Source organism: Ostrinia furnacalis, unplaced genomic scaffold, assembly GCF_004193835.3.
Source record: "Ostrinia furnacalis isolate ACB-3 unplaced genomic scaffold, ASM419383v2 OfSCF0319, whole genome shotgun sequence".
Lineage (NCBI taxonomy): Eukaryota > Metazoa > Arthropoda > Insecta > Lepidoptera > Crambidae > Ostrinia > Ostrinia furnacalis.
This window is the reverse complement of record NW_021130558.1, coordinates 648,241-792,419: the sequence shown is the minus strand read 5'-3', so window position 1 is coordinate 792,419 and position 144,179 is coordinate 648,241. Positions and strand designations below refer to the sequence as shown.

Here is a 144,179-nt window from a genome sequence, read left to right as displayed (position 1 = left end):
CAAAATTTCACGCAGGCGAAGCCGCGGGCAGAAAGCTAGTTTTCCATAAAGGCTACAAGAAAGCGCTGGATGCAGGCTGCTACGAACCGGTCAATCTACAAATAATTGGGTCGATATCTCGGGAATGAAATAGAAATTATATTCCATTAAACAGATAATATAACAACGTATTTCAAGTCAATGTCGAACGGACTTAAAATTTTGTCACCTAGCCTATTTGGGGGAGAGCCATGTTCAGCGTGGTTTTCTGTTTCTGAAATGACGACTAACAAGATATCTTAGAGCGGCAATACACGGACCGCTTGAAGCAGTCAGGGTCAACAACTTCAAGCTGTCGACTGCACAGTGAACTGCAGAGTTCTATGAACGCACATAACACGAAGCGCTCGAGCAGTTGCAACTGATTCGGGCGGTCGATAGCTTGAAGCTGTCGACCCTGACTGCTTCAAGCGGTCCGTGTATTGCCGGCCTTAGGTAGTTATAGGAAAAAACTTACTTGTTCGGCAAGTGGTAGTTCTTCAGCGCCTTGAGGAAGTTGGCGCGCTCAGCCTCCGAGTCGAAGGCCAGCAGCTGGGCGTGCCCGGAGGCCAGGAACAGAAATATCAAAATATTTTGGTTGTTATAAGAAAGAACATACTTGTTCGGCAAGTGGCAGTTCTTGAGCGCCTTGAGGAAGTTGGCGCGCTCAGCCTCCGAGTCGAAGGCCAGCAGCTGCGCGTGCCCGGAGGCCAGGAACAGCTCGACGGCGCGCTCCTGCAGGCACCAGCGCCGCGTGCCCACCGCCGTCACGCTGCCCAGCGCCCAGCACTGCGCGCGGCCCGGCGCCCACGGCTCCCAGCTCTCGTCGTCCGAGCCGCTGTCTTCGGGCACGAAGTGGATGGATCTTGGATAAGAATAAACCATATTTCAACGATGCTGTAACGTACATACCGGATCTGACGTGCAATTGCTGTATTCTGTCAAACGCCTAGGTATAGATGATCCACGCTGATGTCCCACCAAACTCAATGACAGGGGGGCGCTACCATCGTTCAACTATATGGTTTCCATCATGGCAAAAATCGGAACCAGCGATCCGGTATTGACGGTGGCGCCATGCTGTCAATGTCATGGATAGAACAGTTCAGTATATTGGAACTATAAATAGATTTTATCGTAAGTTTTGAACTGTCAAATGAATATAATTGCTTTACAAAATTGCACCTATGATTGCACCAGGCAGTCTTAAAAAAAAAAAAAAGGAGATGGCAGGAGATCGTGCGGAGAGTATCTGCCTCTACAATAAACGTGGACGCCTCAATATAACCAACCACTACTACTCAGCTAAGAAGAAGAAAGTATGTAACGACATTTTTGAGAGGGTAGATTTTAAGTTGGAACGCCATATACAGGGTGTCGCGTAATGTAACGTCAAGCCGGAACTGGGTATTGAGGCAAGTTGTGCTGGTTATCAGAAAAATATAAAAAAAAAATCTATGTGGCATATTATCAAAATAATAGGTATTTAAAAAAAATCTAAAAAATCTACTCCAGGTGACGGTCCTTTTACTCGTGTTGCCACAAATCTTCACTTTTTCCAAATTTTTATTTTTGCTACCTGCTCTGCCTGCACTTGTACTTGGTAACAGGGATAATAAGGATATGAAGTTTCGGTTATGGATACGGTTACGGATATTAGAATAATATTATACCGGTTTCGGTTACGGTCACGGATATGAAATCATTTCAGATTATCCGAAAGTCTCGGATAATTTCGGTTACGGAATTATTAGAATTTCAAAAATGTAGGTATAATACAAATAGCAAGATGCTGCGTGAGCGTGACCCACATAGCTACTTTATGTACCAACTAAGACGACACCTATGTATGATAAAGGTAAAACAGGCTGGCATATTAGATGGTGCCAGCGAATGCCAGACAAGTTGGTAACAAATATTAAGATTTAAGGTACAATTCCAAGACGGGCCGCAGACCGCAAACTGCAACCGCAAACTGCAAAACTATGAAATCGGCAGCGCGGCATTGCAGCTGCGGCGTGTATACTGCAGATTTCATAGAGTTTTGCAGTTTGGCCTTTATCCGAAACTATCCGTAACTTTTGAATCAGTTTCGGTTACGGTTATGGACATTTTTTTATTTCGGATATCCGATAGTTTCGGTTACGGTTACGGATATCCATAACATCCCTGCTTGGTAAGATGGCCCTCTCCGTCCCGCTCATACCTTTTAAAATGGCTTCTCCACCTCACTTAAGCCAGAAACTTGAATTTTGGGCACATTAGAATAATATTTTTAACCAAGGTAGATAAAGTTAAAAACGGGATTATTTCCAATAAACAAAAATTGTCGACAATTACAGCAAGATTTTACAAAGTGTTATACCATTTTGGAATCCTTACTAAATGCGCCAAATTATAACGTCACTTGCCACACTCGCGTAGTACATTTTTTTTCAGTACAGTCAGTTTAAACTAGGCGAAATTTTTATTTTGATATTTTTTTTGGGATAAATGTATTTTTTTCATCCAAGTTGGAGCAGCTGGTTTTGTAATTTTGATAACAATTTAGAGAAGCATTATTCAGGATTACATAACAAAAAAAAAATTTGGAAAAAGTGAAGATTTGTGGCAACACGAGTAAAAGGACCGTCACCGGGAGTAGAATTTTTTGATTTTTTTTAAATGCCTATTATTTTGACAAAATGCCACATAGATTTTTTTTTTATATTTTTCTGATAACCAGCACAACTTGCCTCAACACCCAGTTCCGGCTTGACGTTACATTACGGGACACCCTGTACTTGTTCAGTTGCAGCTGTTGACAAGCGTATGAGGTATGATCTTTCAAATGCTCGTGTCAATTGAACATACGTGCAATGACGTCTTAATGATACGTTACCTGTCAGTGAGCAGCAGCTCGCCGCAGGTCTCGCTGTCGTGCGTGACGTGCGTGACGCGCGCCATGCACGCCACGCACTCGTTGAGCTGCAGCCGCGCCGCCAGCCCGTCGCGCTCCGTCGCTAACGCTGTTGCCGACAGTACGTGCGATGACGTCATAGTGCTCGTGCCCTTACCTGTCCGTGAGCAGCAGCTCGCCGCAGGTCTCGCTGTCGTGCGTGACGTGCGTGACGCGCGCCATGCACGCCACGCACTCGTTGAGCTGCAGCCGCGCCGCCAGCCCGTCGCGCTCCGTCGCGCTGCGGCCCAGCACGCTACGCAGCGGTGGCGGTCGCTTGGCAAGATCTATGGTTGACAAAAAAGTTACATTTTGATATTATACGAAATCGATCATTGTTTATTTATTTGATCGCCAACAAGGTTACACTGTGGCGTTCACAAATGTTATAATTTTCCGTGAAAATCTTACATCAATTTCCAGTGGCAAAAATTACGGCTCTCTTGAAAGAAAGATGCATCTGAAAAAAACTTTCATAATGGGCATACATTGTGGGCGTTTACAGATGTTTAGTTGCAAGTATTGTATTGTCTTTTCGATTTCAATTTTAAAGGAGAACAACCATTTTGGGCCCAAGTTTGTACAGAGTTGTACATTGGTAGTTTTTTGATATTATATTACGCATACATTAGGGAGTATTTTACGGTAAAAATGATAATTTTAACTGATGTCGTAAGTCGTATACAATAATAAAAACGAATTAATGATTTAATCTAAGATAACGTAAAATGGAACGTTAAAAGTCAATCGATTAAAGACTCAATACACTATACTGTCCCACCAAACTCATTGACAGGGGGGCGCCACCATCGTTCAACTATATAGTTTCTAACATGGCAAAAATCGGAACCAGCGATCCGGTATTGACGGTGGCGCCCCCTGTCAATGTCACGGGTGGGACAATTCAGTGTATTTGATCTTTAAGAAGGTTTGTACTGACAGATGACAAAACTAAAATGATTGAATGAAATAATGAATGAAAATAATTCGTTTTGTCATCTGTCAATGCAGCAATGTCACTTGCGAATCACAGATGAGACCACAGATTAGAGAGTATGTCTAAAGGATCTAAAGGATGAGACTGTTGCGAATGCTTGTTGAATTGAATGGCTTGTACTGCTGCGCCGGCTGCAGGAAGCGCTTGTGGATGCGCAGGTGCGCGCGGCGCAGGCGCACGCGCACGCGGCCCGGGCCCTCCGTCGGGTCCAGCTGCCACGACGCCGGCCAGCTGCGCGGCTCGTGGAACACCGCTGTGGGACCACACGCCACGTGACACTCACCCGGCTTGTACTGCTGCGCCGGCTGCAGGAAGCGCTTGTGGATGCGCAGGTGCGCGCGGCGCAGGCGCACGCGCACGCGGCCCGGGCCCTCCGTCGGGTCCAGCTGCCACGACGCCGGCCAGCTGCGCGGCTCGTGGAACACCGCTGTACGACACAAAAGACACGTATTCTACACTAATATTATAAAGAGGAAAGATTTGTACCTATTTTTGTATGTTTGTAATGAATAGGCTCAAAAAGTACTGGGCCGATTTAAAAAATTCTTTCATCAATAGAATGCTACATTCTTCCAATTTGACATAGGCTACATTTCATTTTGAAAAAAAAATAGGGATCCTTGTCCTTGGTAAAATTTATAATAAAGTATAGTTAGCGGGAAAAAATATTTGTATGAAAAAATCTAAACCGCGTAAGATAGATGAAGGGGGTAAAACGGGATCCACGCGTACGAAGTCGCGGGCGGCCGCTAGTTATTTATAAAGTACAACAACAAAGTCACATACAGTTCATACATTTTAACATGGTTAACACATGATGTTAGTCTGTGGACGCCCTCTGCCCCATCTAGGGGACATAGGACCATAAGTCAAGTAAGTCAACACATGATGTGTATTGACCTTAATTACAGGTATACAGCATTTCTTCTCGCACTTATACATTGGAAAAAACAATTTAAATTGAATTTAAGCATCGAACAATATAAAGGATTTAGTAATTGTTCATTTTGTTCAGTGCTTAAGTCGTTCCGAATACAGGCTTTAGAATTAGACTAGGGAGCACTTGAATTTTTGCATGTATAGTGAATGAGCGGATCTTTTGGTCGAGCCGCTCAAGTGGAGACATATTGATCAACTACGAAATTGCTAATGAAGGTGGCTAAATCTTGAGCAAGCTTAATAACAAAACAAATCGTAATATATCATGTTGCAATACTCTAGCAGGGTCATGTTACGGGTCTACGTCTATTGTGTAAAATCTTTATTATACAAATATGGAGTAATAAAGAATTTGAACGAATATTGTTTGGTGAAGCGATGGACTTACCAGAGGGTGAGGAGGAGAGGTCCCAGGAAGCTAATTTGCTGTATTTCGTTCACTTTCACAGCTGGTTTTTCAGACTGATGTTTTGACGCAAGAGCAGCGTCCGCGCGCGTTCGTTCGGGTTGTATGTGTGCGGGGAAGGGGGGAGGGTGACAAATGACAGGAGCAGTGTTGCCCAACGCTTCTAGAACGTTCCGGTCGCCGCTATCTTGTCTATGATGTCAGAGATTATAATTCTATCGCTAGCAAATATGTGGAATGCGTACCCCGGTCGTGCGTGTAGTCGCGCACGAGGCGCGCCCAGCGCGTGGCGGCGGCGTGGCGCGCGGCGTGGCGCCGGCGCAGGTGCTGCATGAAGCCCTTGCGCTCGGCGTTCTGCGCCTCCACCGCCGCGCGCGTCACCGCCATCGCGCCCTCCGCCAGCCGCGCGCATACTGCCTGCTTGCGGAACACCGCCCTGTGTATAACCACATACATAAGTTAATGAGGGCTATCGTTTTTATACTTAACAGTTGGCACCCCTGGCGATTGACAGGACCTTACTGAACAGGTCTGTCTAATATAACGGCCTAGTAAAATTGTAAATGTCGCTTATGTGCGACCAAACTCCTTGGACGCGCGCCTGGCCGGCGAGAAACTTCTTTTTACTTTTATGTTTTTTATCGATTGTCACTTTTTTCTCTTCTCTTGACTTTTCTACTCTCGAACTAAACATGTAACTTGATGTTGTTTTACAATATAATTTTATTTTACACCAAAAAGCCTTTCAATCAATTAATCTCTCGTAGTGAAAGACGTAAATTGGGTATTTGACACCATTCGCCAATAATTCTAAACCACAACTTTTTTAAAAAGACACTTGTTTCTGGTCTTAAAAACTTAATTAATTTTTAATTACCTGTAAATTACGATTTTTGGTTGCATTATCATTGAAAAAAGTAGTTTCATTGAGTTGATAAAATTGTGACGTCACATGCTAGTATTGCCGTACAAAATCTATGGGAGAGTGTCGTTTTGACATTTTTAAAAAGTACGTCAATTGATTGGTGGTGTCAAATACCCTATTACGTTCATTACTCTACAGTGGCACCATCTTGATTAGTGCAAATGCGATAGTGCTCCTACCACTTTAGCACTCACCAGTTGGTGCCACTGTCTTCGCTACTAGCAAGTGACAGGACCTTACTCTACAGTGGCGCAAACTGGTGAGCGCTAAAACGATAGCCCTCATTACGAACAATGTTTACAGGCTGTCTAGACATGTCTCTCATTTACCCAATGAACTTTTGTACTTTATTGAGATAAGATTAAAGCAACAATTTCAGCATCACAAATCAATGAAAAAAGAGTGAACGTTCATGAATCCGTTGCGATGGCTGCACGACAGACTGTGCCAGCTTGTTAACTTCCGTCTGCGTTCCCGCCGTAGTATGTCAGGTTATTTGACGTCACAGTAAGGCCACGCCTTCTTAATCTTATTCCTGTCTTGTACAGCCGTGTGTCACCTGGCGATGGCGGGTTGCTGGCGGGCGCGCGCGGCGGCCCAGCGCGCCAGGTCGCGCGCCAGCAGCGCCGCGCCCTCGGCCGCCAGCGAGTCGCTGCTGAGGCGCGCCGGCAGCGCCGCCTGCGTGCTCACCGCCCAGCCGCGCGCCCAGTCCGTGATGGCCAGCTCCACGCCCGGCGTGCCCGCCTCCGCTTGCAGGTGCTGGTTCTGCAGGATCAACAGCAGGTACACCGCCAGCTGCGAACACACAGGGGCTCACGTCATTGTTGCGATCACTTATTACTTCCCGTCGACTGTGCGCCGCACGCACCTGCCTGCTGGCGCCGGGCTCCTGCGGCGTGAGCGCCTGCAGCGCCTGCGGGCTGGCGCGGTAGAGGCGGCGCAGCAGGCGCGGCTGCAGCTCGCGCGCGCCCGAGCCCGGCGCGCCGCCCCACCACACCGCCTCCTGCAGCGCGGCCGGGGCTCCAGCTGCAGGTCACACGCACCTGCCTGCTGGCGCCGGGCTCCTGCGGCGTGAGCGCCTGCAGCGCCTGCGGGCTGGCGCGGTAGAGGCGGCGCAGCAGGCGCGGCTGCAGCTCGCGCGCGCCCGAGCCCGGCGCGCCGCCCCACCACACCGCCTCCTGCAGCGCGGCCGGGGCTCCAGCTGCAGGTCACACGCACCTGCCTGCTGGCGCCGGGCTCCTGCGGCGTGAGCGCCTGCAGCGCCTGCGGGCTGGCGCGGTAGAGGCGGCGCAGCAGGCGCGGCTGCAGCTCGCGCGCGCCCGAGCCCGGCGCGCCGCCCCACCACACCGCCTCCTGCAGCAGCGCCGCCCACTCCGCGCCGCCGCCGGACCACCAGCGCGCGCGGGTGCCGCTCGATGACCCGCTCACNAAGTTGCATTATTAACTTAGTTTTAAAATTCAAAACAATTGATTTTTCTGTTATAAGCTAAGAAATTCATTGCTCGTTTTCAAGATTGTTAGTATTTGAGCAATGGAATGTTAAAAAAAGTCACGAATGCTGAAAAGTCTCGTCTTGTGTACCAACATCTAAAGTTATCATTAGTTAGTGATGAGAAAAATATTGACATGCAGAATTTAGAAAATAAGAGTAATTACATGTGCAAAAAAAATTGTGAGTATTTTAAAAAGGCATCTCAGTCTACAAAAGTTTTCAAAAATAGACAATCTGACTGGTTAAGCGATCTTTATATCACTGGTTTGCGAAATTTGCCTAAAAAAAGGAAGTCTTCTTTACCCAAAGAGTGCATTACTTTAATTTCAGTAGAATAATATAATATTATACAATGTTTTACAAAGTATTTTATTTTATTAAAAAGTTTTCCACTTTTGACCGCTGTTACATAGACGCGGGACCACCGTGCATTGGACAAAATTCTACGTGCTCGCAGACCAAACTATAGATAAGGCTGCGCAGGAGTTGCAGCAATGAAAACTGTCACGTGTTAAAGGGCCGAGATAGTACGCTACCTATGAGCAGCGTGGCGAGCAGGCGGTCGTAGAGGGCCGCGTGGGCGGGCGGCAGCGGGTCGCGCGGCGAGTGCGACTGCAGGAAGGCCAGCGCCCGCGTCACCGTCGCCACGTGCCGCGCCGCCAGCTCCGCGCGGTCCACGCGCGCCTCGCCGCCCACCGACATCGCCGATGACAGCACTGCAAAAACGTGTACAGGCACAGAATAATAATAAGAATAAGAATACTTTATTCAGCATAGAAAAATAAAAATACAGTATAATAAGTACTACGTACAAAAGGTTTACTTCGCGAAGGTATTTAAAAAAAATGTATGCTCAATGTCATTAACAATTGCCGTAATTTAGCTTGTCTCAAGAGTCAAACACTAATTTCTTGACAATCGTCAGTGATCGGTAAATGATGTGACGTGAGGTGCCAAACTGCGGAAAATGGCGGAGGAAATAAATGATTTAGCATGAATTATCATGAATAATATTAACTACTTATTTACCTCTCAGTGTCTTGAGGCAACTTAAAAAAGTACATTCTGTGTTTTTATTATTATTTAGGCAGTTAAATACTGCACAGTATTTAGTACACCATTTTCTTTATTTTTTTCTATCATACACAAGAATATGCGTGCGTGAGTCAATGTTCGCTCGTATGTGAGGCCTTGTCAAATAATATCCTGTAGGTGGGCCATCGTGCGTGTTTTGTTTTCTATGTAAACACGCGGAGATGAACAGACCTGGTACTACACTAAAAATTGGCCAAGTGCGCGTCGTGACACGCGCAGTGTAGGGTTCCGTAGTTGTTCGTCGTTACCACAATTAACGTTAACTTTAATAATTTGCAAACAGATCCCTAAATGGAAAAATAGTCTTAAAAACCCCTACGCCATTTTAAAAGACCTATCCAACGATACCCCACACGATGGGGTACAAGATGAAAAAAAAGTTCATCCCCACTTTACATGTTCTATTTTACCGTTTTGTCGGCGTGATTAATATACATATCTCCACAATTACAGCTCCCTAGTGCCAATAGTTTCCAAGCAAAACCTCGGACAGACAGACAGACATATCGAAACTATAAGGGTTCTTTGTCAGGACCACGGAACCATAAAAGCGGTAACTTAGGAGCGTGACTAGCGAAACCTAGCACGAATTTGTCGGCGAGTTATCTTCTCAGGGCCTATGCAAATTGCATAATGCAATCCAATATTGTTGCGTGGCTTTTCGCTTGGAAAAGGATTACGCTCATATTATGTTAAACGATGAAATTGTAAATAAGCAAAGATACCCGTGCGGGGTGTGACGGCTTACCCGTGCTGAAGTAGGTGGCGTACTTGTTGTGCGGCGCGGCGTCGGCCAGGCGCTCCTCCAGCTGGGCCAGCTGCGCGTTGAACAGCGCCGCCTGCGCCGAGCGGCACGCGATGCGGACCTCCTCATCGCTTTCTGTCTGCTCCACGAACGTCAGCTGGTAGTGGATGTCGCATATCGTCTGTGGGGATGAAGGTAAATGAATTTGCTGTATGTACCAATATTGACTTTTCCACCTAGTTCCCACCATTAAACTTTCTTTGTGTAGCTAGAATGAGAGGACCAGGACCAGTTCAAATTAGGAGTTCAGAAATAAGATTCGACTGCCATCCAGTGCATAGATGATGACGGTGTCAAGCAACCAGGAGACCAGTTTAGAGAATTTTCCAGGTGCTCNCGCGGTAGAGGCGGCGCAGCAGGCGCGGCTGCAGCTCGCGCGCGCCCGAGCCCGGCGCGCCGCCCCACCACACCGCCTCCTGCAGCGCGGCCGGGGCTCCAGCTGCAGGTCACACGCACCTGCCTGCTGGCGCCGGGCTCCTGCGGCGTGAGCGCCTGCAGCGCCTGCGGGCTGGCGCGGTAGAGGCGGCGCAGCAGGCGCGGCTGCAGCTCGCGCGCGCCCGAGCCCGGCGCGCCGCCCCACCACACCGCCTCCTGCAGCAGCGCCGCCCACTCCGCGCCGCCGCCGGACCACCAGCGCGCGCGGGTGCCGCTCGATGACCCGCTCACAGCTGCAACAATAAAGTGAAGGTATTAAAGCCCGGTCTGTGAACACGTAGAATTTTGTCCAATGACCCCAAGCTAGCCATCTTATCTTATCGCTCGCGCGTAATTATATTGCTGTCGACAGGCGCCCGCAGTGAGAATTATGTGAGTAACATAATTACGCGCGAGCGATAAGGATGGGTAGCTTGGGGTCATTGCACTGTGGGCCCGGCAGAGGTCAAAAGTCAAAAAAATCAGTTGTCTATTAATCTTTTTTTATTTACGCAGATAGATAGTTAAAAACCTCTGGTTTTAGAAAATACTAGCGGNAGTTTTTTACTGTTTCGCGGATTTACCCCTCTACATTGCGGCCTTGTTACCTACCGACGAAATACCTTTCTACCTCATTTAAAAGATTCGTCCACTTATGTTAAGTGTATATCTCAGGAAAAAACAAACAAGTCTTTCATAAATATTGTTTTCTTCGAGAGATGGAAAAATAAAAATAACTAAGGGAATAGGTAATAAAGTAGCTAGGTGGCTCTACAAAGTAGTCTACCAGTCTTTTTGTGGGATATCGCTTCGACTTATTCGTAGACACAGGCAACAGCACGTCGGACTATTACATTTTCATTGCAAAATAATCTCTAATACAAAGCCATAAGATACCACTGTGTTGGCTAGAGATGTCAATACAGGGGGGTACAGCCACTAAGCTGCCGGTCAGTCACTAAAATGAGAGTGGCAGTAAGGTAAGTATAGCCACAGAATAATAATAAATTGCTAATAATAGCAAATAGTGAGAGTAATCTTAAAAACCTCACAAATCAAACTTTCCTGAACCCACCCTTTTGTTTTCAGCAGATGTAGCAAAGCAAGAAAATTACAAATTATGGTAATAGTCTTGTGGGAGGAATACTTAAATGACAGCCCAATGATCTGGAAATTGGAGTACCTAAGTACGCAAGGTAAACAAGAATTAATAAGGTCTATGTATAGTTTCTATGATTAATTATTATAATTATTTATCGCCTACACTTTAATTTACTTTATAAGTCTACTTTACTTTTATTAGTCTATCATAAACGTAACCATTAGAATACGAATAATTAAGTACATACGACGTATGAATAATACATGGAAATATTTAGTTTTTCCCAAATTCAGTACATACGCGTAACGCGACGCAGGAGGAAGCGGACGGATGTACCTACCTACGACTACTGTTCGCGACGCGACGAAGCCGATTCGGTCTTGGGTTCGAAGTATTTGTGTAGTAAACAATCGTATAATCTACCCCACTATAAAGTTATTAACATGTATCATATCTAGGCGCCCTAATGAGAATAAAATTAATGTAAATCTTAAGAAAAATAATAATATTCTTAAAATCATTTTACTGTCAGTCCAGTTTTTCTGGGGCAAAATAAATTGGTGCATATGAGTACGCCCTTGGCCGAATTTATTTTTCATTGGTATGAAATTGTAATATCCCATAAATTTTCCAAATCCCTTGTGATTGATTGTATTGCTTACATAACGGCCGTACGAAAACTTGTTTTATATTCAAGGATTTCACAAACAATTTATGAAAAATTAGATCTCATACCTACTATAGTAATTCAGCATATATTGCTGAATTATAGATCTTCTCTATTTCCTATGTAGTAAATATTTTGCAATGAAGTCTAATTACACTTTAGCAGGTAATTAGTGTGACTGGATGAAGGTTAGGCTAGGCCCAGGTAAGTGATACAATCCACGATGACATTCGCTACGGTCTGTATAATATCATACGTATCATAGTCGGTTCCGCGAACGGGGAACAGGGCCGTAGCTAGGGTCGAATTTGAGGTAGGGCAGCATTAGTTACAGGTAGGGCGGAAGTAAAAAAATTATCATAATTGATCTGCCGTCGAAACACGGGCTCCTAAATCAATCACCATGTATATCACCATCATGTGAATAGTTATTCGTAGACAAATAATTACTGTGACAGTGCATGAGCATGGATCTAAGAACTATTAAATCCTCAATGATGAAGAACAAGTGAATAAGATGGTTGAACTTCCAGATTTGGATGTAGAGATCCACTTCTGAGTGAGAGTGAGGTAATAATTAATTATTGGGTGGGGTGATACGAGTAAATAGAAACGACCAAAAATATCATTAAGATCACATTGTTTTTGCGTACTTATTATAATAATTAACTAACATAATAATAAAAAAACATTTAAAACAGCTGAATTCTACGATTCGCCATGTTATTAAAAATGCGAAGAACTTCGTTCAGATCAACTGATTTTGTTCTTTTTTTTTCAAAGGCCAGAAATACCATACCAGCCATTCTCTCGTGACCCATTGACAGCCTTTGAGGCCTATTGATTGCAGTTAAAGTTGAAAACGTAGATTCACACACTGCAGTGCTACATCCTATGGTCGCCGGTCGCCGTCGGTCATCCACAGACGCAAAAAGTGCATATGTATCTTTGAACGCCTCTCGTTGCCTGTACAAAACTTGCAATGTATTTTCCATTATATCCTCGTTACGACTCAAGTAAGCTTTAACCACACTAGCCTCTTCTCTTGATGGAATTTTCAGACCTGAAAAATTAGTTAAAATTGTAAATTGAACATGACAATTTTTTTGAATTTTTTTTTTTTTTTAAACTTACCCAAATTTTTCAGTGCNAAGTTATTACGTTTTCTTTGCAATAAGTAATTGGAAGAAAAAAAAATCTATAAAAAATTTAAAAAAAATCTCAAAAAAATTTTGACCACTTTTTTGTCGATAAAAATAGGTCTAGTTTCATCTATTTTCATATGTACACTTTAACGTGACTCACACTGTATTTTGTCTGGCGGAGGAACAGGGGGTGTACGTCAAATAGTCATCCATCCGATTTGGTTTTTTTACTTGCCTCTTCGAGGTCTGTGTCCTATTTTCAGATTCGCCGCAGTCATTGCTTGTTAAAGACTTAGCTTCTTCCAGAATTTGATTATACATTTGATTTGATCTTAATTTAATAATTTCATCTTTGACACACTTTATGATTGTTATGGCATCTTTTAATCCTGCGCTTCGGGCTTGCAAAGCTGCGTCTGCAGGTTGTAGCGTGGATAAGATTTTTTTGGCCACAACCATGGCTATTCGGAATTCCAGATCAAGCATGACTTTTTTAATACCTATACTCTTGGTCATTGGTGCGTTCCGTTTCATCGGCTTTAGTTTGAACCAATACAAGAGTCTTACCATCACATTATAAATTTTGTTGCAAACTTAGATACCTATCGCTACATTTTTTTTCTCAAACTATGAACAAACAATTTAATTATAATAATTTATCTTAGTTTTAGATATTTTTAAGGTAGGGCATTGTGGTTTCAAGGTAGGGCATTGCCCCACAATGCCCCCCCCTAGCTACGGCCATGGTACTTAGTGACATTTGACGTCACCAAAACTTTAACCCATCCGGGCCGATGTCAAACAAGTCATTAACTAAAATATCTTTATTTTTATAATTAACTAGCTGACCCGGCGAACTTCGTACCGCCTTAGCGTAGAGATTTTCTTAATATTTTTTTCCGTAAGAACCATCCTTGGACTTCCACAAACATTTAAAAAAAAGAATTATCGAAATCGGTTCAGCCGTTCACACGTGATGCCGTGACAACGCGAAACGGGTTTCATTTTTATATATATAGACAAGCACATCTAGCCGATGTCAGTATTTCTTACATTATTTTTAAACTTCATGTCCAATGATATTGTTCATAGTCAGTTATTTATAAACAAATAATGTCAACAGTTTAAAGGCTTCATGAAAGAATACGTGTAAACAAATACTTGTTGNATTATAGTATACAACTTTTGTAACTGCTAAATGTCCAGACCAGCGTTGTTCGAGGAGTCGGCCAATCCTTTTTCCATCATATAAGGCAGCTATTTTGCCATGATGAAAGAATTCATGTAACATGATGCATTGGTCAAAAAATAAACGAATAAAAGTCATTTCTGAGATAGTCCTGATGACTATTAAGTGCAAGCGATGGTTATAGCAGTGGACGTAAGGAATTTTTCGGCCCAATTTATTTTCTATTCTAGTCGCAACTCCTGAAACTTTCCCACTCATTACACTTGCGCCATCATAGCATTGGCTAAGCATACAAGAGGGGTCAATGTTATTTTCCGTGAGAGTATTTAACGTTAATTCCGTGAAAGTGGCTGCATCAAGATTTTCAGTAGTCTTAACCATCAGCAACGACTCATTGACGACACCATCCTTGACGTAGCGTATTGCTAATGCAATATTTTCGCGGTTATTTTTATCTCTCGTCCCATCTTCCATTAGAGTAAACCATTTCACGTCAGATTCATTAATATCTTTGACAATGGAACTTCGTACCGCTTGAACCATTGCTTGAATTATTTGATTTTGAATTTCGGGTGAACGATATGTTGCGTTTTGTGGTATATGAGTGAGAATCTCGTTCAAATTTGGATCTTTCATACATGTGTATTCAAATAAATTCTGAAATAATCCTTGTTCTTTTTCTCCTTCCAAAATATAATTTCCACGCAAAGCTAATTCGTTGACAATTAGAAATTGTATTACTTCCATGATAGACTTTACATAATACCTATATTTTTCTAATACTTTTTGATTTATTAACGTTTCAACACTGCTAGATGTAGATATTCTTTGTAATTTCTCCTGCCACATCGACATAGCTTGAATATGAGAAATTGATTTTTCATGTTTTGGAAAACCAGTTTTAGAATCAGTGGCATTTTTCCAGTTTCTAAATCCTGTGGAAGTGTACGAAGTCTGTTTGCTTCCATGAGGTAAAAATTGATGGCATGGATAGCAAAAAGCAGCATCTTTCTCGACAGAATACTGCAACCATTTATAACGCTTGAACCAATCGGAAACAAAGGCCATGTTGTGTTGTTTTGGATATGTGTCTAAAACAACTTGTTCTATTGGTTCTCCGATTTGTGCAATATCAGACGGAATACCATAGCTAACGTTACCTGTTGCTACGGAACTAAGTAGGAGTAGCGATTGTATTTGGTGCTTCCACCTGTTTTGAACAGTTAGGTTTTTCGTGGTCAATTTGCTCCTCAAGTCTTCGTTTTTTTCCAAAGAAAGCCCGTATATCCATCGCGAAATAAATGAATCTTCAATTTATAGCAATACAAATAACAATTGTATCGATTTTTGTCTAAAGCACTCTTCACCGTACACTTCACTTAACCAAACTACAAACAATCATAATCAATCTTTAGGTCAGGTTTAAAAGGGGATTCCCCGTACCATAGATTGCAATATAGCCCATATTGCAGTCTATGGTACGGGGATTCAATGAACGACAACTATGAACAAACAATTTAATTATAATAATTTATCTTAGTTTTAGATATTTTTAAGGTAGGGCATTGTGGTTTCAAGGTAGGGCATTGCCCCACAATGCCCCCCCCTAGCTACGGCCATGATAACGACGCTTAAAGGACCGATGATATTACGTCGTACTATCTGGACGTCGTTAAAGAAGTAACTTTTTACGTTATTTCTCAACAAATCAACCAACCAAATCAAAAATATGCGTCGCTAAACTGTATCTACAAATGGGATGGGTCTCCAAAGTTAATGGGTTATAAAATTTGCGAGGAATGTATATTGTTTAATATTTATTTACTTTTCTAAATTAAAAAGTGAAAGTGGCTCCTAATACATCACTTATATCCATATTAAGTTTATTAAAATATTAGAAAGAATTGAATTTTGACAACATAAGTACAAACTCAAACTTTCGATTAACTTGTAAAGTTTATCTGTGGAAACTGTGTGCTTATAGCCTGACCAGGAACATAAAAACCCTGGCATAGAGGNGGTGAACGATATGTTGCGTTTTGTGGTATATGAGTGAGAACCTCGTTCAAATTTGGATCTTTCATACATGTGTATTCAAATAAATTCTGAAATAATCCTTGTTCTTTTTCTTCTTCCAAAATATAATTTCCACGCAAAGCTAATTCGTTGACAATTAGAAATTGTATTACTTCCATGATAGACTTTACATAATACCTATATTTTTCTAATACTTTTTGATTTATTAACGTTTCAACACTGCTAGATATTTATCTTAGTTTTAGATATTTTTAAGGTAGGGCATTGTGGTTTCAAGGTAGGGCATTGCCCCACAATGCCCCCCCCTAGCTACGGCCATGACGGGGAAGTAAGTAACTTGATCTTGTTACGGAAATTGCACAATGTAAATCGTGCTCGTTTTTCAATAAACTCGGCTTAGTACTTAAGTACAGTGTTTTTAGCGAGTGCAATGGAGACAGACAAATGACTATGATGAGTTTGATTTATATGCTTTTCAGGAAGCTACTGGTACCTACTGGCTATTTGGGGAGTAACGTTTCAAAGAGGCTAATCTTAAATAGTCAAATGGTGAATAAGGTTACTCTATAAATATCCATAAAATATTCATTATCTAATCCCTTGATAAGGCTTTAAGCGTGGGACTGCAGCATTTGTGGCAGCTCCCTGATCATGCGATACGGGCGATTATGCGCGTGTTCGCTTCTACTACGATATTTGAGTCGCGATGTTTCAGAGAACGGGAAGATTGCTTGCGTTCAGTAACCCTTATCATGCCGGAATTTAATTACAGTCGCTACAAATATCTAAGTACTTAGTGGCCGCTAGCGGGCCTTTGACAATCTGAATTACAGGAACGGGGAATATGTTTATACGGTGTGGCTTGTATAGAATCAAGAGATAATTTGAAAATATTAATTTTCTTTGAACAAATGTAAGAAGAAATGACTTTTCAACGAAATAATTACCTTTGTCAGCATCATTATTATAAATATTACCCATGCGAAGATGCGGCGTAGAATATGTACTTACTGAGAGGTTCTATAGTAGGACATATAATAATACTTAATATAATGTTCGCAATTGTGAGGTAGTGCTTAAGCAGTAGCGTTAATTTTCTGCTATTGTGGTAACATCACAAAAGTTCAGTAGAATACAGACTTTAATTATTATCTGTAAAACTTGTAATCAAAAGCTTACATAACAAGATCATAACAAAGTAAAGTATGAAACAATATTTTTCGCCTTATTTGCCACTTGAAAGGCAAGGCCTTTCATCATCTTAAATAGCCATAATATAGGTGCTTTATCGTAAAATCCAGGTCCGAAAATGGATCATTCCACTTTGTTCTGGGTGATATCACCTGGGTGAAGATAGTGGATTTTTTATTGTTCTCATTTCACGTCGGAACCATTTTACCTAGATTAATTTTCCAGATGAATTAAGTCGACTAAATAGGAATTAATTCACCCAGGTATTTGAGATGCAAAGACTTGGGTGAATTAATTCCTAGATGAACCTTTTTTTCACTGCTTTAGACGAATCAATTCACCAATTCACCTGGGTGAACAAAGTGGCCCGGAATAATTCCCGAAAATAAGTTCTACTTTACATGTAGAGATCAGAAGTATGTACAATAACATTCTAAACAAAATTGAGGCTCACTTATACAATATAGAGATAAATAAATAATAATTGGTAGATCCTGATTACATGCTACGCCGGCCACACAAAAGATCAAAGCGGCGAGCAGCAGTGAGCATCTGTTACGACGAAAATTATTATACGGGTCATTATTGTGTCAGTACGTGCTTTTAATAAAGCTCGTAACCGTAATTTGTGGGATAAACCCAACTGATATCACAACTAGGTAGATAGGTGTCTATAAGTACTGCCTATTTCTGCGTTTTAGCTCTACGTTACGGTATAGCCATATGATAGTAGAGACGCACTATAGGTATCAATTGAAATTGTAAGAGACAATATTACAAGTACAAGCAAAAAACAAAACTAGTGTAGTTTAAAGTATCTACAGCCATCAAGTATTAAAGTAATATAAAGGTTAGCAATTGGAATTAAAGCAACATTTTGTAAGGTGATTAGGTACGAACATATTACCCACAATCACATTGCGTGGCATTCCCATTATCGTGATTAAAATCTGCACTCCTGGATTTAAGGATAATTTCGTACACATTCATCATTTATGTACGAGTACTTATGTCTGTAAAAAAGTAAATACACATTGTGTCTCAGTGACTTAACAATACCAACAATACGCCAAGCCATGGGCCATCAGACTAATAATGTTCTTCTTCAAAACTTTTACTAAAAGCAACACTGAAATCCCAAATAGAGTTTTCTATTTTTATTTAATGTTCGCTACCTTAAAATTTATACATTATGGAATTTTCCGAGCCTGCAGTGTATTTCCCTCGCACAAGCGTGGTGGATAGAGCCTAAAGATCGCTACCTACATGCATTTTCAACCCGTAGCGAGCGCGATTCCCGCCCGCTTCCTGCAGTCAGTCAGTCAACAGTCGCGTCGCGGCGCCACAGCCGCTTTTCTCGTAGCTTCCCGGTGCTTTGTGAACTCGCTTAGTGAATTGACACTTTATATATATTCCTACATTGATACGAACCTGTTGAAAGCACGCTGCATAGTTAGTTAGTTTAGGTATTTCACTTTAACTCGTAGCGAACTGAAATTCAGTACGCGCTATTGTAATAAAATTGAATATTTTTTTCGGCACGTCACATAGTTTGATTTTTTTATATAGGTAACTATTATAATTCACTTTTTACTGTAATGCAGTGTAACAGGAAAGATAATAATCTTTACTGTCTTTTGTGTAAGTCTATAAAGCATAGTGTGTAAGCAAGCTAAGTAAGTTTTGAAAACAAACCACTGCCGATACGCAAAACATTTTACTTACGATAGTAAAAAACTTTACGTATTAGAACTAAGAAACAGTCAACCTGCTTACCGAGTTGGTGGAGTTTGTGAGGTTCAATCAAAGTGTTGTGGTCGTATTTTAGTTTAACTAAATGTAAAGGGCGGACTGTACTTACCTATCCCAGTTTAATACTAGTAGGTATAACGATTTCTCAAAACTTTTAACTCTTACGGGATTCAAGCCCCGCCTTTAGTTAGATTTAACATTTACCGATATGAAATTTAAATATTCACTTCTCTAGCACTTCACTAGACCTGGTGGTCGGCCAATTTATTTTCATTTTGTGAAAGTTATTTAAATGTTATGAACGCTACATCATCGGTGGTTGGCAGTTTTAAAATAACGTGTTGATAAATATAATGAATTTTTTTTCACTGACTGTATTTTTAAAATATGTCAGTTAATTTTTTTATTCGTTCCTTCGACATGACAACATGGCAAATATTTTTATTAATTATTGGTACTCATTATAGAGCGTATGAATCTCAAGGCTGTTAGGCAAGAGGTCTGATTTTACGTGCCCACTAAACTTTTCACTTGCTTTAAATTCTCGCAAACACAAAATATACAAATCGTATGTTCGTGGTGATTAGAAACTTAAAAGATGGCCTTATCCCATGTTTACTCTTCCAGTTAACTAGCTGTAGCGTAAATGTAAACATTTTCATAGAGTTCTTTTTGTCTTATTGAAGTGAGAGTCCGAACTCTATACCATTTTACGTTACAATTCTGTGAGGTGAGATATGAGGAATTCAATTTAAAAGTTATTTGATTGTTTTTTAACTCAACACTGTTGGTCCCCAACAGTTGAGCTGTTCTGGGGTGACTTCTCAAACAAAATTTTATGTAATGTTCAATCAAACCAGGTAGGTTATAACTAATAATATAAAATGGAATATTAATTAATAGTCTGCCTATATTGGTAACATTTAAAGTGAATTAACATACACTGACAATAATTATGATGTATTGTCATTTACCTCAAAGTACATGCAGGGCATTTATATGGAGTAACTAGCTATTAGTGAAGCATGTTTCAGAGATTGGCTTCAGCAAAAACATTTTTACCTCTAATATTCAAATGATATTCCTGCGTTGCTACTTTCCCTACTTTTTACATAATTGCCTTGTACTTAACTGAGTAAGCATAACCATAATCCACTCGTTGGTGGCCTATATTTTTTGTGGGTAATACAAATTGAATGGCCCAATTTGGTAATGCTTTTGTGAGACAGTCAAATAAAATCGATCGTTAAAATGTGAAGCTGCTCCTAAAGCATCTTTGTACTCCACGTGAAGAGGCAGATTATCATGACGTAGAGGAGACCTACTTCAAACATTCCGGTTTGTTAACAAAATCCCGACTAAACGAGGCCTTTGATGATACCACAATACAATTCAAAGGTACATCGTAATTATATTCAAACGTTTGTGAAAGCCTTTCAATAATATTATTTACCTACCTTTGATATAAGGTTCAAAAACAGTCATTTCTTTAACTCATAAAGTTTTAATCGTAAGCACTTATCATGAGTCTTAGGAAAAATATCGTTTACAAGAAAAGCGCGTGAAAAAAAGTTTTGTGCTTAAGCCGACCCTAAGGCTGGATTTCCACAACGATGTGCTATGTCATTGAACCGTGTGCGACTGCGAGCATACGGTTTCCATCAATAGGACAACTCAATTACCTTTGACTCGCTCAACTCTGAAAGAACAGGGAGCGTGTATCAGAGTCATGTGTGCGTACGCTCAGTCATGTAAAGAGTTTGTACGAATCACGACGTCGACGATTGTGTAAAAAATCACATATTTGGTACACTGTTTTACGCGTCGCACTTTCAGATTTCTTACAGAGCTTTTGCGGAAGGATTCACATCGCCATTTCATGTCTACGCATTCTTGCATCGCACAGCTTTAGTGGAAGCATTACCTTAAGCAATTAATGACTTCCTAACTCTGATCGAGAGCCTGTTACGCTCATCTGACGTTCCAATCAAATTATAGATTGCTCTGCGATAGGGCAGATCGGCGGTCCGCTGCGTCCGTGTTTTAAAATAAATAGCCGAATAAGTGAGTTCATTGAGAAATTGCTGCTACGTGAACACGTACGTTAAGTTTAATAAAAAATAAATAAATAACCTGACAGGGCTATTTTTATAAAGTTAAAAACCGAACAAAATCCCTGTTCGGTTTGAATATAGCGCAACCTGATCAGCTATAAAGTCAAAGTCAAGGGCTGATCTTTGCAACGCATTGAAAAGGGCATAATACTTCAACCGTATATAACCTGCGGAAATGTGTAGGCGAATGAGTTTATATCATAGAAAATGTTCAATATTAAGTTACACAAGTTGCCCTTGCCTTGTTTTTGGTGTATGGAATTAGGAACGTACCTACCGTTATCTGAACACTCAACAATTCTACAATTCATTAGTTATAACTACTTTCATGGCGCTATCGTAAAATTTCAGTTTATTTACTTTAATTCAAAACAGCATAAAATAATTATTAAAATAGATTTCAGATATTATGACGCTCATTTGTAACGTTATTCTTTTCATCAAATTCTATTTCAGGTTTTTATGAGATGTCTCTACACATAATTTCGTAACACATCGACGTGAAAAGCATCATCAAAGGTGACCATAATATCACATTAAAATGAATAAACTATCCTAGGATTTTTATGATCATATCGATGTTATGTAGCAATGAATTAGAACGTAGGATTTTAGTATTGTTTTGAATTCAGACATAGCTGCGTAAAAATTACTGTGGTAAAAGTTTTACCTATCACAATACAGTGAAATGGCAACGCTAGTGTCAATGAGCTCTACAACTTCGCCGAAGAGTTCGTTGGCGAAGCTGGTATTATGCCCCAAACCTAAACCCTTTAAAGTGATGGTCCTGGGACAATCCGGAGTTGGAAAATCAGGTAAGAATCTTCATGAATAAGGGAGGACTTTACAATTTTAAAGGAAAATTCTAAGGAAATATCCACTTATAAACTATTTACGAAAGTATTAATCCAAAGGTTGTTGTCTGTTCCGGTTATTTCACCCTTACCTATATCCGTAAATGTCGCTTCTATTATAATATTGTGTTGTTGTTATGATTAGATAGGTCAATGAGTTTACTCGTGTCGTCGTACCTATAGATAGTATAATGTTGAATCCTGCTTGTTAAAAGTAATTATGTACAAACAATTAAAATTAATTTGTTTATGTTACAGCATTGGTAGTCAGGTTCATAACTCGGCGTTTCATCGGTGAATATGACCCAACCCTGGAAAAGGTGTACGTTTTCCAAACTGTCATTGACAACGAGATGGTTTACTTCGAAATTTTGGACTCTGCTGGCGAATCCCACGTATGTAGAGCATGTTGCTTTGTTTGAATACTGCATTAATTAAAAAAGGTTCCAAAAAATTTCAAAACAATTTCGTTTACAGGAAAGCGAGTATGCGAATTTGGAGAGTAATATCAGATGGGCTGAAGCATTCATCCTGATGTACTCGGTGACTGATAAGTGCTCCTTCGACGAGTGCCACCGGCTCAAGTTTCTCATAAACTACAACAAGAGACGACGGCGACTTACAAGCAAGGTCTGTCTATATATTCTCTATACTTAGGTATTTTATGAACCTATAAATACCTCCATCAATAATATTACTTACCTACCTGTATGGTATTTATTAGAGAAACACTGACCATTTCTTAAACGTCTATAGCATAAATTATAAATAACTTGAAAAAATCGAACTGCCTAAGGCGGGAATCGAACTCACGACCTTTCGCTTACCGGGCGACTGCTCTTCCATCTGAGATACTTAGACATTGGATGAACCAGTTCTATAACATAACTTAGATAAATGTACGTAAAAAGTTCCAATGCTTGTTTCTAAAAGTTTTGGATGTTTGAATCTACACTAAAATAACCACTAACTACGAAGCCTTGCTCGCGGCTACAGCATGAATTTCGGTTAGACAAAGACAAAGGCGCATACCTAGCCCGAGAATATTTGCAAGCAGTGGAGCATTCCGAAGGTGTAGGAGATTTTAGAAACGAAACAATAGTTATAATGTGCCTCATACTGCTGTAATTTTTAAAGTTTTTTGAAATAGAAATACTGAAAATTGTGAAGATGAAGGAAGGTGATACAGTTTTGGTACTATTCTAAATATAAAGTAAGTATTTTTTTACAATCAAATTGCAGCATATTTTAACTGATGATTAAAATAGATATTTATTGACATTGTGCACTTTCCTTTTAAGCACAAATATGTAGTCTTCAAAATTTTCCGTTTGGTAATTAAGGCCTTGAGTTTAGTACCCACTTTATCAATTTTATTAGGAACGTCATGAGCATAAAGTGAAAGAAAATAGGTCACTCGTAAATTCCCCTTTTAATCAAATTGGATCAAATCACATTCCCCAATAAAATCTTGCAGAATAAAATTGAAAAGCTTATTGAGTTTCTCGTGAAACGGTTCTGCGTGGGAACCTTCTTGCCGCCCAACTGTCTAGAAGTCATTTAATTTAAATATTTTTTTCATGAGGTACTACTTCCTCCTAATTCGTTTTATATCTCATAAATAATAACTCTTAAGTTTTACGTAAGTATGTCATGTTAATAAGTACGTAAAGCTGAAAACCTAGAACGTAGTTACGCCATTACATTTACAGACAGACGCTTTTAATTTACTAAGTAAATAACGAATACCAAATAGCTAAATTGATTAATACACACATAGGTTAGGTACACCGTACACCTACTTCCGAGTAGTTTAGTTTTATCGGTACAGCCGTAACGGTTGATTTTCCTAGAGTTAAGGTAGGTAATTAAAAAGTTTTTATACATACGATATATTATCTTCACGACAGTACATTGATTCATGACCTTTACATTTTATATGCAATATAAATGTACCAAAATCACTTCGGTGGGTCAAATGGGCCTACTTCGAGAAAAAGCAACTTGTAGTAAAAGTTTACTACGACCAGCCAACAAACTTCGTTTCGATACTTACTTAACTCTTTAACGAGAACAAAATACTCTTGTACGCCGAAGCTACTACATTACACAAAGAATGTTTTAATCATCATTTTTTTCTAGCAAGCATTCTTATAAATTCTTAATAATGCTTTGTTTTAAGTCTCTGAAATAAGTCAATTACCATAGTATTATTCGAAGTATCTAACTGCCTGTTTAGATTTCATTCAACAATACACTTTTGAGTGTACCTTATAATATAGACATCTAGGTTTGTAATTATGTACATAAATTAGTTTAGACAGAGATGTAGGTACATCAACTAACTACTTAGTGCCGATTTAATCCGGTTATGATCTCTACATACTATTCACGGTACCAACGCGTAGCTTATCTACGGGTGTATGAAATTATCATACAATGTGTATTAATAAATGAATTAAATTGTCATGAGAAATTAAAATAAGAAATAAATATTTTTTACGTTTACTTACTAAAAACACAGTACAAATAGACGTCCGCCTAACTTTAGGTAGGCGAGAAGTAGAAGAAAAAGTTTTTATTTTTTATTGTATTCAAACACTTCCCTAACTCACGCAAAAGTTCTTTGGGACTTTGAAAGTATGTAGGAAATATAAAGAGAGAATTTCTGCGATATACCTACTTACCACATTTTTTCTTGGGAACTTCCAGGACAGCGTAATGGAGACACCCGTGGTGCTGGTGGGAAATAAGGCGGACCAGGCTGGAGACCGCATGGTGTCGACGGAGGAAGGCCAGCGCCGCAGCAAGGAGATCGGCTGCGTTTGCTTCCACGAGATATCTGTGAGGGAGAGCATCGACCAGGTTGGTTTTAACATATTCATCAACTAAAACCTTGCAAAAGATCTATTGTTTTAAAAACACAACGGAATGAGAACCTCCTCCTTTGGTTGAAATCGGCTGAAAACTCACAAACGATACTAAAAAGAGCTAAACATTTGTTGTAATATTTATACTTACTGAATAAACTTCACAAAATCGGAAACACGTTTCTTGTACTAAATTTATATGTAGAAGACAACAAAAGCTTCAATTTCAGTTACTAACAATTTCTCCGAACAAAAAATACCTTTAAAGTTAAAGTTCGTATATTGGGACAGAAGAAGAATACAATCACAACTGTTGAACAAAGAACTTAGCTACGGCTTTATACTTAAATCAAGAAAAGTTTGCTAAGTAGGTATGTAGGTACTTACCTGTTGGAAAAACCTTGATACTCCACCTTTTTATTGGGGCCAAAAAGAAATGAGAAGCATTTTGTTTGTATATATAAAACTTATAAAGCCGTAGGAGTCGTTTGTGAAATTATGTGGATACCTATTGGTCCCATGTAGCTTCTAAGACACTGCCTATTAATTAGGAATTGTAACATTCTTATTTTCGGTGCTTTACGCCGATTTTTATTAAAACATGCATTTACGAGTATTACTGTACCTATATAACTACTAGTATACCAGAAAGTTAACCAGTTACAAAAATTTACGCGTCGTATCTTGTATAACCGTTATATTTCACGGAAAAGTAAAGGAAATAGGTGTGTTGTTCTTTTTAAGAAAGACCTGCGAGTACCTAGTAGGGATGCAAGAAATATAATATTATCCCAATAATTATCATACCACAATTTTGTTAAACTTTCACATAGCTAATAATTTGAGTTGTAGTATTAATTAATTTCACACGAACTTCCCGGTTCGCGCATAAAATACAAAGCTTACGTGAGATTTCCAACTCCGGATAACTTTGACGGTTGCCCAAATTGAATTATGGTTGTACAGTCGGAACAAAAAGTATTATTCGCATTCATTTTTTATGAATTTACATTACCTACCTTTATCAAATTTTATTGCTTATTTATTAAATAGTTATTATTAAATGTGTATTTTCATTCAACAGCTAATGAATTAAAGTTAATATAAAACAGTACCTACATTAGATTATGTGTAGAGATTAATAATATAGGCCATTCTATCATCTTTGTTTTATTCTCCACGTTTACCAGCTTAGTGCCAACTTTACAGAATAATCAATTTGAGACCAATTTAACTTTACCGTAATCCCATTTCAAGTTCGGCATGTTTACGACATATTCAATTTGATCCAAATTATAATAGCTAATCTAACTATTAGAGACTATGGTAGAGTATTACAATATGTCAGCAAAAGTTTCAAACTTTTGATGACGGTGTGCCATACTTGGCGGATGCTAGGAGGCACTGCAAACATGTAATAGCTATGTATAGACGACGGCACATCAAGCTAAACACATTGACGTCCTATGCAGTTGCAATATGTACTGATAAGTATTATGCAACAAAAAATCAGATGTGCTGCTGTAGACTGGGCCGTGATGATGGAAGATATTACGTCCTCCTTAGCGATGGGCGTTATTCGTTATCACGGGTTATTAAACGAGTGATCAGCCTGACCAGTGATCACTCGTTATCCAGAAACGCCTAAACTAGTTTTTTTCTTAACGTCATACAACGTTAGAATCTCTTCGTTATTCAACACGATTGTTTCCACAACGCTCTAAAGCTAAACTGAATTCACTCTTAAGCAAACAACACTAGGTAGATGTTTGGTTGACATAAAAAATAACGTGTTTCCCGCTTCGTTATGACAGATTTGAGGACAATGTCGTACATTGACGATTCTTAAAAATATTTTTTGTAACCTAAAGGAGTAAAGCGAGTAATGTATGGTGTCCAATTAATAAGGATCGTAACGAAACGAGTGCGTGTGCGAGTGAGAAAGCCATAGGACGTTAACATAAGTGTGGATGAAATAGGTATAATGTTCGTCGTACGTTAGATATTCAATTGAATTTGAGTCTTATTTTGAAGGTCATAAGTTCCTAAATGCCTTGCAGCTAACCAAACACCTAACGTTATTATCACGCTTGCTTGAGAGTTGTGGAAATAACTTCGTTTAAAAAAAACTAGTCTTGAAAACGTTATTCGTGATTCGAAAACCATCGCGTTTAGTTATTTCAAAAACCCATAACGACACATCTTTAGTCCTCCTTGAGTGTCTATTAGATACACTTGGGCGTTGCAGCCTTATTCATTCACATTCATGCAAGATTCATAATATAATTTAAAACATATACGTTAAAAGCGACTTCAATGTCTCATTATTTTCATTTCCCAAATATTATGTTCAAGGTGTGGAGCGTGTTCCGCGACGCGCGTCGTTTCTGGCGCGTGTGCAACAAGTGGCCGCGCGGGCGCACGGATGCGGACTTACATCCGGCGGCTCTAGGGCGCCCCCTAGCGCGCGCTGTATCTGACACCACGCCCGAACCAGCTGCCACAACAGCACCTTTTTGTAAGTTCCTTCTTATCGTTTACAGTTATACAGGGTGGAAACGATAAGTGATCTCACTCGATTATTTCTAAACTATACATGATATTGAAAAACTGGTTACTGACCCTGAAAGTGCTTCACGAGCTCTTTCAAACGGTACCAAACCAAACATTGGTTTAGTTAGGCTTTACTTGCTATAATATTATCAAGAGATGAGTATCATGACTGTGGTAGTACTAAATGTATGGAAGAAAGAAACATTGAAATTTTCGATAGATCCAGTTTATTATGTAACCTACTATTGATACCATTGGATAGAGCTTGTGAAGCACTTTTAGAATCAGTAACCAGTTTTACGATATCATGTGTAGTTTTTAATATAATGTGACTACAAAATGTATGGAAGCTGGAAACATTGAATTTTCAGATAGATCCAGTTTATTCTGTAACCTATTATAGAGCTCATGAAGCACTTTCAGGATCAGTAACTAGTTTTTTGGTATCTTGTCTTAGTTTAGAAATAATCGAGTGAGATCACTTTCCACTCTGTATAATTTAATTTATAAAATACCTCTACACGTATGGGAATAAATACGAAATACTACTTGTATAAAGTTAATTTCTTTCGTAGCAGAAAATTACACGTTTTCAGCTTCGAAAAACTACGAGTAATCTTTATTGTAGAATTTTCGTAGCACTACTGCTACGTTATGTAACGACTGCTACATTTTCGTAGATTTTTCGTAGCATTTGCTTTTCCTTCTCTACTACACTTCTACTGCTACGTCTTTTTCGTAGCGTTTGCTACGTCCTTCTAAGCTCTCCCTTTCAAGCTGACTGGTACCAAAATATTTTCGTAGCACTTGCTACGAATATTATTTAGCTTCTTTATTTTTGATTATCCTCTGAAATCTGAGTTATAAGTAGAGGAATGGACCATGTCACTTCTCAATATTTGCGAGTTGTTTCGATAGAAGAGCTTCAAAAATAACGTTTTATTTATTACTTGGGCACCAAAAAGCTAGATTATTGGTGTGATTAATAAATGATAAATGTTGATACATACTACATGTTCATGTTTTTCAAGGCCGTCGCTGGACAGAGGTGGATCTCGACGAGGAAGACGAAGTGAGCGTAGCCCGCAGCGACTCCACATCCTCGTCGGGCAAGTCTGAAGGCGCGGAGGAGTTCAGGGCACGCGCCAGCACCGATTCCCGGCTGCCCCCGCGGCCTTCGAGACCGCGCCATCCGCCCCCGGGCCGCTCCCACGCGCCCCCAGTCAGGAGGATGAGTGTGGCGATGAGAGGAAACAACGCTAGCACCTATTAGCTTACCAAATGTACGCCTGTAGATGCATATTCAATTTTGATACAACATGCAAGAATGCGATTATTTCGCTACGAACCTTAAACTACATGTGTATAAAAATATTTATTTAATGTAATTTAGGTAAGTAGGTATGTGACTTTATTGAAACACACTAAAGATTTTTACACTGTATATCTAGAGGCAGTGTATTGTATAATGATGTACCTACCTATTTTTAACATTTATAAACGATTTTGTCAAACAGGCAGCTAAATAGAGAACTAAGCAACTATAATTAGTAGTCTGTAGCACCTTAGAGAGTGCCTTTGAATGAAAACTTGGTCCCAATTGTGCGTGATGCTGTTACCAACCAATACATCTAGCCATATGTAGCCCCCTCTCTCTCTTTAAAGAATCCTTGGCTTGGATAGTTCATATCCTTTGCGAAAGCTGCAGTGTTACTTCAAACGTACTCTCAAAGAGATAAGTAAATATTTAAAAGGTATGAATTTATTTGTGACTTGGGTCCAGTAAAATGAATGAGTAAAATTTAATGTCGACTACACATCAGCCATTTTTTCGAAAAATAGTACCAATTTCATGTTAGCGATGCAGTTTCAAGACTTTCATAACCTTTTATATGTTTATTTATAAACAAAGAATCATTGGACCAAATGATTTCATAAAGGTATTACAGGATGGCCTGGGTCAATATTTTTTAACTCTTACTTGGAAAGGTCCAAGCAAAGGGAATGCTATTCAGACTCTCCAGACTTTCCATACGAATCAGAAATGAGAGAAGTTTCGTAGGACGGCGGAAAAATAGCTCATAGGTACTCGTAGAACTATTATGGTCTTTAGGGGAAGAAACTTATACTGGACCGACGATCTGGTGAAGGTCCTGGGAAGCACCTGAATGCGGGCATCGCAGGCAGGACTGGTTGTTGTGGAAATAATTGAGAGAAACATTTGTCCAGCTATGAGTATATTTTAGTAGAAACGAATATTATAATAATTGATGGCTATTATAGATATGTAAAATTACTTCTCGTACCTGTTAATTTTATGTACCAAAGAAAAATACAACTTTCCTTTGCATATGATGTAGGTATTATTTATTGATGTAATTGTTTGATAGTTTTTATAATATGTTACGGTTTCGTTAAGGTTTAATGTGAAAAATATTATATCTTGTAATATATTTTTCACACGTGTAAAGGGTTTTCTATGTACTATGTATAATCTTTAATGCTTAATGTCTATGTAGTATAAGCATGAAAACTGTATTTCAGCTTATAATGCAAATATTTGTGTATTATTGTTCATCTGATTCCATAATATAAATAGAATGAACTTTCCAAGTCCATTACGAATACATAATGTATATTTTTGTAAAGAAATATATACCCAGTTCAACAAATAAATACAATATAAGTAGGTATTCTTAATAAATGTCTATTTATACCTCGATTCGGTTTTGCAGGCAAAAGCCCTCATAAAAAATATACTATTTAGAGTGGTTAGGTATTCTGTAACAGGAACTATACCTATTTGTATAATATGAATGAATGACGAATTCCATTTGTATGATAGAATGTTACATGAAAAATCTTAAACAGTGTTAAGCATGATATAGATAGATAAAATATATATAATTAATTGATTACTGATATGCAATTGAATATGAGATTCTAATGCCCGTTTTCACCATCAATCCCTTAAGCGTTTGCTAACTAAATATCACTTTGGTTAAACGATCGCCTAAACTGCCCACTAACCTAAGTTCGTTTTCACCATGCTATAGTAAACCTAAGTAGGGACTCTTTTGTCAGGTGGCGTTTCTTCGTGCGCCTAGTGACGTTTGAAAAACCGGTACTTTCCGATAAAATATTTTATTAGGAATATCTTACGTATTTCACAGAAACAAATTAAATAAAAGTAAAACTAAGAAATAGTTGACCAAAACTAATGTCTTTTTGTATTTTTGAGTTATTATCAAAGACAAAAAAGATATTTGGGCTATATGTAGGTAATCTGTGGTTTGGGTGCATAATGTAATTCCTTTGCCTTAAAAAAAGTAAATGTCAAGATGACTGCTGCACCACAATAAATGAAAATAAAAATGTACATATTGATTTTGATAGATATTTTGTTGAGTTCTGTGTGTAGCAGTTTCCATTGCCGAATAGGCGTGATTATGACAATATAACTGTCACCTAACACTTAGGCGGCCGAAAATCGGGCCCCTGTTTTAAAGTGATCCCATAAGGCCTAAGGTGTCCCTTATGTGTTGGTGAAAACGAAATTCCTGTTAGGTATTACCTAATATTTCATAAAGGTCGCTTTAAAATTAGGGATTGATGGTGAAAACGGGCATAATTCGTTTAATTTTGAGGATTTGATTGTATAAACTTATAACAATTGAACGTTTATTCATTTAAAAAATATAAATTTTGTTCTAAGTAAGACAAAGTTATTTATTTTCATTGAACTTCTAGGAATGTTAGCAGAAAATTATAACTAATGCCTACCTATCTACTTTGAGGTCAAAAGATATTCCGTACATAGAGATTAAGTTGATTTATCAGCTAATAAGTGGGTAGATAGGTACCTAGAACGTGTTGATTTGAAAGTTGCAACTCTCCCTGACCCCTACTGGCACTAAGACGAGATTAGCATGATTAGTAATTATTGCCACATTCAGCTAGAAATGTTCACGTGACGTCACAGAATTATCTAGTTGACTCATGGCAACTAGACGGTTGAAAATCCGTCTATTATCACTATGATACCAGCGGATTTTTGAAAGCTCATTATAAACAGCTACTTACTGATAAACATAGCAAGTATCATATCATATCGCTGGTGGACTAAAGTCCAAACTCGCTGTCTTTCACGCTACTGTCTCTGGCAAATTAAATTATGTACATAATATACGTTTATACGTATAATAACATAAAAAATCGTCAAAAATTTACACTTTATGATCGGATATCCTTTCGGAATAAACAAAAATAACTACTGTATCACTCTCATATCAATGTTCATCTAGTAGCGAACAATACCTATAGAACTTGCGGGAGATAAGAACTTTCTACTATTAAACTAGTACTAGTACTACGAGTAGGTAATGTAATCTTACAATTTTGATCTATGAATCTGGAAACTTATACTTTGATCAATTTTCGATCTGTTCAATACATGTGACACCCGCATGATCGATAACTCGATGTACTACAACACTACAGACTAGATTATCACATTTAAACACAACTTGACTTATGACCACGAAATGTTTAAAATATTGGATTATGACGACCATTTGTTTACATTACGGCACGCGACTTGAGACTTTACTCATATGACTTGAGTGTGTGCTATACGTGATGAATCTGAGACTAGACTAGCAATAACAATCACTATCTTCAGACTTTAACTGCGACTATTTTTTAAATTTAAATACTGCACATAAATCAACACGCGATTAATCATAAGGAATCGCATCGCAATTCGATAGATAGTATAAAAGACCTTTTAACATAAATCAATATCGCTCAGCATGACCCATCGAGATACTTCCGATATCATGATTGATATTGACCGTTAACAAATGGATTGACGATAAAAAGGTTAAGTAAGTGAACTGACTACTGAATGCAAATGGAAAGATTAAAGTAGAGGATGCAGTGCTTTTCAATATGAAAAACAAGTAGGTATTTTGTACTAGAAAGCACCTATTTTGCTATGTCAGTCTAATTTATGAAATTAGTAGTAATGATTTACAGGTTTCACAATCAAAATTATCCAGTAGTGTAGTACGCTGGGTAAGTAGATCGTATCATATTACGATACCACTCTACATAGACATCGCAAAACGTACCGGTCTATTATGAAAGAGGTTGCGGGTTCAATCCCCGTGCACCATTTGCACATAAAAATACTTGTTTGGTCTACTTATGTGTTTTCTGTGTGAACCTCCTAATAAAATAATTTGTATTAGTGACCCTGGTGTACCTGGTGTGCAAGGATAACGTTGGAGATTGGGCTAATCGGGTCGCACGCAAGTCGCTCTGCCCACCAGCCGCGACTCGCGGGCTATTTATATCTCCATTGCGCACGTCCAACGCGTAAGGATCTCCGAGTCGAACGCCGATCGTCTTACACAGTTATCAAATGCATAATTTGTAAGCCCGTGAGAAATATGCTGAGAACATTGCTTAAATGAGCAACCATCATCAGAAACGCTACTTTTTAAACACATTGTAGAGTGGATTTAAGGAAGAAAGGAGAAGTAGTTAACTTTTTAATGACAAAGAAATATTGTTAACTAAGTATAGTTAATTCTGTAAAGACAAATAGATATCTGCTTAATTGTTCAAGAAATAATCTAACGATTCTCTTATCTTAGTAATAAAGAAGTCCGTTTTTCAGTACATACTTAATAGAGTTTTAGTGCACGCGTACGTGACACTGCTCCCATTTGGAGTGCCGGTGATAGGCATAATGTCCGCCCACTGAGAGAGATGAATGGTTTTGATTATAGCTGATGCTTACCATTTTCTATGCAGGTCCGGATTATAAACGTTATTTTTACACATGCATTTACGCAGTGGCGGCGTAGCATGGGTTGGCACCCGGGGCGATCACCCCTCCCCCCCCCCCGTCACAAGTCCTAAGGCACCCCCTGGTACCCTCCAGGATTTTGGGGTACCGATACCGATTCGAAGATTGAAAGACAATCGCACCCCCTACCCCCCCGTATCATGACATTGACCGCAGATTTGCCATGCAGATGCGTCAGTGAGTACTAATCTGCGCGACTTGTGTCACCCCCTGATGCTTGGCACCCGGGGCGGACCNCCCTCCAGGATTTTGGGGTACCGATACCGATTCGAAGATTGAAAGACAATCGCACCCCCTACCCCCCCGTATCATGACATTGACCGCAGATTTGCCATGCAGATGCGTCAGTGAGTACTAATCTGCGCGACTTGTGTCACCCCCTGATGCTTGGCACCCGGGGCGGACCGCCCCCACCGCCCCCCCTTACAAAGTAAGTAATTACACGACGTAGTAAGTAATAAGAAGTTAAGATATAGCTAAATTGTCTTGTTACAAATTATTTCGTTACTTGTATGATTCAAATAAAAATGGTTTCTTTTTAAGTTGATGCAAGAAAAATATTGATTAAGCTAGTGTAGAGACAATGTTTTTTTTTTATGAATTGTCTATTATTGCCTAACAATGCTGGATAATAATTAGTGTCATAACCGTGCGAAAATTGGAGGCCGTGCGTATGTAAGGTGCGTGGATAAAATTATGTAATCATGTCTTCATCAGCCTATAAATAAACCTGCCTTACCCGCTGCGTTTAATACCAGCCTGCCCGACGCAGTAATTTCAAATAACTTTACAAGATCTAACGTAAGAGAATGCATATTATCTTACGCGGTTTTCCCGTCACTGAGTCGTTAAAGAATCGGTGTTAATAATAAGCTATGACATAACGAGCTATTACACAACAGAGCAACAAAACAAAACATACAATCGAGTCCTTCGCTGGTTCTCATCGCGTAGGGTCCCACGTCGACATTTGACTGATGAATATTTTATTGGCTGTTCTGCCCACGACACGCTGCACTCTACGCTTGCAATTTGGTGTCACAGTTAGTATCGTTAAAGTAGTCAACAACATCGTACACAAGGTTATTGTCTCTTATATAGGTGTAAGTACTTACATACGAGTAAGTACTTGTATTTCGTCGTATGCGATGGGCGTGAAGACATTTTATGTTTCTGTTTTAGTTCAAACAGCGTAGCATTCGTGCACCATGTGTGCCGTTGAAAATTTCCAGTCATAACATCGTAAACTGACTTGCAACTGTTCTGCAGTCATTGATGAGACGCTAGTTCTTTGAGTCAAGGAACTCCTAAAGACTATAATCTGCATGCGCCGTCCAATAATAGCATTGCTGCGAGAAACAGTTTATGGTCTCCAAAGGAATGGCCGGGTTTGTTTCATAGCTATAATAATAGTTAAGTTATGACTTTTCACTTAAACGTAAACTATTTAATTGCGGGAATAACAGATAAGTATTAGATGGGCAAATGCGTACACATTTAGATATACCTACCTACGACGTACATTTTAATGGCAAAATTGTAAATTAGTTTATTTTGATTCGGACCAATATAAGACCTTCATAAGAATACCTAACAAATGTTTGAGTAGTTGGGTTAAGTATTAAAATTTCCAAAAGATTTTCTAACTTTACTAAGTTAGAAAAATATTTTAACACACTTTAAGATTCAGGGTCGGGTCTTTTACCCGTGGCCTTAGTATCAAGATGGAACAAAGAAAGAACATTGACTTATCGTAAATCTGAAATTAAGAATGAGGTGTCGAATAATATAGATTTATGAAGTTTATAATTGCAATTAAAGAAAATGTGTGTGAATTAAATTCTTTCCCCGTAACATTTTCAGATTAAAGTTGTTCTTAGTTATCTTTTGTAGAATTTGTTGCTGTAGGTGGGGGAATATTATTGTTTACCGTGTTAAGAGGAGGCCACCGCCATAGCTCTATTAGTACGGCATTTACGGCCTTCTGCCAGGACACGTGACTTCTCCTGATTCGTTAGCCCGCCACGTGTCGCACGTGATTCTCGAAGTTTGTCAACAACATTAAACACTTACCAATCTTCTAGAGCCTACACGAAAGTTTCAAAACATAATCACGTAATTGACATAATCATTATGACTTTACGATGCAGTAGGTAGGAGTAAGTAAGTATTTATCTTTCGGTTTTATTTACTACTTGACTTGATTATCAGTTGTGTAGTCTACTGCTGGACGGTAGCGTCTCATAGAGCGCCAAGAGATGTTCCGTTATTTTCAGCTACTTCATGACAAACCAATCCTACACTAAAATTAGCCGAGACGTCGTTTTTACTAGAGAACCCGTTTACTTTGCCTTTGCTGACGGCCATACGGTAAGGTCTAAACATTGAAACCTCAAAATTTGGTTTTCCTAATTCCATTATTGTTGCATGACATTGGTTAGCAAGGAAATGAAACATACAGCTCCCACCGCAGTCAGCCCGGGATCAGACAGGGTCAGAGGGCAGCTGAACGGTTATTTCAATCACTTACTTGTTTCTAATGAGCCCTTGTTTATTATAACATGCTAATAACTAAACAAAACAATATGGCCTTGTCACGCTTTAGATTATACCCATCAATCAAAACGTTAATGTTAGCATATTTTGTCTGTGCAAATTATCAAAATAAAATTAGGACAAGACTAGCTATCATACTTACATACACTTATAAATGATTCATTTGGATTGGTTCACATAGTTAACATTAAAAACAATGGATATTGTTTATTTAACTATTAAGTTATTAACTATACAATAGACAGATAAAGTCAATTATACTTAGATTGGGGTAATTAAATGGTTTGCATAGAAGTTTATATTTTTAGCCTACAGCATTACAGTACAGTCTAATCAGTTACAGTCTAAATCAGCATTGTCCAAATCAGTGTCATTAGTTATAACAGTTATATTCCACTTCCAAAGTAAACATGAGTTCAATAATAGAAGAAATGATACAACAAAACAAAAATAACAAATTAAATATTTGTGTATTAATTATCACTAAAATCCAAATATTTGTCTAATAATCACACGTTATTTATTTAAATATGTATGACAGTTTAAGTAGGTACCAACTGTTCCTACTAGTTACTACCACTTATCTAATAAAACCTGTACTAATTAATGTTCTAAGGATAATAGATAAACCTGAGTAATGCAAAAAACTACCTCCGTGGTTTTTTTATTTATTTATAGAGTGGTTGATGTTAAAATGCGCGTAATGATAGCGCATTTATAGAACGCGATAGTGGAAATAGACGTCTATAAATAGAGCGAGATTCCCAAACACGTCTGGAGGCGCCAGCCGGAGCGCCAGGCTCGACAGCTTTCAACGCTATCGCCTCCAATTAAATTGTGAAACAGACAGCAGCGATAACGGAAGCATTTGTAAACAACGTTAGATGAGATGAGCGTGACCCGATTTTCCTCAGAGGGTCACAATATTCGGTTGTTGCTAACCCGCACGTTAGTTCGGTCGCTCCTCTCGTAACGCGTTTGAAGCAAATGTAGAAATTTGGGTTGCGAGATTTCAGGGACAAAATTTTCCTTGGCTTTATCTTATCAAATCCTGGTTTCATATCGCATTTTTATACCATCTGCTAAACTCTAAAAATCTATTTTTACATTGTCTAAAAGGCATGAATCAAACTAAGTTTTAAACTTACTTAAAGTACGGAACCATTTTTTCTGTAACTAAAGAAAAATAAATTAATAAGCCACTACTAAATCTATATATATAAAAGAAAGTCGTGTTAGTTACTTCGCTTATAACTCAAGAACGGCTGAACCGATTTAGCTGAAAATTGTCCGGGAGGTAGTTTAGAGCCAGGAGAAGGACATAGGATACTTTTTATCCCGTTCGAAATTAAAAAAAAGTCTGCTTATTTATTGCCATTAAGGCGGAACAAAGTTTGCCGGGTCAGCTAGTTAGGTATAAAATAGACGAAGCGACTCTATCTAACAGAAAACGATTTCACATTGTCCACAAGCCAGGCCTTTTCGCCTTTATTGCGTCTGTCGTAGCCCTAGCGCAGGTCATAAGACAGGGAACAATAATAACAAACCGTTACAATAACAGTTTACTCACATGTCGATCGCCTCTTTACCCGAGCGATTACCTCTAAAATTAATTACTCCAGACATTCCACCGAGTGTTTCTCGACAGGCGACACAATTACACCGCTATTAATTCTCATTAGCAAGGACTCCATCCGTCAATAAATTGTCACCTTGTTTGTAAATAGCTACGCTATATTGAGCTACAAATTATTGCAAAGAATCTGGTATTAATAGCTAGGAGTCAGTGACTCGGCCGCACAGCCGCCTGGCAGACGAGCCTGTCGTTGAACCCCCGGGAGCTCCATCCCCTGGCAACGTGGTGTCCGCGGCCGCACGCTGTTAACGACCCATTACATTGCACGACCTGTTCCAATCGCACAATCCTATCTCGGCTTACACCTTTTGACGTTCCCGACCGAATTACATATTATTAACACACTCATATTACGAACTCATCTGTCGGAGCTTACAAAATTGTAATCATTTTTGTCCATACTATAAATAAGTTATCAGATATTACGCCAAGACTGTATTTGCCTTTATGCATTAATTAAGCTATCGATATTGTATAAGGATATGAATGCAATAGTTAGCAGACACCGTCATATAGGGTGTAAGGTAGAGGCGACAGCATTTAGTGTGGTTACATTGCTTTCATTATGAAAACCATATAATTTTCAGCGGAAAATTCTGAAAATTGAATTAGTAATTAAAATTTTCTTTTTATATAAACTACGATATAGGATTTCTGGGATGTATCAAAAGCAAAAGGATAATCACAGAATAGATTTAAACAAACCGCATACTTACTGAAATTATATCTTCTCTGAAATTATAATTAAATTTAAGTTTTCCCTTAGCGGCCCATTGCTTTAAACAAACTTTTCCTTAATTGATTGCGTGCGACCGCTTTCTACCCAGTCGAAAGCTGAAAAGGTAAATTGGTTCATTGTATGTTCTTCACTCTATTTCTACCTGTATTTTTATTTAATATGTAAATCTAGTAATCTAATCTCTCACAATTTGATATACATAATAAAGTGATTAAAACCACCACAAAATCCAACGACACAGCTATTTCAGGATATACTTATCTTCACTAAACTTTTAATTCTCTTGTTTACATTACGAATAACTTGATTAAATCAATTAATATAATTAAATTAATTTGTACATGTCAAGAATTGAGATAACCCGGCTAATTAAACCCACTGAAGACTCAGCTGTGTGCCTAATTATGAACAACATAAGACAACATAAAAAGTAAACTTTCATGAACTTCAACAGTCAACACACATCATGTTACATTCTATAAAACTAATATAAAGTGAAAAAACTAGGCCATTTGGAAAGGATAAAGGGCAAATTGCAGCCGAAAGAAAAATTCTAGACGACGATTCTGAAGTCGCTGTAAAACAAGCTGAAGAAATTAACAATAACATTTTCTGTAATTAAAACTATCCAAAAATAGTAATTTGGATACGGAATCCTAAAAATAATTAAATTATCTATGTAGATTAAAAGACATCAAGTAGGTTTCAACTACATTATAAGTATTTATCTCTCCTTAGAGATTTCCTATCTCTTTTATTTTAGGAAATGACTATCTTCTTCTCATTTATGGGCTTCGTATCTCACAAGGAGCAAAAAGTTTAAGTTGATAATGCGAGATTTTGCACATGTTTTTGTGCCTAACATTTGTTTTTGTGCCTAACAGCCTATTGGTCCCGCGACTTGGTATCCTTTAAAACCGTTCTCGTAACTTTTTTAACTATTTGGATTAATTTTCGGTTAGATCTTTATGCATTTTAATAAATGGGCGCAACTTTTTAAAGCTCCGAACACAATCGCCTTCGTGATTAAGTAAGAATTGAATTTGAGATATTTTAAAGTGGGATGTAGGATGTGAATCAATATAAGTAATTGTTTTATTTACAAGGGAAATAGTTACGTAAAAATAATTTAAATGTATATTATCTGAAATAGGTATATGAAAAATAGTGTCAAGCGGAAGTTCAGCTAGAGGTAGAGAGCTCTGGAATTATCGCTCATGCGTGCGACTTTTAAAACTTTCGAGATTTTTTTCTCCTTTGAACGCAAGATTTATACGTCATATAGGACCGGAGCTTGTTTGTAGATGTTAGGGTCAAAACCGCGAGCGCACTGATGTCCATGAACTGTATACAAGGCCATATGACATTGGATGAAACAAAGTTAGGGTATACTTGGAATAAGTTTTGAATGATTTTTGGCAATATTCAGCGGGGCGGAGCGCGGCGCGGGGCGTGGCGGCTGCGTGCGCGCCGCCCATCGTGCAATATAAGGCAGCGCACCGCACGCGGCGCCGAAGCGTGCGCAGCGCCGGCGGTCGGAGCGCATATCGCGTGTTGTTTGGTCGCGGTTTGCTGCGAGATCACCGAGATCTCGGTCTCCAGTCTGGCGAGTGCGAGAATCGACACGCTCTCCACGGCGACCAACATACGCCGTCAACTTTGTTTACCATTTAATTCGACAGGTGAGCTGTTTTCCTTATTTACCTATATTGCGAAAAAGTTTGTGATTTGGGTGGTCGACTGTAAATAGTTGTTTATGTGGTTTGCTCCTGTAAGAATTGCAATTTCATTTCATTTATAGATGAGAGACAGAAGAAAGAATGCTAATTTATGTAACTATTTTTCTAACGGTTTACCTTAATACCAAAACAGAGCAAGAGATGATTACTTCGTGGAATCTCAATGATCCACTTACTGAACTCGGCAGAGTGACGCAGGTAGCATATAGGATCCCATTAAAACTTCGCTACGCATAAGTGATCCGAGGGCACGCATAAATGATAATGAAACACTCAAGTAATCACTAAAATTTACTCTGCCCCTTGATCATAGTTCGATCGATCACCATCTAAACATTAAACAAGTTAACTTAATTGACAGATTTATTTCTAGAACGTCCCTATATGATTTCCACTAGGTCAGGAAAACCGAAAACCTTGTCTTCGCTGCAGATTACCTTCTTTTATTCAGAAATCTTAAATGTATTAAGAGGAAGTTAACGTTTATTAACTTGTTTCTAAAATCAGACAGGATCTTGTCCTTAAAAGCCTACATATTTGTTAGTTTCATCTAATTCAAAAACTCTTACTCTAACTACACTACTACCTGCGCCAGTAGGCCTACCTTAAACTCGTTACTGTGTAGTCGCTTTAATATTAAATGAAATAAATTAATTCTAAACTAACGTGATAAAATTAGCACAATTAGTAGGTGACTAAAACCTCTACCAGTTGCTACCTAATCACTCGCACCCGACGCGATATCACATCATTAGCTTAGTAACACGTTGTACAATTAACATTAGATCTCGTATTATACTTACACAGTTATATATTTAAATTTAATGAAATCAAAATTGTATAAGCAGCGTCTACATGTGCTCTACCTGCAGACACCACATTGTATTATTTTTGCCACAACCTGTTTTTAAAACGAATCAACGCAAAGCCTAACCCTTAATAAGGCCTAATTCGAGCGGGAGTTTAAAAGAGCGTTGCAATAATAAAAGCGCAGTTTTTTTACCACTTAAACTTGACACGCTGCGCGCTCAGAGTTCTAAAAGCTCCGAAATTTTCATCGCTAGTTAACTTTTAACCAAAGAATACCTAAGTATGACATTTTGACAGAAGTACATATTTAAATTATAACAAAGTTGATTATTCGTATAGGTTAATAGATAAATGGGTATTTAATAAGAGTCTCTATCGCTCTATTGAAATATACCATAAAATAGATAAATAAAGTAAAGGCTCATGATCAGTTTGTTAAAATGCGAAATACGTCATGGTGTTCCATTTATTCCTACGGTTGGATTGAACCAATTGATATAAATGCAACTAAGTAGTGTAACTAAGTAATGCAACTTAAACAAATAAAAATCACTACAGCAGACGTGCCAAGAAGTGCACTCACGTGGCTCGTGTAAAGTTTACAACAAATCTAAACAAGCTAGCTTGAGTTAACTATAATCGTCGAGTAAGAAAAGATATAAACCAACTGGCTCTAAATAGAAATCATCATAACTTTAAGTGGGATTTATCTCGCTAACTATAATGATTTTCTCGTGCGGCTTTTATTGCTATGGCATATGAGACTGTAGTCAGCCATCGTAAAAGGTAGATACAATTATAAACCATTCTCGCTGCAAATTCCGAGAAATGTGTTCAAAAACCAGTGTGCTTTTACCACCAGGTTTTACAGCGCCGAGCGGCTCTGTGCATAAATCTGTTTAATAGCTATAGCTTATAAAGCTGCGAATGAGCATGGGTCTTAAATACTACAGCTTACAATGTAAACGTTGAAGTAGCAGTTACTTGCGAATACAATAGAATTACGACCGACGCATGAGTGAGTGTAGGTAGACATGTTTGGTTTCAACAGTTCGGCGTTTGAACTTTGAAAGGTCAAGTTATAAATTGGGGTCGAAATCGGTCATTGTACGATTACTGACAGACACCTGTGGGGTCCAGATCCATTTAAGGTCTAGCCTAGATACAACTTACCTTTAAAGTGCTTTGGTGTGCTTTTATGGAGAGAAAATAATTGCTAATGGTGAAAATGGGATAATTGCACTAATTGCGTGTTACTCGTATTATACTCGTAGCTGCTGCTATGATTTTATTTGCAAATAAAATTTTAATACTAAGTTAATTTAGTCAAAAATAATATTTATGCGCCTATACATTCTGTGAGCCAGCGTAAATCTATCAAGGCGTAAATAGATGCCGCAGGTAGAGCATATGCCTTGAATTCTAATGATTTATTAATGATGCATTCATTAAAACGGCCCATAGTAACTAAGGCATGTTAGATTAAAGGCGATTTTTTAATCGTTAAGCTGTGGAATTTTAATAATTTTATTTATGAAAAATATGTTCATAATAAGAAAAATGATTTAAAAGCACATGAAAAATTTGATAATGATTGACATTACAACGCTTTTCTCATACACGCGAGTAACCTAACTTACTATCTCACACAGGTTTTGACCTAGAACTCTGTAAAAATGAGACAGAACTGGCTCGCGATACTGCACGACACGTGTACGCAATATTTACAACAATTCTTATCGAATATTTATTAAGGATACCTGTGGCTGTCTGTATGTTTGTTGTCTTTTGAATTTTTTCGTGATAATAATAAAGTTCTTCTTTTCTTTTCCTTCTTTCTAATTGTTGAATAAACTGCACCTTAACTACAGCAAGTGTCCGAATGACTGAGTCCTAATGACACTAACAGCCGCGATAGTTGTAAGGTGTACCTACGTCTGGAGCCAGTGACCGCGCACCAATTGGAGGAGCCGCCGATACACTTGACCTCGCAACACTTTTCATTTATCTTTTGTTACCTTCGTCTGCCGCCATCGTCTGTGGCTAATCTCATTCATATACTCACGTGTCAATTATAGGAATTATAGGAAATACCATCATTAGCTACACAAACTTATCCCAGTACCTACTCAGTAAATTTTCAACAATTCAGAACGACGAACGAACGATCTATTTCAATAATTATCTACCAAACCAAAAATACACCTAAAACCAAATATACGATACAAATGTAGGTATTTATGACATTCATCTTAGCAAGTAAGTAGGTACCTAATAGGTACCTATTAAAGTTATTATACACATTTTTATCTTAAACATTGCTAATGAAACCTATTGTTGGTAAATAATGATTCTAAACTATAAATAATGACTGCTCACTTCGAAGTTTTAACTTATCACAAACTAAATAGAGATATACTCGTAAGTAAATTTAGTCACCTACGTAAATTTTCTAATTAGAATAACATCCGTCTTGAAATTGGAGGTTAACAACTTTTATGTTTACCCGAAGTTTCAAACGTGCCATAAGTACTCGTAGAGGTAACGGGTGAAATTAAAGTTCCCTTGAAAGTTTGAACTGTCTGAAAAAAAATTGCTACGAAATTGTAGAACATTTTTTTTAGAACCTTCACGAACCAGCTATGTATAAACTGTGCTTTCATAGGCTTATATGCAGATCAATTAGACCAAAGAGCCCGAACGTATAGCCTCCATATTAGCTAGGCTTTTAATCTTGCGCGATCGGAGAGAAGTATAATTGGTGTCCTTTAGAGTATGCGCACACCGTTGATTTTTAGTTGGCCGATAGTTGTGCCCGATTTCAAATTGTATGAAGAATCGGCCAAATCGAATCGGCGTAGTGTGCGCACTCCCATACATGCCCATACTGATCAACAGCCCGACTAAACTATCGGCCGACGAAAAATCAACGGTGTGCGCCTACTCTTAAACTCTAAAGTACTTATAGGCGAATTTTCCGTAAAAAGGTGATTTCAATTCTACGGCACGGTAATACTATCTATACAGTATTCCAACTCGGCCATATTTTTGAAATAAATGTCAACAGCCCCGCTATACGTCACGGTATGACAACATGCGATAGGGCTGCTCACCTACAGTACCCATTCTAATTACATCTGTCTACTTAGAATTTCTATCTAGTTTTGTGATTGTAATTTTTATTTTATTTAGACAAACAAAATACTTTGTGAATGGAATAGGATAAAAATGCGTGTTATTTTGTGATTAGTAGATTTAATTTTAAAAAATATACTAAAATAATTTTTGAATCTACTAATCATAATGAGTACTTAATGACCTGTTACTTTAATTTCAGGCGGGCGAAGTCGTGGGCCAAAGCTGGTTTTATACAATATAATTTTCATTTCATCACTAGTTATTGACAAATTTGACCGTTTAAGACGGTCAGTCAAATTCAATCACCTTAGTCATTTTCAACACTAGGCCATCGACGTCCGTTCGACACATTCGCGACACCCCTAACTTTTGGATCTCGACCGCGTCCCGAGATTTGAAATTCGAAGGAAAGCTCGCGTTTTGTCGGTTTATATTTTTTTTTTATGCATAACAATGCAGGTATTTGACCACAATCGCACCTGATGTTAAGTGGGATGCAGTCTAGGATGGTACATATCTGCCCTGTAAGTGCTTATTCACTCTCGCCTTGAAGAGGCCCGGATTATAGTTTTCGGGAAAGACAGCAGCAGGCATACATGAAGTTACAATACTGTATGATATTATTACCGTGTCTACGGTGACTGAGAACCGCGATGTATTAGTTTGTAGTTATACGCACCTACATACTATTAGGATATCCACCCGTAACATCTACCCGCATTGTTAGAGAAAAATATTAACTACTACCATTATGTCAATGTGCACTTTCATTATTAGATATTCTTTCAAAAATTCAATCTTCGTTATTCTTTAGAACAAAAAAAATGGTAACTTGATACCTGCATTTCTCTAAATTCATATAATCGAAGCCATAAAACAAAATACTTGTTAGTTTTGAAAAGGCAGCTTTTTATTCTGGACCGTCTGTCAAGGTGAAATGAATGGTATAGTCTGCGCGGGAGTCGGATCTCAGAAATGTTTTGGTTTATTTTGCAATCCGAAACTACGAGGAACGGGGAGGTCTCGCATAAAATACCGTAACTAGCGTGGCAACCTGTTTAGGTAACTGAACCCACTAAAAATAGGTTTACTTATGGCGAACTAAAAATTAACGAGATATTTTCTCTTAATTTCTATTTTCATAATCAATAAGTAAAAGGTTTATGTTTGCATGTTTGAAAAAATGGCATACTTACAAACAAGGAGATTAATTAAGCTTAGCTGTACAGGTAATTGTTTCACTATCACTACCAACAGAACTATGAGGTATTTTCAATTATTGAAATATAAAAGTTACACTTGTTGTAGAGACGCTCTACTTTACTAGTCTACTGAAAGTGTGGGCGGGGCCAATATTAAATGCAAGGAAATAATAAAAAATTTAAATTTTATTTGTCTACAATTGATAATTTCCTAAACTAGGCATTATAAACCTAGTCCAACAATTTATTTGAATTAAAAAAAGTCCTTTGTTAACTATTTCGTAGCGTCATCAGCATGACTGATGTAGAGTTTTAAGAACACCTAAATATGCTATGTCGCATAGGCCGCTTTATATTACTCCTATTCCTTTGAAGATGATTAAATATTTAGTACGATTCAATAATTATTTTAAATTTTATTTGTCTACAATTGATAATTTCCTAAACTAGGCATTATAAACCTAGTCCAACAATTTATTTGAATTAAAAAAAGTCCTTTGTTAACTATTTCGTAGCGTCATCAGCATGACTGATGTAGAGTTTTAAGAACACCTAAATATGCTATGTCGCATAGGCCGCTTTATATTACTCCTATTCCTTTGAAGATGATTAAATATTTAGTACGATTCAATAATTATATAAGGGCTAAGGACCTAACAGCCGAGTCTTACAACATCTCCGGTGTTGTTCACTTGGGTCACAAACACGCTCAGCTGGTACAATATACTAGCAAAGAGTAGCAAGGCTGCAGCTCCAGTCAGATTCACGTAATTATTCAATAGAGTGCACGAGCACCGAGACTGAGAGCGGCAAGGGGCAGGCAGCAGGTGGGGGGAGCAAGAGCGCGGGCGCACGCGCCCTGCGTGTGACCGATGGACTGCGACTACCGCGCATTTAAGGCGGCTACAAACGTAGCGTTTTTAATGCGTACTAGGTGCTACACGCGACATAATATGCCGCTAGGTCAATGTCATGTCATAAAAAGGCAAGAGAAGCGGTTAACTCTCGATTACGCGTGCCGCGTGGGTTCAACGCAAAGTCGCAGACCCATCGACCTTCCCCCTAATTAGGTCGCACAATCACGCCTGAATAAACATGTAGTAAAACTTTCTGTTATCAGAGTTTAACATTCATTAAATTGTATTTTTATTTGTTAATATTTTTAATCATTCTTTCTTGTTACAACTTTGCTATAGCAACCGCATCGCATTGTACCTAGGTAAATTACTTATGTATGTATCTTAAAGACATATAAAGCTAATAATTTTCTGTCTTGTCTTGTCAGTAGTAAATTTTGGTTCATTTTCGACTAATCGTTTCCCAATTCATCCATTTCTATGCATTTTCTTAATGTGGAATGCCAGCGAAGAAAAATCGCATGGTTTGTTACTACCCTTACTCGCATCAGTTCATCATGCTCAACAACAAAACAACACTGTGATGATACTCTGGTTAATCTCAGGTTAGAAATGAATAAGTTATTATGTAATCCTTGGATATTAGAATTTAACAAACTAAAAAAAAAGGTACAAGTATTTGACGTTAGACATGGTAATTGAAATAAAACACCCGATTATTGCATAAATTCCCATAAGCTCTACCTACGTAAAATGCATATTCCTACTAAGTACCTAGTAACGCTACGCAAATCAGGTACAGCGTTAGGTATGGTAATTTTTAACCGATTGACTTAATTAACTGTTCATATTAATTTCAGGATAAATATAGACTCTTTTAATTGTCAGAAACCACAAATGCCAATCGCATTCCAACAAGATTCTACCCGCAGTGGGATGACTCTATAATTGTTCTTGGTTACTTCGCATAGCAACATAATGTAGGTAATTGCAACAAGTTGCGTAAAATGTTCTATGTTTATGATTCAATATCACTCCGTGCTCAAAATTTTATCTAATATCTGAAATTATTCTCGAAGTAGGAACGATATAAAATAATTTTCGAATTTTAATAAATATTTATGCGACACACATATTTTGTGCTATCCTTTTACGTAGTCAAGCTTGATTACGGGTTTAAATTGCTTCCAACGGTATACCTACCGGTGAGCATAATGTTGATCTACTTAAGCACGTTGCAAGCACGCATTTGTATCCAATCCTTCGGCTATAAATAACTCGAGAGACCTCTGAGCGAATTATGTATTAGAAACAGTCATTACACCAACATGTTAACGTATCGAATGATGTAGCACCCAACCTGTACTATTCTTGGAATGGCACTTAACGAAAGGAAGAAGCTGATTTGCATTTTTATGAACAAGGAAGGTGAAGTCATCTTCATTTAGGTGGGCCATTGAAAGAGTTATATTTATCGTCGCCATTTACTGAAAATAAATTCATGATCGCTAGTAAATAAGAAGCTTGATTTATTTTGGACACTTGACCAACCAAACCCTGACAGCATGCAGGAAAAGTTGATAGTAGGCACAATAATTTCCTTTTGAATATTGACAACCGGAACTAAAACGTTTATTACAGTCATTCAAAGTCCATGAATAACAAATGCAATCAATCACCGATAGAAATTTGATATCCGATGAACTTTCACAAATCTCATATTCGATAAAAGTGCATTTCAATAAAGACGATGCACTTAGGATATTAGAATAGTGGATTCAAGGGAACCAAGGGTATACGGGGCGTTGCCGGTGTCAGGTTACACTTACCCTTTGTATAAAAGCCAGGAGCGCTCAGGTTACAAACACTGTGTGACCGGCATTGCGCAAAAAGCGATACTCTACAATGGTGTTCATCGTAGGCTGGTTTCAGAACACAGGTATTTTAGATAATAATTATTGAAATCGTACACCGAACTAAGTAGCTATAAATGTGATTTCTATTATCCTTATCCGCATATAATGTAACCAACCGCGCTATAAATAGTTTCTTAAATACCCCTAACTCACGTTAATTGCCTTATTGTTCAATATGTAACCTACTTTGTACGTATTGTTATGATTGTGATCGTTTCTCGGATACATTTTTAAATTAAACAATGAATGAAATCCTGCAACATAAGTGAATTCAACTCAAGTTATTGTTATGTTTTTTCCGCGCCGCACCACGCAGGATATTATGATCTCGTTTAAGTCGGCGTTCGCATGGTCGGTTGTTAATTTCGTATTCGTTAACTTTAATAACAATCGGCTGTTCTATAAATAAAACATTTGGTACTACCCTGATCTTTTGGCGCAAAAAATTGGTATTACCTACAAGGGATTCCGAGAATTTTAAAAATTAGTTTTATTTTTAAAAGACAATGCCGGAAATTGGCGTCTTTTTTTTTCGCGCGGCCATCGACCAAACCATGTTTTTTAGATACAAAATAGTGTAATAAACCAAACTTACTATGACATGTATACCACTAAACTCAGTCTGAACTGAGTTACGAGCATTAGAAGTTTGATGATTTACATACTAGATTTGCTTTTTGCGCGCAAGTTTTGTAAGAAATTGTAACACTATTTTGTAGTCAAAAAACAAAGTTTGGTCGATGGCCGCGCGAAAAAAAAATAGACGCCACCTTCCATACAAAATCTGGCATTGCCATTTCGGCGAGCTCTTTTGGGATTTATTTTGGAGCATTATTATTTTTTGAACCGCTTCTGATAACACTCTTAAAAATTGTATGACGTAGGTATCTACTCGTATAAAAGGCGGCATATCTGTGGCGTCTGATGTATATCTAATAGTATGATTGTTTAGTAATCAGCATACAGGAATTATGAAAGAACACAAAAGTCCAAAGCTCACGTCATTTACCTACGTTTAAAAATTTCTTAAACTTCTTTTTTAAAAGTTTCCCACAATGCCCATTTACAGTTCCGCTATTTTAATTTTTTTTAAACTGTATAATCATATAGGGGTGTCTTTCGCAGGAGTCATGTTGGTGAACAGAGGCATTCAGATAGCCATAGTAGCAGCGCTGTTGTGGCAGGCGCGGACCGACGCCGCCTCCGCCGCGGTCAAGTTCTGCGGAAGACAGCTCGGCGAAATCATGAGCAGAGTTTGCCACGCGTACAATAGTCCCTCGTGGGACATACCCACAGGTATGTAATTTTTTTTAAAAGGATATTTGTAATTTATTGGTTAATTTCTGCAATAGCACAAATTAAACCTTCGTGGTAAGCTAAATATGCTTGTGTTATGAGTGGGTTCACCACAATAGTCAAGCGGCGCCACGGCGGCGCGGTCATTGCTAGGTATACAGGGTGTAAGGAATTGGATGACAATCACTTAAATAGATAACTTTGTTATCTGTCTGCCACTTTGCACTGGAAGGGAAGTTTTGAAGTTTACTCGTAATTTCGAATTTCTTCTATATTCTTCTGTGGGTCTAGACAAAGTGCAAATTATAATCGCAAACCAGTCGAAAAGTGGTCGTAAAGCCCTATTATTGTATGGAGTTTTGACGGATTCGATTTTCGATTCGATCAAAAAGTGCATTATGCTTAAGGGGGCTGATTGATGATGTCATTGTGGGTGACAGTGGGTGTAATGACAAATCGAGAGGTAGGAATAGACTCCCATGTTATTCGTGTCCGATTTAAACTTGGATAGCATGTTGTTATAATGATTTACTTAACTAAAATTATAGTTTATCGTGATTTGTCAATGTTATTTTAATTATGCGCATTAGTGCAGTTGTTAAGTTTAATGATTAACTTTAATTAGTGGCATGCATCTTACGCAAAAACAGGCCAATATTAGTCATCATCGACTTCACCTTTGAGGTGTTCTTTGCTGTAATTATGTATTTATGTGCTTGTAGCAAGTTAATAACATCCGCGAGGCAACAACCCTTATCAGAGTTGACTAGAAGGTCGCCATCATTCGAATAGCATATCATCAACAATATTATCTAGTGCCAAACCATATGTAATTGCGTGCAAATTGTTAGTTATTAGTTTGGTGATAAAATATTTTTAAGTAAACGTAAATATAGCTTGACGCTTCGGGTCGTAGATCACAAAAAAATTAACATTAAATTATAAACAATAGCAATAAAAACGTCTAAGTAATATCTGTAATTACGTAGACATCGTTTGAGAAGAGATAAAAAAGGTTTTATTCGAATGTATTTAATAATTTCTGCATTATTTCATGCGCCTAACACAAACCCGGAAAGCCTTATTAATTTATAAACAAAATAGACGATAGACTACTTATTCTGTATTATTAGATAAAACTTTATCAAAAACCAATTTAAGATAAGTTAATCTAAAAATCTCTTTTAGTGTCATTTGAATATAAATGTTAAGTAAATCAGTTTACACGTGTCGAAAAAAGTATCTTTTTAGCGCATGACCTTTTATCAGCTATGACATCAGAAATGAACCCCTGTAATTCCAACCAATGAGACCTAAAATAGCATCCATTTCATATCGCGAAGATGTTAACAATTTGAAACGCAGCTACATAGATATTTTTAATTAAATTATGTAAATAAACAGATAATGTCACTACTTATTAGTGAATATCATTGATAGACTTTATGCAACCAAATGTAATTTAAATAAACATGATAAAAAAACCGAAACTACTTAATAATCTACCAGTTAAATTTTAAGGCGGAAACTAGATTTCATTTTGTTTTATTACGAAGTGCATTAAATAAAGTAGGCCTGTCTATTTGAATTTGTTAAACTATTTACAGTTTGTAGTCAGTCATAATATTAGTTTACGCCCGCGTGGAATTTTTCGGTTTTTTATTAACCTATGACACTCAGCAATAAAAAATCGATAGCCTCAGATGGGACTTGAAAGTTTGAAACTCTTTCATGCTACGGCTATGTAATTGAAAGTAATATTGGAGAGCTGCTCGAAATTTTCATTTTTTATCGGAAAATCGTCAGTTTAATAATTTAATCACTTTTTTTTCCAGTGGTAGAACAACACGGAACTTCTACAAGACGGAAAAGACAACTGGGCATAGCAGACGAATGCTGCACAATTGGCTGTACGTGGGAACAGCTCAGCAAGTACTGCTCTATCAGTGCGTAGTGAGTACCAGCCATCTGTAACTCTAGCATGAACAACTTTCGTCTTCGAATCGTTTGCGTATTCGATAAAATTCGACACTCAATCTTCGAATTAAACGATAACGTGACAATTTTGATTCTCAAAATAAGTTTCGTGCAACCACATCTCATACTAAGTTCACTTTACGACACGTTCACAAGGGCGCTGTTGTAGTTTTCTTACTCGTGCTAGCCGTACTGTTATTAGTCGCACATAACCTGCCGCACAAATCAGGAATAGAGACTTACATAAGGCGATGTAAAATGACGCTTACATACTCTCATTTATCTCGGTAAGTATTACGTAAAAATGTTATTATTACTAGTGACTCCGGTAATTGGTATTTGGTATCAAGAGTCCCGAAACTATGACATTTTGACATTGCACGCATTAATTTAATACTCGATTGGTGGAATTATATTCGAGGCTTGATAGTATTTTTCCTCCTTCTTTTTTTGAGTGCCTTGCACTTACTTCTTAGGTAAAAAACAGAGATCAAAGTCTTGGTATCAGACAGCCAGATATCAATATGCAGAATAGGTGAACTGAACTGCAATCGTACTGACATTAATGTGTTCTCTGAAGCACGGATTCATATTTATTTTCTGTCAATCAAGTGTTATCCAATTCTGCATCTAATTGAGCACAATAACACAAATTGATTTTCACTTGCCAATCGAACCTAAGACTTCCGGATCGAGAGAGTCCAATCCCACTCTCCAATCACTAGACCCCGAAGCCGTAACACAATAGGTACTTTGAAAGCTGTATGTTATTAGCGCGACCTACAGGGTGGAAACTATAAGTGATTTTACACGATTATTTCTAAACTATACAAGATATCGAAAAACTGGTTACTGATCCTGAAAGTGCTTTACGAGCTCTTTCAAATGATATCAGAAATACTGGATCTATCAGAAAATTCAATGTTTCCAGCTCCATACTAAATGTTTCCCCTTTACAGTTCTGAATCTCCATTGGACGAGTTGGAAGCGCACATGATCGCGGATCGGTCAGCGGAGAACGCGGGCTCGGCGCCGGCGCTGGTGGGCAACGCGTTCGGTAGCGCGGCGGGGGCGGGGGCGGTGGCGGGAGCGGGAGCGGGAGCGGAGGCGGCGGCGAGCGAGGTGGGGCGGGGGGCGCGCGGGCGCACTGGCGGGTACGGGCGCGCTCGGGGGCGCCGCTGCTGGTGCCGGCGCAAGCGGCGCTCGGGCCGACGGCGATCCTCTCTCATGGGTAACATGGTGTGTCTGTCCTTCGTCGCTGACTTGTTCTCTTTTATTATTTACACAATTTTATAGTTTTTTTTTTATTAACGCCTATTGAACATTATGATCCAGCAAGCATAAAATTATCAGGCCCGTATTATTAATCGATTCAAGCCTGTTTAGGTAATGAACTCACATGCTTGAATCTGAGTATACGTTTTGCACCATGATAGTAAATCGTGGAATTTGAAAATGAAACACTCTTTGCGCCAGAAATTGCGCATTAATGGTGCAATGCTGAAAATATTTACAGTTACTCTTAAAAATATTTTATTTATCCATTTTCCATACAACTTTTTACATTTTATGACATTATTAACATTATAAAAATATCGCTGTGCGCCAAAGAAAACGTACGTGCGTATTGTAATACAATGTTGTACTTGTTATTGAATTGAATTATGAAATTTTTTTGAGAACAAGTAGGTGACGAGTAACTAACCCTCATATTAACGCTATGCATGAATTGAATGACTAATAAATAACATAACAAAATAACAATAATTCATTAAAAATAAATCATTCACGCGTGTTTCAAACGTGGAAAGTAAACCATTATCATTATGTAAAGCATGATGCATGAAAAAGGGAACTAGTATTTTTTTATTTGTATGTGTTCGGACTAGGCAACGAAAAATTTTCTTTGTTTGAATATAAAACAGACGTCCGTTCATCAAGCTAAACATTGCCATTGCGGTGTTTTAAGTAGGTACTTGCAACAAGTTCGATATTGCAGCAAAAATGTAGCCTGATGCGCTGTCTACTGTACCTACCTACAGAAGTTACCTAATACCTACATTACTAAATAGTCTAATCTAACCGTAACACATTTTTTTTTGGGTAACAGGACCTCATAAGAAGTGCAGCGCGCGCTGCGCCCGTGGTGGGCACCGTGTCTCCCCTTCTGACGTGGGGAAGAACCTTGAACACTGACTTGCCGCCGCTGGAGCGAGACCGCTACGCATACGTCGCCATTTACACATAGTCTTAGGATATCTTAAACGGTACAAATGACGTAAGCCGTACGTCCGGCTCGAAGGACCAATCTTTCATTATGGTACCAACCGAGACAGGTGACCAATAAAGACAGGTTCAATCATTCTGTGTTCATTTATATTACATTTATTAGACATAAAATGATTTTTCAAATGTGTTGTAAGGATATGAGATTTAAATCAATTTTAGTGTATTTAATGTTGAGATCTATGTGTTCTGAAACTTACTTCATGATTGTGAACGATGCCCTTAATAACTTTAAAGTTAGGTATACTAAGATGATAGACTTATTTATAAATCGAATAAGTATGTCGAATTATGTGGGCCATTCCATCATTCTGCTAAATTCCTAATGTAAACTTTCCAAATCTTATTTTCTTAGCAATAATAATAGGCTAAACAAGAAGGTTGGTTAGTGTATTATCCAACTGATTAAAAAATGTAAGTAACTAATAATCATATTAATTCTTGTTAGCTAAATACTTTCTAGAAATTTAAATATAAATATTTTACCTAATTGTATTAAAATCATGTAGTTTTTACCCACAGGTTCGTAGTTAGCATATATCATTCTATATTTCTTACCCCATGCTTATATTATAATATTTTTAATTAATAGAAAATAGGACTTTATCTTTCGTAATTATTACCTAAATTACTCATGTTGCAGCCAGATTATTTAGCAACAAATAATAATAAAAAACATACATACATTACAATTGCCATAATTATAGCACTGATAAGGATAATGCTGTGTAGGTAGTGTATCAACATTATAATTCAGTGATATTTTTATATACAAATCACCAAAATCTTATAACACATTGTCACTACACCTTTTGTTCAGTAAGTAGTTTCACTACCATTTCTTACTAATTATTCACCTATCATTTAAGATTTAAAGATCTCTGAAGCATCTGTGATAATTCCAACTGATAAAAATAAAAAAAATCTTATTTATAATTTTAGTAGTACCTAACCATACTAGATTAAAGTATTCCTTGCCTTTGAAAATATTGTGTGTCATGTGTAAATAGAGTTGTAAAACTTAGTATGAATAATGTGACTGACTGTGAGTGCTGTATTAAAACTGTCATTTATTTATCTTCAGTATTTTACTTCACAACATGTAGTTACCTGCTATTTTAGAGTGAAAATGATTTTAGAGAGGAATGTGGCCTAAAAGATATAATACCAAACATTAATTAGATCTGATGATTGGTATAAGGGTAAAAGGTAACAGACAAACAATGTAACTTTCACAGTTATAATATTAGTATTGATAAATTAATGCCTTAACTCACTACATTATTTACAATAAAAGTATTTAGGTACATACAAAAATTCTATTTAAAAAATGCAAACACTAACAACCGAAATTTCTTATTTTAACCGATTGAAATAATATTTTAAAAGCCATGTGTTATTTTTCCTATAATCATTGTCTTTGGATATCTCCGATTCATTTTGAGAGAGATAATATTTTCTCCATATAATATACTTGGCAATGAGAATAACTACTATACCTGAGACTAGTCATAGCGGACCTTTGTCATCTTTGTTTTTATTTGAATCTGAATCATCTTGACTTTGAGAGCTATTTTCCCGAAGTGGAAGTAATTGAAATCTCAAGCTATTACCCTTATTCCTCTTCTGAACCGCCTTGCCTGATGACACTGTGTTTTTCTCAATAACAGAATATATTCTTTCCTGAAATAAGGAAAAAACCAGTGATTATTTCTATGAAAATGTAGTTTAACAGGCATATACAAAGTATTCAATAGCTAAATCAGAACTGTATCACTGGTATTTATTCTAAAATTGCCTACTAATTCACTAAATTTAAATACATACTGAAGTGGTAGCAGCATTGTCTCCATCTCCAGAAATAATGATTTTGACTTCATATTGTTTATCCAACAATTTTATAATTTTCTTCACACCAGTCATCAAGTCATGCTCTCCAATTTTGGACGATATGCTCAGAATCTTTTGTCCTTTGGTTGAATTTTTTTGGCGAGACTCTTGCTTCTCCTTTCTTCTCTCCAATACTTCAGCATGATACTCAGCGTTAGTCATCAACCTTTAAAAACGTAAGTATAATAAGACTATTTGAAAATACTTTAAAATAATTAGAATGATCAAGCAAATTACAACAACCGTAATCTACTCACTTGTACACTGGACGACGAGTTTTAGAATCCTCATCTTGAATTTTAACCAATTTTAATTCTCTTCTAAGAGACAGATTTTCAGCATTCTTTAAATCTGTTATACTAACTGAATTATCAATTCCAATCAATGTAATTCGGTTTTCAAAGGTTTTCCTTTTGGGCACTTCCTTGCCATCAGCAGTTATTCTGGTAGAAATTGATCGAAAATCAAGCAATCTACGCATGCCAAGAAGACTACTTAATTTGTTCATTATTACGCCGGAACTTATTAATAAAAAACAACTAATAGCTTCGAAAAATAATAATTTCTGTGGCGGCGCACAGTGGTCTGAGAATGAAGCTCCCATACCATAGAAACTTAATGTCAGAAATTAATAAATAAAAATATGTATTGTGTTTAGTATACCTCCCTTTGTTTTACTAATATAGTATGAAGAGTGTGAGTAGCTCCATGTGTGAGAAAAAAAATATTTTTATTTTTTTTGTATGGAAAAAAACACTTAAAGTGGATTTTTTTAAAACTGAATAGAACTGAAGGGCTGGTACTCACATGAACTATTGCACCATACATGGCGATCAAGATGACATACAATTCTTGTGCCGTTGGTTGCCGCTTTGCATGTAGCAAGCTTTGGAAATTTTGAATTTTCGGTAGGTGATCTTTCAAGTCTTTGATGTTATTTTATGAAGTTATTCACCGCTTTCAATACGAGAATAGTATATAAATTAATACATATAACTAGGAATATACTAGGGGCATTTTTAAATAATTTTTATTTTGAAAATATAAAAAAAATAAAAGTTTAATCATTGAATGAAGCAACCAACCAGTTGGTAACTGACATTGTTATTAGTTACTAACCTGCTAATGACGTTTTAATGAAAATAATAGAAATCAATATTGATTAAATAAACAACTTAAAAAATCGAACTGCCTAATAGGCTAATAGAATTACATTTGAAATCGGAAATAATTCCTACAAAAGATTTTATTGTTTTAATGGCTTCATTTGTTACCCATTAAGACTATCCTAAGTTTTTGTCATCTTGATCGCCGTGTATGGTGCAATAGCTCATGTGAGTACCAGCCCTTCAGTTCTATTCAGTTTTAAAAAAATCCACTTTGAGTGTTTTTTTCCATACAAAAAAAAATAAAATATTTTTTTTCTCACACATGGAGCTACTCATACTCTTCATACTATATTAGTAAAACAAAGGGAGGTATACTAAACACAATACATATTTTTATTTATTGATTTCTCACATTAAGTTTCTATGGTATGGGAGCTTCATTTTCAGACCACTGTGCGGCGGAGCCTAGCAAAGAAAATTTTATTTTGACATCTAATTAAATAATGTCATTTTTGACATTAAACAGCTGATTTATCCAAAGATAATATAATGAAAGTATGAATAATACATTGGGGTTCTGGATTTTGCTGTATTTGCTTGTGCCACAAGTGGCACATGTTTATGTGGGCAGGCACAAACCTAAAGACGTGACCTAAGGACGTGATAGACATTTAAAATCACTCACAGCACAGATGACACAAATCACTATCAGTGGTTCTAGACAAAGTGCACTTCAATTAAAATCGCAAACCCGTCGAAAAATGGTTGCTGATAAGCCCTTTTTTGTGTGGAGTTTTGACGGATTCGATTTTCGATTCGATTAAAAAGTGCCACTTGCCCACTTGTTGTATCAACTTGTATGGGGGAGAATCTGAAAAAGCCAGTTTTGCACAAGTTTTGATTTCCAATGTTAAAACGACACGACACACCCAGACTCGGCAGAATGGGCACATCCCAAGACGACATTCTTTTTTTCCACCTATAAAAAAAAAGTGCTGTCATTCTTCCTTTCATCATTCATTCATTGAACATCGCTCACGTTCATTCTTTTCTGACTGACATTCGGTCACTTTGATTTGACATCTGTATAAAGCAGAATGGTGTGTAATTTATTTTTCAAATAAATCCCTAAATATTGTGATAATCGTAAGTTTTTCAGGATTTAATACTAAACTTTACATTTATTTATCATTTCAGTCTGCCCACAAGACATTTATTATCAAGCGCAAGCTTGCCAAAAAGCTAAAACAAAACCGTCCCATTCCCCAATGGGTGAGAATGCGCACAGGAAATACTATTCGGTAAGTTTATTTCAGCACATTCCGTCTTATAATCAGTTATATGTCTTATACAATCCGTAGGTTAGGAATCAACTAGTATAATTTGATCAAATTGCATTGCATTGTTTGTTTGTTTAAAGAAATAATGACGAAGGTACCTACACTAGGATCACCCTGTCTCGCTCATTTTGTTCTTCCGATACATTTTTATTATTACTGTTACTTACGTTATTAAAACATGTTATCTTTTGACTTTGATGTTTATTGTCTTAGATACTTCCAATGTTTATTGAGTGCACTTGATGTAAATAATACAAATGCCTATAATATTTTAGGTTAGATTCCGAACCGAACTATCTTGATCCTTTTAAACAATAATTTTAGTTACTAATTACTAGAATCGTACTCGCTGTCAATATATCTGATATTATTTTTTGTATCTAGTTCATGTTCATGTGTGTTACACAAAACCTAGGCTGGGTTGTTGCACCATCTTACTTTGACTTTGTTAACGTCAAAAATGTGTCAAAATCCATACAAAAAGCACTGGTTATTGTTACAGTTACTGTTAAAGTTAGGACCAACTGTTAGGTGGCCTAAGTTTGAAATGGTATGCCACCTATGTTGTTTAGAATTGATGTAGGATGGTAATGGTGAAATTTTCAAATTGGTCCCATTGTTTCAGAGCCTATTCAATACAAATTTCAAATCTTTCCTCTTTTATTTATTAGAGTAGAGACCAGATATACATAATTAATTACTCAAATTCATATATGTATTAACAAAATTTAATACTCATGATTACTACTATAGACTAAAAATCCTTGCCAATTGATCTTGAAGAGATTGTAACCAGCAGGGTTGTTATGGATATTTTATACGTAACTGAAACTTTCGGATATCTGAAACAAAAAAATATCCGAAACAGTAACCTTTATAATGCCATTTAGTATCAATTTTTGTTACTTTTTATTTGATGTAAAGATATACATAATTAATTACTCAAATTCATATGTATTAACAAAATTTAATACTCATGATTACTACTATAGACTAAAAATCCTTGCCAATTGATCTTGAAGAGATTGTAACCAGCAGGGATGTTATGGATATTTTATACGTAACTGAAACTTTCGGATATCTGAAACAAAAAATATACGAAACCGTCACCGATTCAATAGTTTCGGATGTAGGCAGTTTAAATTGTTTTTTTTATTTACCTACCTACCTACCTTATAATGCCATTTAGTATCCATTTTTATTACTTTTTATTTGATGTAAAGTGTGCGGCCATGAATAAACCGTGTTGGACAACTATTGCAAATTGCATTCTAAAGCACAGATGTCCGAAATAAAAAAATATCTGTAACCGAAACCGGTATAATATTATTACTATATCTGTAACCGTATCCATAACCGAAACTACATAACATATCCATAACATCCCTAGAAACCAGCATGCACAAGTAACCTAAAAAAAATCTTTTTCAGGTACAATGCTAAGAGGCGTCACTGGAGGAGAACCAAGCTCAAGCTGTAAGCCTGTAATGTACTGTATGTAAGCTAAAATAAAAACACATTCTCCAGTCTTTTTTTGTTTAAATTTTTACCTCATTTTTTCTTCCACATCAACAAGAATAAAATTCAAATGTTCATTCATAAATTGAAACAATGATGCCAATTAACCCATTAACGCCCGCCGTACAATAAATAGTACACAACTTTAAGTTACGATAAATCTGGTTTAATGAGTATTTTTACCCTGGAAATAATTACAATAGGTAAACAAAGGTCTATGCATTATATCCTGAGATGAAACATACCATAATTATACAATCTTAAGGGGGTATTTTGCGATTCCGTTTCAGTGATTTTTTCATGTCTTCTAGTGGGTACTTGATAATTTTTTATGCAAGGTTTAAGTTACACAAAATACCAAATAAGTTGTTTGTGTATTAGCTAACAACATATCCTAATAAAAAATACATAGAAAAGTTCATTTCATGGCTTGAGATTTTATTAATCTAAGTTTCATGGAAAGTTTTTCATGCTATAACTCCCAAAGTGATGCTGTACAAACTTTAGTACAATGGGCGCTTGACACGTTACGTAAAATAGTACAGTAACGACATTATTATTAGAGTGTTTACTTATTTCTGCATCTATACTTCTATACTTCTATACTAATATTATAAAGCTGAAGTTGTGGAACATGATGCTCAACCACCATAAGGAGTTAGAGCATTTAATTTACACAATCTTGGTTTGTCTATATATACTGGGCAGGGTAAAAAACTTCGTCATCGCGATGCAGGATTGTATGCGCGGTGGAGATTGCCATAGTAAGATCGTAACAGCGCCATCTGTTGGTACGGTTTGTAGTGGCGCAATTTATTAATCACAGTTTGTTTATTTGGTTGAACGCGCTAATCTCAGGAACTACTGGACCAATTTGAAAAATTCTTTTTGTGTTGGATAGTCCGTTAATCCATGAAGGCTTTAGGCTATATATCATCACGCTAAGACCACTAGGAGCGGAGCACCAATGAAGAATGTTTCAAATCAGTGATTTTTTTCCTTTTGAGAGCTGACGCTGCGTAAACGGTTAAAGTTTCGCATAAATTATGTATGATAGGATTTTCCCCTTTAAAAGTTCTACAAAAAAGTCCGCTACAGCATATGTCTATCTTTTATGGTTGGCTCACTGTAACCTTTTTGTCTGGATGTCTGGATGTTTGTTCCTCTTTCACGCAAAAACTAATAAACGGATTTTGTTGAAACTTTACAGTATTATTATTTATAACCCAGGCTAATATATAGTCATTTGTATCTTATAATACTTGCTATGTTTCTCTAAAACTTTGTATGGGCCTTCGTATGGTGGTGTCAATGGTCTTTTTACAGCATCAGTTCGTACGAAAACATAATCACAGGAATCCATGTCGGGATGAATGTATGGTTTGTGCTTAGAGTGGTGATCACATTTGATTGGTGTCAGGTTTTCCATGGTTCTTTTTAAATCGTTGGTGTAGTTTTCTGGAGACTTGTCTTGCTTTTTCGGCTCGAAAAATACTCCTGGTATGCGGATATTGGTTCCATACAGCATTTGCGCTGGGCTGACGTTGTCACCTTCTCGAATCGCGGCTCTCAAGCCTAATAAAACGATTGGTAATTCTGTACTCCAATGTATCGTATTACCACGGGCTATGATGGCCGCTTTCATGGTTCTGTGCCATCTTTCTATCATGCCATTGGCTTGTGGGTGGTAACTTGTTGTCCTTATCTTCTTAATTCCTAACAGCTTGGTGAGAGAGATAAACAGGTCAGATTCAAACTGTCTTCCTTGATCTGACGTAATCACTGCGGGGCATCCGAAACGAGCAATCCAAGTGCTCACGAACGCTTTTGCCACGGTTTCCGCCGTGATCTCTGGAACGGGTACAGCTTCTGGCCATCTTGTCGCTCTGTCTATCATAGTGATGATGTATTTATTACTGTTTGACTCAGGAAGCGGGCCGACGATGTCTATGTGCACGTGATCTAAACGTGTTGTGGACGGAAATGTGCCTATAGGTGACGTGTTGTGACGCGATACTTTGCTTTTTTGACACGCCACACATGTCTTTGCCCATTGTCCAATGTCTGCGTTCATGTTTGGCCAAAAGTAATGTTTAGTGATGAGTTTTCTAGTTGATCTTACGCCTGGATGTGTTAAGTTGTGCATGGTGTCGAAGATGTCTTTACGTAGCTTCTTCGGCACGTACGGGCGAAGGTTTTCCGTGGAGTTATCACAATATATTTTTCTCTCATTTCCTAGTGTGATAGCTTTCAATTTGTTGTTGTTTTGGTTTATCAGCTGATGGAGTTCCGGTTCGGATTGCATGTCTGCTATCTCGTTCCAATCGACAGGTGAAGGACAGTCTATTTGTGCGATTCTTGATAATGCGTCAGCGACCGGGTTCTGGTTACCGGCTAGGTNTTACGCGTCGTGTCACAACGCTTATAATAAAAATGTACGAGCACTTGCACAAAATAGTTGTTACAACCAACCTTTTGTTGGGTCTAATTCTCGTCACTACACTGCACAACTTAAAATAATTACGTTTTTTGTCGGTAAAAACGTCCTGGTGACGTCACTTAAGCATTTTTCTTATACTGCGTGCGGTCGTTGCGCGTGCGCACAAAGGAATGAGACCGCTCGGACACCGAGCCCACAGCGTGGTAGGGGTGGGGTTGCCCGCTCTTTTGTTTTTTAATACTACTACGCTGAATATTGTGTGCGGATTGGGTTGTCGTACAGGGGTACTACATGGTAAAATAAATCTCGGAGGCGAAAGCAGGATAATTACTGTTTTTACAGGATATACCTCTTAGTTTAAAAGTTATTACGTTTTCTTTACAATAAGTAATTGGAAGAAAAAAAATCTATAACAAATTAAAAAAAAAACTCAAAAAATTTTTGACCTGTTTTTTGTCGATAAAAATAGATCTAGTTTCACCTAATTTCATATGTGCACTTTATCGTAACTCACACTGTATTAATTTATATAGAATCGGATCTAATCAAGGATTACGAAAACAGCAGCTTTTACGATCGAGTCATTAACTGCTTAGCTGAAAGTTCTCCTGTTTTAAAAAACATGTTGATTGGCTAGCTTTATATTATTATTTGTTATTAGTAAATACCTACTTATTATTTTACTTTATTTTAGTATTGTAATAATTTTTTTACAGTTTGTTTATCTCAATTTGTGTATCTCAGTATTTTTCGATAGTATCCCATCACAATGATCTAGTCTCGGGCCTCGGGATTGCGATCAGCCACCCGGGCCCTTCCGGCCCAGTCCGACCCTGGTAGAGTGTTGGTAGTATGAGCTCACCTGACAAACGGCCTGACATCTCCCTCGTTAGCGGTCTGTAGATGCTGGTAGTAAAGATGGCGGTGCTGTTTGGCGATGATGACGGGCGGGAAGCCGGCCTGCATGAGTAGCAAGTTCATGAGAAGCCGCGACGTGCGCCCGTTGCCGTCCACGAACGGGTGGATGTGGACTAACTTGTAGTGCACTAGCGCTGCGTATCTGGAATGGGAAATGGATTAAAATCTATATAAAAGCGAAAGGTCACTGACTGACTGACTCATTAATTTCGTTGCGGGTCCAATGACAGTTTAACTTTCCCCCGGGACAAACTTGACCTTCATTGGTTGGGTTTTTGTGGCGGTCAAGCTGTAGATCCTGGCTACACAGGAGTTGCAGTGGTAGGAATAGTCCCGTGACTGACTGACTCACTCCCTCATCACGAAATCTCAGAAACTACAAGTGCTAGGAGTCTCAAATTTTGCATGGGGGTTCCTTTTAGAACGTAGGTGCTCACTAAGACGGGATTTTACAAAACTCCACCCCTAAGGGAGTAAAACGGGATCCACGCGTACGAAGTCGCTTAGTGTAAGTGTACTATACTTAGAGCTGTTTTATGAATCGACACATATAGCACAGTAGATATATGAGCTAAAGCAGTACGGAAACTTAGCCCTTTCGGCGAGTTAAATACCTACACTTCAACTGAGTGTTAGGGTTGGCACTCTTAATCTTTATAAAATTAATAAGGTTCTGACTTACTTATTTATTAAAACGCTTATTTAGGTTTTTAATTATCAAATACCTAATGGAATAAATTAATTGACTAAGTAGTTAACAAAAAAATAAAACGTTAATTAGGTTCTATAATGATCGAATACATAATCGAATAAATTGATTATAATAAGTACTATTAGAGGCCGGTAGAAGATATTCTATTCTCATAAATAAAATACCGGATACTTACTTTCACATAGCTATTGCCTCATTTTAAATACAGTTCATCACTTAGTACAAAAGCGCGCGGAGCAAATTACTTTATCAAATAGAACACATCATAAATTGTTAAAAAGCGTAATTACGTAATTTAAAAAGAATATTACAAAATCAGATGTAAGCACTTTATTTAAAAAGTAATATTTAATCATTTTTACAATTCAGAATTATTACGAAGTTTAAAAAATGAAAGTTCTGGTTTTGAAGATACCGAGTTCAAGCAGCCGTATACTACGCAATACACTCGTGGCATGTTTTTTAAAAATACAGCGGACAGTGCATGCAATAAAATTATTATTAAAAACACAACGCGCGCGACACTCGCGACGGATGGACTGCGAGGTTCGCTTAGAGCTCGTGTAAAGCGTGCGTCTGTGTGCGTGACTCTGATTTCGAGCGTTTGTATGAAGCTTCCGTACTGTTTGATTTATCTACTGTGCATATAGGGTTGCCAGGTCCAAAATCACAAAAGCCGGACTTTGTGCTTCATTTGGCCGGACATTGTACCCTAAAAGCCGGACATGTGCAATTAGTGTCAGCTCATCAGTGAGTACTATCATCGGTCACCAACATCCTGATGCGTGCGCTTCATTTATGATTCTGTGGCTCGACTTTCGCCTGGCGCGGCAACAAAATAAAAAGCCTAACAAAAGCCGGACAGGCCGGACAAGGCAATATTTGGCCGGACAAGTCCCTAAAAAGCCAAACATGTCCGGCTAAAGCCGGACGCCTGGCAACCCTAGACACATAACTTAAATCTTGGGTTTTGCATTTGTGTGGAAAAATTAACTATTGTCGTAAATAAATTCGTTCAGAGTCGTTGCAGTTTATTATTATTCTTGGATAGCAACAGCAGCTTTACTTTATTCTTATTCTTGGATAGAAATATTTGTCGAAAGTGGCAACACTGTCAGATGGTTAGAAGAACTCGCGGCCAATGGCCGTGATTCCAAACTAGAATAAAAAAAATTGCGAAACTTTTCTACTACCCCACAGAACACATAGTCCAGGGTGCGGAAACTTCCATACAACGGTCATCGAAGTGAAACTTGCTTCCAAACAGCGACATCGGTGGATAAATTCAAATACTTTTTTTAACTACCCTAAAACGCTCTAGATGTCGCTGCTCCTGTTTCCTTCATATTTACATTTTTTTCTTAATTAAAATATATTTGAGAATATTGTTAATTACAATGTGAAAACTTTTTTTTAATGAAATTAATTTGTTTTAATTTAAAACTGAACGGTGACATTTTTTGTTATAATTTACACAATAGAGTAGTAGAAATTACTATTTAACATATGGCAACTTTGTTTTTCCTCCAAAATGGCCGGTGTTGTTTTTGTTATGTTAAATGCATTCTTGTTTTCTTAGCCATCATTTAAGTTTTCTGTGGCCCTATTAAAGTATTGAAGAGTCGTCGAGTCAAATTCAAGTTCATTCCTTCGTACCTGCTGCTGTTCTNAGAATATCTACAAATAATATTTAAAAATATACTTAAAATTAAAAATAATTATAATGACATAGCTGATTTAACATGCCAATAATTTGACCTACATGAATAATAAAAAAAGTTCTAGAATAGAGTATCGATAAGATAAAAAATGTTGTTTTCATACATTAAACAAATCTATTTTTCTCGACAATCCTGCTAGGTGTAAGCATCTAACAAGTACAATAATTTATGCCACTAATAAGGTTTTAAATGGCATAAGTTTTGTAGCTGTACAAAGAACTTAGTACCTGTACCAACCCTTCATACAAAGTGGTTGTTCAACAATGAAAGTGATTTTTTTTATTGTCCTGCATATTATAAATTATATAAAATAAGTAAACGATATGTTTTATTTAATAAACCGTTATTATCTTGCTAAAAAGTTGATAAATTTGCAAAAATGCATTGTATAATTACCATGTTTCATTCCGCTACCGTTATCCACATTTTTTTTTATAAGTCCGAGCTTTACCTGAGAACCAAGTGACGTACACTAATCTTGGGAGCCGCGCGGGTCAGCTTATATGAGAATTATTGAAGAAATGCTGTCCATCGGCTCAATACAGAGGTTTAAACATTGGTCTGACTCGCGGTCATCATTGTCCGACGCGGCCCGAACGGAAAGTTAAAGTGTCGCCCATCATTGTCCCCCATGGCCCGAACGGAACAGTGCCATTTTTAGGCTGGCAGCGAAGGTGTTAACCCGCTGATATAGGTCTGTAGGTAACGGACGACATTTTGAATAAACGGGATGACCTTGGGTGATAATTTGATGTCTGACGTCGTGTTTGGGCTCGGAGAGGGCGTTCAGTGGTTTAGTAACGTTCGGGTACTTTTCCAATAAGTCAGCATACGGTTCAGCCAATTTTATTGTACGAAGTGTTGGTATGTTTGACTGAATGACTTTTCCTGGTGTCAAAAGTCCTGTTTTACCGTCGATGAGCTTTTTATTTCGTACGTCAACCAAAATGTTGTGGTGTTCTAGAAAATCTGCACCTAGAATCGGTTGCGTAATGTCTGCCACAACAAATGTCCATCGGTAAGGTCGTCTCATATTTAAATCTAGCGTCAGCGTTTTCTCGCCGTAGGTTTTTATTTCGGTTCCGTTCGCAGCGTATAATTTGTATGTCGAATTTTGTATGTTGCCTGTCTCACGTTTAGGCAGAACGGAGATATTGGCGCCGGTGTCTACCAGGAAGCGAAACCCACTTTTTCGGTCGGTTATGCATAGGCGGTTAGACGGGAGTATAGCGCTGACGACCGCCTCTGTCAACGCTGATTCTAGTTTTCCGACGGCTTTTTCCAGTTGCATGGTTTGACACAATTTCGTGCTCGATTTCTATAGCGCAGGTGATACTTGCATAACCATTTCGGGTTGTCTGGTGTTATTCTCGAGCGAGATTGTGATCTCGAACGACTTCGATCTCTGTAGTTGGAGCGGTTGCTGTTATTGTCACTGACTTGAGCTCGTAGGGCAGCTACTTCTAAGGACAGCTTATTCATTTGCGCCAGCAGCTCTATCATAACCGAAGGTTGGCTGGTGGATACTTCACATATGTCGCCTCTGCTATTTTCCACGATTTTATCAGCAATTCCAGCGAGGTTATCGAATTGTTGATCTTGACTGACGGTAAGGACAGCGCGAACGTGAGGTGGAAGTCTTGAAGTCCATAAGTTAAGCAGCGTTTTATCGGGAACGTTTGTATTTTTGGCGAGCTCTTTCATACGGCGTAGTAGTTGAGATGGTTTTTGATCGCCTAACTCCATTTCACTCACTAGTTTTTGAAACTGCCGTTCTTCTGACTCTTCATATACCGATAGAAGTCTGTTCTTTAAGGTGTTGTATTTGTCAGTGGTTGGGGGTNAAATACCTAATGGAATAAATTAATTGACTAAGTAGTTAACAAAAAAATAAAACGTTAATTAGGTTCTATAATGATCGAATACATAATCGAATAAATTGATTATAATAAGTACTATTAGAGGCCGGTAGAAGATATTCTATTCTCATAAATAAAATACCGGATACTTACTTTCACATAGCTATTGCCTCATTTTAAATACAGTTCATCACTTAGTACAAAAGCGCGCGGAGCAAATTACTTTATCAAATAGAACACATCATAAATTGTTAAAAAGCGTAATTACGTAATTTAAAAAGAATATTACAAAATCAGATGTAAGCACTTTATTTAAAAAGTAATATTTAATCATTTTTACAATTCAGAATTATTACGAAGTTTAAAAAATGAAAGTTCTGGTTTTGAAGATACCGAGTTCAAGCAGCCGTATACTACGCAATACACTCGTGGCATGTTTTTTAAAAATACAGCGGACAGTGCATGCAATAAAATTATTATTAAAAACACAACGCGCGCGACACTCGCGACGGATGGACTGCGAGGTTCGCTTAGAGCTCGTGTAAAGCGTGCGTCTGTGTGCGTGACTCTGATTTCGAGCGTTTGTATGAAGCTTCCGTACTGTTTGATTTATCTACTGTGCATATAGGGTTGCCAGGTCCAAAATCACAAAAGCCGGACTTTGTGCTTCATTTGGCCGGACATTGTACCCTAAAAGCCGGACATGTGCAATTAGTGTCAGCTCATCAGTGAGTACTATCATCGGTCACCAACATCCTGATGCGTGCGCTTCATTTATGATTCTGTGGCTCGACTTTCGCCTGGCGCGGCAACAAAATAAAAAGCCTAACAAAAGCCGGACAGGCCGGACAAGGCAATATTTGGCCGGACAAGTCCCTAAAAAGCCAAACATGTCCGGCTAAAGCCGGACGCCTGGCAACCCTAGACACATAACTTAAATCTTGGGTTTTGCATTTGTGTGGAAAAATTAACTATTGTCGTAAATAAATTCGTTCAGAGTCGTTGCAGTTTATTATTATTCTTGGATAGCAACAGCAGCTTTACTTTATTCTTATTCTTGGATAGAAATATTTGTCGAAAGTGGCAACACTGTCAGATGGTTAGAAGAACTCGCGGCCAATGGCCGTGATTCCAAACTAGAATAAAAAAAATTGCGAAACTTTTCTACTACCCCACAGAACACATAGTCCAGGGTGCGGAAACTTCCATACAACGGTCATCGAAGTGAAACTTGCTTCCAAACAGCGACATCGGTGGATAAATTCAAATACTTTTTTTAACTACCCTAAAACGCTCTAGATGTCGCTGCTCCTGTTTCCTTCATATTTACATTTTTTTCTTAATTAAAATATATTTGAGAATATTGTTAATTACAATGTGAAAACTTTTTTTTAATGAAATTAATTTGTTTTAATTTAAAACTGAACGGTGACATTTTTTGTTATAATTTACACAATAGAGTAGTANGATTCGCGAGCTGTGTGGACGTCACAACTTGCACTGGAGACTTATTGGGCAAGGTTGAGAACTGGCGACTGGACGCCGATCTCACAGTATCCGACCACAAGGCAATCCTTTTCGATGTTAGGCTGGAGAAATCCAAAGGAGTTGACATAAAGAGAACAACAAGGAAGTACAATACACGGAAGGCTAACTGGATAGAGTTCCGACAAGAACTCATTCACAGTTGGGAAAGAGAAGGGGTCAACTTAGAAGAAGTTAGGAAAGTAAACAGTGTAAACGATCTCGAAGCTAAAATAGTAAAGTACACAAAAGCGTTAGAAGAGGCATGTGACAAACACATACCCAAAGTATCGGACAAGAAACGAAAGGGATTGCCTTGGTGGACGGAGGAGCTGACTCAGAAGAAGGCGGAGGTGAAGAGACTGAGACGGCGAATCTCGACTGCTGCCCAGGTTCGAAGGGAGACGGTCATCCAAGAGTACCTCGGTGCAAGGGGTGATTATGCGCAGCTCGTTAGGACCACTAAGACAGAGAGCTGGAAGAGCTTCTGCGGAAAGCAGGAAAGGGAAAGTATGTGGGACGGGATATACAGAGTGATAGGTCGGACAACAAACAGGCGAGAGGAGGTACCCCTGATCAAAAACGGAAGAGTTCTGGAGGGTGGAGAGTCCGCGAGGTTTCTGCTGGAGACCTTCTACCCCAGTGATGATGTCGGTGAGGATACTGAAGTTCACAGGCAAGTCAGAGGGAAAGCCGAGGCAGTGAATGGTGGAGAAGATGATGGATCATCCGATCCATCATTTACAGCTGAGGAACTTCTCTTTGCGGTGAACAGCTTCAATCCCAAAAAGGCGCCTGGGGTGGACGGTCTGACGGCGGACATTTGTAGAGCGGCGATCAACCACAATCCGGAGTTATTCCTAGGATTGGTCAACAAGTGTCTCAGTTTTTCCCACTTCCCTACAGCATGGAAGGAGGCGGTGGTAGTAATTTTGCCCAAACCCGGCAAAGATGACTACGCGACTCCCAAGTCATACCGACCGATTGGGCTTTTGCCGGTTCTTGGGAAGATATGGGAGAAGATGTTGATCCGGCGTATAAGATGGCACACAGCGGACAGTTTGTGCAAAAGGCAATATGGCTTCACGCCGCAGCGCAGCACCGAGGACTCCCTCTATGACATGATGGCACACATCAAGGTCGGCCTACAACACAAGAAGATTGTGGTGATGGTGTCGTTGGACATAGAGGGAGCCTTCGACAGCGCATGGTGGCCCGCCATAAGATGCCGATTAGCGGAAACAAACTGTCCACTGAATATTCGTCGGGTCATAGATAGTTATCTCAGCAATCGCAGGGTGAGGGTGAGATACGCTGGAGCGGAGTACGCCTCCGAAACTACAAAAGGGTGCGTCCAAGGATCGATAGGAGGGCCGACTTTTTGGAATGTCTTGTTAGACCCACTACTGAAGGGACTAGAGGCAAGGGGGGATTACTGTCAGGCCTTCGCAGATGATGTCGTACNCCTGGACACACAGCAGCCAGGTCATGCAGCCCCACAACAGCAGCCAGGCCATACCAGCAGCCTTGGCCACACGTCAGCGCCAGGCCACATCAACGGCCGTGGCAACACCTGCCAGGCCACACCAGCAGCCTGACCACACCAGCGTCAGGCCGTATCAGCAGCCTTGGCCACACCAGCGCCAGGCCACACCAGCAGCCTTGGCCACACCAGTGCCAGGCCTCCTCAACAGCCTTGGCAACACCTGCCAGGCCACACCAACAGCCTGACCACACCAGTGTCAGGCCATATCAGCAGCCTTGGCAACATCAGTGCCAGGCCACATCAGCAGCCTTGGCCAAACCAGTGCCAGGCCTCATCAGCAGCCTCGGCCACACCAGTGCCAGGCCACACCAGCGCCAGGCCCGCGAGCATCCTGGCCTCACCAGGAGCCAGGCCCGCGAGCTGCCTGGTCAATCAACCAGCCAGGTGGACACCAAGCGGACAGCCAATCAGAGGTCCACCACCTGGGTCATCAACCACTCATGGAGTCACCGGTCTACGGTCATCGGGCAGCAGGGCAACCACGTNTAATTCTAACAGGTTATGGGCTGATATTAGATTATAAAAGTGATAAAGAGTGTAATTTGCTATTAAGCCAGATGGCACAGGCCGTAGGGAAGCGTTAGTTCTCACATTTTTCAGGAGCGTCTTTTCTTTGTTACTATCAAGTCGAACTTAAAGATGGCTACCGGCTCAACAAATTTATTAATGCCTCAACTGACCGATAAATTGAACTTTTCCCATTGGAAATTTCGTATAAAAACTCTACTCGAAGAGAGAGGTGTAGTCCAAGCAATTAATTTTGACATATTGAACGAAAAGGACGACAAAAAGATCACAGCGTTCCAGATTGAGGACGCCAAGGCGCGGTCAATAATTGTGCAATGCGTATCAGATAAATATATAGATATCATTAAAAAGGCGCAAACTGCATCCGAAATGTTACTAAAATTAGAAGAAATTTTCGAAAGAAAATCTGTATTTAATAAATTATATCTAAAGAAGAAATTATTATCACTAAAATGTACAGATAACCAAAATCTACAAGACCACTTTCTGGCATTTGACACTGTGATTAGTGACATGGAGGCTGCCGGACATAACATGGAGGAAACGGACAGGGTGGCCCATCTTTTATTAACTTTACCGGATGTGTATGAAACAGTAATAACAACGCTGGAAACCATGACTGTGGATAAAGAGTTAAACCTAGACTTTGTGAAATCAAGACTGCTGGATGCGGAATTAAAATTAAAAGGCAAAGAAACTATACATGAAATTAACTTTATGGCATGTTTTAAATGTGGAAAGAAAGGGCACAAAGCCGTTAATTGTTATACTAATTCGAATCAGAACTACAGAAATTCATTTGGAAACTATAGAGGAAGAGGCCGAGCCATGACCAGGGGCCAAGGTCCAAGATACAGAGGCAGAACACCACAAAATAATAGACAAAAGTTAGCATTTCTAGCCATGTGTACTGTGGAGAAATTAAATAAATTCATTTTAGATTCAGGAGCCAGTAATCATATGGTAGCTATGGAGAATGAAAAATTTATGACAGACATACAAGAATTAAAACACCCAATTAAAATACAAATAGCAAATGGAGAAACTTTAATAGCGAAGAAAAAAGGCAAATTAAACACAAAATATCAAGACATAGAAATAGAATTGGAAGCATTACTAGTAGAGAACTTGTCCTATAATTTATTATCAATAAACAACATAACAAGAAAAGGATTTCAAGTAATCTTTGATCAAGAAAATGTAACATTAAGAAAAGGTGATATATATTTGAGTGGCACAAAAATGAGTAACATATACACTCTAGATTTGGAAATTGTAATAAATAGTGCTCACATTTCAAAAGAAAATGGAAATGATATTTGGCATAAAAGGTTGGGACACATTAATTATGATGATTTGAGAACATTGAATTTACCTGTACCTAATAAAAAGTGTACAACTTGTATAGAAGGAAAAAGTACTCGAAGAAGTTTTCATAATTCAAAGTCGAGACATAGTAAGCAAATAGGAGATCTTATTCATTCAGACGTCTGTGGTCCAGTAGAACCTACAACTTTACATGGTCATAATTACTTTCAAGTATTAATAGATGATTTTAGTCATTACACTGTGGTTAAACTGTTAAGAAGAAAAAGTGAAGCAGAAAGTAATTTAATAAATTTTATAAAATATATAAAAACACAGTTTGGGAAGAAAACAAAAAGGCTGAGACTAGACAATGGAGGAGAATTCAGTTCGAATATGCTCAAGAATTATTGTATGAATAAAGGAATAGAAATAGAGTATACAACTCCCTACACCCCCCAACAGAATGGTACCTCGGAGAGGATGAATAGAACATTATTAAACAAAGTGAGGACCAAATTAATTGAAACAAAATTACCAAAAGAACTATGGGGTGAAGCTTTATTCAGTTCAGCTTATGAATTAAACCGGAGTCCAACTACTGCNACAACATACAGGTATGCAAATACCTATCACAGGCATCAGTCTCACACAAACAACTTTGTTTTTGAATTGTAATTAATGTGCTTAAAAACTTGTGTCATTGTAATGTTTGTGATGAGAAAATAAATACTATTTATAACAAGAAAAGGATTTCAAGTAATCTTTGATCAAGAAAATGTAACATTAAGAAAAGGTGATATATATTTGAGTGGCACAAAAATGAGTAACATATACACTCTAGATTTGGAAATTGTAATAAATAGTGCTCACATTTCAAAAGAAAATGGAAACGATATTTGGCATAAAAGGTTGGGACACATTAATTATGATGATTTGAAAACATTGAATTTACCTGTACCTAATAAAAAGTGTACAACTTGTATAGAAGGAAAAAGTACTCGAAGAAGTTTTCATAATTCAAAGTCGAGACATAGTAAGCAAATAGGAGATCTTATTCATTCAGACGTCTGTGGTCCAGTAGAACCTACAACTTTACATGGTCATAATTACTTTCAAGTATTAATAGATGATTTTAGTCATCTGTGGTTAAACTGTTAAGAAGAAAAAGTGAAGCAGAAAGTAATTTAATAAATTTTATAAAATATACAGAGTGTTAGGTAAATGGGTATATGAGCCGACACTAGCCCATGTTAACATAGGCATATAAATGGTATGGTGAAGTCAGAAATTTGATATCATGATTTTATTTTTTTTAATTTTCATACAAAATTAATTTTATAAAATCGGATTTGTATGAAAATTAAAATAATTAAAATAAAGATATCAATTTTCTGACTTCACCATACCATTTATATGACCATGTTAACATGGGCTAGTGTCGGCTCATATACCCATTTACCTAACACCCTGTATAAAAACACAGTTTGGGAAGAAAACAAAAAGGCTGAGACTAGACAATGGAGGAGAATTCAGTTCGAATATGCTCAAGAATTATTGTATGAATAAAGGAATAGAAATAGAGTATACAACTCCCTACACCCCCCAACAGAATGGTACCTCGGAGAGGATGAATAGAACATTATTAAACAAAGTGAGGACCAAATTAATTGAAACAAAATTACCAAAAGAACTATGGGGTGAAGCTTTATTCAGTTCAGCTTATGAATTAAACCGGAGTCCAACTACTGCACTAAATGGGAAGACACCATCTATGTTATGGTATGGTAAAAATAATTTAGAAAAATTGAGAGTTTTTGGGAGCAAAGCTTGGTGTGTAACTTTACCAAAACCAAAGAAATTGGAACCAAGAGCTAAACAGATGATTATGGTTGGATATTGTGGATCTGGGTATAAACTATGGGATTATGAAGAAAATAAAATAGTTGTTGCTACTGATGTTACATTTGATGAAACAGACATACACTACAGGAAGAATGAAAATGACAGTGAAAATATAAATGAACATAAAATAATAATTACCAGTAATGAAGATGAAAATGTTATGGAAGGAAAAACTGAAAAGAAAAACATGATTATAAATAAGAGTAATGAAGAAGAAAATGATATGAAAATTAATACTAATGAAGAAGTAAATGTTGAAGAAATGAATATGAAAGAACAGGAAGAAAATATTAATGAAGAAAACAATTGTGATGAAGAATCAGAGAGGCCAATAAGACCTAGAGTTACACCAAAACATCTTGACGACTATGAGTTGTATATGGCATATTGCTTAAGTAGTATAGAAAGTCCAAACACATATAAAGAAGCCATTAAAGACAAAGATTGGGAAAATGCAATTAATAAAGAATTTAAGTCTCTACAAGATCTACAAGTATGGACAGAAAGTGACTTACCTGAAGGAAAAAAGGCTATCGAAACCAAATGGGTTTTTCGCACAAAACAGGATGGAACTAAAAAGGCGAGGTTAGTCGCAAAAGGGTTTCAAGCTGATGCAAACACTTCGGAGTTATATTCTCCAGTTGCAAAGATAACAACTATAAGATTAATGCTGTCACAAGCTATGACAAACAATTGGGAAATACGACAGCTTGATATACCATCTGCATTCTTAAATGGAGAGTTGGAATCAACAGCAGAAGTATATATAAAAGTTCCTGAAGGGATGAATATTAAAAATGGAAAAGTACTAAAATTACAAAAAGCCTTATACGGACTTAAAGAAGCACCACGTTGTTGGAATGAAACAATAAACAAATTTTGTGAGTCCATAGTAATGAAGCGATCTAAATATGATGTGTGTTTATATACAGGAAATGGCATATGGCTTGTTATATTTGTAGATGATATTTTAATAATTGGAGACTCAAAGACAATAGAAACAACTGTACAGAAACTAAAATCCCTATTTAAAGCCAAAGACATGGGTTATGTAAAAAGTTTCCTAGCTATTGACATAGAGAGAAATGAAAACACATTAACAACAAAAACAAGAAAAGTTTATTGACAAATAGTTACAAAATTTTCATATGGCTGATTGTAATGCAGTTTCTACACCAATGACAAGTAACTTCCAACCTGAAACAGAAAACAGATTATTAATACAGTACCTTAAAGAGAATTAATTGGAGGACTTACTTACCTGTCAATGATGACACGGCCCGATATGCGATANACACACTGAAGAACTGTGGAGAGCAGCAAAGAGAGTGCTCAGATACTTAAAAGGCACCAAGGATCTTAAACTGACTTATACCAGAAATGATGTCAATAATATTTCAGCTTTTTCAGATGCAGATTGGGCAGGAGACAAGTCCGATCGAAAGAGCACGAGTGGCATGGCAGTGTTCCATGGGAACAACCTCATCTCGTGGGCATCCAAGAAGCAACCTGCTGTCGCCTTGTCAACTGCCGAGGCGGAGTATGTCGCCGCAGCACTATGCGCTGCTGAGCTCCTGTACATCCGAGGACTCGCCAGTGAATTCAATGAATGCAGTGTTGTGTTGTTTGTGGACAATAGTAGTGCAATTAAAATGATATCGAACTATGAAAACACTAAACGATCGAAACACATTGACATTAAAGTGCATTTTATAAAAGACATCGTAAATAAGAAGTTATTACAAGTGAAATATGTGTCGACAGATGAAAATATCGCGGACATCATGACAAAACCCTTGTGTCGTGAAAAGTTTCAGAAGTTTAGGGAAAATTTGATCAAGTAAGAGGTTTTATTTTTTTAATTTAGGTTATTTTTTGTTTGACAGTTGACAATCACTGACATTTCAACACATGACATTTGACGTTTGTAGTATGACCAGTAATAAAAATGTGTCAATTTCAAGTCCGAATTGTAGATTGAATAAAAATTTGTACTTTAGTTTAAAACTTGCTTAAACGGAAACTTGAAATTGCAGGCGGGTATAAGATATAGTGTAAAATAGGCTTAACTAAAATATCCTACATGTTGCTGATATTATGTAAATTAATATTATTATCACTTTATACTTACACTTAAAAGAAAAATGTTAATGTTATTTAATTAAGTTGCCAAAGCTGACAAGTGTGAAATAAAACTTAATTATTATTTAACTTTTAATAAATTGTCATAAAAATTGATTTTTGATGTTACTAACTTCTAAGATTTGTAAAAGGATTTTTATCTTGATTTCTTTTTTAAATGTTTATGTTAAAATAACTAATAACATAACTAATGTTGTGTATTAAAGTGTAAAAGTTTTGTTTTTAAATGAGGATTCTAATACTTTATTTGATAAGTTGATTTGTATTATTTAGCGATTTAAACTTAACAATACTTGTATTTTATAAGGTCTAAATCGAGGGGTCGTGAAGAAAGTTGAGAAATAATAATATTTTATGTTGGCTTCATTGATCTTTATACTGTGCAAATTGTAAATGACAGCTAGAAGACTCGATGACATTTGTATGGATATTCTTTCTTCTCTATGGTAACCTGACCTGTGCAAGACGTAATAAAATAAGTTAACTAAATACTCTTTCATTTAAACTAATTCTAACAAAAAACAATAATTCTTTGAAGGTTATGAGGGCCTATGTGTGCGTGAACTGTGTGTATGTGTGCGTGGACTTTATGTATGTATGTGTGCGTGTACTATGTATGTATGTGAGCGTTACGTACGTAGGTTAAGTACAGGGAATTTAACACCAGGCTGTCAATTAGTAGGTTCAAAAATTTGACAGAGAGGGTTCTCTATTTCCTATGTATTACTTTTCTCTATGACATAGTCACTGTCTACCCTCAATAATTGTGTGGTTGTGTCGTTCGGGAAAGCACGGTTTTCGTGCAAGTTTTTAAACAAAAAAGCGTGTAAAAAGCAATAAACTTTAATTGAACATTGACTGTGTGAGAAGTTTGTTGTTTGGCGTGGTTATTACTGCTAGAACTGTACGTGAGACTGAGCGGCATCTCCGGAAGACCAGGTAAGTCCTATCGCAATCATAAACCTACAGTATATTTGTTCAATACTCTTTCTACAAAATCATGAAAACGCGAAAATCGCTTTCGTGAAAATATCGTCTACCTACCTACAGTATCGAACTTTTTCGTCCTCGTTGTTTCAACAGTTTTATTCTTCATTTATACTTAACTGACAGTTAAAAATTAGCTCTTAAAGGTTTTTCGAAAAATACCCTCATTTTGGGCACATTACTAAATTGCATTTGAATAAACTGCTTAAGTTGGCTAGTTGAAAGATTTAATTAAAAAATCTGTGATATTTAATTTAGTGATAAATAATTTGAGAAATCGACCAGGAATATCATAGTAGATGTTACTACTTTTTATATTAGTAGTATTTTTAACACGGGGTGTAGAAACATCATTTACACCCTTTTAAATATGATGAACTACTTAATCTATCACTCAGTGGATTTCAACAGCAAAGTATTTTAGTCAATCACTATCCAAAAAATGTATAGACAATTAACACCTACCTTACGGGATGCAGTTCCATTGCATCTTCAGAGTTCAACCATTCTAAAAACTGTGTCATTAGCCTCTGTATTTCCGAGGGACCTGGTGGTATGTGACCACCCACGTACACCTGAGTTCTCCTAAAATGACCACCTTCGATTGGGTCTACATGACCCAACACCCTTTTGTGGATTTCTAAAATGTCTCCCATAGTGATGTCTCTCAAACGATACAGCAATGTTTGATTGATGTACTTCATTGCTGCGTCTAAGCCTAAAATTTCATTATGCTCATCTATGCTCTTCCCTGCAACTGCTATCCTTGTCTCTAAAATACTTCTAGTCTGTGATAAAGACATAGTATTGCCTTCTATACCAACTGTATGGTATATGTGTTGGAAATAAGCCTCTTTCTTTGCTCTTCTTAGAGCAGCATTGTTCTCTGGTATTGACGAAAGTGCATCTCGTTTTTCATCAATCTTTTTCAACATTTCTCTATCTAAATTCTCAACTATACTAGCTGTACGCTGTCGATTCATCAATGCACCTGTGTGATCTGGGAAATTTGATAGTGCTAGGGTATAAAGTTGGTCAGCTTTGACAACATCTTTCTTGGTGTCTTCCAAAAACTCTCCATAGTGGTTCAATATGTCAGCATGTTTCGGAGATAGGGCAAAGGCATGTTGGAATAGTTTTAAAGCTTTATCTGCTTTGCCATTCTTCTTCATTTCAAGAGCAGCATTTAACGAAACAACCGCCTCGGCATCGCGAGCCGTGTCTTGCCTCTTAGGGCTGGCAGGAAGCTGGTTTTGATCTTCAAATGGTTCCAAATGATTGCCATACAGACCAGCTGGTATGGGCGCGAAAGGTTTTGTGAATTTGACATCATAACTCAACAATTTGTGCAACGATATCACTACAGCCAAAGTACACACAACACTCGATAAAATTAACACGGTTTTACATTTGTCCAAGATCATTTTGGTGTGCAATTTTGTTTTTATTTCACACTTCATCGTTTCAGATTCACTAGTCCTCCTACCTATGATCAACATGGTCACAGCAATTTATGATACATCTGTTTCGCGATAAAATCTCGGAAGTAATCACTGTAAACGATTTAGATTGCATTATTTTATTGCAATAATATTTCTAAACACTAATACCAAAAAACCACGTATAGTTCCAAAATACTGGACTGTCCTGTCGATGACATTGACAGTGGGGCGCCACCGTCAATACCGGATCGCTAGTTCAGATTTTAGCCATGTTGGAAACCATATAGTTGAACGATGGTAGCGCCCCCCTGTCATTGAGTTTGGTGGGACAGTTCAGTGTGGGTCATCTATAAGGCCATGATTTCAATGACAGATAACTGACACTGACATTGACAGTGACAACTATAATGACATTTGTAACGTTTCGTTCGAAGCTAATCAATAGTTTTTATTATTTTAATGTAACGTTTAATTTATTATCCTAAATGAAATTAGACGAGGACTAGTGTTATATGCGTTCACTAGTTGGCGCCACTAGCTAGTCCAGGAACAACAGCTGCTCTACCTACAGTGGCCACAGTGGGTGGATCTGCTGGTTCTAGTAGTGGTCACCTACCACCACTACAGCGCTCACAGGTTGGCGCCAAAGTCTTAGCCAAACTAAACCAACTAGGGAGCGCTAAAATACGATTTTTTAGGTGTATGCTTTCGAATTCGACTTTACGTTTCTCAAACTTTACCTTCCCAAGTAGGTACACAGGCTTTTGAGAAAAAAAGCACACACCTACCTATCAACTTCTATCAATCTAACTTGCTGAGAAATAAATGTGTAGTGTAAAGGAAACTGTGCATAGATATGTGTTATAGGTACAGTTGACAGCACATAAGACTAGGTATTTATTTGCCATCTATTATACAGTGTGAGTCACGTTAAAGTGTACATATGAAAATAGATGAAACTAGACCTATTTTTATCGACAAAAAAGAGGTCAAATTTTTTTTGAGATTTTTTTTAATTTTTTTATAGAATTTTTTTTCTTCCAATTACTTATTGTAAAGAAAACGTAATAACTTTTAAACTAAGCGGTATATCCTGATAAAATAAAAACAGTAATAATGCTAAATAACAGGCAATACTAAAAAAATACATAAAATACACAAAAAAGGCCAACAAATAATAAAAAATGATAATTTTTGAAAAAAATCTGCTTAAAAATTCGTGTTTTTTTGGTTATTTATTTTTGGTTTTACGAAGGTAATACGATAGAGAATAATACAAAGTAATAAAAACCACCAGTTATAGGGGCATTTTTTGGAGAAATTTATCAAATAACCAAAAAAACACGAATTTTTAAGCAGATTTTTTTCAAAAAGTATAATTTTTTATTATTTTTTGGCCTTTTTTGTGTATTTTATGTATTTTTTTAGTATCGCCTGTTATTTAGCATTATTACTGTTTTTATTTTATTAGGATATACCGCTTAATTTAAAAGTTATTACGTTTTCTTTACATCAAGTAATTGGAAGAAAAAAAATTCTATAAAAAATTAAAAAAAAATCTCAAAAATTTTTTGACCTCTTTTTTGTCGATAAAAACAGGTCTAGTTTTATCTATTTTCATATGTACACTTTAACGTGACTCACACTGTATAAGTACTCGTATAACCGTAGATAAATGCGAAAGTTTGTGTGGATGTTTGTTACTCTTTCACGCAAAAACTACTGAACGGATTTTGATGAAATTTTATAGTATTATTATTTATAACCCAGAATAACTAATTTATGACGATATGTGACGAACTGAATTTCACGCGGGTGAAGCCGCGGGCAAAAGCTAATACTTAATAAGTAAACTCAGAGGGTAAAATGAATAACGCAGTAGTAATGTGGTTGGTAGTTATGTATTTTTCTAACAGTAACCTTCCGTTCCATTCACGAATAAATAAATTCTTGCTCAAAATATCATTCAGATCATTGTGGATAATACAAAAAATACTAATATTTAACTAGAACTAATTTATTAATCACATAAATATTTGCTGTAATCATTAAAATTATCTCTTAATACTAATTATTCAATAATATTTGCCAATAGCGCCCGTTTTCAATGAAGGGTAAGCTGCTTGACAAGGCTTAAGCCTCGATTCCGTTATAACTTCGATGCGCGACAAAATGCGTGCGATTAGTCGTCGCCTGGCGGCAGGCCGAGACATTAACATTATTTGCTACGCATTAACTAAAATCGACAAAGAAATTAACAACGCAAAATTATAATTTCTCTGAAGATATCATTCACATTCAGAGTAGAGACGCGTTGGCCGCACGTGCAATGCACGCGTGCGTACGTTGCTAGCCTCGTAACTTCCTGCGATTAAGGAGTTTTACGATAATTGCTGAAAAAAGCGCTCACAAGAATCTACTACAACTACTTAATACTACACTATATCTATCATATGGCAGTATTGCAGGAAATTAGAGAGCAGACAACATGAGTTTCTTCGCAATCAAGCAGCTTAAAGATGGGCTGGCTGCGGTCGCTCGTTAGAATTAATTGCGTATTACAAGCGACTCTTATTAATTAAATACTACTTACTAACTAGTTGGACTGGCAAGATCCGTAAATGCCAAAGTTACATAAGTAAATAATTTAGGTATTTATAATGCAATTGATTTATTTTTATGCTTAGTGACCTTAGCGGGAATGCGTATTCGAATAGTTTAAAAATGTCTAAATCTATTGCATTATAAACACTTAGTGTGGTTATTACAATTTTAGTCTATCTAATTGGCCAAAACGTCAAGATTATTCAGAGGTGGAACTGGGGTAAGGTAGCTTGATTTTAACGAAGCCCTAGTTGCTGATCAGGGCTAGGAATGATCAGAGAAGACACACGTTTGTCTCTTGCGTTGAATTCTACGCCAGTAACCACCATTGACTTGACAATAATACAATTTGAAGGCCAATAAAGCTACAGATTACACTGCACAACAGCATTTCTGATGATTGGGTTATGTTACATGATATTAGTCCAATTTTTAATGACGATTTCAAATCTGTGATTGAAATGTCTGTATCAGCTCTGGTTAAAAAAATATGACACTTGGGTCTATTTGTAAAAAAACACTCTTTTTTTAGAGATGATCCTATTTTATGAAGTTGTTAAGTTGAAAAAACTTTCTTTTATTTGACTTCCTTGCTGACGCTGAAGGCAGACAGCTCTTCTGCATGATTCAACAGCAGTTAACCGCCTCTGTGGTCTAGTGGTAAGACCACCTGCTTCAGACGCAGAGGTCCCGGGTTCGATTCCCAGTGGGGGCAGATTTTTCTGTTCGGTTTGGTTGGTGGTAGGGCTTGTTCTAAGTCCGCCTGGCTAGCTACCACCATCTTACCTAAGTCTGACGCCATAACAACAATGTTAACAGCATTATTGTGTTCCGGCAGTTAGAGGTAAGATAGCCAGTTCCTCCGTGGTTGAGGATTCCGGGTGAAGCTCGCTTCCACCTTCGGCCTGATCGTCACTTACCATCAGGTGAGATACAGGCCAAGAGCTTCCTCGTTGTGGATAAAAAAAAAAAAAAAAAAAAAAAATTAAAATACCAAAATAACTCATTCCATGTCTTTTCGGAAGACTTGAAGATCCTAAATCTCTAAAACGATCGTTTAAACCATCTTGGCTACATGGTTTTGAAAATTTCGGGTCACATTCAAAGTCTCTACCACACTGACAGTTTTCGCCTCAAAATCCTCATGTGAAGTATCAACATGAGGTTCAGGTGACTTCTTAGGGTTGAAAAGACGTCTACATGCCAAACGTATGCAAGGAATTACCATTTAGTTCAATATTTTTTGGTTAATACCTTTTTTGTTCAAAAATAAAAATAACATTCGTCGCGATGGTTCAAGGGTTCCTTTCAGATCATAGCGGTTTCGTACCTAAATCTAAACATATTCTTATTTGTTTATAAACGTAAAAACTCAACGCATCTTTTCCACGCCTTTTGCGGAATTCAAGGCTTATCTTTCATTTCCACTGGGTCCCCAAACTAATTTTTTTAAGCCAATTTTACGAACTTTGTCACATTTAAGCGGATTATTTAAACATATCCTCTCCGCAAATGAAACAAAATTGATTTAGATCATTCACACAAACACTTCTTAATGCTACCATATTAAATTATACAAAGAAAACATAGTATTTTTTGAACTGTCGGCGATTTAAGACTGAAATTTAGCAATTTTTGAGTGAAAGCTATAACACGTAAACAAGAGCTGCTACGAAAAAATGGACGGCAGATTCAGAATCAGCGACGTCAAATTAGTAAACATCATGTAATGAAAGTCAATCATCAGCCAAAAGTTGCAATTTTGTTGTGCAGTGTTATTATACATCAATGTAGCCTATCCTATATATTCGTTAGACATTAGTCTTTACGACCAAGTTTCCTATCAACTAATTCTTAAATAAAAAATTGATATATTTTTCTATAATTTCTTGTCTAATAAAGTGTGCGTCCAGCGCAATGCGTATAACCAATGTTCACAAATTATCACTTCTTTTATACTTAAACTAATTATTATACTAAATAAATACAATTTATTATTGCCTGAAAACATTCTCGGGGGTAATATAACTTTTACTTGCGGAATGCTCCCAGGCAAACAGACCTCACAGCCTGAAAAATCTTCCGAAATCATATAATTCTCACACAGATATAAATTGATACATACAAATACTGTTAATTAGAATAATCACTAATTATTCTACAAGTTATTGCATGTGAACAAGTCTGACAGACGTTGGTGGTCTAATGTTAATTTTTATGCAGTTTAAAATTTAAAGTCGTAACAATGAAACGCACGCTTAACTGCATACCAAGGGAAGGCCGTCCAAAACCCTTATTTTCATCTTCGGGAATTTGCAACAATGAAATTATTCAAGAAGCTGCATTTACATCTCTGTAGGACTGCTGCCCACAATGTGATTTACTCTTGAATCTTGAATCATCAAGGTATTCAATGGCACTTGAATACGGCGTAGAGCCAGTGCCTAATGGCACATGGCGTCCACGATGATCATGGTGGAGTAGACGGAGCATCCGAGAGCGATCATGGTGCCCATGGCGATGGAGGAGTGGTACATTCTGAAGGTCCTGAGGACGCGCAGGTAGCGGGGACAGTGTGCGAGCTCGCCTAAGATTAGGCGACCGACCTGGAACAAGAAACGCTTTAATTAATAAAAGATTATTAGCACTGGAATGTAATAAGAGAAAACTTTATAGAGGTAGCAGGAAGGCGCTGGATGCAGGCCGCTACCAACCGGGCGATGTGGAAATCATTGGGGAAGGATGTTCAGCAGTGAAAGTCTTGTGGCTAGAATAATGATGATGATGTTTAAGAGAGAAAAGTCTGACCAGATTATCTCTACATTCCGAATGTGCCTTATTGTGACTCAACGTGTATCTCTGCCAGAGAAAAAGTAATCGAACATTCGACGGCTGCCTAGCCTTGTAACTCGCTTACGGATTGACAGCGCTAGTCGCAGATTCGAATCGCGTTTGAGGTAAAATATGAGAACTTGAAGCTTTTATTATGTACCCGATGTCATGGATGCTTGCAGTGATACATTACGGTATGAAATCGTTTTTGTTCAGTTAATGAAATTGATAAACAGTGCCAGATATTTGATTGGATTTGAATCAACTTATCTACTAAGCCTAATCACTTTACTGCTAGAGCGTTAAGTCTGCAGAAACTACCAAAATACGGAACGAGAATATTTCATCAGACTATATCTATCGTCAGATAGGTAGTAAAAATATTCCGTGACTTAAGCCACAGCTTAAGCTATCTTCTTAGACGAATAAACCACGCTATCTTACAGGAAGTCTCTTTAAATTTCCAGCTGATAGTAATATTGGTTGGTAACTCGTGCGGATGACTCATATGCGATACCACGAAGGTTGCACTTTGTGCAATTGTGTTTCAAAGAATGCACTTGCAAGGTGAAATGTGATACGCGGGGACTTCGAGTTCATTAATGGTGTCAAGCTTTTATAATTGCTGTTAGTAATACCTACTTATGCAGGTTGGCGCTTATATAGTGATTCATCAAACGAAAACTTGTTGCTAATCGAGACAAACTGCTTAGAATTTATTTTGTATTAGGTAGGACGTTTGTAGATAAGAGCTAAAGAGACCGTTGGACACTGATTACGAGTATTACAGTCAACCGCAAGATTTTATACGTTCCTTTGTTTATAAAAGCTATAACAACGATATTGTCACGTTCCGTTACTTCCGATGTATGAACGTCCTCACCCAGTGTAATGAGGATCATGTGAAACATTTTGCGAAAGTAGAATGTGGTTGTTGCCAAATAGCACGTATTATTGGCACTCGTCCACAGCAACAGCACTTGATATTTTTAACAGGTTTAAAAAAATAGAAGTCTTAGTGCTCACACCGAAATGTTATTTGTTTACATAAATACTTGTATCCAGTCACGTGAAAGTTCAATGAATCACCAGAATAATCTGAAGTACCAGATCTCAAAACAATAAGTGGTTGAATGCTTTATTTTCCTGCACATCATCATCTTTTAGCCCAAAGACGTCCACTGCTGGACAAAGACCTGTTCAAAGGCTTTATACTGCTTACATAAATATGTTTTCCTACGGAACTGTTAGTCCTTTGAAAATTCACCGGTTATGTCAAATCATGATGCCTAAGAGAGTTAATTACACTGCTGTTTGATTTCAAGAGAGTAGGTCAGTGAAAAATCAAGGTGTCATTCAACCAATGGACGTCCGACAGCTGGACAAAGTCAGAGTTTTGACACAGCCACCGGTCCTGTGCTTCCGCGCTTTCAGGTGGTAGAGAAAGGTGTATAAGAGGCTTTTAATCTGATGTTCGTATTAAAAAGTAGATTTGAATAAAGTAGAAGTCAGAAGCTTACCTCTTGTCCACCACCAGCGACTTCTTCCATCTGCGTCTTGATGTGCTTGGCGCGCAGCATGGGGCTGACGAGGCGCAGGCGCACATACGCCTCGATGCTGAATACGGCTAGCAACAGCGCGAACTGGAGACAAAGACACCTTTTTTAGTACGGATGTAGATGACCTAGGCTCCTCCTTTTACTGAAGTGAAAAATGGGACACGTTTCCAAAGCCATTTATTGATGCATAGAATATTACTTAGTCAACAGTCTTGGGTAATCCATAGACACATTATTTCCGAATCCATATTTCCGTTTGCTGGACAAGTAGGTACCTAATTTACCAACGAAAAAAGTTTGATAGAGTCAATTTAGGGTAGAGACCAATCAATATAACAGTTTCAGTTATGATAGGTAGATAAATGGCACCTATGATTAACTGTAGTGAATGTCGAGACCACACCGAAATCTTATTCTTTACTTAATTGGCTACTTTCAATCTGATATGTAGGCATTAAAATTGTACACAATGTATTTGGCTGCCGACTTTCTGTAATTGCTGGCTAACGACTGTTAAATCGAGGTTTTGATAAAGTACTTTTCATCGAGATTAATTAGGTTTAAATTCAGTTTATTCAAAAATAATTCGTGGCACTTGTAATAAATTCCTTAATCTTAAAATAAATGTAGGTTCATAAGAATGGTTGGTATATTTTTGCCTTTTGCATTAACGATATTATCTATCCCTTTTATTTCCGTCGTTCCGTTTCCTTGCTGTCAGAAACTAATTAACTTTAATACCAACAAACAATAAATTGAACAGTTTATAATATGGTTCTTTAATCTTCGACATACTCTTAAGCGCGTGTTGAAACGGGATAATCTTTATTGCATTAACTATGACCTCTTAACTGGTTCATTTAAGAAAATATTACGCATGTACGTTTTCATCATTTGGCAATTATAACAAAATGATGGACGGATCATTAATCAAGTTATTACATTTAAATAAGGTCTTGATTAAAGCGTTTCTAATGGGTTTGGTAAGCAACCTTGCTTCTTTTGTTTGTCCAGCAACCTTGGAGAACTCTGTCTGAGTATTGACATGCACAATTATTTTACTGTACCTACCTCTAGCATGAACAACTTTCGTCTTCTAATCGTTTCCGTACTCGATAAAATTTGATAATCAATCTTCGAATTAAACGATGACGTGACAATTTTGATTCTCAAAATAAGTTTCGTGCAACCACATCTCATACTAAGTTCACTTTACGACACATTCACAAGGGCGCGCTGATGTAGTTTTCTTACTAAATCTTTTGATGGCGATTCGAGCACGCAAACGATTTGAACTCGAAAGTTTTTCGTGCTAGCCGTACTGATTTGCTTTCAGGGATATTTCAACTAGCTTTCCGCCCGCGGCTTCGCCCGCGTGGTATTTTGTCTGTCACAGAAAAACTTTATCGCGCGCGTCCCTGTTTCAAAAACCGGGATAAAAATTATCCTATGTTCTTTCCCGGGACTCAAACTATCTCTATGCCAAATTTCATCAAAATCGGTTGCGAGGTTTAAGCGGAAAAGCGTAACAGACAGACAGACAGAGTTACTTTCGCATTTATAATATTAGTTGGGATTCAATATATCTAGCATATGCTGAATGTAAAAAAACACGGAGTCTTCGACGAAAAAATGACTGAAGAAAGATTCGTAGCTTCAAAAACTAAAACTTGCATGAGTAAATAAAATTATAATTCCATTCATTTAACAGTGCACCAACTGTAAATACATTTAAAATGCATTCACCGATAAGACCTGTCGATTAAGGTCAATGACATCGGAATAAAAAGTAAGTTTTAAAACCGTTGGCGCCATATTTTGTTGCCATTACAGTAGATTTTATTCGGGTTCGTTTTACCTTTTAACTACGGCCATGACATTATAAACTGAGATTTATCTTGCATTGTACTTGGTTATTGACGGTTTGCTAATAACTCAATTTGTTGATGATTTTTGTTAGTTTTTTCAGTTCTAGTCATTTTGATTCGCTAGTTCATTTTTCGTGATTAATGAAGAGAAATAAATGCTAACTAAGAATACCGCAATTATCAGTAACGAATTACCAAATCATGCACTTTCATGAGACAAGTTTCTTTGTATGTATCAAATAACTCTACAAAACTAATTAATTAAAAATTGTATTATCACAATCAGACCTAAATAAAGTAGGTTAGGCTTTCACAGCACGAATGCATGGGTACCGAAAGTAAGGCAGCAGTTAAATACCTTATTAAGTTTTGTTAATATTGAAAGGAAAAAAAATATCAGCTGTCGCGACGTAGCACGTTGTAGCATAATGAATGCTACAGTGAACTGTAGTATGTGCAATACTACGGTTTATTGTATACGTAGCATTTTGAAAGTTACAGCTAAAGTAGCGCTCGACGCTCATACTATTTTAAGTAGGTAATAAAGTATTTATTTTCAAAGATGTCACATGTACCTACAATTTAATCTGGCGGTCTCTGCACTAAGCTAGAAAGCTTGTATCGCAGCGGCCAATTCAAACAATTACCTTTGTATTGACATCGGTTTGATAGGACGGACGTGTTAAAACTAGTTATAGGCTTTTTTTAATGTGTTAAATATAGTTTATATAAATCTAGTTTATTTGACTGACTGAATCACGCCAAACGGTATTTAATATAGGCATAATAATAAGTATGCCATTATAGGCATAGGCCTCATCCCAACTGTGGTAACCCGACGTGTGAGACCTGTTTTGTGGTAACCCAACGTGTAAGGCCCGTTTGCCGAACGAAGGAATGACAGTAATTGATATCGTGATTACTGATAGTGTCTAGAGGCCTTATAATTCCTGAATACTGAGGATAAAGTCAGACTCACCTGTGCATACGAAGTATACGCGAATTTCGTCAGGCACTGCATGCGGAAGTACGAGAGAAGAGCCAGCATGGAGATGCCCGCGTTAAAGGCGTAGTACGTCGGGAACAGAACCGTCTGCACTCGTCCGAACTCATGACGGGGCAGCGAGAAGTACAGCACTATGCCTGTGAAAGAAAAAGAAAAGATTATATTAAAGAATTAATTATTATGAGTACTAAAATACAAAAGAATCGACCCACCGACCACATGAGAAACAGTTAAGACGCGATACCGCGATCTATTTTCGAAACAGCGCCATCTAGTATTTGACAAAGAAAACTTTATCTTTGAACGTCTTATGATTAAAATGATTTATGTAGAGACGGTCATAGAATGGCAGTACGACATCCCGCGGATATCATTGTCATCCTCATTAATGAAAAAAAAATATTCATTCAATTGCAATCAAGAATGAACTGAATAATGATAGGTGCTAATTCAGTTCCCAGAGTGAAATTAAAAATAAAACAGTTAAACATAATGAGAAAGTTGTTTTTGTTAGAGATTCAATAGGCAGACACAAAAAGTTTGAGCTGGCCTCTAACGGTTATACTAATTTTATTGGTAAAAAACCAATGGTACATTTGGCTTATTAAACTGCTTAAATTATTTCTTGATATCTCAATTTAATGCTTCATAACCAATCAACTATAATATTTGGCCATTAAAACCATTGTCTTAGGCAGCAAAAACTAACGCAAAAAAGTCGCATGTATGTCGGTATCTTAACCAACAAAAACCATCGCAAAAAAGTAGCATATGTCGATTGTCGGCGACTTAAATCATTGTTACAGTTTTTTTGCCATTTGACCTTGGTCTTGCTGACCTCACTCCGGCATTGACCCTCGGTGAGGAAGCTGGATCCTCAACCGGTTGGCGTAACTGACGCGTAATGACGGTATCAACGAGCGATGGTGCCCCTAAGGTCATATCAATAATCGCGTGACGACCGCGTTAGGGGCAAACGCGTCATAAATACATTATAATGTCGTAGTATAGGTAGGTGGCGAATTTAAGTTTGATTTTCTAATGATTGACAATCTTTAGATAGACTTCAGGTCCCAATGTTTGAGCGCCAAGGTGAATGAACAATTAGTAAACGTATATTTTCATCGTTAATTGCGACGATATGATATACCTACGTTAGTTTTTAACTTTTACAAGTACTATGTAATCTTAATTGAATGTCATTTTAAACAAATAACATCAAAATTACTGACTCAAATCCAATTTAACATTGAATTAGTTCGTTCGTTCGTTCGTTTCAGCCGAAAGACGTCCACTGCTGGACAAAGGCCTCCCCCAAGGATTTCCACAAAGACAACTTGACATTTAACATTGAATACTTATTAGTAAATACTATAAATTAGTAAGGCGATGAATGAATAGTGCGCAAAACTACTGATAGAGCTGCTAGAAATAGCTGAAGATCGGACTCCGGAGCGACTTAGGGGGAGCCTATGATCAAAGGTGATGATGACAAAGTGAGTAAGAATCACTAGCATCAACAGGACATGCGCTGTAGTCTTTGATTACAAACAAATGGATGACGTAGAGTCATAGAGATGAGATACCAAGTTTTACGGTTTTTTCTACGAATACAAACATGTGTATTTTCGCGTCAGTCCCGTGACTTCGATAGTTTATGGGTTCCTCGTGATTTTTTACCTAAATCATTAGAGTTAACGACCGATAGTTATAGTCATAGCCAAATCAAATTGTGAAAATCAATGTCTGGTTTTCGGAGTTTATCGCGTAATCGAATCGCTTATCCTGTAGTTGTTTTGTTTCTATGTGTTGTTTTATTAAGTTACTGATGATTGAAACATATGAAGTTCATATGAATTATGCTGATGCATATGTCACATTAACACCTTTGCTGCGGCAGTAACTTTCTAATACTTTCCATTCCTTCGGTACAAGGTCAGTAAACCTGGTATTAAAACTTACATTGTGGCGGCACAAGGCTTAAAGACCTTGTAATATTTAAGATATATTAATTTTATTTTTGGCTTCATGTTAATAGATATTGTGTTTTTTTTCTTTGAATATTAATAATAATGCATTTATTGACATACACCTGAAGCCGTTCGTGAATAACTTGCTTAGTATAAAAATTATAGCTATATTCAAAATACAAGGCTTATGCACCCTGTGCCGCACTGAAGTAGGGAAGTCTGGTGGGTATTCTAGGGATGTGAAATACAAATATCGATAGTTTAAATTAAGTTTTAATAAAAATTTAAAAAAGTAACAAACAAAGATGTTTTAATAATTTAGTCTAAATATTTTACAAATAAGATATACGTGCATAAATACTTAAATAAGCTTTATTTAAAGAAAACATATTATTTAATAACATTAAGTTACAACTTCAAATGTTTGTCACGAGAAACATTATTTAAATTAGCAATAAATCGTGTAGCAAATTAAATTATAATCAATTTGCAGTTTTGATTTTGTTTGTTTCTCTTGACGCCATGTCGACATGTGCGTTTCTTACGAATGCGAGGCAACACTGGCTGCACGAAGCTAGCGTGGGGTGCGGTACCAGGTGCGCAGGGTACAAGGTGCTTCGACCTGGTTTCGCATTGTGAAGACATTTTATTACTTCCGTGCGGTACCAGGTCTAAAAACCTGGTATTAAGGTAGGTACATCATTGGATTCTATTTTAAGAATACATCATAGAAATATATTCATCACTTTCCTACACCGGACCCAATTGAAGTTATGCCTTTCGCACGACAAGGAAGACTATAATTTTCTTAGCCGCACGGTAAGCGAGACGTGCACAAGGTCTATAGACCTGGTTTCGCACTCAACGTGTTAACACGCTGTTAACTTTTCACCAGCATTTCTCGTCAAAGGTTTATGTGCAAAATAAATCGTTAAACGACCCGTGCGTTGTCTAGCGGAGTCCAATCTATATATATAAAAATGAAACCCGTTTCGCGTTGTCACGGCATCACGTGTGAACGGCTGAACCGATTTCGATAATTCTTTTTTTAAAATGTTTGTGGAAGTCCAAGGATGGTTCTTACGGAAAAAAATATTAAGAAAATCTCTACGCTAAGGCGGTACGAAGTTCGTTATAAATACATACCTACCTAATACATGACATTGTACTTGACACGTGTTTGTTACATAATGGGCCATAACAATGCAACGAGCCGTTGGTGACTTTATCACGAACAGCTGCTTCAGTTATAATATCGGTCTAATATTTATTTTAATAAGGCAGTACCCCGATAGATAAACCATAGACGTATAGGTTTCCTTGAAGTTACATATTGGCTAAGGGGAATCACGTGAACTGAAATCTAAATCTACTGTGATCGATTTCTGCTGACCGGACTATTGGTTCTTAAAATTCTGTGATTGAATTAAAAAGAAGTGAAGAGAGATATTTAAAATCATTTTCTTTTACAAAAAATAAAACGTGTCATTTTTCTTGTCACATACCTAATACTGTTTTAGAAACTGCATTCGCCAATAAATTGTGAATTTATTACTTTAGAAATGTGGAATCCACAATTACACACTTTTTACGATTGCTAGATTTTGCTAATTCATTCTCTTGACCTATTTAACTGTGGAGCCACTTTATTTCCAACCTTGAAGACTGCAGATTCGGTCAAATGAATTATACCTACTTATTTTAATGATATATCAAAGGCAAAGTTATTTAAAATCATGCGATATACCATTACGTTCCATTAGAAAATTACATGTAAGTGGGACCGTGAGCGGACGTTCGGACAATTAGAGGTTTTTGAAATATTCAAAGTTAATTTCATACCTGAAAATAAATTTAACAAAGCAATAGTTCGGTATTTAACTAACAATCGTGTGGAAATACTGATAAGAGCTATTAAATGAAATTGCAATGCCAAGAAATATAAACCACATATTTTAATGACTAAAATTCCAACCGCGAAATATTATTTGGAATTCTGTAGTCGTACTTATTGCTTTGCAAGAGCTAGAGCTAACTTGTGGATCTGAAATCGGCTTATGTCCTAACCTAAAACGTTGAAAATATGGTGTTATCAAGTTAAATCCTGACGTAGAGTCGGGGTCGTAGTCCCCATATGGCCCTAATAAAAGTTAGCTGTCCAGTGAATCTAATCTCAAGATGGAAAATTTCATAATCGGTGTTATTACAAACAAGCTCAAAACAAACCTACCACGTCAAGATATCTTGCTGGTACAGATTGTTATAAGTGTAACGAATTAAACTAGCGCCACCTAGTGTCATAGCTTCTGTAACCTGTTTGAATATGGAAAGGAAATAAAATAAAAGCAGTCTGTTATCCGCCATTGTGTAGTTTCAATAGGTTATGGGCCCAGACCCGTTTTTATCAGTTTTTATCAAGTATTTTCGCAGTGTTCAGTAGTAAAATGTCAGGAAATTACTCAGTAAACGTTCCTAAACTGAAAGGGCGTGAGAATTATGACGACTGGGCATTTGCAATTTTTCGCTGTACACTGAAACGCAAAATGTCAATTCTGTCAATGTCAATAATGTAAACAAATCTTCAAAGATTCGTTGTTACAAATGTAAACAGATTGGACATTTCAAGAGCCAGTGTACAGCAGGGAAAGCAAATTTGAATGCATTTAGTGCCGTTTTCTTGACAAGTCAATTCAGTCAGAACGACTGGTATGTGGATTCCGGCGCGAGTACTCACCTAGTATCAAACGAGAAGATGTTGTCGAATGTTTCGTACGAGCCGAAAACCAAAGAAATACTTGTGGCAAATCAGACCAGTGTGCAAGTAATATGTTCAGGAGACTTACAGATTACGACTGCAGTAGGAAACAAGCAGTATGAAGTAAATGTAAAGAATGTCTTATGTGTTCCTAACCTCACCGCTAATTTGCTGTCTGTGAGTAGAATCATTGCGAGTGGAAACAGAGTGGTTTTCAACAAGAAAGGCTGTTTTATCTACAACTCCCAGAATGAATGCATTGGTGAAGCAAAGTTAGAGAACAATGTCTATAGATTGAACATAGCAAGGTCACAGCAAGTTTTGGCAGCGACAGTAAAAACATCAGTAACTACATGGCACAGGCGGCTAGGTCACATAAACTCAAAAGACCTTGGCAAAATGAAGAATGGAGTGGTTGACGGCGTGACATTCCAAGAGAAAAGCGAAATTGACAAATCCAGTTGCACAATTTGCTGCGAGGGCAAGCAAACAAGGCTCCCGTTTCCTATGAGTGAAAGCAAAAGTCAGAATGTGCTGGACTTGGTTCACACAGACCTTTGTGGACCAATGGAGAACAGTTCGCTCGGAATGGCCAGATACATGTTGCTATTTGTAGATGACTATAGCAGAATGTGCTTTGTCTACTTTCTACAGTCAAAACATCAGACATTCAGATACTTCAAGGAATTCAAGACGTTAGTAGAAAACCAGAAATCCAGGAAGATAAAGGTTCTAAGATCTGACAATGGAGGTGAATTCTGATTTTTGGGTATTTCACGTTTTTTTAATTTGTGATTTCTTATTGTAAAATGCTTAAATCTAAAAATTTTCTCAGATAACTATTTGCCCAAGGATCTATGCTATAGGATATAAATGTTTGTTAAATCGTTTTCACAGTATTTTTATAAAAATTTCAGCTTGTAAACTGACGCTAAAGTGGAAATTTACAAAACCTGTGTGGACTTATCTTGATATAATTCTTGAATACTCAACTAATCGCAATATTTTCTCAATTAACTATTTAGACGACGAAATTGCCTAACTATTTATGCCTATAACATATTTGTAGTATTACTGGTTAATGATTGTAACGAGTTGAAAAAGTACTGTTTTTGCGCCAAACGGCGTAAACGCTCTTAAGTAGAAACCTTAAACTTATCTCAGATCAGATCTCAGATATTATCGTATTACACAATCACAGCAAATTAATTAATAAAATAAGGTCGATAAACCTTTCTAAAAGCCACGAATTTAAGGAGTGAATCAGAATGTAAGGAGACACCATAGTATCAACTTTAGAGTTCATAATCGGATCAGAATTGACCTAATTTAAGAGTTAAGACTGAAAATTGCACAGCAGTTAAGCGCCATATTCATGCGACCACCACAAGATAATGGAGTGCTATTAATAAAGTATAGTAGAATGATCAGACAGTATCATCTAAAAGACTCAAATGGACGCAGGAACGTTTCTAATTACAAGTGGATGATATAAAATGAGCTTATAAGCTGTAAAAGGAAGTATACATCCATCTTTGTTTCTTATATCTAATCTAACTTATCTAGGTCATAATCATCATCATCATTTAAGCCATAGGACGTCCACTGCTGAACATAGGCCTCCCCCAATGATTTCCACAATGGCCGGTTGGTGGCGGTCTGCATCCAGCGCCTTCCTGCTACCTTTATGAGGTCGTCGGTCCACCTTGTGGCTGAACGTCCTACGCTGCACTATTAGATAGTTAAATAGGATTTAATTTTCTTTTATTGTGAATCATTAACGTTACAATTGGTCGGTCCAACAAAACATCTCAATGATGCAATCCGTTCAAAACTAAGAGTGACCGATGTTTATGAGTTATTACAAGCAATCAAAACTAATAAACACTTGCAGCTAACGGCTCTATGAGTGAGTCCCAAATATGCAGAGGTTAAATGTATTTTATTACGCCGTCCTCGCCTTTATTTGCTCAATGCCTTAGCATTTCCGGAATATTGTAACAAATAGAATTGTTCCAATTATTTCAACTAAGTATTAAGAGACACGTGCAATTTCAGTATTTCAGGAGGACGCTCTATCACTTCAATATCACTACATAAAAAACTAAAGTCGCTTTCCTGTCGGTCTGTCCCAATGTATGCTTAGATCTTTTAAACTACGCAACGGATTTTGATGCTGTTTTTAATAGTTAGAGTGATTCAAGAGGAAGGTTTTTAAGTATAATACATTGTACCTGTGCGAAGCAGGGGCGGGTCGCTAGTAAGAATAAGATACTCGCATAATCAGAGTAGTAAAAACTGAAAGAAATATTCTGATGACGTCATTACTATGACACGTATTAGTGATGGGCCAACTCGGGAAAAACAAAACTCGATTTAACCCGAGTTAAAATCCACGTAACTCGGGTTGAACTCGAGTTACGTAACTCGAGTTAACTGGATGGACAAGTGAGTTTTTTAACTTATTTTTACCAGTTTATTCCCTCAGATTCGCATTACCATTTAAAAAAATATCATTTATAATGTATTGGGAGAATCATACTAACTAAAGTAAGAAAGAAAATTATTATTTGAAATATAATAATTTATTCGTGGATTTTTGGCTTGGCATTTTTTAAAAACAGAACTTAAAACGCGAAAATCTACAACAATAACCGACAGTTTAAAGTTAACTTTGTTATAAGTGTTTGTAAAAGTCAGAATGTGCTGGACTTGGTTCACACAGACCTTTGTGGACCAATGGAGAACAGTTCGCTCGGAATGGCCAGATACATGTTGCTATTTGTAGATGACTATAGCAGAATGTGCTTTGTCTACTTTCTACAGTCAAAACATCAGACATTCAGATACTTCAAGGAATTCAAGACGTTAGTAGAAAACCAGAAATCCAGGAAGATAAAGGTTCTAAGATCTGACAATGGAGGTGAATTCTGCTCAACTGAGATGGAGGAATACTTGAAGCAAAGTGGCATAGTTCATCAGAAGACAAATGCATACACTCCGGAGCAAAATGGTGTATCAGAACGATACAATAGATCTATTATTGAAAAAGCCAGATGTCTACTTTTTGATGCTCAGTTAGAGAAAAAGTTTTGGGCTGAAGCTGTTAACACAGCAGTTTATATAAAAAATAGATCACCAGCAGCAGGATTGGAATGCGATGTTACACCTTTTGAAGTATGGACGGGCAGAAAACCGAATCTGAGTCACCTGCGAATTTTCGGTAGTCCAGTAATGGTCCATGTTCCGAAAGAGAAGCGCAGTAAATGGGATAAGAAAGCAAACAAGATGATCCTAGTTGGCTATTCGGAAAACACAAAAGGCTATCGCTTATACAATCCAGATCAGCGGAAAATTGTTATTGCCAGAGATGTTGTGGTCATGGAAAACTCTAATCAGAACATGAAGGACGAGGATAACACAACCAGCAATCTGCCAGTAAAGAATAGTGAAGATAACCAAGGATTAGACCACTCTCAAGACCAAACTCTGGGCAGTCAGACAGATGTCACAGATGTTGAAGGACATAATGTAAGTGATCCAACTTATGTTCCAGATTCAAGTGAGTCTGACACCAGCTTTCATGACACTATGAGCCCCGAGGAAACTCATGTCACTACACAGCCAGATGTGGAAAATGTTCCAGAAAAACGTGTAAGAAGAAAACCAGATAGATTCACATTTGCTAATATGTGCGTGGAGGAAGTGACAGGGGAACAAATTTCATTAGATGAAGTCATGAATGGACCTGAAAAAGAGCAGTGGAAAAGTGCAATTCAAGATGAGTTGAAGTCTTTCGATGATAATGGCACTTGGACACTAGTGGATAGGCCAGATAATGCTACCATAGTCAAGAATAAGTGGGTATTTAAAAAGAAACTAAACAGCGATGGTGGAGTGCGCTTCAGGGCTAGACTGGTTGCCAAGGGTTTTACCCAGAAGAAGGGTGTCGACTTCACAGAGACCTTCTCACCGGTAGTGAGGTATTCCACTTTAAGACTTTTATTTGCCTTAAGTGTTCAATATGATTTCAAAATTAATCATCTCGATGTACCTACAGCATTTCTGAATGGTTATTTAAAAGAAAATGTCTATATGGAAATACCAGAGTGCTCAGATTTTGAAAATTGTGATAACAAAGTGTTAAAGCTAAATAGAGCAGTGTATGGCTTGAAACAGTCTGCCAGAGCCTGGTATATCAGAGTAGAGGAATGCTTGTTGAACTTAGGTTATAAAAAATCTGATAATGAGCCATGTCTTTTTATGTTGTGTAATAATGATGTTAAAGTATTTATTGCATTATTTGTTGATGATTTTTTCGTATTCTATAACTGTGAAAGTTCTTATGATCAGCTGAAAAGTGAGTTAATAAATAAATTTAAAATAAAAGATTTAGGTCAGATAAAGCAATGTCTAGGAATGAGAGTTAAAGTTATGAAAGACTGTATTACTGTTGACCAGGAACAATATATAAACACAATTTTGAATAAGTTCAATATGTCAAATTGTTACACTTCAGACACACCTATGGAAGTGAATTTAAAGTTGGAAAAGGATGTTGATAGTTGTGAAAATAAATATCCATATCAACAGTTAGTAGGTAGCCTTATGTACTTATCTGTATTGACTAGACCTGACATAGCTTTTAGTGTAAGTTATTTAAGTCAGTTTAACAGTTGTTTTAATGAAACTCATTGGAAACATTTAAAGAGATTGTTGAAGTATTTACAGAAAACTAAAAGTTATGGTTTGGTGTACAAGAAAAATAATTCATTATTGCATGGATTTGTAGATGCTGATTGGGCATCATGCACTTTAGACAGAAGGTCATATACTGGGTACTGTTTCATTATGTCTGGATGTGTTGTATCATATGAATCAAGAAAGCAGAGAACTGTCGCGCTTTCGAGTACAGAAGCCGAGTATATGGCGCTCTCCGAGTCTTGTAAAGAGGCTCTGTATTTGAAAAGTCTTTTATGTGAAATGTTTGGAACAATGTGTGATGTACCTATATGTTTGTATAGTGATAGTCAGAGTTCACTTAAGTTGGCTGTTAATCCTTTGTTTCATAGGCGCACAAAACATATAGAAGTGAGACATCATTTTGTAAGGCAATGTGTGCATGATAGTCAAGTCAAACTTGATTATGTTTCAACATCCAACATGCCAGCTGATTTGTTGACAAAGAGTCTTAGTGCTAATAAACATCATAAGTTTTTAGATTTAATGGGCATATCAGAAGTTTAAGATTGTTCCAAGGAATATTGTTCTGTTTTATGTTTTAGTTGGAACAGTATTTAGTTTATTTCGTTAGGAGAGAGTGTTATAAGTGTAACGAATTAAACTAGCGCCACCTAGTGTCATAGCTTCTGTAACCTGTTTGAATATGGAAAGGAAATAAAATAAAAGCAGTCTGTTATCCGCCATTGTGTAGTTTCAATACAGATATCCGCATAGAATCTAATACGGGCGATATTGCAACAGAAAAGTGTTGTCTGAACTGCTGGCGTCTGTATTTCATTCTTACTAGTTTAGATCGATTGATCAGGCGCTTCTAGTAGGTATAATACATAGCAAGATAACTATTTTATCAAACTGTATTATTTCCTCATACATATCTTTGTCCACTTTTTTGTAAAGATTTCCTTTACCAATCAATGATGTTATGGTGGAATCAAAATCGTGATTTGGTAGTAAACTTTTTTCATAATTGGAAAACCTAAAAGAATAATTCGTTTTGTGGGAATTATATTTTGATTGTTTCCAACAAAAATTTGGTTAAATCTTAATGCCTCAAAAATATTCTCCAAAAACTCATAAAAACTTAATGACTTAATGACAGTCTACTTAAGTGTCCCTCATTTTGGAACTGATAGGCACGAAGTTGTTAACAAGAATAACAAGTCTCGTGAACTCAAAAAAATCCTTTAGAAGCTGATTCGGATAGCTGAAGATTTTGAACTGTACAATAAGTTATCTTCTGACAAGTAAAGATGGTAGTAACTACACATCAGTCAACCGATATTGAAGCATTTTATCTCCTTAAACCAGATCCGGGTTATGACAAATAATAAGAAACAAAAGGTAGGATCCATTATCTTTGTTTATTATTTGTGTTAACATACTTTTAGGTGCAGTTCTTCGGTCTCTCCAAATTTGTTTTGAAATGAGCCCACTATATTTTCATTTGCCTTCACCATACTTTATTCTTTCAGTTTTCAGTCATCTCGGCCTAACAGTTACTAGTGAGATTTCAATGTCGGTTAATTATATTAAAAGTACAAGATCAAACCGAGTCTAAGCGCGGCCTGATGTGTCGGAACCCTGTCTGCTCAACCAGAACAGCCACACCATGACAGAGACTTGAGATTTGTCTTAAAAAATTTGAGACTACTACGTGATTTGTGAAAATCCTTGGGGGAGGCCTTTGTCCAACAGTGGACATCTTTCGGCTGAAACGAACGAACGAACTGCATGATTTTATTAAACTGGCATCAGCATGGCAATGGATAGTGGATGGCTGGGCTGTCTTTAAGTTACTGGGGGCCCTGAGCATTTAAGGATAAAAGGGGCCTTTTCTTCTTAAAAAAGTATTGGCCAAAATTGACTCGTATCCAGAGTGCTCAGTGCGTAAGAAGGGCTTTCTAGGGCTGAGACTATGCTATAATGCACTGCTACTGACCTGACACGAGCGTCATCCACACTTGCGCGCCGAGGTGCGTAGCGACGGCGCCGACGTAGAGCGCTCGCCACCCACGAAGACTCGAGTCCGACCCGGGACTGCTCAGCCAGAACACCAGTACTGCGATGGCCAGGGCCACGTGGAAGGGTTGAGACGTTTTCGTCGCGATGCTGGAACAATAGAAAAAGAAATCAGTTCGCTGTATAAAATGTGTAGACTGGCTGTTGTTATTGGCCTACGTATACACGAGCTCAATTCTAAAGAGGACCATTTAGAAGGGTAAATATAAAGAAAGATACAAACCTATGTGAAATCGGTTCACGGATTGGAATGGAAGCCAACCTAATTGACAACCAAAAGTTTGAAACCGTATGTCATGGAGTACTAAGCAACTTATTTAATGAACGAACGAACAAAAATGCTGAAAATAATTCGCATATGCAGTTCCCTCATATCTAATATACATCTACATGTAATTGGATGATAAATACTGTTGCCAAAACGCTATCTCAGATCTCAGTAATTTAATTAACTACCTACTCAGTGACGCCCGCGCAAGCCTATGCGCCGACCGACCGCGCAGGTTTTTGCTCATGTCAACATATGACGACAGAGTGACGTTCCGGTGTAAGTACACTCTGAGAATTAGCGGTTCATGTTTTATTTATGTCGTATATAAGTACAGTATTTTGAGACAACGATGTCATAGTTTTAATTTTGGAAATACTCGTAACTATACGACTCTAGAATTAACCCACATGTGTCAGCGACGTCAGCGTGTCTTTAAAGTTTTTTAGTGGCAATCGCAATACAATTTCTTTGCCATAAACTGTAGTTAGAGTCTTCTGATAAGATTTTAGTGCATTAGATGTTCAATACAGTCAGTACTATGTCCTGCAAACACGATCCAATCAGCATTTCATGTCTTACTGTTCACGATATGATTGCCTTTGTGTGGTATTATGTTGAACAATCAAAACTTAGTATTTCATTATGTACTGCCTGCGGTAGGGAGGTATTGAGGTATTGAGGTGGCCAACGTTGGTATTACGAAAATGATTGGGGCTCTGCACTGATTACATGTGTGTGGATTGTTTGATATAGGAGCTTCATGCGAAATAACGAAATCTAATGTAACGTGCTTTGATGAAAGTATGCATGGCAGTCGATATAAAGTTATGATTTGACTAATATATTTTTTCAAGCAAAATAAATATGAAAATTACTTCAATCTCCATTGGGCCATAGTGGAAGAGTAGTGTACTGTGTACCTGAACACTGATTTATTACTATCTCATCACTGGCGCCAATACTTGTTAGACATTATATTAATAAGTACACTAGTTGTGGTCTGCATATTTCAATTCAAATATTCTTAATCCTAATCTTGCATACTTAAATTCAAATATTATTAGTGACTAATTTCTTCCATCAACAGCAGAAGCGTCAGAATAAGTGCTAATGTCCCAAGTACACCTTCTTCTTGTTGTTTGCCAAACAGGACGCGCACGCGCAGCTGAATCGTGCTGTCAATATTTGATACTTCTTGAGAAAGTTGCAAAGTGAAGGAACAATTACAGACTTTCAGGGGCTCACGTACGAGGCAGGGAGATCTTGAGAAGTTATTTTATCTCATATAAAACCATTGTAGAGATACTTAAAAATGCTATTTTAGTATTTTCATGCTGTTTTTTCATGCATGTAGGTAGGGACGAATAGATTCAAAGGTACGGAAACGATTTTAGATCTACTGCTCCTTTGAGATTATACGAGTAAATAGGCCTTTCTTTAATAACCAGCCAGAGAGCTAGAACCTAAGTTTTTTCAACTTTGCGTAATATTATGAAATCTATCTGGATGAAATCTCTTTCATATCATGATAAATCCCAACTTCCCAACTAATAAATGCGAAAGTAACTCTGTCTGTCTGTCTGTCTGTTACGCTTTCCCGCTTAAACCTCGCAACCGATTTTGATGAAATTTGGCATAGAGACAGTTTGAGTCCCGGGAAAGAACATAGGATAGTTTTTATCCCGGTTTTTGAAACAGGGACGCGCGCGATAACGTTTTTCTGTGACAGACAAAATTCCACGCGGGCGAAGCCGCGGGCGGAAAGCTAGTGTTACAATAAATACTTTTAACTAAATTTTAAGTATCGTTTTAGTCGCATCGTTTTGCTGAAAGACATTTAGGCTCCTGTTGTACTACATAATTATCTTGAAATGTCTCTTTTTATTGTACTTATTTATGTTCGTATCGTTCTGTTCGTGAGACTTTTAAGTGTGGATAATGCGTGAAGACATAATGATAAAGTACGTTTATCAGCCTGGCACGAGCGCAGCACAACTTTATTGAATAATGTGCTAATGCCACTTTACACGTGGTCGTCCGTTTTGAGTTCTAATTAGAACTAACAATGCTTATTAGTTATAACTATTTAAGTAGTCTCTTGTTTATAGAGAGTTAACTGGATTATGTCGGTTAAGCTTCTAATTCTAAGATACATTGTCGTGTATCTTAAGGAAGCGTGATTCTAATACATAGTAATTATCTTGGATAACATGTCATCTATCTAATCTACGAGTAATATCTACTATAGATTAATTTTCTATACATATTTGAGCTATTATGACGTTGTATGTACTTAACATGAAATGTACGGAACTACAGCTACAGTAGTTTGTTAATTTTCTACGAGAAAATTTATTTGCTTTCAAAATTTCAAGAAGCATATTTAATCACTCTGATCAAATCTAAGCTAATAAGGATTATAAAATTATTTTTAAACTTTTGACTTCAGCCTATAAAATCTCATAGATTCTGCCTACACAAGACTCTTTATCAATATGACCGCGAGGTGAAAATAGTCTCTTTTTCTAGGCTATACTTCTGCCAGTTTACTATACACATAGAATTCCAAAATCGTGAAAATTACATTACAGTCTTAAGTCACGCAACCGAACATGGACAGTTTTCTCCCTATACCCAATTACCTACTATCAAACCCACAATTCGCGACCTTATCACATCGGCAAAGTTTCCGCGGTGATTTCTCTTATCGAACGCGAATTTATGAGTGATCCTTGTGTGTGTGTTGATTTGTATGTGTGGGTGGGGCCGACGTGCGCAGGCGCACGTGGACTTTGGAGAAAGGTGATTAGGTGGCTTTCCTATTGTGGCATGAGAAGACGAGTGGAATATATAAAAATATAAAATAATTAGTAGTACTTAGAATAATAGGAGATGATAAGCTTGTAGGAGTTAGTATGGTCAGCTGATGAAACACCTGATATGCATACGTCTTACTTTTATTATCGTTGGTGTACGTAATAGGTACTTAGTTTGCGTCATTCGCGTGAAAGCAATTGAAGTTGGTTCTAATCTCAGGAAGAATTGATGATCCAGTGTATGTTGGACAAAAAATATGAGTCCAGAAAATTTGGAAATATTTGGGTCCTTGAGTTTATTTGCAAGTGTTACTAAGTTATGAACATCTAACGAGATTCGAAATACGATGTGTAGGTGTATGAGCTTGCCACAGGCTGACCAAAGACCGGAGAAAATGGAAAATCTTTGCAACCTTTGGATTACTTGTCTTTGGATTATCTTGTTATCAATCAGTAATAAGTAATAGTTCATGATGATACTACATTTTCTTAGAACGACAAATGTAAACAACTACCTGCAATCTTTTAAAAACAATGACAAAGTTCAAGAAAACAAAAATATTTGTCAGATTATCGTAGTACGTTTTTGGGTGATGATTAACCAAATAAATGATTTTGAAAAAGATTAGAACACACCAAAAATACCTAACAGTCATAACTCTAGGTTACTTGATAAGGTATCAGATCCACCCGAACGACCTTCTGATCGTCTGACCAAACTCCAAAGTTCTGGTTTACACTAGATTTGATATTAACCAATATTAGTATCGGTTTTGATAAGGCCATGGAACTATGTAAAGACGTTGTAAACTCAGATAATTTGTTTCTATTTTTTAAGAAAATAATTATTTTTCCTTTTACGATCGCCAGTTAATATAAGTTCTACTTTCTTGCAATAAAAATCTAATAAAGTCAGTTAAGATTGTAAATTGATTACTAATGTTGATCGATGGCGTCGTAAATCATATTCAATCAAGTTTTTGATTAACCACTGGTACCTAATAGAGAAGTTAAAAGCCACTTTTAATGCAGGCAGGTAAACAGTGAATTTCATGATTTCAAAAATTCAAAAAACGTTATACAATAAAAGAACGCAGATAATACTATGAGATTATTAATGCGAAACAAAATAATGTTTTTAAAAAGTAGTCGCGAAGTCTACAACGGCTTCAACTTTAAATGAACTGCAGAACAAATACCGTAATGTTGTGCATTCCAATTTATTAACAAAGAACGAAACGCACCGTGAGAAAGTAAATACAACGTCATTCTTTGCGTTTATTTACAAATATCAACTTTTAAAACAATGCGTCTGCATCCGTTCACAACAATATAGCATCCGAGTGTCCATTTTATTCATGAAAACAAAAATGTGGACCCGCACCGAGGCGAAAATACTAATAGGAACTTGTTAAAAATTCAAGCTGCCATTTTGAAAAAACAAATCAGGTTTGTATGGGGCCGATTCTGGGAAGCAATTCGCAATGGACTGCGATTCCACACTGGACTTGAATGGCAGGTGTCCCACATAATATTAAATGCAGTAAAAGTTTTTCCCTTCGCTTGAATTTTTTAGTTAAAAAGTAAAAGTGTTCTCTCGAAAGTATTTTGAATAGTCTGAAAATACGTTTAGCTCTAAGATACAACTTTCTGTCGAGTCTGTAGTTTACCTTAAAACGAACTTCTTATCCCGTCCTCTAATCTTCGTAGTATAAACTTCGACTAGGTAATGAAATCGTAGATTTATCAACTAGAGTCGATGTAACTCCAAACAAGGTGAACATAGTTGTACAATTCTAGCTTTGCATTTTGATTGGATCGGTTTCATTTGGTTAATATTCATGAAAACTAGACATTATCAGCAAATGAATGATAATCTAGTCTTCAAAGTTCGAACTACGGAAAATGTGTATTAACACTTATTTATTACGACTGGATTAGTTAGTTACACTAACTGTAACTTTCCATATCAGCAAATTATAGGCTTAGGTTGGTAACACCCTGTTTGACACGTTAGAAATTAAAACATTAATTCTTATGTGTCTTTAATTAAACCTTTCTCAAAAGTTTTTGCGTCGGCTGGAAAAAAACTAATAACTAACTAGTAGATCCCTAAAATATTAAGTGAGTTTCTTTCAAATGCAGTCTCTTAAACTTTGATTTTTGCGGACGAAATAAGTATTACCTACCCTTTTTTTTCATTATCCAGTAAGTATGAAAAAGCTCGACAAATTCTAGAGATGTGCCTTTAATCACTGCGACTGTACTCTTTACTTTAAGAGCAAAAAAACAAATGCCTGTATCTCGATATCTCGAGTGGTCATTACCTTTGGCCAGACGGCATCTTAACTCAAAGTATTTATTGCCATAATTTTAAGGTGCACATTTGAACGACAAGTTTTTTCTTCAGGACAATGACACCGCAGACCAATTCCATTCATGTAGAGTTTCGGACGGAACGGCATTTTTCTCTTGAAACATTATGTAACACGCCTAATTGTTTTTGGACGCTTTGGCTTCCATTTTAACGAGTTCCTCGTTCTTTCTTTTTTTAAGAGAAACAAATGTGAATGTTTTTCTTGGCGATACTTTTTGATTGAAAATACTCTAAATCCAGAATGAATTACTGTATAAAATCTACATTTTGGCTCGGTATATTCTTTCTATCTAGAGAGACTGGAACGTGTCAAAAAGTCCTTCAAAAATGATTAAAATCCTGCTACATCACAAAATTATAAATATTTTATGTATTTTACAGCGACACAGATTTTATATGCACATTCGAATTTAAAACAGCTAATACTAATTTCAATTAGCATGTAGAATACAAATAGCTGTCATTAATACCTATAAGTAGCTTTTAAAATTACATTCAGCCGGTTTACTGGTACTTGAGAAGCTTATTGATAAAATTATTACTGAATAAACTCAACATCTGCATTTTCCAAAGCAAGATTAAATTAAATATCGGTATTTTACATATTTAAATGCCTTTCAATCGCTTTAACAAGGAGGTCAATATTACTACAGTGTCGATATTATTGTGTAATCTATTTAAAAAAGTACCTAAACTCTATATTCTGATTCACATAGTTGATCAATTGTTATGAATGATCGATTTATCTGCCAATAGCATCGATAGCAAAAATGTAGGGATTTATATCATTCACTGTTACAATATAGAAAAGGAAATCTTGGTACAAACTAACCCCCTTACTAATAAAACGTTACACAGTTGTTGATCACTGTTTTAAAATGACATCTCCATACTAAACGTCACTTTAAAACACTGTTCAACGAGCGTGTAAGTTTTATTAGTAAGGGGGTAATGCATTTTGCTCAGAAAAATGATTTCCATTTAACGAAGTCACGGGCACAGCTTGTGTTAAATATTTGTCATCCTTACACTAACTCGTTTTATACTTTATGTCCTGAATGATTCTCCTCACGTCGACCTCTTTAAACAGTAGTACTACTGAGTAAACAGTTAGTAGTAAATCTATTTATAGGAATAACAGTTATTAAGGAAAACGTAAAATAATCATTGTTGAAACTTGCTCAGTTACAAGGAAGTAGTTTAGGTAGTAACTATTAAGTAATAAGAGGTTAAGGTTACAATTTGACTTAACTAACTATAAATTACTCCATGCTTTATTAATCAAAAGCATGTTTGGCATGAAAACATGAAAAATAACACATTTTATGGGCTACGACTTACCTATTTACATTTTAAAAGATACGGATATACAAAACAAGGAAGTTGTCTATACGATTGAGTACAGTAGGTATTTCATAGATAAGGATTTGTTTTGTACTTATGTAGGTACTTATTTAGTTACGCAATTGTTTGTTCTAAGTATTTTTTGTTTACTCCACATTTTAAAACATTGCGCAGTATCCAATTCCTATCAATCTTATTTTATCGGTTTCGTGACAATTAATATCTTTGCCGGGAAAATCCGAGATGGAAAAATAAGGGAAAATATCGTTTACTATCTATATCCTTCTCTATTATGTTTTAGTACCCGACTGAAAGTTAACTAAAAATTTTTTGAATAAAATTGTATAGTCTTAAGTTTGTCTTCATGAACACGTATGAAAGTTGTTTTTGGCAAACAACTGACGTCAATTTGTCGTTCGATAAATGTATATAATACTCGTAGTAAGTAAACAATCTTTGAACAGTTACTTTGTTTTTCAGGAGATTGTACAAATGTACAATCAATACAAGTGAAGTAGGTAATTCACTTTTATACTAGTGCTACTGTTACTGGCATTAAGGTAAACTTTTATAGCTTTTTGACTTCTGAAATAATCTACCAAACGAGAGTCTGGGCTTTTCGTCAAAAAAAAAAAAAGATTTACCAAACGTAGTAAAACTACATTACACATCATCCAGTTTCATGAAAAATCGCGGACAATTAGTTCCAGTTTCAGTTCTTCACGATTTCCCATATTTCATGTAGTCCGCGCCTTATTCTACGGTCCCCAGACAACAATAGCTGTCGTCAACCACTATCATGTCGCATGGAGACAGCGCTGCATCTGTGTGCGCGCGCGTCGCGTCTACGTCACACGCGCAAGGTCACGTGACGTAGAGCTGTCAGTTATCTGACCCGCGAGATGAATCGATTCACCATCGAACTATAATCGAGTTTAGATAAAATAATGGTTAAATAAAAGTAAATTGTTTTAGTTATGTGGTAGTTTCAGGAGTTGTTTCAGTTCTATTAAAGTTGTAAGGTTTCAGCAATTTATTTTCAGACTCCAGAGAGTTACGCCCGTTTTCACTATCAATCCCTAATTTTTAAGTGACCCCTATGGTGACATTTAACAGGATTTTTGTTTTCATAGGGGTCACTTAAAGATTAGGGATTGATGGTAAAAATGGGCATTAGACTTTAGACTTATAGAGCTAGATAAAGGTCGTGGGTTTAGAACTTTGTGTTTAATGATTTTATGACATGAACCGCAAACTTGGATATTTTACGTCAGAAAACTGAAGTGAACGTAGTAAATTATTATATTTAAAGATTATGAAGAATGTCTTTAAAATTGGCGAAACTATTTTCAGAACAAGGATTTCTTCAGCACAATTAGAATGAATTGCATCGGCCATCAGAATTAAAATAGGGAAAGGTTGTTTAAAAATACGACGACGTTTGTAAATTGGCTTGCGCAACATCTCTTTTTGAGAAAGGTCGATTGAAAGAGTTATTTTTAAACGTTTATTGTATTAACATGTTTAATACGCGGTACATAATTAGAGTTATCTATTGCCTCTCAATATCCACTTTATAATCCTACTAATATTATAAATGCGAAAGTTTTGATGTCTGGATGGATGTTTGTTACTATTTCACGCAAAAACTACTGAACGGATTTTGATGAAACTTTACAGTATTATTGTTTATAACCCAGAATAACATATAGGCTATAATTTATGACGATCTGTGACAAACTGAATTTCACGCTGGTGAACCGCGGGCAAAAGCTAGTAATCACATAAAATATCTTTCACAGTTACAATTTGATCATCCTTTGCGTCAATACAAATCTCAAAGTTAGGGGCTTTGTGGGCCATTAAAGTAATGGATTCAGTACACAAATTGTCGTATTGAAAACATCGTGATAATTTATGGGTTGATCAAATAGTTGTCTACAATCCATTGTGTGCTTGGTAACGGTCTACGGTTAAATATGAAAACTCACTCTGTAGGTATAGCAATAAAGTTGCTTGTGTGAATGTGTGTACAGCTGTTTTATAGTGCAGTAAATTTGTTGGCCTGTCAGACAACAGTGAGACAAAGGAGGCCAACAGAGTAAAGTTAAGAATTAATGTATTCAAGTACATATAAAACTGTTGGAAGCTTTCACCAATTTGCCCTTTAAGCTTACATAGTATGTTTAAATGCCACGAAGTTTACATGTGCAGGTACTATACGCTTGGGTAGGTAATATCTATTACCGTGCTATCATCAACAGCCCTTTACAGTCCACTGCTGGACTATGAGCCTCCTCCACTATAGTGGAGGGTTTTGCCATAATCCCCACGCTTGGCAGGCGGGTTGGAGATCGCAGTTTAAAAGATTGATGTTTGTCAGAGAGCGCTGCTGCCCGTTCTCTGGTTGATGTGTGGTCCCTAAGTCGCCTCTTACGACACCCGCGGGAAGAGTAGGGGTTGGTGACAAATGTATTCTACTCTGCCGTCACCACACGGCATACCGTGAAGTTACCGTGCTATGCAAGTAGGCAATGTTAAAAAAAACTATACAAAATACTCGTATGTCAATAGTTAATCAGCATCCGGTGCCTACATAGTACCTCGGTTACTTACGACAGAAACTACCTTGAAAANTTAAACTAGCGCCACCTAGTGTCATAGCTTCTGTAACCTGTTTAAATATGGAAAAGAAATAAAATAAAAGCAGTCTGTTATCCGCCATTGTGTAGTTTCAATAGTAGGTACTTAGTTAGTCTTGTCTTTATCCTTCTCAAAAGTTCATCAAAGATTGGTAGGTACTGTGGGTTAGACGTGAAAAGGTAGCAGACTACATTTTATAGGTTTTCGTCATAAAACAGAAAACTACACGTGACAAACTTTAAAAATGAACATCAGAGGAAAATTCATCGTTTTTTTTTTAAGTCCTGGCGGACCCACGTCAAAAGTCTGCCCGTGAAATATAGCATATTTCATGTAGGCAGCCATTGCCCCTTGGCCTTTTTTGTAAACAAAGTTTTGAGTTCAATTCGGAACTTCTCGCTTCATTCAAAATGAAAAAACTTTTTATTTGCCGAATCATGTTTAACAGCGGATTGATATGCAGAGCCCCTCTCAATGTGCTTGTCTTTCAGATGTTACAAGCACATAATATGTAATACGCCAGATCATTGAAATCAACTTTTTTCTTAAAGCCACTTCTGTCAGGTAATAGAAAATACTTATACTTTAAGATCTGGTAGATCCCTAATGTGTAATTCATATCTGATAAGCTAAGCTCTATTACACTATCTATTATAGGTACATATTAATTACTATCCAAAACAATTAATTGGCAATTGGCCAGTGATTTTAGATAATAGTTAAGCCTACGTTAATCTTCTACTAATTACCAACCCAACAAAACGGCAATAAATATTGCTTTTTCGGTTGACTTTGCGGTAGCCCGCCATTACTGCGATAATTTTATTATATCACCTCTGCGAACTTCGTACCACCAATGTTCATAAAAAATATGTAAGTTATATTTATAAATGATTTTTTCATATAGGTCCAGAAATCAAAAAATCAAATCTTTCCTCTTATTATATTAGTGTAGGTTGCGAATGAAATATCTTATTCCAAAATAACAATATTCCCCTTAAAGCCACCCGAAAACAAACGATATCTAGCTTATCAGTTTATTTTACTTCGCAGCACCTTTAGAGAATCATGTTGAGTTGAATATCGCAGCCGAAGCGGCACTGATTGCCGTCGAGGCAAGAAGGCTGAAACTAGGACCCGATTTAATCAAAACACTTCAGCGGGATGCGCATAATTTTGGAGTTTATGTTCATAGATAAGAGCCAAAACACACGATGCGTTGCAGCAGCAGTGCGACGCCGGAGCGGTGTCGCTGCGTCGTCTAAAGACGGTTCATGCTGCGGCAGAGACAAGAGACCGAGACAGTGATTAAGGCTGATTTGCACCACCTAACTTTGACCATAACTATAACGATATCCGGTGCTTTTTGTATAGAGTTTGACAGATTTTTGACGTTTAACCCAGCCTAAGACCAGAGACCGCGACCGCTACCTACTTGACTTTAGGAAATGTATTGTATAGGAAGCGCCAGTTAGTGAGCAAGATAAAGACCTAAGTCAAATAACTAGTCAAGTAATTCTTGTCTGGGTCGCTTGGCTCTATCGCGACGCAAACTGCCACCTTTACATAGAAATATCTGCCGCGCGATTCTGCGAAATCTTTGCGGGGCGGTGTGCCGCAACGCATCGTGTGCTTTGGCTCTAACACGCTACTGAAGTAGCCGAAGCTTAGTGAAAACAGCTAGTTGAACACGTTTGTTTTGCACTAGATAGCCAATGGCTACTGCTATTTACATCTGATTAATTTGGTTGCGTCCCGAACAGTTTGGGTTCTCGCAGACTTAATTGGTCGGGTCTGATTGGCGGTCAAGCTACTGCTGGTAGATTCAGACCAAGTACATTATTGTAGTGCCGGTGAATCGAGAGGCAGACGTGGCTTAATTAATAACTAAAACAAATAGCGGTTCGAATTATTTTCTATTTTCCAACTTCAGCTTTTGAGACTACATAATTGTAATGAGGTCTTCAGAAATCGGGGACAAAAGTCAAAACATATGGAAGCATTTGTGTTGTCAGTACTTACTGAACTTAAATTATTAATGTAAACGTATGCACCAATAAATTATGTGTAGTATCTTACTCATGGTAAAGATCTGCAAGCGTACAGTGGTTAGTAGGTACGCCGCAGGAACCTGGCTCACAGCGTGTATTAAAAGCTGGGTTTTGTCAAGCGAAACTAGGCCGTTTAGTTGGCGTCCCGCAAGTATTCTGTCTTAAAACGTTTACTTTGTGTGTGTATTAAAACGATTAAGGCTGAGTTACACCACCTAACTGTAACTATAACGATAACCGGTGTTTTTTGTATGAAGTTTGACAGACTTTTGACGTTTGCTAAAGTTAAAGTAAGATGGTGCAATCCAGCCTTAGTGCCTATTTGGAATTTTCTGCATGATGACTTTGTAGCGGGCATTAGATTTCTGAGATTAAATTAGTGTCTAATTTTGCCAAAGCTTCATAAATTACAAAAACATACCTTTATGTGTTCAAACACGACAAATTACACCATAGAAAATCCAAGTTAAAAGGTATTGTAAGGATGCTAATTTCAGAAGACACCAGAACAATACCCCTTTGTGCCGGTATTGACAATGCTCTCCTAGATATTAATAATGCAGGTGTAAAACATAAAGGGGATACTACGATATTAATCTGATGCTTATCACTTTTCCGTTAGAAACACTGCACTCGCTCCAACATGTTATAATGTCTAAATAAGAGTATTTCTCAAAAAAAATGTACATTTTGAAAAAAAAAAGTGTGCTTTGAAACAGTTCAAAAGTTTTATATTTATAAATCATCACACAAAAAAAACACACACACAATTTTGAAGGATGAATATTAATCTTTAAGATAACGAAGAATTATAGCTATAATCCTACTTATTACCAAATATTTAGATATTTTAAAAATAGTCCTTTTTTACCTTTCATACAAAAATCTGTTTGCCACCCTAGCTTTTTCATGTGTTTTTGTTTCATAAAATGCGATACGTAACTAAATTATTGTAAATTTCTTTGTATTATCGTTCTACAGTAATCGCAGTTTCTGTATCAAATTGATTTTCTATGGGGTGTCATAATGAATTGGCAATTTAAAGCAAAAAAACAAAATGAGTCGCTCTCATTTACTATTTCGTTATTTACTCTTTAGTTACGATTTATTTCTACTTTCCCATGGTTTCTGAACAATTCCGTATTTATTTTACACGGACAACAATAGCTGCACTCTGAATGGCTGTTGGCCTGACGTCTCCGCCATAACATCTATCGCGAAAATTAGTGAAAACGTGTGTGTTTTGTGGGATTACTTTTTCGTAACAGGCAGTAAAATCAGCGATTTTATATAGAACGGTAAGTCTTCATTTAACCATTTTTTGTAATACGTGTGGTACGAACATTTAGTAAGCTTTTATATTTGCTGTAACAAATTTTATCAAAAAAATACTTGTTTCTGATCTCATTTTGTCTAATATTTCGTTACGTTTTTTACGAATTTCGTTACGTTACGAAAAAGTACAACATAATGCTGAGTGTATACTGTTATTACCTGACTAAGCATAGTAATATTCACTACTTAATTTATTTCAAAAAATATAGAGCGTTAATAACAAAAGGATTGGATACTATCTGCTTTACAGAAGTGCCACCAGCAAAAAATTATCAAATCATTTAGATTACGTTTTTATGTGATTACTTCTTTTGTTTTTTTAGGAATGCCGCCAAAAACCAATGCCGAAAGGCAAAAAGCTTACAGAGAACGACTCAAAATGGATAAACATGATGGAACAAAAATAATTTTATTAAAATAGTACGAATGATTACTCCCTTATTTTATTTCTAACCCCTTAATATTACCCCGTATTTGGGTGCATACTTACAAATATTTCGAATTGAATAAATGAAGAGCATTCACAATATTTCGCCAATGTATAACAAGCCTTATGGCCTTACTATTTCGTTACTACTATTTCGTTACGTACATTTTTTTTGAGAAATACTCATAAACCTTTGTGCCTCTTTCTTTGTGGAAGGAAACCTTTTCAAAGCTTTGTTTGTAAGTCGAAAGAAAGAGCGTTCATATCAATGCCACTACTTGGTGCACGGTGAATTTAGCAAATGGAACCTGCGGAGAAATGTTTTGTTGCGGAAAAAACGTTTTGATAAAGTTCTTTTCTAAACGTTTAGACCTTGTACATTTATTTATTAAACCGGTAAAAGATTGATTTGTTGTTAGTCAATTATGTACCTACTTAAAATTACATCCTATCTAATATAAAAATAAATCCTTATTTTCCTTGGTCATGGCATCAGGCGTGAACGATTTCTCTGAATTGTTTTGTTGTCAATGAAATAAGTTTCTTGAGTAAGAAAAAAAAAGAAGTTGCGCGGAAATTAAAGATATTGAGTAAACTTAACGGGCCATACTAACTTTTCTTAAGACAGGACAACGTCTGTCGGTATTTATAATCAGTTAGTATCAGCTAGTGTAGTGTATTTATAATTTTAATATTAATGTAATATACACGTAACAAAAAAGATCTATCATAGCAACTCCTTTACAACTTTAATTATTTAAAAGGTAAAAAATTTCGTTCTCTGAATTCATGCTCTAGAATAACAAGGAAAACTTTTGTTCGAGCGATCCTTTTGCCGTAGGAGTGTACCAGCCGAGAGCTAAGTTAACATTGTTTCTTTAGGAACACAACCTACCGACTTGAAAGTCTTGAAAGTTCCGCATAAAACAACAAGGGAGATGTAAGGCTCAAGGGAATTTTCCCTAGACAGGTAACTCAAAAATAATTTAAAAGGTATCATTCTCATTTCTAGGCAGTAAGTTAGTAGCTAAAAGTTGAGCGATGATTTATTGTTGTACCTAAGAGAACAAACGTCAAAATAGACGAAGCTGCAAGTCAAACTAGTATGGATAAAAACATACAATGTAGTAAGACAAAGCATACTAAACTCTAATCAATTAGTTTCATCACTACATATTATTATAAAACAAAGTCGCTTTCCTGTCTGTCTGTCCCTATGTATGCTTAGGCCCAGTTTTTTGATTCGTAGTTAAAATAACCAATAGTCAAATTTGACAGATGTCAAGTGACAAGTGGTTAAATATCAGAAAAAAATGTTTTTCGAACAATGGTTAGCTTGACTTTCAGTACATTTTTTAACTATTAGTTAACATTTTGTTAATATTTAACCATTAGTAGCAAAATTTAACAATTTGTTATTTTAACTATGAATCAAAAAACTGGGCCTTAGATTACTAAAACAACGCAACGGATTTTGATGCGTTTTTTTTTTGATAGAGTGATTCAAAAAGTATAATACGAGTACAGCGAAGCAGGGTCGTGTCGCTAGTTATCAATAAATGAAATAACAACGCCTGTTTGCCGAAAGTTTGAATGTTTGTTACCTACATTCAAGCTACTGTATGATATTTGAATTATGAAGGCTGTAGGTAATTTGACCTTTTTAACAACGCATGGTTTTTTAACACTTATTTATGCAAATGGCGCAACATAAATGTCTTAATAGCGCTGTGGCATACACCTATATTAAATAGGTGTGATTTTCAACATAAACAAATCGTATGCTGGCGACTGTACCTATTTCTGAATAGAATCTGAAAAAAAAAAGTTTTATTGCGGACAAATGGATAGAAAAATACATTGAGATGTGGCTAATATTGCCAGCATCGGTTGAATGTGGTTCAAATAAAATAAATTTGGTTAAACAATCAATTTTCATTTCGCATAAGCCACCGCTCCAATTTGACCAAACAATATCCGATTCAACAGTCATGTTAATTACTTTAGATTAATCTTTGTGATCACTGTTGGTTTGAATTTTAAATTGTAGTTTAATTAACTACTATTTTTCTTTAGCACGACTGTTAACACCATTTAAAATCATAACTTACCTATCTAGCGATGTAGCTGTAGGTAGTAATATTATTGTTTTAGCCTGCTAGCCCATGAACTGGATAAAAAAATTGTTCTTACTACGAAATACATCTAAACGACTAAACCAGTCAATCATCAAGTAAAGAAAACAAACCATTTCTTTGATTGATGAGAAACGGTATATTATGAACTACAACCCCCGGTTTTGGTAACCCCTACTCTGCCCTTGAAAAAATCCACGTATGAGTTAGCGGCATAGTGGAACCAGGCCAAGGTTAATGTAGAATTCAGAATAACGCTTTCGTTATTCAGCACTTTTATCGGGACAAGAAAGCCTTTGGAACCCTCTACATTCAATGTTTTAATTGAATCTCTATTCTTAAATAGTAATCAGTTATTAATAAGGTAACCGTGACAGAGTTCGGAATGGAATTTTGAAGTTTGTATTTTGAGAACAAACTTTGAACTCGTCATGTTTCTGGAATAATTTAGCTATTTTAACTAAGGGTAAGAGGTAATTGAGTAGATTTAATATTAATTCGAGTTTTGTAGGTCTTAATTGTCATTTTAAAAGAGAATCAATTGTGATAACATCATAAAACTGGTCCTATTGTTTCTAGTCGTAAACGAATATCTATTAATTTGATTATTCGGTATTCTTTGATAACCATTGTGCCATAATACCCTGAAGGGATATTGACTGTTCTAGTCGATGTGTTCATAGGTTTTCCCAACCATTGTCACGTGCCGCATTTCCTGAAGCAATTAACATATCTATAGCGAAAGTTCAGCGATTTATGAAGTAATTTTCCCCGTTGTGAAAAAAATGTCGTTTTAATAAGCTACCAAATTAATATTAACGGTGTGGCGGCACGCACACGCGTGCTCAAGGTGAATGGACGACACAATGGTGTTCACCCGACCTTTGTGGGCTATAAACAATAGATATTTTACAGTAAAAAATGTTTACCCGTCAAAAGCAAGTCAGTTAAAATATTTATGCCCGTTCCAGACATGAGCAATTTTTAAAACATTGTTTATTGAAACCGATCTGAAACTGTTTCAGTGAGCACTACATTTTTTTAGGTAGGTATCAGTGTGCCTACCATGACCTGTGGTAGGCACACAGGACTAGTTAGCTTCTATGGTAACAGTGATAATCAGGTTGAGTTGCACCACCAATCTTTGACCGTAACTATAAAGATAACCGGTGATTTTTGTATGGAGTTTGACAGATTTTTGACGGTTGTTACAGTCAAAGTAAGATGGTGCAACCCAGCCTTAGGATGATAATATCCCAGACGTAAAAAGTATAAATTAATGTAAACACCTACGCGTCTGTCAGTGAAGGAAAAAATGGAGTAAATAGAAATATAATATTTTGAGAGATTCTTGCTAGAATGAGCTTCTTTTTTTTTCAAAACTTTCTTTTCCAAGCAGTCTGAACTGATCTTTGTATATTTAATTCAAAGGTAATTTAGAATAAATAACAGAAACTCTAGAGTCAATGTTATACTTGCTCAAATCCGTGGTGGTGGGGGCCCGGTGACCTGTAACACAGGTATTCATTTACCTAGCTCAGGCTCCGGTCTCACACACTCATTAATGAGTTTTCTTTAATGTATTGTATCCTGTATTTTTGTGTGAGAAATAAATAAATCATTATTATTAAAAAAATATATTAAATGTTATCACTTAATTGGTTATTTAGGGACTTAGACAATTCCCTGTCAATGGGCTAGTCAGCTCTATTACCTGAAAGTCTATCAGCTCCAAAATGCTAATACTAAACTCGGCCGATATCACTTTATGTGGCCATTAAACCTAGTTAGAAGGCCTGAGGTCTGATAACATCTTACAATAAACTTGCCCAATTATACTTCAGCAATATGCGAGGGTCTTGTGATAGAGTACTCAAAACTTGCAAGCCAGGGGCCTAGTGGCTCATGTACATACGTACGAGTACTGGACTGTTATGCTTAGACTCGGACAGTAAAAATATTTTGAGTAGGTACACATGAATACAATATTGGTATTAGTCTGGGCTTTTCTGTGTAAGTAGATAATAAATAAATAGAATAAAATTAAAATAAATATCATTTATTTTCAGACAAAAGCAGTCCATAGTTAGGTTAGTAACAATTTGATCTTAGAGACTATATTAGTAGAGTTAGTAACAATGTTCTAATTTATTAAGTAAATTATTTATGTATTTAACTAGGTACAATAAAAATCAAAGTCTGGATTAAAAGACCAGGGACACTTTAGTGCAACGACAATTACAGATGGTATCCAGGATTCCTTTATTATTATTTTCCAAAAAATCTTCATCAATGTTCTGTCCAAATCTTAGTTTCAAAGTTTGAAGGTCTCTCTACTAGCATTAATGCTAGACCACTTAAGTTACTTACTTACTTGTTGAGTGAAACGTACTCCCGCTGTGCCGATGCAATTTTCACAGTTAGTGCTTAACCTGTGAACGGCTCGGCTGCCTTAATATTATGGGCTTCTAATATTGAGATTCTGGAGAAAAGATAATTTTTTCCTACAATTTATACACATATTAATAAGTAGATATGGGTGACGACCTCGTAAAGGTAGCAGGAAGGCGCTAGATGCAGGTCGTTACCAATCGGTCATTATGGAAATCTTTGGGGGAGGCCTATGTTCAGCAGTGTGGACTGGACGTCCTATGGCTTAATTGATAATGATTATAATGAGATATGGGTAGGCCTGCACCTATGTGTAGAGAAGAAATAATTAGTACGTAGAGAAGAAGGATTCTCTAAATGAAAAAACTCGCCCAAGAGCGAGTGGACCCGTGCACAGAGGGTTCCATATTCATCACATTTCACTTCTTTGCTCCCATTTCTAATTCCATGGGAGAATGCATTTCACATAGTTGTCTCAACTTTCGCCTTCATTCTAAGTAAATTGTTTTGTTCACTATTTAAGTAGGTATGCATTGAATATATCTGCTCGATATTTAATTTTAAGTCGATTCCTCAACGTATTCCTGAGAAAAATTCTTATAACCTACACGTAATGATCCTAAAGGGGTTCCGCTTTTCTTAAGGTTAGACCAGACCAACGCGTGCAGCCGGCGTGCACGATGANTTATGAGTAAACAATACCTACCACCTATACCGCATGTAATCCTGTCTCATTCTATAATACCTATATGGCCGCCTGAATAAACTTGAGTGAAAACGTGTTTCCACTGTCTTAATTGCATCAAAAGTTTCAAACAAATCATTTAATTCAGTTTCCATTTTGCCGAATAGGCGTTATTGACAATATGCGTGACAGTGACAACCTGCACGCGCAGTGATCGCCATCGCGGTCGCGGCAGTGTGAAACAACTTTTGCACGCGCAGTGGTCGCCATCGCCATCGCCATCGCTGCACGCGTTGGTTTGTCCGAACCTTTAAAGAAAAGGCACGGAATCCCAAAAATCGAAAGGGTCCGATGCTTATCTAAAACGAATTCCACTACCGCGTCTAACTACGAGCAGATAATTGGGAGCCATCAACAGATAGTAAAGGAATTCCGTACGTTAATAGATTAGGAATGAAAAGAGCGTTCTATTACCATTTACGTAATCACTTTTTGTGTGGGCTCTTCCGGAGGGTGGAAACTTCGTTAGGGACCTTAGTACGATTGTGACAAAGCGCTAATTAAAAAATGTAGTCACGAGAGCTCGCGTGACTATCACCTATGGCTATTTCGAATCTTTTCGTGTTTGTATTACGTATTGCTTTCATATTTATTTGTTATCAAATGCACGATTGTAACGCCAGTTCAAATGAAAAAGCTTTCATTTCATGGTAATGTTATTAATAGTACTGTATTATGTTACATGTTACATTTATCATCAATAAATTAATAGCTGAATAGCCATGTGGTTTGTATTCATAACGATTTTGTTGACGCTGGTTATCGCTAAAACCACTTTTGTTGATTCGCAAACCAAATAAATGTGCAATATCATTTCCAAACAAATTGTACGCAGAGTTTAAATCCCAATGCACACACGAATGTAGTCCGCACCAATAGACTTTAGCAATTTTGTATGTAAACAAAACCTATTGACACAATATTCAAACATATTATGAGTAGTGCAAGTAAATTTAATATTAAGAAACCAAGTTTCATCCCTTATCAATAAAAAGTAAGCTGACTCAATCCCAAATAAATTAAGGCTCTGTTACACTACCCAACTTTAACGGTAACTATGACGATAACTGATGCATTTTGTATGGAGTTTGACAGATTTTTGACGTTTTTCAAAGTTAAATTAAGAGCGTTTACGCCGTTTGGCGCAAAAACAGTACTTTTTCAACTCGTTACAATCATTAACCAGTAATACTACAAATATGTTATAGGCATAAATAGTTAGGCAATTTCGTCGTCTAAATAGTTAATTGAGAAAATATTGCGATTAGTTTTAAGAATTCTATCAAGATAAGTCCACACAGGATTTGTAAATTTCCACTTTAGCGTCAGTTTACAAGCTGAAATTTTTATAAAAATACTGTGAAAACGATTTAACAAACATTTATATCCTATAGCATNATCACTCATATGGATCATGGCAGAAACAGTCAGGTTTTTAGTGGGTGTAGGGGCTACCCACCTTCTAGTAGGAAGAACCCCACATAACAGCTGGTGGGTATAAAATGTTATGCATTTTCCGGATAAAAAAGAATAGTTAACAGAAAAAGTTTGTTTTCAATAGAACCGATTTGAAAAAATCTCTCACCGTTAAAATTCATTTTTTTTTCTGCTGAACATAGGCTGTACAAAATATTCTCAAAATAGTAAAAAACCTTTGATAATTTACTATTTGATAAAGAATTTACGTATTTATTATTGATTAGGACTAATGTATACCATTATTTATAATTATGGAGTCGATGTTGGAAGATTTGAAGATTTTATAGTTTCCTTGAGCTGTCACTTGACAGCCTGGCACACTTTTACTATGGTGGATCAAAGTATTTTGGTTTGACTATAGAGCGTGAGAACACGCACACAGTCATAATTATTTTAGTGTGAATAAAACTAGCATCGAAATTACCTAAACTTGACATGCCACGCTAGACGTAAACGCTCTTAAGATGGTGCAACCCAGCCTTAATCATTCACCCGTTTGCATTTACACGAGCTGCATACATTTTATACTCTCATCGAGTGTCAAATAAACTTGACAGTCAGTGGCATCAGCGTTGGCTAAGTATTATTGATATGACTGCAGTCGGAAACTAAATATTCTACAACGTCCGCAGCGGCCGTGTGTCAATTATAAATTGAACACGACAGGGGTAATAAATTTTAAGTTCCACTCGTCGTATATCGGAATGCACCTGCGAATCCTATGCAAGTAGGACATCGCAATATTATTAGAAATACAAATAGTAAGAATAATAAGGAAGCAATTAAGTAACTTATTGAGTATTGAATATAAAAATAATTAATTTGTACTTAACGTACCTACTAAACTAATTAATTATTAACATCATGGTTGATTACGATATTTTAGATGACGTTACTATTTTTCCAAACACTTTTTCATCGTTCTCAATTCTTAGAAATTCAATAGAATTTAATTCGATCGCGTATCAGGCTATCTTGGCAGGCTAAGCATTGATATGGCAAAATAGTACCTCCTCTAACTACATAAGATTAAGCTTGATCTGCCATCTCCGTACTTAATCACCCTGACGTGTAGTCCGACCACTGACCACCCTGATGACGAAACACTGTTACGGCTAATGGAGCTTACGATCGATGCACTGAGGTGTTGCAGCATCGATATAACTCTATCTGCCGAGAGGCGTATCTCGATGTATCGAATGAGCCGGTCATCGTTATCTAACGTGATCGATACGCGAAGGGCAGAGGTCGCTGGTGGTGACCTTAGTAGAGTATCATGACCGTGATACAAATTGGTTGTAATGAATTTGCGGGGAATATGATTAGGTTAAGAAAATATGCTTTCTTTCTTTGATACTCTATCAATTTTGTATGTTACTAACTTGATTGTCTTTAGCAATGTCGCGACTTTGCAAATTGGGGATCTTTTAGCGAGATCGGAAAAATGTATGTTAGTACCTAAAAGGAACCTTTGCGAATAAAGATCCACAGTTTAAAGTGTTGTGTGATTTTAAAACGGTTATTATATGCGCAAGCACATTTAAAACATCAAACATCACATTTAAATTACAGACCACCAAAAAGAAAATGTTCTTTAGTCTTTAGCAGATCTTTAACTTTAATAGATACTTATACTAAAAAGAAAAAAAACAAAAGAATAAATAATGAAATCATCATCCATCGGAAAAATTCGGTTATTCTGCTGAGACTGTGGTTCCTATAAACAATCCTACATCTAACTGCTAACTGTTTCATTTCGTAGAACGTGACACGTCTTTTATATTAACTTTGAGATGTACCAAAGGTAAACGGCTTTTGTGACAAATGTAATGTAAATTCTGTGACAAGCTACACCCACGCACTTTACTCATAAGTAAAGTGTGAAAAAGTGGGACGCGTTTAATATTTACGATTTTCTCTAGTCTTTTTGCTCGCTACCGAGCGATAAATCATGAGCGACGTGACTCTCTTACCACGCATAATTTGGTATTGTCTAAGGTGATGTGGGATGAACTACGGGATAAGGCGAAAATAGAACAGATTCGCAAGATTAGGATGGGTACAAACAACAATAATTTTCATCCTGTCAGCATTCATCTCATAATAAGGTCAGACTGGCTATAAGAAGCGTAAACATGTTGTAATTGCAATATTAAAGTATCATAGGTGTTATGAAAATAGTTTTTGATAGTTTATCAGGTTTTTGATTCTCCCATCCGATTGAGTTAAATCATGACTTAGCTTACGTCGGACTCCAAGCCACTAAATTGTGAAAATCTGTTCTGTGGTTTTTAAAGGATACGTGCACAGATTAGTAGCAACGACAAAAATTCTGAAAACAAACAATTTTGGACAGTGACGTCCAGCACAAATCATCGTTTTTTCTGGGACTTCACCAACGTAGATTACCATGTACTTTATTAGTACATAGTACCATCATCATCATTATTTCAACCACAGAACGTCCACTGCTGAACAAAGGCCTCCCCCAATGATTTTCAGATTGGTCGGTTGGTAGCGGCGGGATGCTAATAAAGTATAAATTATAGCCTAATTACAACTTTAAACTGATTAAATTGAAAGTAGGTTCAGACTAGGGCACATCAATCTAAACACATCTTATTTGGTTACAATAGTTGCTATTTTGCAACAAATTGTACAGTCTTGTACGGCACCTGTTCCACCGCATACCTAATAAGAGTCCTGCATATCTCGTATGTAAATCAGCTTCACATGTTTACAATTTGTTAACAAATGTTCGTGGCTCGTACCCCGAATTGGTAATTTCAGCTGCATCGTTTTCTTTTCGTTGGTTTGTTGTTTTTATTCTATGAATATCTTATTTTGCAGGTAGAACGCTATGTTTTAATATTGTGAAAAAGAATTTTAGTTCTTCGTTGCAAACAAAATATTTTTTTATCAGAAAATCAACTTAGGTAATACGGTTCCGCATAGAGCACTTAGCGCTCTGTGATGTTATTATTGCCTCGATTTGCATAAAAATAAAAACTTATGACGTTGACGTCACTATCTTGATTAAATAACTTACCTAGAAATCCAACAAACTCCACTTAAAAAAATCTTCTAGGTCTAATATAGTAAAATACAAAACCTAAAATATATGCAAAAATAAGTAGACAGGAGACTGGATGAGGAGAGGTTATAAATTGCTACTTATTGCAAATATACCTATTTACGTTTTACCAGGCATACATTGAATAATGTAGGAACATAAATACATAATTTACTAGGGCTCGGTCCCTTATTTCGTATCCTTGAACCCGATAAGCGTTACAATTTTTGTAACATAATGATAGCGAGTCATACAGTATTGGGGTTATTTATGGCGCGATAGAGTCACCCGGCACTAGGTGAACCCAAGGGACAATGGGCACGCAAACGTTGCTCAGACGCATGTATAGACGACTGTCTGAAAGGTAAATACTTGGAGATCTTGTGTAGTAGTAATAAAGGTGATTTTTCAACAATCGTCATCATCGTAATTTCAGCTAGAAGACGCTGAACATAGGCCTCCCCCAATAATTTCCACATTGCCCGGTATAGTAGCCGCCTGCATCCAGCGCTGTCCTGTTGCCCTCATGAGATCGTCGGTCCACCTTGTGGGTGATCGTCCCAATTTTTTGTACAAATTTTGGTGAAACAAATTAAATTTTTGGCTTAGAAGTTCATCAGAATAGCACATAGATAAAATGTAATTAACTAGGCTTAACTAAGCCTTTTAATGTCTTCTTCATCGAAATATAAGAGACTGATTAATATAATTTAGGTAGTGTGAATGTGCGTGTTTTCATTTGCAAAACGATCTCCGCAAAATATTAATGTTACACCGAATCCGCAGTGAAAAGTTCTATTTAAAACCACGATCGAATGTAAGGTATTCATAATTTAAATTAACATAAAATTTCTGGTCCGAAAATCGCAGCGAATTCTCCATTATAATAATACGTACATTATGTAAAACAAGTAACCGACGTTTATTTAAATATTCACGCTTTAAATAATCCCAAAATTGTACGCTAATAGTAATAAATACGAAGTTATTTCCCATTTCAATCGGCGACCATTTTTAATTTCCGTAGCGCCCATCCCGTGACCGCTGCCCTGAATGGCTACAGTCATCTTTATTCACCCTGACACATACCAAATTACCTAACCCTCCCCTATCCATTTAACATTAAGTTTATTACTGCCCAGAGACTTGTTTGCGGTTCCCACTCCGTATTATCAGAAAACTTTGTCCTCAGGGGCAAGCTCTGTAAATTATTTTTCCCGTACATAACATTCTTCGGAATTAGTAACAGAAAAGTTATCGGGCAGGAAATAAATTATGCGCCGTCTAACAAGAAGTTACGCAGCTGTGATAGCACCTTTTACTTACTCGCGGACATAAATCTTGGTCTTTGATTTCGTACGTGCAAGTTTTTGATGGATAGGACGGCTTACTCCAGTCAAATTGTCGTGATGTTTTACGATCTCTACCGACTGAAAGAAGTAACTTTCATGAAACTTATTATATGTGCAATAAATTGTGAGATGGCCATTGAAAATAGTCTTCTACGAGAATGGCTGCCTACCTACTATATGTAAAATGATTGTTCCTTAAAATATTAAATACATAATGATGATGTGAGTAATTATGAGTAATTAATAGCGCTACAGAATGCACCGAATATTTCCATGAAATAATTCAGCTATAAACACATTAATTCTATGTTAAATAATTACAAAAGTAACCAATCTTTTAATACGAAATTAATTTGTTATATTACCACTAGCGGCCGCCCGCGACTTCGTACGCGTGGACCCCATTATACCCCCTTGTGGTGGAGTTTCGTATAACCTGTTCTTGGCAGATGGCTACACCCTACCAATAAGAAACCTGCCAAATTTCAAGTTTGTAGGTTCTGAGGTTTCGCGATGAGTGAGTCAGTCAGTGACCTTTCGCTTTTATATAGATTTTATCCCCACTTAAACGAACAAGAAGGCTGAGTAAGAGGAGCAATCCGAGCGAAGTCAGCTAACTGTAGTTAGGCCACTTCTTTCTAACTTGATTCCCTAGGTACGCAAACCAAGTTAAGCATGGTGGCACGTGGAAAATTTAACTTAGAAGCCTTTTTGTTCTTATTAACCTTTATTATTCTGAATACTTCCTCGACGTTTACACTTTTGTGTAGGTAACAAAAGAAATAATGAAGTTCATTTAGTCTATGAATACTCGTACACACATTATTGCGCTCTCTCTTTCTCTCTAATCATGTAAAGTTGCAATTCATTACAGCTTAAAACGTGCCTAATCTAATTAATACTGAAGAAAAGACAGGGTCTTGAGACTTTTTAATCTCAAGAATCTATATTTTCTTCTGACTCTATGTTTTCTCCCTGTTTTGGCATTCCGAATTACGAGTGTTACATTCCACGCTTCGTTGACGTGAAAAACTTCTGCCGCTCGTCTGGCAACACTGAAAACGATTTTCGGTGCTTAAAGTTCAACATATTTACCCTTAATCAACAAAATACTTGTAAACAAACATAACTAGCAGAGAAATCTAAATGTAAGAAATAAAATAAATTAAAAAAATCTAACGTACCTAAGTTGTTTTTTGTGAAGCATAAAACTAGCGCGTATGCATGATAGCTATTGGTACTTCGTATGTAACTAAATAACTACATGACAATTCAAAAACACAGTATTTTTATTTATTTTCCCGTGTTTTTATTTATTTTAATCATTGGAGTCAATAATGGTTCAGTATAGCAAAAATATAAAAGCTACGCACGTTACACTTCGTTGATTCCTGAATTTTATCGTTTTTTATCACAATTCCCACTAATCCGCTTTAAATTTCAACAATATCAACGTTCGTGAATTGACAAGTGATTGAACGTGAACGATGTGCAAACTCCACACTAAAAAAATATTGGTTGAATTGCAAAGGCTTTTTTACAACTGACCTACTTCAATATTTATTTTATATTTGCAGAAACTAATTCAAATAGTTTAAATTCTACCATTTCAATCACTAAGCTAATGTGCTTTCAGTCAAATAAGTGCAGATAGGTATTTTAAAATTGAATCAATTTTAATAAAATGTAAACAATATTCAAATCAGAAATAATCTAAAATAATAAGAAAAAAAGTGCGAGATCTTTATATGTTTATTAAAATAGATTCTTTCCAATAAAACTGTATTAAGAGAAAGGAAAAACAGCATGGACAACAAAGAGAAACTTGAAAATAGGTGAACCTAAAAATAACTCAAACCCTCAGTAAAATTAGCGGTACCCAGATGGCTGGTAGAGTTTCCCCTTTGTCTGGCCAAATGTAGGTGCTACCCAAGATACCATGACTTCATTTTATTCAAAATCATAATTCTTGTTCATAAATATATTTCTCCAAGGATAATTTTCCACGCGTTCTCGCTACGTTACATATTTCCAACGTCAATTATAATTTGATTAATATTATGTGCCTCGTTTCGAATTTCAGAAACATCGAGGCCCTTGTCGTTGTTATTCTAAATTCCGTTTTACTTTGACAATAAATAAATTATATCCGTCCCTAACAAACTTTGCATAATTTAGTATAATAAGACCTACACGAGGGCGCGAAGGAGGCCCTTACTCACAAGACCGATGGTGGAATAGGGCTCGAAGGGACAAGATGAAATACATGTGAACATTATTCTTGTATCATGTAGGCTTTATATAACAACCCTGGTTTTGGATTTTATAAGCCTGTAGGCGTCGATCGGCAGCTTAATCACGATTCACCCATTCTGTAGCTTATCGTGCTTTTAGTATATTTCTTCCCGGGCAATCAAGTTGATCTGATTCTTCAGAAGTAGTTAGGTAATTAATATGACGCAGCTGCCGTATTTTCGGATTTAACTATGGCTGGCCAATACCTACTGGTCATATCTCATTCCCACTGCATTAAAATCCCTTTTTGACATTTTTTAAGTGTAAGGTAATTTGGTAGGTATATCAAGGTTCAGTTCATCGTATTGTATCGTAGTTTTTAGTCATAATTATAGAAAGCTCGTTAGATTTGCATATTCACATTTTAGGTTGAAAATTTATATAGGCAGATTTGCTGGTAACCAATTAAAATTTTATTTCTACACTCCAAAAATTCTATATTTTTCTATGTATTTCGTCGTTTTATTTTGTGAATTCAGTTTTATCGACGCACCGTTTTTGGGATCAAAGTTTTCCACGTAGTAAATATAGCCTGGGCCCGTTGTTTTCGCATGGCTCGTTCTGGACAGAAAAAACAGTGGGCAATTTTTGTTACGGGCACGAGTGGTGTGTGGAGCGAAATTAAAAAAAAAAAAACAAATCACCACTCAAACTTCAATCAACTGAGCAGCTTAGGTAGGAACACAATATTAATTATCGGCATATTTTTTTGCCAATATACCTCCTCGTAACTTATCTACCTATTAGCAATCCTACCATTCTAACACACATTTGTACTTTTCAATTTTATTAAGGTCTAATTATTATCTAGAAATAATTTCCCAAAGTTGTCTAGACCATCAAGACTTCAAGTCTTCAGCGTAATATTACTTGATGCAAATTTAATAACCCGCCTGGTCTACTCACAGTAGGTGCCTAATATTAAAAAGTCATTATGGCCCGGGCAAAAATACGCTATCAGCTAAAACAGTTTACGACCCCAGCGAGGGTCAACCCTTAATGCAGACAGGAATAATCTGGTCCCAAGAAATTATTTCTTGCTAAGCATCGGAGATGAAAAGAAACGAAAGGATTCAACGAAACGAAAACAAAAACGGCTTAGCATTTCCACTTAGACTTAATTCCCTGACGAAGGCCTCGCTGTAATAGTTAATCCTTTACACCCGGTTAAGGCGAGCAAGGATTTAGATTTAATTAAAGTAATTCTTGAGAAACTTGAGTTGAATAATTTTCAGAGAAAAACGCGGTATGCCACTGCATACATTCAATTAAAACTTGCGACTAATACCCAGGTTACAAATAGACAAAATAGACAACTTGCAGGGCACTCCAATCCAAAAGGAATCTAATCCAAAGGAATTCGATAAAACTGGAAATTGGAAATAATGCGACAAAGGTTTTAAGATACGTATCATGCGAGGACGAGCGTCTAGAGGTGAAATTGTATGTTCCATATTAACACGAAATTGGATAGACCCCCGTCATAATGACATACATTGGTTTGGTAAAAAGTATCAATTAACTATTATAGTATACTTCTCATCTTATTCCATCCGCTTGAAATAATTCAGTACCGTAGTTTAAAGTTATTGCAATATTATCGTAATTTAGTCTATCTTGCTTCGAAAGTTTGAAGCCCAAAAGCGTTAATCTCTTGCAGTCTGTTGGCTAATAATGTTCAACTTTGCTTGCTGCGATTCAAAAATCTTCTCAGAACGCTTCTCTCTACAAAGTTTTCGAGGAAAGCTGAATTTAAACATAGTTTTTGGCAAATTATTATCATAATGCAACAATATTTCCTTTGTACTGAGTTTTTAATTATCAGTAATCTGACAGTGAGGTTCTAGGAATGATGTGATCCAAATTAATTGTATGTGAAGAAATTTAGAATGGAATGACAGTAATATCTATGTCATTATACCTACCTACCTACCTATAACTGACAGTGTTTTGTCAGCTTTTATCATTACGGGTGATGTGATTGGGTAATTAGCTAATGTACTGAGTTTTGAATCATATTGTTTTTACCTTCATTTTCTATAAGTTGATTGAAAGTGGTGCATTCATATTCATTTTCGGAGTAGATAACTCGTAGATCACATTTTATAGATAACTAAGGCTGAGTAGCACCACCTAAATTTAACGGTAACTATGACGATAACCGGTGCTTTTTGTATGGAGTTTGACAGATTTTTGACGTTTGTCAAAGTTAAAGTAAGATGGTGCAACCCAGCCTAAAAGATAACGGCATCAAGTAATGTGACTCATAATTTTGAAAGTAGAATGATCATTTGCTTGAACTTTATGGGTACTACGAAAGTGCAATTTTCATTTTAACGACGGTTTTACTCGTGCATCGTGTGGTTCGAATCATACTGAAATGGATTTTTAATTAAGTACTTACCGTACTCAACACTAATTGAATAAGCCTTACTACGCCGTAAAGGCTATTTCGTATTTACAGTATTTGTTCAACTTACAATTTAATCCTCTCTAAATATCGTTTAAGACCACTTTCATATTTTCGGGCTATTTTAATAAATGGATCAAAATTAATATGGTTGCTCAACAACAAAAACTATTTATAAAATTAAATAGCAAAGGATACTTAATTCACAAAAAATGATTTAAATTCTTGAAGCTTCATAATGAGTAAGCACTAAGCATGTCACTGATAGAATAAGTACTTAGTCTTGACACTCGACATGCAATTCTTGCAGCGATAGAACACCAATAGGTAACAAAAATTGTTCAAAAAAAGTGTCACTGTTCCCAAATGATCCAATAAGTGAGTCATCAAAACCAATAGCTTTCTCTAGTCGTCACAGGAGGTGGTATATGGTCATGGTCTGTGGTGATGGCGTACTATTAGTGTGGTAGCAAACTGGTAAATCGGCGGCAACGAGCTATCAATCAACGCGCGATTAATGGCTCCGAACAAACGCTTTACATCAGTGGTTCCCAACCTTTTCTGAACCAGGGACACAGAGACCATGTAAAACAAAACATTTTTTTCTAAATAAGCTTCAGTCAAAAACTCTGATTTGCAATATTATTTTAAGGAAAGCCTTGTATCCTCTATGTGGAGAACGCCTGAGCACGCGAATATCAGGTGTCTCAGTCTCTATTTGAGCGACTCGGCATGCTAAGTGGGAACAAGGCTAAAGGCATCTTTACTTAGAAAGTCAATCCTTGTACCAACGTGAGTTTTGAGCTGACATCCTCCCGTAACGTATCGCTCGCGAAATTTAAAATCACTCGCGGACCATATTTCAACTCCTGTGGACCACCGTGTTCAGGAGATCACTTTAGTTCGTTTCATCCACGAAGACGCGCCCCACCAATTTTGATCCGAGGAATCCGAGCGTCATTATTGTAGTGTGCGTGTGCACTCATGGATGATTTAGCGTGTACCTATAACACTCAAACCTTAGCGAAAGAATGGTGAGGCGTGTCTTCGTGGATGAAACGAACTATAGTTGGGAACCTATGCTTTTCACGATGCGCCCTAATGGCCTAACAGGATTTTCGACAATCATACCGATTGTGTTTTGGAGGGTGGTTGAATCTGTCTTTGTTCATTTGAATCGGTTTCAATCGTCAATAAAATGATAACATAAATCTATTTTGATCTGAGATTGGAAGTTCAGTGGTAATGTGTTATTGGTTTCCATGACTATAACTTATAAAAACTTATAAATGTACTCGTATCGTCTAACTCTATCTACATAAACGAAAATTAACTTGACTCGAGAAACTCTATTCTTAAAATACTCTCAGGTAAGTTTCCATCACAATTAAAACTAGTGACGCGAATATAAGACAATCTACACGATTTATTTTGAAAGTGAAGTACCTACGAGTACTTCTCTTTTTCCACTAACTGAAGAGAGAAAAAACTCTTCTATTCTACTGAATGATTCTACAGAATCGGTACCATTACCAGCTCACACATACTTAATGACTCGTTAGTATGTAGCCCATACGATCCGGGCGAAGTGGCGTGCTGTGCGCTCTTAAGATCGTGGTGAAAAGTTACTTTACAAGGCTGCCTTCACGGTTAATAAAAAGTGCAGTACTTAGGAGCATGCTGGCCGCCAGTACTTGTATATGTAGAAGATTGTCGAGGAGCTAGCGCACACGGAATTATATTTAAAAAAGTATGCTATGAACTTTTCAAATTACCGAGTTACTACACAACATTATTAGATACAATGGTCTGAAAGCCCGTTAATAGTAATTCCTGTAGGTACGTTCTGTCATGCTTTCTGACACCTAACTTAGATACCCTTGCTTAAATACCAAATACGTTACTTGATACATTACTTAACCATATTCACGCGAAGCTTATAGGATTTGACATTAGAGGCGTAGGTGGACAAATACGTAGGTTTGTCTCTAACAGATGGAATGAAATAAATTTCCAGACATAAGATACACATACGATAATGGAACGCACGTCTTAATAAATGCAGTGTCATTTTCTTACTACGAGGACCCTGACTTCTTAATAGTATGAGTAGCTTAATGTTACTTTAGCTTAGGTAACTAATGACATACCTACTCTGGATTGAGTTGTGCAGCATAACATATATTGGTACAGTGTGTAAGGCTAACTACGTCCTATGTCTAATAAGACATAGGATATACGAGTATATGATTCTTACAGGAATTAATAAGCCCTAACTTCACCATATTAAGGCTGAGTTGCACCAACTTACTTTGACCGTAACTATAACGATAACCGGTACTTTTTGTATGTAGTTTGACAGATTTTGGACGTTTGTCAAAGTTAAAGTAAGATGGTGCAACCCAGCCCAAGTGTTGTTGAAAAACGCTTATTCGCAAAGAGCAAAGCGCTAAAGCGAAGTAACCTTTGCGTATTTTTAGGAATTTTCATAACAAAACTGAAAGACGAAAACCCATAAAAGGAATCTCCGTACCAACAATGACAGCCCTATTGTAACATGCTGTGAACCCTCGCGCCTCGAAGTAAACCTCAGAAATGACGTCACGCGCGGGTAACGCTCGATTCTATTATTACCGGGACCCTGACATAATACGGATTTTTACTTTGCTGCTTGAAACTGACACGTTTATTTTCTGTCAGAGATATTTTCTTTTGAAAGAATGGAACAAATACATAAATTTTGCTGATCTTCTTTCTCTGATTAGGTACAAAATATTCTAAATGCGAAAGTATGTAGGCTTGTTATTCCTTCACGAAAAAATTACTAGACAGATTCTGAAAAAACTTTAACGTCACAACATATACGTATAGAACAGTCTAAATTCTGATTGATTTTGCTAATGTTAATGAAAATCTACAAGTTGCGTTTAGTTGTTAAGAAAATAAACAAACTTGCGAACTTAATGTTGAAACTACAGCAAAAGTTATGGACCTTCGTGTCTGTAGGGAAATATTTAGTTAATGTTTTACAAGTTTAGTTTCAGTCATAAAAACTCGAAAACCATTGTTTTTGTGATCATAATAATATAGTCGCTTACATCAAAAGCTTGAGATTTTTTTTTAAATTAAAGTAACATAAAAAAAACTTAAAGGGCTCTTTGGGAGCCTACTCACATAAATAAACGATTGAATTTGATTTGATTTTGATAAAAATATCGTCCGCCATTGTATCGAATCAATTTAATTATCTGTTTGATGGAGTCTGTTGAAATGAATAGTTAATTTTGATTTACGTTCGTAACGAAGCTGATCAAAGGAAGCCAATTAATGAGCCAACGAGCCTGATATTAGCGGTGACTTTAATAAGCTGTAGACGTGGAGCTGATCACAGAACAGAAAAAACGGCCTGAAATAATTAATAAGCCATTAATTTTAATAATAGATACAATTCAAAGATGTGCTAAGTACAACCAACAGAATATAGTGAAACAAATTAATAGTTTCTAGTTTCATATTTTTTAAACAACATCCATTTTCCGCTACCAACCGTGCGATGTGGAAGTCATTGGGCTTATGTTCAGCAGTGGACGTCCTGTGGCTGAAATGATGATGATGATGATGATATACATTTTCACTCAAGCATATTGGCATTCTCACAGTAAAGGCATAGCCCTCCATTGCATAATTCGGAATCCATCTGACCATGCAAGAATCTGTGGAATTTTTGTAAGTTACACAAATAGGTAGTGGCAATTTCAAAACACTTTTAAGCTTGCTGAAGTATACTGTAATCAACATTTGTGAATGTGTTACATTTGGCTCAATTATCAATGGCTAGCTGAAACTGATTTCGTAGCAATATCTACCTACCTACAAAAGAAATTTTGAAAAACCCAATTACAAAGAAGTCTTTTGTTTAAAACGTAATTAATTTTACATTCTCTTCCATTCCATTTAAATTCAAATGGTACCACTTAAAAAAATGTCATCTACATCAGTACATACATACCGAGTGTTCTAATATCAAAACTTAAGAGCCATTTCACAAAAATATTCCGCGCGAATTTAGGTAAAAGCTGTCAACGCAACGTCAAAAGAGTAAAAAGAACGCTTAAATGGACAAAAAAATCTTGAGTCTTGACCGTATTAAGACTTGATTTAAGTTATTAATTTTAAGGTAGAATGAGGTATTCAAACTTAGTGAAAAAAAAATCTGCCCCTTTACAGCTCCATCATCGGGCCCTGGATACGAAATATTCGTCAAGGCGAATCACACAAGCCCAAACCACAGAATAAGTAATAGTAGGTACATGTACAGAAGGATTACTCCGTAAGACGATTTAAATAATGCGAGTCTTGCTACGACGCGATACAGTGGAATTCAGCTCGCACAGCACTACGTACCTACAATTTTATTCACCTACAAGTTTTGTCTCTTTCTATCGCGTGCCTCTGAACTCTTCTTACGCTGTTAGGGTTGCTGTCTAGTGAAAAAATAATTAATCTACTTATTTGNGGTCTGTCGGTCCAAAATGGTGGTAGTTTTACTGACACCCTGCATACCTGTTCGTAGGATGTCCCAGGTTTGGGTTCTGATTGTGCTTTGAGTTGAGAATCTAAAATTCTATTTTTGGCAATAAGTTCCTCTAACTGTGCCTTTAGTTCTGTGTCAGACATGTTGAAAGTGTAACTGTACCACTGTGCAGAAAGTAAACAAAGTTAAAAAAGAGAAAAAAAAATGTGCTGTTAAGGGTTAAAATATCCTTCTCCGCAGGCGTTAGGAAATTCAATTTAACAATATAAAAAATAATCAATTTTGGGTGCAATATGCAGATAAAAATAAAATAAATGATACACACACTTGGCCGTTGCAAATTTGAAACCATACAAGACAAGTTAGATCAAATAGGTAGGACTGAATTTTAGCAATAGAAACCAATAACCTTAATTAAACCACCATATTACATGCAATAAATACCTGGTAAATGCTTAATTATTGCAAACAAAGTATTTAATGTAAGCCGAAAGTTAATTGTTAATAATTCAAATACAAGTTGATAAGAATGAATAAATGTACCAAGTTTAAATTAAATTATGTTATTAAGTTGGGTTAGGTTAGGAATATTGTATTTTTACACACAGATTAGCAATGACTCAGAGAAATAAGTATGGTATATGAACGGAGCACTGTAAAGTTCAATGTTTTCGCATGATGCACAAGTCAGACGGAGGAAGATGGAAGTGGTACTTGCGTGGCTGCGGTGCTGGTGGACAGTCTTTGATTGTACTTCACTTGATTAAGATGGTTTATGATTCTTGGCGTCCACTTGTTTTTAAGCACAAGGTTTCAACACAATACACTCATGCACGATACACGTAATGGACGAAGAAGCTGGCGTGCGAATAGCGTCAGGTCAGGGGCGCGAAATGGTAGCACGTTGCGCGTTGCGTTGTGAAGATACCACGGAGCGTAACCGGAATGATTTTCGTGTTCGGGATCCTGATGATGATGATCCGGGATCCGTTTGGAACGTACGGTGGTCACCAGTTTGGGGATTGATGAGGCGGCGCTCCCCGAGCCGAATCAAACTCCGGTTAGTGTTGCACTGTGTATATTGTAAACAGTAGTAGCAGGTGGTTTACACAACGAGGACACGTACATGTCATTGTATAGCGATGGCACTGGTCAACGAGGCGTATACACAAGTGTTATACGGCGAGTTGTGGTTTATATTACAAGTATTTACATAGAAATCAACGGATGCACTGTGATTCGTGTAGAACAAGCTAGCTGGACAAAAGTCATTGTTGAATTTCTGATTATCGTTTATAAAAANGATTTGACTACTACTGCTGTTTTTCTCTTACTCTGGGATCTAGTAGAAGGTCCAGGAGGGGGTAAATGCTGGTCCTGGCCTTCGTCATCTATGTCTGTTAGAACCACTTCGGGTCTCTCGAATTTTGGACTATTGGATCTCTCTGCCATTTTGGTACAATATTATGAATTAATTCAACAACAAAAATAGAACAACAATTGGATTTAGAATAACACACAAAAAGATTAAAAATTACGATAGCTAAAATCGGACGAGCAATGACCAAGTTACTCACTGGAATGCGGATAGCGCGATAAGGACGATCATTCTCGGAACTGGAAGCTGGAAGTCGCGCTGCTCTCGGCGAAATGTATGCTTGTTGATAAGCCTCGCTCCGTTGCGTCACTGGATGCTCGCTTGCCGGTTGCAGCACGAAATTGTGCGCAACAGTGGGCAAACGGCTGTTCTCGGTGGAGACCGGCTGTGGATGATTCACGCAGCAGTGGGCCTCTCAGGAACTCAGGAACGTTGGAAGACTTGGGCCGGGCCGGAACTCGGTGTGGTATTGGATTATTGGAGGTCCACACAGTGGAGTCGGCGCTTACACACAACACGGCACACACACACGCGTCGAGACTGGATTTATAGATTTAACTTGGTTTTGAAACTGAACTGTAGACGTTGACCGGGGACTCTTTTTGAATCCCTTTGCGCTGCCACCAAATGTTATGAGCCTCTGGGGATTTGGGTTTTTAAAAAAGAACACGAGATTAAAAGGATAAGACAGCCGTCTAGTTCGGATGGTGGAATGAGACTGACTTGGAAATGCGAGGTATCGCAGGCTATGGATGGAAAAGGATGAGTCGGCAAAAGGCGGAATGTCAAGTAAGCAATATAGGGTGCGAGGGCTATCTGTAACAGCACGAAAATGTAAAATGGCTCTTAATTTCTGCGCTAGTAAACTGGCTCTTATCTTTGCGTTGGAGTCTACATTTCCAACAATAAAGAGACTGCAGGTTTCCGCCATAGATACTGTTCGCGAGACAGGTGCTCGCCCAACGCGGATTATCTCTAATTACTCCTTTGTCATAATTCAAATGAGGATACCTTATGATAACTTTTCGTTTGAATATTTTGGTACAGACATTATGGATACAATTAAGTTTAATTAATTCTGTGACAATCTACTGATTAGGAGAGTGGTTGGTACGAGTAGAATGCGATTTAGGTAAATTTTGTAAATGAAGAAAATCAAAACAATTTTTAACGAGTAGGTACCTACCTAGAAATTATAAATTCCTAAAAAAAGGAAAAAACACACGAGGCAGTTGGTTTCGAGTAAATAGCTAGTAGAAGTTGCCACATCATAGCTTTTTTGTCACAAATATGATAGTTAAGCTACCATGTTCCGGAACAGTAGTCGTAAATTTTGTAGGCGCGTCCAATCCCTAGACTCCAAATGGACGTAAATGACAAATATTTTTATAAATACTGGTCTCGAACCCCGGCCAATTGTGTTCCGAGGGTTCGCTTATAATAACGGGGCTAAGCTCTCGAAAGTTAAAGAAACGCAGAAGCCCCTGAATAAATAATGGAGGCCGAGCCAAAGTTTTGCGGATATTGGGATTGTTTCGGCCGATATTAGCTGGCAGCTGCGCCGTGACACGCTGCACTGAGAAAAATTGTTATAGCCAAAGTACATTCAGGTGGATGACAGAATAATGACCTTCAGTATGGGGTAGCTGCCCAGTGAGCCAGTTCCAATTGATATTTATTATGAGCTTACTAATGCGATTTATCCAGTAGATTGGTACCGTAATAAAATTATGAAGTCGCTCGGCCAACTTGATGATATTATAGTAATTTGGAAACTAATTGGATTTTCAGGGCTAATTTCAATGTTTTATTAAAGTCTTGGAATCATTGGTTACTTAATGGAACCATTCCATTTAGATCCAGAGGATGTCGGTTCTTTAGTTTGTATAGCACCAAATTGACGAATTATGGCACATTTCTTTGACAAAAAGATCGGTTCTTAACTCTAGAATATCTCTATATTACTATGCTGTAAGTACCTACTTGCCTCTCGATCTCAGAAAAAAGAGCTTGATTTTCTTCACGGGATTATATTTCTTAATAAATACATACAACGGGGTCAACGCATGCCTGCAAAGTCCTTCGGAGCCGGGACCACAAAGTGAATTCCCAACCTGGGAATCGAACTCCGGGTCGGAATCCTAACTACGAAACCACTAGAAGTAAATAAGGAATGTGCAGTGCACATCTTCGTCTCAATATAGAATTTTATACGAACTTTTGATAAAGTAAATTCAGACATACATATCTACAGAAAGAAGTCATCAATAATTTGTTTCGTACTTAACGTCTATAGAACACTTTCCTATTATTTATAGTGTTAAAAATGTAAGCCTACTTTAGTATAGACTATAGCTAAGTATTGCGCTATTTTTTTCTGCCATAGATATCTGCTAAGACCATGGTTTATAAGCATCATGTTTAATGAAAAATCGTTAATTCCCGAGGCACTTGAATGCATAATGAGGCCCATCAAAAGCTGAGTTGATTAATTAAAAGTAATGGCCAAAAGCGGATTGATCGCCACCAACACCTGCGCTCAGACATACTGATGTTGTTGTTATGAAAATCATTAATCTCTGAGTGGCACTCAGACGTTGAGGGTTAACCGAGTTATAAAAAAAATATTACTTTAACCTTTAATCCACACCAATAGCCTGCAGACACAGACAATGTCTACAACCTAACTAGGTACATACTGTATTAGTAATTCTGTTATTTATATGTCCAACCTGAAAATTACTCCCAGGACTTTTTGGATAGATAGATTCCAAGTAAATTTAGTAAGATACCTACCCTAATGGGTACTATATAGTTGCTAATTTGTAACAAGTTAAGTAGTACTTAGTTTCTTTGCGGCTATAAAAGCCTTCGTTCACTCGTGTAAATGATCCTAGAAAATGTACAAACTTCTGAAAGAACAAGTTTTTATAAGAAACTTCTAAGGAGTTTATGCATTCTTTGTCTAGAGTGGTTGAATGAAATCTCGTTAAAAAAGTAAATTAATTGTTGCAAAATAAGTAATATTATCCCAAATGTGTAATAAGTAGGTTATACTTTACAATATCTATATATATATAAAAGAAAGTCGTGTTAGTTACTCCACTTATAACTCAAGAACGGCTGAACCGATTTAGCTGAAAATTGTCAGGGAGGTAGTTTAGAGCCAGGAGAAGGACATAGGATACTTTTTATCCCGTTCGAAATAAAACAAGTCTGCTTATTTATTGCCATTAAGGCGGAACAAAGTTCGCCGGGTCAGCTAGTTCATCATATAAGTTACATATGAATATTGTAAAGCATATGAGTAAGAGCAAATGTGACATTTCCAAGGGAGGTGGTCAAGCTCTACATTTATTATGAATGTCGCAAGGTAAACGCGAGCTCTCAGACAATTGACTTGCTGGAACGACCCTTGCATAGCTGGTCCCGCGTGCAAAACTAACAGGATTGCAGGGGAAAGAGGGACTACGAAATAGTAGGGAAAAGGGGGCACGGAATAGCAGGAAAGATGGGAGAACATGCATTTATAAACGGGGATATATTGACAAGAAAACCTTTTTTTCTTGTGCTGAAAAAACGTGTCTCCTGTCAAACTGAAAGGTCAGAGGTGAGGAGAAAGGGGTTCTGCTTTGCTTAGCACTTAGCAAAATAAGAAAAAATATCTAAGCTACCTCATGAGAAGGAATAAGGATTATTTATGCTAAAATGTTACGCGATACTTTTCATGATAACCTATACTTTACGTTACGTTTTGAATATCACCATAACACGACAAGCTATTTTTTGCAATTCGATGTAACTTTTGGTATTGTGGATTTTTTTTTTATAATCTAAAACTAAATTTTTGTACTGTTATGGCTGATTTGCACCACCAAACTTTGACCGTAACTTTAACGATAAATAACCGGTGATTTTTGTATGGAGTTTGACAAATTTTTGACGTTTGTTACAGTCGAAGTAAGATGGTGCAACCCAGCCTAATGTAACATTACTATTTCTATGCTGTTAATACGAGTATGTTCATATTGTTCATTCCCTAGCCAGGAGCGCAAAGAGGCAATTCTGCAGACTATGATAGCATGCTTTGTATTTTTAATCTAGACTCGCTAATTTTTTCTCGTTATAATGTTGTTTTCATTAAAAACGTTCTCGTTGAAAAAACTACACAATATTATGTGCTAGGGGTTTATTTTTTAATTATCTCAGTGTATAAAGTAGGTACCTAAGTTTTGAATGTAATGGGATTAATCTTTGAATTATTTAATTATTATCTAAGTAGACGTAAAAATTAGATAAATGGTTATTGTTTGTAATGTGAAAGTTTAGAACTCGCTGGTGAGAAATAAGTTATTACATAAGTATGGACTTATGTCCAGTCTACGAGCAATACCTTTTACGCCAATGATGGATGGATTCTTGGAAGTTTTTTCAAGATGTAACTAAAATATTGAATATCCAGACGATTGCACAAACATCAGCGTTTCTTAACAACCAGATTAAGGTGTAAAGTTATGTATTTAAAACTCACCAGCAAGATTTAAAGTAGGTAAATACAAATCTTATAAGCCAAACAGTTTGCCGAAAAGAGCGAGTGGCGTGTTGCCGTGGGACACAATTTGTTCAAATGGCCCATTTATTATTATGAATGAGTAGTTAAGCTCGAGCCGCGAACAATTCGAGGCATCTAAGCGACCGCCGCTCTACCACTTACCAGCACATGTGGTGTATGTTAAGTATTCCACCATAACTTCCTGTTAAACTTACTACTAAATAAGAAAGTTTGTGTTGATGGATGAATATAAATGTAGTTTAATCGCACCATCTTACTTAACTTTGACAAGTAACGTCGAAAATCTGTCAAACTCCATGCAAAAAGCACCGGTTAATGTTATTGTTACGGTCAAAATAAGGTGGTGCAACTCAGCCTTAGAGTCGAGGACAAACACTGAATACTATCCTGGATTATGAAAGGAGAGACGCGTGGTCTAGAATTTCCGTGACAGGCAGAAAATCACGCGTGCGCTGCCGCCGGCAAAAGCTAGTATAGAATAAGATAAAGTAAAAATAGGCTTAAGCTTGGAAATAAATAAATAAATAAAGATTGTCGTTATGCCCTTTACTCTCTGGATAAGTGAGTACAGGGTGTCGAACTTGCACACTGAGAACAAAGAGTCTTGACTGAGACGGACTACGAACTAATAGATGTAATGGAGAGATACGGGACACCGAATTGTAGGAGAGAATGCTATACAGAATTCAGATAATACCTTAATCAGACATTGATTTGTTTTAAGGAATTACATACCGAAATATACATTCATAAAAAGAACTCTATATTAATAATTTATTTGAAAAATCTTTTTGAAACTATTTACCTAACTTAGGCTGGGTTGCACCATCTTACTTGACCCGTAACTATAACAATACCCGGTGCTTTTTGTATGGATTTTGATATCTATCAACACAATTGTTTGTTAAAGTTAAACTAAAATGGAGCAAACCCAGCCTTATGCCTGTTTTCACCATCAATCCCTAATTTTTAAGTGATAGGAGTCACTTAAAAATTAGGGATTGATGGTGAAAACTTGCATCAGTGTCCCAAATCATTATCCCAAAAACGCGACTAGTGCCCAGGATTCTGGCTGCATTTCCACGCTGAAAAAATATCTTCATGTAGATTTATTAAGCCAAATCCTCTACATTATTAATCTTAAGAAATCGAGTTAAATCCTGGCATAGCTTAAGCGCCTACTTCAAAGACGCAAGAGGGATTAAGTACCTCCATATAAAGCGTAGAGAACGTATTCATAATTATATTAGACTTCCTCCGACCTCCGTTTGACTCGCTTTGACTTTGAACCTTCTGCGTGAGTACCCAATCTAAAAGTAAGCTCAAGATTTGTACATTTCAATTGGTTCTGAAATGAGGAAGATAATTTAAAATGAAGTGGGCAAATAAAGGCGCTGCGCTTTATTTGACTTCCCTCTTCCAATAAACGAAATGTTCAGTCCCAAGTTCATATTTTCCAGCGAAACCCTACACTAGATACACAGTCGACAGTAGAAAAGCTTTTTATGATTATTGGCTTAATGCTTTCGCCAACTCGTTTATTTTTTGCAGCAAGCCTTTTTAGTTGGGATGTTATTTACCTAGCTCCTAACTGGAAGCGCTTTATGCTTTCGAGTGTAATTTATTAGAATTTTTAAAGGGCTTTCATTCTGAGTTTAAAATGTCGTTCAGATTTGCTGCGCGCGTATGTTTCTGACTCGCTTGCACGTGCGGCCGTTATCAAGTGACCCATCCACTCACAAATTTATGTTATACCTTATCGAGGCATGAATATGATTAAGGTGACCACAGATTAACTCATTTTGTTAATTAATTTGGGATTATGATTTAGCGCTCATAAATGACTGAGGTGACTTACCTACATATTGTGTGCACACATGCAGATTCTCATAATTTTTGTCAATTTAAAAGCTGTGTATGATTGAAATTGAAGACTGCTGTACCTCTCTACAGTCTCTGTCTACATTCCACTCTTGCATTGAATGAATCTAATATTTATAAGTACTTCTTTTGTCTTGATTAGGTATCTATATTCAGTTATATCATACGATAATCCGTTGATAAATACAAACTCTATAACAATAAAGGTACAAAACAACTCCTTGACTTCACCGGGCGAATCGAGGACCCCGCTCGACCACAATTCAGAGCCATCAAACCGCAGTTTGTAAGCACCTTACGGAAGCGACGTCCAGCCAGGTACCTACTAATTGGCTGGCTCGTCGTTATATCCTAATGACTTCGTATATCACCACCGTATCCAGACAAATTGCAGACCTACGTAACATATTGGCGCAATAAATAACGGGAACATTCAAATTTTATTGGACAAAGGTCAGAAGTCAAATCAGTTTTAAACGAAATAACAGATGTTGGTTTGGGTTTATTCGAATATTTTGAATTACTTTCGTGCCATTAACAAACTACAGTATAATGAAAATTTACGACAGTAATTTGTTCAATACTCTTTGGCATATTTACTTATTAGAATAGTCTGTTTTTGAGGATCTACTTTATATCACTGTGGCAGTGTAATGGTGTCTGAGAAGTCTAAAACTTGAGTAGTTAACTTAGTTATTCTATTAGAATACCCTCCCACTCGCAAAGCTAGTTAAATACTTAGGCCATTACTCTAGGTCGTAGAAACTCCGATGCCACAATCAATACTGAAAAGCTTAAGTACACACGAGTTGCAGAAAACCAATAATTGGCATTACCCGGGACGCGAGCTGAGTGTTTTGAAATTCAACTTTGATATTCAATCCGCGCAAACGAAATATTGCCAATATTCGAACAATCTTGGCTAAAAATTACCACTTTTTCAGGGGAGAGTTTACAATGGCTCCGAGAGACTTACGGTTAAGTCTCAGAGTGGCGTTTACGAACTTTTGCTATTTTACACAAAGGGATTAATACAATTTCCGTCGAAACCGAGAAGCAACTTTCGAAGTTGGAGTTCACCGAGCAATTGTAAGTGCACCTCAGTATAACGTTCCCACTTAATGGGCTTTGCTGACTTTTTCTCCTACCCACTTACAGAGAAGATGTTCATTTAAGTCTATTTAAAGTTTAGCCTACCTAATCTGCTTTTGTTTTTAGAATAAATTAAATATTTCTAGCTAAAGGAATCGACCTAATTGTAGCAAGATCCATTTTTCACATCTAAAGGGTAGAGACATCCCATGAGGGCACATGTTTCCGAAGCCTTCTTAAATGAGGTCCAGCGGCTGACCTTGTTTAGGGTTTTCTTTTCATTTAACCGTATAAAAATAGTTCTTTATTTACTTAGAATATTAGGGGAGTTTTGTAGCATTTTTAGAAACTCTTGATAAAAGTTATGTTTTTAAAGAATAACGTATGAAAAATTTCCAAAAATTTTATTCACCAAGATTGCAAACGTGGGACGACATTGGTACTCATTACTGGAACTAGACCAACAAATCAAAGATGTGGAATTATCTCCTGACGTCAGTGTTCCCTAATACTTACAACTCTTTGAATAAGCGCTGAAATGAATACACCTTCGGGAAACTTCGCATTATCGTGCATCTCCGAAAGGTGAGACGTCAACGTAAACAAACCCAATGTGTAAAAAAATCAATCCCACCAGATTATTTTTAGTCAAAAAAGGCTACATACGGAACCCTGCAACCCCCTACTGCCACACTCCCGGCAATTCTATAAACAACCTGGATGCGGAGACCCTTAATCCGGGCGGGAACAAAGCACCAAATGGATAATCGATACAGTCTCGCACGTATATCTTCTTTTAAATAATGAGAGGTGAGCCCGTACCGCGCCCGGCAGTGCAGGTAAAGAGATTTTATTTTCAGTTACAATGTAATGATCGGGGCAATAAAATACCTAGAGTAAGTTTTACTTTTACATTCAGTGTTGTATGTGGCCGGGTTAACAGTTTGAGACTTTTAGTGGAATACACGGATAAGGTTGCAGTAGAACTGTTACTACGTTTGTTGTAAAAGAGTATGCTGATAGAAAACCTTACTGTAGATCGAGGAAAATTACGTGGGAACATTTTATTTTTTCTATTGAAACAAAGTAAATCTTCAAACTATCAAATGCGCAGTAGCAAAAATCATATTAATCTACCTCAGAATGTCAACCTCCTTTGCACTTAAGACTCGTCAGTAGCATAGCAAATATTATGTCCACTGAATTGCTATCAACGCAATTCAATATTCATAAACGCTGCTTCCACGTTGTACTTATTGATTGATATATGAAATTTCACACGACGGTAATGTTTGTTAGTCAATAAGTAACATACGGTTAACTAACAGTATTGATTAATTTGCGTTATACCGACATAACTAAGTCCTTGACATATAATTAGATTACAGTGCAAGTTTTGTCTATAACTTACCACTAGACTCTGATATTAATCTCTACATTTCAGATCAGGCGATTGCCTTATGACAAAATCTGTCCTAAAACACGACCCTGAATGCGTGGATTTCCTTGTTAACGGACAATATTTCTTTTCTAGAGCTATGCATTCTACCTTTATTCGCCTTCCTGCTACTTTTATGATATCGTCGGTCCACGTCGGTGAATTTAGATAGAAATAATCTTTATTCGTTTGTGAAGGTAAGAAAAAAAACAAGGCAATAAATGATTAAATGAGTTACTGTTAACTATTTTTTACAATTTGTTAAGGTATCTGCATGTTCTTGTTTAAATTCTACCACTATAACCAGCCATGTAACATCGAATTTAACTCTCTTTATAACTCCTAAGGTAGTAGGTAACTAAACCAA

At 37.0% G+C, this 144,179-nt stretch overlaps 7 protein-coding genes across 9 annotated transcripts in view; 3 read left to right on the top strand and 4 right to left on the bottom strand.

Annotated features, from left to right (window-relative positions):
• mv (lysosomal-trafficking regulator mauve) overlaps positions 1–12,604 on the bottom strand; it is a 29,569-nt gene extending 16,965 nt beyond the window's left edge. The window contains exons 1-12 of the mRNA XM_028314809.1: positions 12,598–12,604; positions 10,072–10,283; positions 9,559–9,736; positions 8,224–8,431; positions 7,442–7,646; positions 7,267–7,401; positions 7,092–7,226; positions 6,783–7,018; positions 5,544–5,734; positions 4,237–4,380; positions 3,075–3,243; positions 638–883 (exon numbers count right to left, since the gene is read on the bottom strand). Coding sequence (XP_028170610.1) covers positions 638–883; positions 3,075–3,243; positions 4,237–4,380; positions 5,544–5,734; positions 6,783–7,018; positions 7,092–7,226; positions 7,267–7,401; positions 7,442–7,646; positions 8,224–8,431; positions 9,559–9,736; positions 10,072–10,283; positions 12,598–12,604 — 2,066 coding nt within the window. The remainder of the gene's footprint in view (positions 1–637; positions 884–3,074; positions 3,244–4,236; positions 4,381–5,543; positions 5,735–6,782; positions 7,019–7,091; positions 7,227–7,266; positions 7,402–7,441; positions 7,647–8,223; positions 8,432–9,558; positions 9,737–10,071; positions 10,284–12,597) is intronic.
• Positions 12,605–21,914: 9,310 nt separating this feature from the next.
• Positions 21,915–29,751, top strand: LOC114360108 (ras-related and estrogen-regulated growth inhibitor). The gene is made up of 6 exons (XM_028314678.1): positions 21,915–22,041; positions 22,339–22,475; positions 22,558–22,710; positions 24,793–24,945; positions 27,306–27,468; positions 28,535–29,751. Exons 1-6 carry the CDS (start codon positions 21,915–21,917, stop codon positions 28,774–28,776), a joined length of 975 nt encoding a protein of 324 aa, XP_028170479.1. The 3' UTR covers positions 28,777–29,751.
• A 10,084-nt stretch (positions 29,752–39,835) lies between these two features.
• Positions 39,836–54,861, top strand: LOC114359785 (uncharacterized). 2 transcript variants are annotated; one of them, XM_028314291.1, is made up of 5 exons: positions 39,836–39,991; positions 49,097–49,267; positions 51,103–51,220; positions 52,204–52,475; positions 53,355–54,861. In XM_028314291.1, the coding sequence occupies exons 2-5, from the start codon at positions 49,102–49,104 to the stop codon at positions 53,438–53,440; spliced, it is 642 nt and encodes a 213-aa protein (XP_028170092.1). In that variant the 5' UTR covers positions 39,836–39,991; positions 49,097–49,101; the 3' UTR covers positions 53,441–54,861. The 2 variants fall into 2 exon arrangements, with proteins under 2 accessions (XP_028170092.1, XP_028170098.1); XM_028314297.1 differs by having other exon boundaries at positions 39,838–39,991; positions 52,204–52,366.
• A 79-nt stretch (positions 54,862–54,940) lies between these two features.
• LOC114359771 (uncharacterized) lies at positions 54,941–57,016 on the bottom strand. Of its 2 annotated transcripts, none has more exons than XM_028314280.1 (4): positions 56,987–57,016; positions 55,678–55,989; positions 55,358–55,586; positions 54,941–55,213 (listed from the first exon to the last, which is right to left on the bottom strand). In XM_028314280.1, exons 2-4 carry the CDS (start codon positions 55,926–55,928, stop codon positions 55,040–55,042), a joined length of 654 nt encoding a protein of 217 aa, XP_028170081.1. In that variant the 5' UTR covers positions 55,929–55,989; positions 56,987–57,016; the 3' UTR covers positions 54,941–55,039. The 2 variants fall into 2 exon arrangements, with proteins under 2 accessions (XP_028170081.1, XP_028170074.1); XM_028314273.1 differs by having other exon boundaries at positions 55,678–55,994; positions 56,992–57,010.
• Positions 57,017–57,518: 502 nt separating this feature from the next.
• RpL39 (ribosomal protein L39) lies at positions 57,519–59,398 on the top strand. The gene is made up of 3 exons (XM_028314306.1): positions 57,519–57,629; positions 57,727–57,830; positions 59,301–59,398. The coding sequence occupies exons 1-3, from the start codon at positions 57,627–57,629 to the stop codon at positions 59,347–59,349; spliced, it is 156 nt and encodes a 51-aa protein (XP_028170107.1). The 5' UTR covers positions 57,519–57,626; the 3' UTR covers positions 59,350–59,398.
• A 3,256-nt stretch (positions 59,399–62,654) lies between these two features.
• Fic (FIC domain protein adenylyltransferase) lies at positions 62,655–78,473 on the bottom strand. Its single transcript, XM_028313974.1, has 2 exons — positions 77,440–78,473; positions 62,655–62,887 (listed from the first exon to the last, which is right to left on the bottom strand). The coding sequence occupies exons 1-2, from the start codon at positions 78,471–78,473 to the stop codon at positions 62,686–62,688; spliced, it is 1,236 nt and encodes a 411-aa protein (XP_028169775.1). The 3' UTR covers positions 62,655–62,685.
• Positions 78,474–80,298: 1,825 nt separating this feature from the next.
• On the bottom strand, positions 80,299–134,902 carry LOC114360193 (uncharacterized). The gene is made up of 7 exons (XM_028314796.1): positions 134,768–134,902; positions 133,480–133,614; positions 99,693–99,927; positions 88,259–88,422; positions 85,373–85,495; positions 82,796–83,626; positions 80,299–81,392 (listed from the first exon to the last, which is right to left on the bottom strand). Exons 1-6 carry the CDS (start codon positions 134,900–134,902, stop codon positions 83,465–83,467), a joined length of 954 nt encoding a protein of 317 aa, XP_028170597.1. The 3' UTR covers positions 80,299–81,392; positions 82,796–83,464.
• Positions 134,903–144,179: the final 9,277 nt, after the last annotated feature.

Bases quoted from the DNA above. Each gene is read 5' to 3' on its own strand.
- LOC114360108 (XM_028314678.1), top strand. From the start codon at position 21,915: ATGGCAACGCTAGTGTCAATGAGCTCTACAACTTCGCCGAAGAGTTCG. The intron at 22,042-22,338 runs GTAAGAATCTTC...TTTATGTTACAG, and splicing joins ATCCGGAGTTGGAAAATCAG to CATTGGTAGTCAGGTTCATA. The intron at 22,476-22,557 runs GTATGTAGAGCA...TTTCGTTTACAG, and splicing joins ACTCTGCTGGCGAATCCCAC to GAAAGCGAGTATGCGAATTT.
- LOC114359785 (XM_028314291.1), top strand. From the start codon at position 49,102: ATGTTGGTGAACAGAGGCATTCAGATAGCCATAGTAGCAGCGCTGTTG. The intron at 49,268-51,102 runs GTATGTAATTTT...TTTTTTTTCCAG, and splicing joins CTCGTGGGACATACCCACAG to TGGTAGAACAACACGGAACT. The intron at 52,476-53,354 runs GTAACATGGTGT...TTTGGGTAACAG, and splicing joins ACGGCGATCCTCTCTCATGG to GACCTCATAAGAAGTGCAGC.
- LOC114359771 (XM_028314280.1), bottom strand. From the start codon at position 55,928: ATGAACAAATTAAGTAGTCTTCTTGGCATGCGTAGATTGCTTGATTTT. The intron at 55,587-55,677 runs GTGAGTAGATTA...ACGTTTTTAAAG, and splicing joins ACTCGTCGTCCAGTGTACAA to GTTGATGACTAACGCTGAGT. The intron at 55,214-55,357 runs GTATGTATTTAA...TCCTTATTTCAG, and splicing joins ACAATGCTGCTACCACTTCA to GAAAGAATATATTCTGTTAT.
- RpL39 (XM_028314306.1), top strand. The intron at 57,831-59,300 runs GTAAGTTTATTT...AATCTTTTTCAG, and splicing joins CGCACAGGAAATACTATTCG to GTACAATGCTAAGAGGCGTC.
- Fic (XM_028313974.1), bottom strand. From the start codon at position 78,473: ATGTTGATCATAGGTAGGAGGACTAGTGAATCTGAAACGATGAAGTGT. The intron at 62,888-77,439 runs GTAGGTGTTAAT...TTCCCATTCCAG, and splicing joins ATGGAACTGCATCCCGTAAG to ATACGCAGCGCTAGTGCACT.
- LOC114360193 (XM_028314796.1), bottom strand. From the start codon at position 134,902: ATGGCAGAGAGATCCAATAGTCCAAAATTCGAGAGACCCGAAGTGGTT. The intron at 133,615-134,767 runs GTAGTAGTCAAA...CTTTCTGCACAG, and splicing joins AGAGTAAGAGAAAAACAGCA to TGGTACAGTTACACTTTCAA. The intron at 99,928-133,479 runs GTATGCAGGGTG...GTGTATACGTAG, and splicing joins CTGGGACATCCTACGAACAG to GCCAATAACAACAGCCAGTC.